Source organism: Triticum urartu, chromosome 3A, assembly GCF_056163025.1.
Source record: "Triticum urartu cultivar PI428250 chromosome 3A, HENAU_Tu73, whole genome shotgun sequence".
Taxonomy (NCBI): domain Eukaryota; kingdom Viridiplantae; phylum Streptophyta; class Magnoliopsida; order Poales; family Poaceae; genus Triticum; species Triticum urartu.
This window is the reverse complement of record NC_141875.1, coordinates 72,371,690-72,515,868: the sequence shown is the minus strand read 5'-3', so window position 1 is coordinate 72,515,868 and position 144,179 is coordinate 72,371,690. Positions and strand designations below refer to the sequence as shown.

Genomic DNA, 144,179 nt, shown 5'->3' with positions numbered 1-144,179 from the left:
TGCGACCTCTCCTTCTCAAGCTCTATTGATCCAAAAGTTCAGGTCTTCTCGAGCTTCCACTTGGCACACTCTTTTTTCTTCTCCAACTCTATCTTTTCCCTCTCAATTTGCAACTTCGTGTTCAATCTCTTCTGGTCTCAATCCATTCTCTTTTTGTGCATCCAACACGAGCTTGTATATCTTCTCTTTCTTGTCCTACCTTGTGAAAAAATTGCCCGTGATCGTCGTGGCGTGACGGGCGGCCCTCCCGTTCGCCCATTTGTTCCCATCACTTGCCAGATATTAATTGGCATGATGGCTCGTCCATTCTCCCTGACAACTTCTTCTTTCTCATTCAATCCAATGGATTGTTGAGGGCTTGAGACATCATTGTTCTTCAAGAAAGCTCTTCTGCCGGTCTTGAGGTCTTACACAAGTTGTATCAACTCCAGTTTACCATTCAATTTCATCCAACAATGGCTAAAACTAGTGGCTTCTTCTCATTTTGTTGGTACAAAATGGTCACCAACACCATCTATCAAACAATAAGTAATTATGAGAATACAACAAAAAGAACTAGCAATACAAATGATGACAAACGAAGCAATCCAACTTACATGACTTGCGACTCCAATCTTACTTTGCTTCCGGCCAAACATGAAAGCATAATGGCCGACAAAGTTGTTCACGTTGTCTTAAATGATGGACCATCTATGTTAGAGATGCCACATTGCAGGTCACCCTCGGCCATGTATTATTCACTATTGAGAAATCATCATTTCATCATTTTTGCATGACTCACATGTTTACTTTCATCACCAAACTTTACACATGTGTAATATCCATCCATATGATCATGAAGAATTCTTTTCAGGATTTTTAAAAATTTTAAATGTTATTCTTAAACTATTTAAAATAAAGTGCTCCAATACACCCATGTTCCCAAAATCCAACCCCCCCCCCCCTATGTCTCTGTTTACATGGCACACATATTTTAAGGTTTTATGTTTGACCATCAATTTAATAAAAAGTGCATGCGTCACAAAAATTACAGTGATAAACTGTTTTTGGTGCAAAATCGAATGACAGCCTTTCCTTTTGACCCTGTCTATAGTGTAAATCTTTTTTCCATTTGACTAAAACTTTTGGCACTACCCATTAGATAACTCCTTCACTGGTGCATGCTAATTTGCATTGATTTTCATACATGGTAAAAGGTCCCAGTTTCTTGTGATAAAAGGCACTAGCCATATTACCTTGAGAACTAGAGCTCTGTCTGCTTATTACACTCGTTACACTCAACCTACACGAATAACAAACGTTGGTACACAAGACAGTTTGTTTAACTTCTTCCACAGCGTTACAACACACACGGCATATATGTATAGACAGATACGACTTGCAGCAGCGGCAAGAACAGCGACAGACAACAACAGCGCCGCAGCGTCCTGCGACCTTGCGTTTTATTACTGCAAAATTGATCTCCACTGCATTAACGATAGCTGCGGTAGACAGGGGTGTACATGCAGCTCTCCGCATATTTCTCCAGATCTCTCGGCCGCGGCAGGCGAGTCGCCAAGCCTGCAGAAAAAAGTTTGAGCAATGTCAAGCACAGGTATTCCACGAGGCCTGAAGGGTATTCCACGAGGCCTGACGGGTATTCCATGAGGCCTGAAGGGGGCAAGGGTGTCGGAAAATGTACCGAGTTCGTAGGCTTTTGCAGCCACGCTAGCAGCAATGAGGGCAGATATCTTTCTGATGTTGGTGAAGGGTGGAAAGATGGATCCCTTGTCAAAGTTCTCCTGAGTGGCCTGTGCAGCTAGTGTTTCCGCTGTTTTGAACACATGAAACATTGATAAGCATTCCATAATATGGTTAATATTTTTTAGGAAATGCTTGGCATACTGGCAGGCAATCATGGATAACATGTTCGTGAGAGGCACTTACAGGCAGCAAGAAGCATGTCCTCATGCACGCGGATTGCTCCAGAAATCACAACGCCAAGGCCAAATCCAGGGAAAATGTAAGCATTGTTTGCCTGTTGTGCATAGTCCAGACAATCAGGTATGAAGAACTTTATGTTGACTAAGCAGGACTTCATATCAGCAAGATTGCCCCCCATTGGAAAAGATTAAAAGAAAAATACCTGGCCAGGCACACGAATCTTTCCATCATACTCCACAGGGTCAAACGGACTTCCGCTGGCAAACACTGCACGACCCTGCAAATATGCAGATGCATTTGCATGTTTTAGTGAACCCTTTTTGTGCCAATTATGATGCACTAGCTATGAAGATATACAAGCGTAAGAAAGCAAACACGGAATGTCTTTCATTAAGCTTTGTTGCATTTCATGGATAGCACAATAATTAAATGAGTAACATCAAATGTTTTGACTTCAACAAATTTGCAGCCAGCTCTGTGTGTATGTTGGCAAACTAACCTGGGTCCATTTGTATGCTTCTTCAGCAGTACATTCAGAGTGCGACGTTGGATTTGACAATGAGAAGATGACAGGTCTCTGCATTTACAATTTTAGATATCAGAAGTTATTCAACTGTCTCACTGATCCCAGAAAGTTACAACTTGAACAACAACAATGTTAAAATTTCAAATTACCTCGTTGAAAGAAGCCATAGCTTCAATAACTTCTTTAGTGAAAGCCCTGCCTACTCCAGATGTTCCGATCAGCACCGTAGGTCTGATGGACTACAGAGATAATAAAAGAACTTTAAGAGATACAATAAAATATAACCTTAACAGAACAATTTCCAGTGAAAGCATCAGTACTAATTGAATTGAATTCTTAAATGCACATAAAGAATGACTACCTTGATGGCATCTAACAAGGTTGTCACAGGTTCGCGCTCATGTGCCCAAGATGTCTTGAATGGTTGAAGGGAGTTTTTTCTGGAACTAACGATCAAACCCTACATATATAATAGAATAAAATTGTGTCAGTCTGTCAGCTGCAGTGTTCAAAATCAATATCGTACATTCTTTGCCTCCATACCTTCGAATCCACCAGAAAAACCTTCTTGCGGCACTCTTCAATTGGAGCATTTGTCTATAAATTAATCAAAACCAGCAGGACTTAGCTGTAGCATTGATATTAAAACTATATACGCCACATTGACATTTTGAAAGCCTGAGCCAGTTACCTGTTTTGAAATCTCAAGAGCAATGAGTTCTGCAATACCAGTTCCAGCCTGCAGTAAAATGCACCGTCAGATGTGTTCCAGATAATGCATTATAATTTAACAGTTCAGCAAAAATTACACCGTGAGGAGTTTTGACTAACCTCGCCAGCACCAAGGAACAAATAGGTGTGCTCTGCTAGGGTTCCACCCACAACCTTCAGTGAAGATAACAGACCTGCAAGGACCACAGATGCTGTTCCCTGCAATCAACACATTTTATATCAGCACGGAAGGCAACAAACTGAAATATATAGCGAATTAGAGATACTGAAGAACAGGACAAGGGTAGCACGTGATAAAACTGAAACAAGTAGTTCACCAACCTGGATATCATCATTGAAAACAAGATGACTCTTGCTATATTTCGCAAGCAAATCAAACGCATTGTGATTGGCAAAGTCTTCAAACTGGCACAAAGGAAATCCAGTATTATTGTGATAATAAGTCAAAATGATCACCATATAAACATGCAATTTACTAGGTGTCTGAACTGACCTGGATGAGAACTTTTTCACCATATATTTGTTTAACAGCATCCATGAACTCTTCCATGAGCTCATGATACTCCTGCCATCAAGGACAATGCACATATCAGATTTTAAATGCTTGCTATATTGATAACGTCTTAGTTCCTCCAAGCAAAGTTTGTACATATGCATACCTCTCCAGTAGCACGTCTTTGCCGAAGCCCGATGTAGAACTCGTCGTTAAGCAATTGCTCATTGTTAGTACCAACATCAATTGTAATAGGCAAGCACTGCAAAGTAAACATTAAAAAGATTGACATTATTTGGTTGTTTTTGCAGCTTGTTGATAACAAATATACTGGGATCATTAAAGAAGACTACAACAAATGCAAATGCTTACAGCTGACGGGCGAACTCCTCCAAGGGCAGTGTACAGAGAAAGTTTGCCAACAGGAATTCCCATTCCCTGTAGGACATCATTTCAACAATATATAAGCACAGTTCCTGAAGTAAGAAGCTAATTAGACAAGCATACCTGACAACCCAAATCTCCAAGCCCCAAAATGCGCTCACCATCAGTGACTACAATCACTTGAATGTTCCTCTCAGGCCAGTTCCTTAGCACATCAATGACCTTCCCCCTACAATACACCTCCAATCAGTCCCAATGATAAACACAATACATAATTCTTGCAAGTTTGATAAAAAAAAAAAGCTGGGCAAACATACTTGTCTCTCAAGCTGACATACAGACCCTGTGGGCGCCTAAATATGCTCCCATACTTCTGGCAGGCCTCACCTACAGTTGGTGTATAAACCACAGGGAGCAGCTCCTCCACGTTATCAATTAGAAGCTTGTAGAAAAGCCTCTCATTTCTCTCCTGAAATCACACAACATCGTGCAAATTTTTTCAATCAATAAATCATTTTAACTGCAACAAATTGACTACATAGGTGCAGTGTGGGTTTTATCAGATCTTCAACAAGGAAATCGCTGCATTACATAGCTAATCTTCTTACAAGAACGAATCTATAGTTCATAGAATCAACATGACTAATTGTGCTACCTGAAGGTCCATCATGGCCACATAGCGCTGCAACGGGACCTTGTACTGGCGAAGGTTATGCATGATCTTCTTCACCTGCATACACATTAAGAAAACCTTAGGAAAAAGAAGACCAGAATGATTTACAGCTTATTTTGGCTAGTGATGGTTCCACATACTTGGAGATCCTGGGAGACAACTCCTGGAGGAAGAAGGCCACGCAAGTAGTGCGCGTCCCGCTCCCTCTCGGTAAAGGCCAGTCCCTTGTTGTGATGCGGATCTCTCAGAAGTGTGTAACCACTGGAACAAAAAAGTTTATTAGCATTCGATTTAACATAGTGACCAAAATATATTCAGTTCACTGCACCGAATCATGGCCGTTCATTGACATTAAGCAATCTTAGAAGTTACAACTTACAACCAAGTAACATTTTACGGCAGTAAAGTTTTATCAAATTCTCGGTCAATTGGGTACTTGACTTTCCTTGCTGAAGTTACCGTTCTCTGATTGCTTTTAGCTAACTATAACAAAATTACATGCTATCGTTTACCATACAGTAGTCAGTTTAGTATCAATTTGCAGTCAAATTTCGCTGTCGGGGGCAGTGGAGAAAACAAGACACACAAATATTGTTGTAGGCCAGATTATCTTATTTGGTCCACTGCATGGTCGTTCATTGACATGAAACAATCTTCCAAACCAAATCAAAAAATTACGGCAGTAAAGTTTTTCTAAAATCACCATGGCCAATTGGGTACTTGACTTTCCTTGCTCAAGGTACCGTTCACTGATTGCTTTTAGTTGACTATAACAAAATTATATGCTACGGAGTAAAGTTTACCATACGGCTGTCGATTCAGTATCAATTTGCAGTCAAATTTCGCTGTCAGGGGCAGTGGAGAAAACAAGACACACAAATATTGTTGTGGGCCAGATTATCTTTTTTGCCAGATTAGAATATATTCCACCCACAAGAAAGCAAAAAATAGAAGAAACCAAACCAAAACAAAACAGCCAATTCGTTGTTTTGCTCAACTACTAACAACCTACCCAAAATCCGCCCAGCGGTAACCCAGATCCGCTTTAAACTATAACAAATTTCTCCCACTAGAGTGAAACTGGAATTGTAAAAGTAATATTACTTGAAATTTTAACGCGACCAGCTGGGCGACTCCAACAATACCGGGTGACCCATACTGGGTGCGAGGAAACAACAAAAGTCAGCTCAACTGGGCTGCACCAGCAGGAGAAAGGGACAGTTACTTTTCCGCTGCCGAGCGCCCCACACACGGAAATCTACTGCCCGTTTCAGATTTGTTTCGGGTGATGCAAGCAAACGAGACACGCATACTGACTTCTAGGCACGTCAAAGTTCTGAAATGGACTAAAATATTGGTAGTATAAGCTTAGGCAAGGCAACACGCGGAGGAAACCGTGAACTAGCGAACCCAAATGGATCGATCCCCCGCCCGGATCGACCCATCGAAACGTCCGCCTCACCCAGATCCAGCAATCCGATCCGATCCGCGCCGCTCACCTCGCGACGGAGAAGGCCCATGGCGTGACGGGCAGCTCCTCCGTGGCCCTGTCCTCGCCGTACTTGTCCTCCACGCCGCCTCCCGCCGCCGCCACCTCCTTCTCGGCGGCCACCTCCTTCTCGGCCTCCGCGGTCTCGGCGGCCGACTCCATCGCCACCGCCTCGACCCTCTTGGGCTGCGCCGCGCGGACCGTCACCGCCGCGGCCCTCCTCCGCACCTCCAAGCAGCTCGTGCATCCGTCGCCGCGGCCCCCCGCGCCACCTCCGCGCTTCCACTGCAGCGTCAGGCAAAACACAAACAAACGAAGCTTACTTCCTCGTACAAACGTCAGGAGCACCGTAAACACAGCGCAATCACGCGACTCGAAGCGGAAGCGAGCGGCGAGGCGGGAGGCGCCGGAGCGGGAGCGGGACGGGCGAGCGAGAGCGCGGGGACGGCCGTACCAGGGAGGCGGCGGGGGACGCGGCGGCGGCGGTGCGCGCGGACAGCATGGCTGCGAGTTCCGCGGGGAGCTCCAACGCGCGGTCGGGGTGGGTGGGTGAGTCGAGTCGGTTGCGCGCTTGCGTCCTCGGCCCGGAGCCCCTGCGCGCGAGGGAGCGTGGAGGAGGCTGGGGGGAGGTGGGAATGGGACGGGGACGAGAGGGAGGTGGAGGAGGCGGGGGGGCTATAAAAGGGGGCGACGGGCCGAGGGCGCTTTGTATTTGGGGCCGGTGGGCGGGCGGCACGCACCTGCGACGGCGGCGGAAAATACTTTAATTCGCCGCGGTGATTTTCGCACGCCGCTTCGATCTGCCTCCCGTCTTACAGAGGTCGATGGATGGTGACCAGCCGGCGACGTACGGGGGTACCTTTTCCAGCCAGAAATGTAACGAGAAATTTCATTAAAATGACGTATAATTGGTTGGCTTTCCGGAAATGATGTGCTACGTTCCAGTGGCGGAAACTGTCACATTCATGTTAAACTAGAGCTAACACAGATGTGTCATTTTGTCCAATTTTTCACATGAGTACACTCTAATGCCTCTGTCCTGATTTTTTATGACGGAGTATAATTGTTTATGACCTGCATAAACAGTTTGTTAGGCAGATGTATGATTAATCTTTGACCTCAAATATGATGGGGGCTAGTACATGTAAAAGTATACAAACTGAGCATGCAACAAATGTATTATTTTATTTGTTTACAAAAAATATTTAAATTGACTATAATAAAAAAAGTTCTAGCAAAAATGTGATGAGAAATTTGATAAAATTGACACATACTCCGTATTTGTTTGGCTTCATGAAAACGATACACCATTTGTGTCACTTACATATATGGACATGGTCCTTGTGCCAATGACATAAAGTGTGAGCGAAGTGTGTCGTTTTGTCCAATATTTTACTTGATTATACCTCACTAGTACACGTAAAAGTATCTAAATTGAGCATATGCAACAATACTATTATTTTTATTTATTTACAAAAAATGTGTTATGTTTATTTTACTACTATTAGCTAGCATAAAGTGATAAATTGTATATTCGAAATACATTTTTTTGTTAACAAGCATGATCAACTATATATACTTATAAAAGCACGAGTTTGATGAATTCAAATGATCTCACTCATTCGACCACCTATATCCAACGATCCATGTTGCTCCAATGATGTATCGAGTTCGTCACCCCCAATGTGGGTATGTTAATTGCAATTGTATGGAAACAAAATTAATTGCATTGATGGTAGTTAATATTGAAATCACATTATTTTCAATTATTTAGAAAAAATAGTAATTGTATTAATGGTAATCAATATTGGAAATAGCACTAGTTGTTGCATTGAGGCCTCAATGCACAGGTGTTTACTCCCTCCGTCCGCGAATAAGTGTACATTTAGCTTTTGTTTTAAGTCAAAGATTTAAAACTTTGACCACTTTCTAGGAAAAAGTAAAAGCATTGATGACACCAAATTAGTATCACTAGATTCATCTTGAAATGTACTCTGATAATATATCAATTTGATGTCATATATGTTACTACTATTTTCTAGAAAATTGGTCAAAATTTTAAAACTTTAACTTAAAACAAAAGCTAGATGTACATTCGCGTACGAAGGAAGTAGACAGGAGTTCAAGTGCATTAAAGAGTTTAGCAACTAAAGTCTCCAATACATATGTGCTTAGCTTGTTGTTGCTAACTTCATATTTAATTATTTAGCAACTAATGTACTATTTGACTATAGTCATAAACGTATGAGTTTGATGAATCCAAAAAACTCACTCGTTCAACCACCTATGTCCTCTTGGGCTACACGGCGTGCAAGTATTGCCAATGAAAATTTAATCCTGTCGCGCATACAACCGAGGAGCATGCTTAGGAGATAGATTACGATATTACCACTAGACTCGTAGTCCCTTGCAGCGGAAAGAAGAGTCGCAACAGCGCATGACCAAGGTCATCTCCTCCTCATCGATCTCCCTCGAGCAGCCGGATGTCAGATCCCTCGAAGAGGCTCGTCCGAGCATCACTAGCACACTACCTCTATTGGTATCCACGGGTGCAAGAGGAACACCGTGTGGCAGACTGCTATGTTTGATCGCTTAGCTGGGGTTCCGAGTAGAGGTGACTAGTTGCAACACATGCAAATCCCTAATGACGGCACTGAAGCGATCAATCGAAAAGGTTTGCCGCACCTCTACTATATATAGGCATCCACCGCAGGCTCATCACATGGGCCCCGCATGGATCCAAAAGCCCAAAGTCTGCTCGGCTCGTATCCAAGTCCTGGTTGGATCTCATCCGGCAAGCGAAGTCGGATCCGGCCTCACAGGTATCTTTCCCTTAAGCGTGTGTCCCCTTAGTTTCCCGTCCACACGCGAGTCGAATCGCATCTGGCTCGGCCAGTCAGTGATGGCTTCTAGCAAAGTGTGCCGATTCCAAGTGTGTGATGAAGCCGGCTGGACAAACTTGTACAACACATATTGCTTTCGTTCTTTTTGCCTCACGGTATATGTTGCTAGGCTCAAGGTGAGTAGGTCATTCTTATATCAGCCCGACCTCTTTCTCGTTCCAGTGATGCCGACCATAAAACTGGATTATCCCAGAATCCTCATCACAAGGTTATACTTATCCAAATCAAAACACACGAGGGGATCAGCGTATATATCTCTAGTCAGAGGGGCAAATCCCATCTTGCTCGACCATGTCTGACGACATGTATGTAGGCAAGCCTGAAATCAACCTTTATAACTACTTGCTCACAGACTAGCCTTTGGTCAGCCCAAAGTAGGTCGGTCACCATCTTCAATCCATGTGTCGACCTTAGGTCTATGACTCAGAACACATGTCGTACTAGAGACTAACACATGACCACATCTCGTTGCATCTCTAATTGGGTTTGTACGACTCAGACCTTATCTGGACCCGGATCCAACTCTTGAATCCAATGCTACATGGCTAGTAAGACCAAGCCATCCATCAAGTCATGTGTTAGTCTAGTTGGCGGCGAGTTCTCACAGTCCTTTTGACTAGGGACCATTTAGGACAATCATCATACGATGTATGGTCTCACAAATAAGTCACGTACTTGTTGATATACATCATTGATAATGTACAAGGACTATCCTTAATCCATAAACACATTGAGAAATATCATCATGCAAGATTGCATCTAAGGCATATCTCCAACATATCCAACGACACATATTGCTCCAACGATTTATCTAGTTCATCGTTTTCAATCTAGAAACGTTAATTGCAATTGTCTCGAAACAACATTAATTGCATTAATGGTAGTTAATCTTGAAATTACATTAACTGCATTGTTTATAATTATGTAGGAATAACATAAATTGTATTGATGTTAATCAATATTGGAAATAACACTAGTTGTCACACTAAGGCCTCAATGCTCAGGTGCTTAGATTGGGTGTTAAGTGCATTATAGAGTTGAACAACCAAAGTCCTCAATAGATATTGATATATCTCTGACGTATCTATAATTTATGAAGTATTCATACTATATTTATATCAACCATATCCCCTCCCCCACCCCACCCCACCCCCCGGCAAAAAAATCTTATATGGTTTTGGTGCACTTTTATATTATTTTTACGGACTAACCTATTAATCTAGTGTCCAGTGCCAGTTTCTGTTTTTTTGCATGTCTTTGGTTTTGTAGAAGATCAATATCTAGGAAGGTCCAATTGCGCTAAAAATTTACGGCATTTTTATAGAAAAGAAGAGACCCAAGAAGCTTTTGAAGGCAGCCGGAAGGTGCCCGAGGGGCCCACAAGCCCAGGGGCCGCCCCCTAGGGGCGCGAAAATCAGGCTTGTGGGACCCTCGAGACTTCGTTTGACGGGAATCCAATGCTGAAAAATCCTATATATTGATAAACTCTCAAAAAGTAACATAGAACTTCTCTTCTGCCGCTGCAAGTCTCAGTTCCGAAAGCGGTCTCATCTGGAGCCCTTTTCCAGCACCCTACCGGAGGGGGAGGCCTCTTCATCGTCCTTGTTGCCTCCATGGTGATGTGTGAGTAGTTCATCATCGGGACTGAAGATTTGTACTAGTAGCTATGTGTTTGATCTCTTCCTCTTATGTTCTTGATCTGACACGATCTTGATGTATCATGAGCTTTGTTAATAAAGTTGTATCACATGATGTTCACCTCCCTCTCTTATTTTCGTGGTCAATTGAGTCTTGCTCTTGGAGGTTTATTTATGTTGGATTGAATATTTTGGATTTGAGATCACTTGATGCATGTCTAATTCGTGGATACACGTGGTGACATGAGGTAATCTAGGTGACAAAAGAGTTGAACGATACATATTATATGGTATTGTCGTAGTACGATCTCTAGAACTATTCATGACACTTCGAGGGTTATTCAATAGATTGGTTGGAAAACACAACTTTGAGGTGGTTTACTACCTACGAGATTTCATCCTACTATGTCCAATAGGGATAGAGACTTTGGAGTAATCCTTTGTTGCATTTTGAGAGATCATCGTGTGATTCAATTATGTTAATGATGTTAAGAGATTGCACTAGTGAAAGTATGAACCATGAGCCTTGTTTCTAAGCATTGAGACACCGTTTTCACACACCTTTGTTACTTGCTACCAACGTGCGTGCTAGGTCCTGCAGTAGGTCGTGGTTCGAGAAGCCCCGCTTCAACATGTCATACGTGAACACCAATGTCCTTTTCGCCTACCCCTCTGAAGGTGACTCCACCGTCGGTTGATGTTGAGGATGCTGCCCCGCTACGCCCATGGGGATGGATGTGTGGACAAACGGACGGGTGAAACTATTTTTGATTCGGTTTTCTGTAGTAACAAAACCCAGACAATAACCCAAAGAAAAAAACTTGCGCAGGCTGATTTGGTTCGCTTTATGCAGTAAAGAAAAATCAGATGAAAAAACAAAAAGAACGTCTACGTGGCATGCCTAAATATGGCACAAAATCAATCAATGGGGATATAAATTGATGATTTTCTTAAATTCGGTAAAATTTGTCAAAAGGGTAAATCATTTTTTGGGCAAATCATGGGGGTAAAAAATATAATTAACTCATTTTATAAAGAATCTTGTGTGGCTAATTTAGTATCTACTCCCTCCATCCGCGAATAAGTGAACTTCTAGGTTTTGTCCTAAGTCAACGCTTTAAAATTTTGACCAACTTTATAGGAAAAAATAGCAGCATTTATGAAACTAAATTAGTATCACTAGATCCGTTTTGAAATGTACTTTCATAATATACTAATTTTATGCCATGTATATTACTACTCTTTTCTATAAAGTTGGTCAAATTTTTAAAAGCTTAACTTATGACAAACGGTAGAAGTACACTTATTCTCAGACGGGGGGGAGTAGATGCTAATATTTTTTTCTCTAGGGTTAGTTAAAATTGAACAAGTTTGACGGAGGAAGCACAAAACTACCCATACTCGATGAGAAACAAGGCCACACGTCTTGACATACGATCTAGTCATCTTGCTCAAGTCTATGCTAATCCTTATGCGAGGTACATTTCAGAGGAAAATGTCTATGCTAATCCCTTTGCAGATCCACTTGAAACTTTCTCGACGAATAAAGGAATGGACAACATAATTTTCGAATGTATTCTGAGTCTCTGACGATTCAGATCTTGAAGAAAACAACCCGTAGGTTGACAAGTGGATAGCACTATTTCGAGGTGAAACGCAAGAAATTAAGATCACAATTTTAGAGGATCAAAGGATAAACTTGAAAGCTATTGCCAATGCAGACTGCATTGAACTGATATGTCTCCATCCTATGGTTGGCCATCTTTATAGGTGTGCCTCTCCAGCCACAACCCATCGACATTTATGACCTGGATCAAGGTTTGTGGTTGCCATGATGCCATTGCTCACGTCCACGATGAGCTTGGCTGGACTTGAGCCGCGGGTTAATTCACAACGGTGCATCATCATCTATCTAATCATAATCGCTTGTGGCCTAGCTTAAAATGGAAATGCACATCAAGGAATCATAGTTGTGGCCCGCTTATGAAATGGATTTTGTGGTCCTGGCCACTGATGGTAAAAAGCTTCAAGCCAGAAATTGAATTATTTGCTCCTTTCTTTTTTCTTGTCTCTTTCTCGTCTTTTCTGGATGCTGATCTTTTCCCCCCGTTTTGCTGCTGGCCGAAAGAGGCATGTTGTCTTCAAGCCTTGTATGCAGAAAACATATACTCCTTTTTTGGGTTGAACTAGTATATTCATGAACCCTCGATGCGCGTGCGGTGATGTTAAAGAAAAAAAACACATGTACAGATTTTTGTACCGTCGTATCATATCGGTGAATTGAACAAGGTCATCTCCAATGGGCGACCTCAAACAGACATCTGTTTTGTTCGGATTCTGTCCATTTGGGTCGGGCAGGGGCATCGGCTAGCCATTTCTACATTTGCGCAGGGTGTGCGTCCTGCCGACAGGCGCATTTCGTTCGGCCGCCCAAATTTTTTGCAAAGAAATGAAAACCGAAATTTAGGCACCACGATCATAGTTCATGCATCGGCCATAGTTTATGCTGGCCAGAGCGCCAGCGGCCGGCATATATGCCTGCCGACAAAATGATCAACCCCGATAATTTCACGCCATCAACAAAGCCAGCGGCCATCGCACAAAAAATAGCCATAGTTCATGTCTTGCGGCCCCATCGTTCATGCCAGCACACAAGCCAGCATACAAAATGACACCGTTGTTGGCCATAGATCAATCATCTTGCTCGGGCATCTCCTTTTGCTTCTTCTCGAACCAACCTTTTCTTTTCGGGAACATCTTGCTCAAGTCCATGGTCATGAAAACTAGCGCCACCTCTTTTGCTTTGGTGGCCTCGATCTTGAGCTTCTTCATTTGGATGGCCTTCTCAATCTCGAGCTTCCTTCTTTTGACACCCTCGTCCATCTCCAGCTTCTTCGTTTGTAGCTCTATGTAGACCTTCATTTGCTCTTCTTTTTTTGCCGCTTCCTCTCGTTCCTTGTTTTCTTTTGTGTCATCATGCCTTGCAAAGTTTGTTGCAAGGCGAAAGATGCCACATCATGCTTCTCGTCCACCTTTGAGTCGGTCTTGCTCGAGGGCCTCTTCAATCCATCTTCTTGCTCAACGACGTCCGACGGCCCTCCATGCTTCTTTAGAGCGGCATATTGATCTTTAAACTTGGGGCAATTTTTGATGAGCACCCAACAATGGGAGAGGGTGAATGGCTTGTTCGTATGTTGGGCCTTGAAGGCTTCCAAAGCTTGGAATGCCTACACAATCAAAGTGAAGGCCACAATGTAACATCGAAGGACACAAAATGCAACAACATTAACATGGCATAGGAACAAAGATAAGAAGTTCATACCAAGTCGCCCACGCCTAGGCCACTCACGGGACAGGCTTCAACGCTCTCAAGCGCGGCACAGAACTTGTCGCATTCTTGTTGGATAACCCCCCCCCCCCCCCCCCACCTCTTTTGGATTGAGTTGATGTCACGGCTGCTTGCAAACTTGTAGGCCGGAAACTTCCTATGTTCATGAAAGGGCGCATGAACTCTGCCACAAAAAACGACACCTTTTTGCTCGGCGTCGGTCTTGGGTTCTTTCCCTATTTCCTTCTGACTCTCACAAGTCAAATTTGTCCTCATCTTTGGTGTATGATCCCCTGCGAATGCTTTGCATCCTCTTTTGTGCATTGGCTTCTTTGGGTGAGCTCATTAATAAACCATGGCTCCTCCTCAATGTCCTTCTTCGTCTTTGCAATAGATGTCTTCATGCCATGAGTTGCCATGGTCGCCGGCCTCTTCTTCTTTGTGGCCACCAAAGCGTTCGGCACCATGTTGGCTGGCCGCGACCGTCTTGGCTTTGCGTCTCGTCAGGATCAAAGCCTTGGCCATGGCCCTCGGGGTGGAAGGCTTCGCCACGACCCTCGTAGATGACGGCCATGGGGGCAGGCGTGGCCGACGCGACGACAATACCGCCCGATGACGTGAAGAAGCGGGTCGCAACATGCTCGTGCGCCGGATGAAGGTCGCCTATTTGCGGTGTTGTGGAGGAGCTCGACAACTGGTGCTTCGAGCGAACGACTGACGAGCATGTGCTCGCCACGGCCATGGCGGCGGCATAAAGAATGGCCGGCACGGGTCGGCTAAACCCTAGCATGAGGAGGGTGTGCTTCGTCGTACATGCGTGGCCTTGGCGACGAGGGCCTCATTGTCCTTAAGGGTGGCCTGGGCCGGAGCTTTCCTCTCCGCAGCAGCCACCCTCCGGCCTTTCCTCTTGGGCGACTCTCGGGTGAGCTGTTCGAGCTCCGCCGGCGAGAGCTCCTCCTTCGGTTTCTTTTTCTTTTTCGTCACGGGACATCTGGTGGTAGCGGCCTGGATGGAGGCGGCGGGCTGCTGCGGGGGCGGTGGCCATGGAGGGCGCGCGAGTGTTTTTAGGGAAATGGGAACGTTTGTGCCCCTGACAGGCGGGTCAGGAAAGGTCAAGGACACGCGTCCCGCCCATCCATGTTCTGTCTATTTCAATGCAAACACGGACCAAATTTGAGCCGAAAATGGATCACGGATGGACAGAAAATGGACGCCTGTCCATTTACGCCGACACGTTGGACCCCATTTTTTGTCCGTTTCAAGCCAAACGAACGCCGCCGGACGAAATAGGGTTGTTCGTTGGAGTTGGCCTAAAGTATGGCCAGCCCCAGATGGAACGTGCGGCGGGCCACCTACGGCAAGTGGTAGTGTGGCGTGGGAGTGTTCCAGTTCCCCTGCAGCTGGCCGTGCAATACGCACTGAAGTTCCCAGCTGGAGCGTGCATGCGCTCCCCTTGATCGAAGCCAGATGCATGAGCCGCTGGGCTATGATCTGGCCAGGAAAACAAACCGGCCACTGCAAGTGAGCGCTACTAGCTTGTACGTCTGTACTAGCACTAGTTTAAAGCCGTCGAGTTTGGTCCGGTAAATGGGAGCCACCGTGAACGTCCACCGGCTCAGAGGCCGCTCTATACTTAAGTAAGAAACCGTGAACGTCCATGGGTTCGCTTAAGTAAGAAACAACCAGAATTTTTCTTTAGAATTTATTAGAAAAAGGACGCCCGGTGACAGTTCCTGACAAGCAGTAAAAACAACTCCGCACCTCGACGTCAGCGGCACGAGCGTGTTGTTGCGCCGCGGCGAGCAGTAGCCACCTGCTCGCACTGTCCGAGCAGGCTCGCTTTCCGGGCATTGACGCCGACCCCTCCTCCACGTGCGCACCGCGCGCTCGCCGACGAGCGAACTTCGCCTCACACACACGGAATTCGGGGCCCACGGCCTCCGCCCCCCCCCCCCCCCCCACATGTCAGCGGCGAGGGTGCGCTTTATACGAGAGGGCCTAGGAAGCTGGGACCTCCGCGGCCGGGTGTGGAGGTGAGGCCTTCCCCGAGTGCGCCTCGCCCTTCACGTCCGGTCATGCGAGCCGCAACCGGGGCCCAGGCGTCAGCTGCTCTTGTACCGTACGTGCGCAGTAGAGTAATGGCGAAGTTTGCGCTGCGCTGCGCTGCTTCGCGGTTGCAGCCTCCACTGGACAGCACAGTCCAGTGCTACTACTAGATCGGGGCAGTTCGACGCCGGTACACTGTGTACGTTTGCTGCGTAGCGCCGGTCCGCGCACAACCGTATGGTAGGCATCGAGTCGATCCGATCTGACGCGGCCGGCCCCATGGTCTCGTGGGTCGATCATCACCTGCATGGCTAGTTCGCTCCCGGTTGTGCTGAGGACAATGGCCCTGTTTGGATCATGGGGTTAGAGTTAGTTTGGGTTAGTTGAAGACTCAAATAACCTAAAAATATCTAAACAGGAACGGTTAGAGTGGGTTAGTTTCATCTAACCCAACTATCCCGATAGAGAGGTGCTTATTTGGGTTAGAATGGGTTAAAAAATAACTCTAACTCTAACTCTAACTGTGTTAGAGTATCAGTTAGAGTATCCAAACAGGGCCAATGAGCGCGCCTGTCAGTAAACGATGCATCTAGCCGCACTGAAACCAGCACAATACACGGACAGTGCCCGGACAACACAACAGAAATCGTTTTAGCAATCGGACACACCATTTGCAAAATCCTCAATCCTTGTTATTACATGCACGTGAAACCGGGCAACGCTAGGCGCCGGCGCACCGGTCGAAAGTTTCGGCCGGTTCCGCCCCAGCCGTTTGATGAGAGTCGCTTGGCCAATGGATCTGGGCAAAAAAGAAAAATGATTCGCTCACGTCTTCTTCTTCCTCGGGCTGGATCTGCAACTCCCGCTCAGGATCCTCGTCGCCGCGCCTGCAGTCCCCTCCGGTGGCCGTCCTCGTCGCCGGCCGTCCTTGTGGTCGGTCCCCACCCTCGCCGGCCGTCCTCGTGGTCAGTCCCCACCCTCGTCGTCCGCTCTCGCCATTGAATATGGATGTAGTCAAAAACTACCCCAATCCATGCAACAGCTGCGCCTGCGGTTGCAGCTCCACCGGCGACGGTTATAGCTCTCCTCCGGTTGTAGCTCCATCGCCGCCCCTCGCCGCTCGCTGCACGGAATTGCGTCGGTGACGACCACCAGTCAGTCAACGCCATTGAATGGATGTAGCAAAAAACTTCACCGGTAGTAGCAAAAATAAACTACGGATGCAGCAGAAATCAAACACCGTCACCGTCTTCGCGAAGTCGCAACTCTTCCTTACATGGATGTAGCAAAAACCTTCAGCGGTAGTATCAAAAATCTACCACGGTTGTAGCAAAAATTAGGGTTGTAGCAAAACTTCACCAGTCAGTCAACGCCATTGAATGGTTGAAGCTTTTCAAAATTAGGGTTGAAGCTTTTCATGTCAACGGTTGTAGCTTTTTGTTTGTGTACTCGCGGGTTGAAACTTTCTATGAAGCAGGTTGAAGCTTTTCATAATGCGGGATGAAGCTTTTCAATTCAGCAGTTGAAATTTCCCAATTCAGTGGATGCAACTTTTTTGTGCTTCGGGTGCCCCGACGACCATCTTCTCCGTATTTTCAGTTGAAACTTTCCTGATGCCAGTTGTAGCTTTCCATGCCACCGGTTGCAGCTTATGTTGTGGTAGTGCGCCGGCAACCAACATCGCCATCTGTCTTTCGAAACTTTTGATGTTGCCGGTTGAAGCTATCTTGGCCACCGGTTGTAGCATTATGCGCTGCTGGATGCAACTTCTCTTGTGCGCAGTCATGGGACGACGGCGCGGCCATGGCGAAGAGCTCAGCCATGGCAACGAGCACGGCCATGGAATGGCAGCGTCACCCCTCGGGGCGCACGAACAGCACCGGAGGCAGGAGCTGCAGGCCCGCCTGGATCCATGGAGTTCGCTGCCTGGACAGTCGCGGAGAAGAAGGAGTAGATGCAGCGTTGGGAAGAGGATAAGAATACACGTGTTGGCTTCCTGATGGCTAGCGCCAGCGTGGCGAAGGGACCGGCCCGAGCGTTCCGCCGGCGCACCGCGCGCAAACGTTTCCCTAATCTAAAGCGGAGTCAGTCCACCTCCGTCATGCCCATATCCGACGGTTGGCTGCATTCGCCCAAATGTTTGTCTAGTCGCCGGCGAGGTAGAGTAGGACATGTGACACGCACCTGCTCATGGTACTTGAGGCGCTGCCATCTCTCATGCCTCACTCTTGCTTGTCAGAGGCCATGCCCTGCACGTGGTCGGTGGATGTAAGATTGATGATGGATCCGTCGTGGTCGGAGCCCCAACACGGTTGCGGTGGCAAGGGTTTGTCAGGCACCATACGCGACACCAGAGAGTGTGACTCTTCCTCGCCGGCATCCGTCGTGGCCTTCCACGCACGCTGCCTTACACGGCGGGCACGTCGCATAATGTTTGCGTACGAAGTGTAGTGGCCCGAATCCGCACTTCAACGGAGGGTGCTGCGCATTTGCCACGATGTTCGGACACCAGACGGACCACACCGCCATCAGCGAGGTAACCAAACCTACCCTGGGGTCGGATCCATGCGCCATTTGGCGGATGCAATGGATTCCCGCCGGATGGAGTCTGAGCGCTGCCGTCGGGTGGACTCCTCCCGAGAGCAGCGGAGCGCAAGGCGGACGACCATCTCCTCCTCGGGGCCACATGGGACGAGCTTCGAGTCAACGGATCGGGAGGCGTAGGACTTGAATCCGCTGCCCGCCATATTAAAGAAGGTAGGAAATGGACATAGTTTGTGGGCGGAGGAGAGTGGACTGAAGGGGAGTGAACTGGAGTGAATGCAGCTAGGGTTTTCTCCGGAGTGCCGATAGTGGTCAATTTATGTGGAGTCGGGTAGGCCACAGTGGGCCGGATCCGATATGTTGGACGGGTCTGGGCATTTCTATATTCATCCTAGATATGGATCGAGTATAGAGAGTGCCGGTCAGTCCGACCGTTTGGATTATATATGAAAAGTCCGATTGGATGGCAGAACACTAACTGAACAACCCGACTGAACATTTGAGTTGGATATGGGTCCGGTTGTAGATGCTTAAAAAGTAGATGCGACGTTGTTTAGTATTCACGGTCGATATGAAAAAACCATTTTTTTCTCATGGGATGGAGATCGTGCACCGTGCGGGTTTTCCTGTTGCTGGTGCGGGACTAGGACCTTCATTTTCTGTTCCAGTTTCGATCATCCTACTTGTTGTTTTATGTCTGTTAAGGGCAACTCCGACGCCGACCCTTAAACAGTCTGCATATGTTCGCCGGATCACGCGGTCGTCATTCAATGCGGATCTGTATCAGCCCATCGAGCAGTTCGGCCGCACTTTTCTCCGCAAAGTGGAAGCAAAGTTAAGGGGGTTTTACGGGAGTTCGAACAGCAGCCACATAGGACTTCGACACCACTAGCGCACTAAATCCTCCCTTCCGGTCCCATTTTCTTTCAATCCATCATTTCTCCTCCTTGCTTTGCATCCTCACCCTTCTCCTTCGTCGTCGCCCTTGTACCTCTCCGGCCGGCACACACGCATTGCCAGACCTCCGCCCCTCGACATCATACATGACGGACACCACACCCGGTAGGTGTTCGGTCCACTGAGCTTACTCGAATGCTATGTAATTTTTTTAGACTATGAAGGATGGTGGGGTACTCGGCCATGAAGTATGAGATGTTGTGCGATGCATGGTTGGTCCTATCTGCGGATTTCGTAGGCAGGAGCAGAGGGGGGCTCTTCTGGCAGCGTGTGCATGATTAGTTTCACGCGCGAAAGCACATTTCTCCCTACGACATGCACATCATCCATGGTCGCAATGTGAGGTCATTATCATATCGATGATATGCCATCCAGACCACCGTCACCAAGTTTAGTGACACGTTTGATATGCTGGAGGTAAGGTGGCTATTGTGTGCGGCGGTCGAGGAGACTGTAAGTTTTGCTTCTTCTTGCTCAATTTGTTGATTGATTCACTCATTCATTCAATGTTGCTCTACACATTGTGTAACCCATAACCGCTGTTGTGATGTACCATAGGATAGAGGGATGGACATCTACGCGCATACATTGTTTGATGAAGCTGAAGGGGCAGAATGTGTGGGACGACATGATCCGTTCAAGAAAAACTCGTTGAACATCCGGTTAATCTCGTTAAATTTGAACTATTGTTGTACTAGACTTATTTGCATGCTATGTATAGATGATTTGTGCTATTTCCTATCGGAACTTTGATGAAATCCGCCGTGTTTTCATGAATTTCGTCTGGATAGTTGAAGCCCGGCTTGAAATGTATGCGGGGTCCTGTAGGGTCCGCACGCTTAACGTTCGATGACGATTTGTATTATGAGTTATGTGATTTGATGACTGAAGTTTGTTCGGAGTCCCGTATGAGATCGCGGACATGACGAGGAGTCTCCAAATGGTCGAGAGGTAAAGATTCATATATTGGAAGGTTGCATTCGGACACCGGAATGGTTTCGGGAAGTTTCGGAGTACCGGGGGTTACCGGACCCCCCCGGGAAGTTAATGGGCCATCATGGGCCTTAGTGGAGGAGAGAGGGCCGGCCAAAGGAGGTGGCGCGAGCCCCCCTTGCCAATCTGTAAGTGCATCTAGTGCCACCCCTAGTTGGTTTTGGAGTATTGACGACAAACCTAGTTGAGGGACTAATGTGTTTGTGAGAATTGCAGGATAACACAGGTAGAAGTCCCTCATTGACTCGGTTTTCCTACCAGAGATGACCCCTAAAAATGTATGAAGACATTGATGTCAAAGGTGGTATATGAAGATATTCACATTGAAGACTATGACAAGAGAAGTCATCGCATGAAGCCTATGGAGCTCGAAGACTTAGATCTTTCGTAGTTCTTTTTCTTCTTCTTTGTTGAGTCATAGGAACCACCGTACTGTTAAGTGGGGTCCAAGAGAACCAGTCAGAATGACTGAAGTGATTCTTAACCAAAACCTATGTCTTCGAGTGAAGACTATGAGAGCGAATCTTGTCCAGAGTCGGACAAGTCAGCTTTGCTTGTAGCCCAAGTAAAGTTGCCGTGTGAGTTTGAAATCTGACTGTTGGAACACGTGTCAGTTCCTTAGTGACCCAGGGTCATTTCGGACAAATCAGGTCGGGTTGCCTAGTGGCTATAAATAGCCCACCCCCTACAACAAAAAACGGTTGGCTGCTCAGAGTTAGTATACGGCTTTTGTCGTTTGAGAGCAACCCACCTCGAAGCCTTTGAGAGAGAATTCCTTGCGAGGATAAAGCCCTAACCACCCAGAGCCAAAGAGAATTAGGCATCACTTAAGTCTTCTTGTCTGTGTGGTCTGAAGACTTATTACACTTGAGGACTGTGAATCCTCCAGCCGGTTAGGCGTCGCGTTCTGAGCATCCAAGAGACATTGTGGATTGCCGGTGAACGATGTCTGTGAAGGTTTGGGAGTCTACCTTGAAGACTTACCAGAGTGATTGGGCAAGGTCTGTGTGACCTTAGCTCAAGGGGAATACGGTGAGGACTGGGTGTCCTGAGCTGCGTGTTCAGGACTGGGTGTCCGGGACTGTGTGTCCTCAGGTTTAAATACCTAGCCGCCCTAACCAGACGTACAGTTGTCACATCAACTGGAACTGGTCCAACACATCATTGTCTTCAACGAGTCACTGGTTTCATCCTTCCCTTCTCTTTACGTACTGTTACTCCTTGTGAAGTCATTGTATGATTGCACTATCTTTTATCTTCACTGAGTGACTGCGTGTTCGGTTTGGCTTAATAATATCTTCCTACCTGATCCTTACTACATTGCTGCTATTAGTCATTGTGCTTTCACTCTATTGAATACTTGACTATGGCTTGCCTAGTGTAGTCTACCTTCCGCTGCAGGGTAATAGGTTTATTTCTATCGTTTGTCTTCATAACTTCCACGTTATGAAGACTTTCATAAAAATGGCTTATTCACCCCCCTCTAGTCGATATAACGCACTTTCACAATCCGAATTGGACAAGGGGTGGGGGCGCGCCCCCCCTTTCCCTCTCCTACTCTTCTCTCTTTCCCCCTTTGTTACTCCGGAAAAGGGAAAAGGAGAGGGGAATCCTACTAGGACTAGGGAGTCCTAGTAGGACTCCCCACACTTGGCGCGCCCCTAGGGGCCGGCCTCCTCTCCTCCCCCTTTATATACGGAGGCGGGAGGGCACCCCAAAGGCACAATAGACATCTCTTAGCCGTGTGCGGTGCCCCCTCCACAGTTTACCACCTCGGTCATATCGTCGTAGTGCTTAGGTGAATCCCTGCGCTGGTAACTTCACCATCACCATCGCCACACCGTCGTGCTGATGGAACTCTCCATCGTCCTCAACTGGATCAAGAGCTCGAGGGACGTCATCATGCTGAATGTGTGCTGAACATGGAGGTGCCGTACGTTCGGTGCTATGATCGGTTGGATCATGAAGACATTCGACTACATCAACTGCGTTACTTAATGCTTCCGCTTTTGGTCTATGAGGGTACGTATACACACTCTCCCCTCTCGTTGTTGTGCATGTCCTAGATAGATCTTGCGTGATCGTAGGAAATTTTTTGAAGTACGGCATTCCCCAACAGTGGTATCCGAGCCAGGTCTATGCATAGATGTTATATGCATGAGTAGAACACAAAGAGTTGTGGGCGATAATAGTCATACTGCTTACCACCAACGTCTTACTTTGATTCGGCGGTATTGTTGGATGAAGTGGCCCGGACCGACATTACATGACCGCGTTCATGAGACTGGTTCTTCCGACGTGCTTCGCACACATGTGGCTGGTGGGTGTCTGTTTCTCCAACTTTAGTTGAATCGAGTTTGACTAGGGCCGGTCCTAGTTGAAGGTTAGAACAACACACTTGACAAAAAATCATTGTGGTTTTGATGCGTAGGTAAGAACGGTTCTTGCTAGAAGCCCGTAGCAGCCACGTAAAACTTGCAACAACAAAGTAGAGGATGTCTAACTTGTTTTTGCAGGGTATGTTGTGATGTGATATGGTCAAGACGTGATGAAATATAAATTGTTGTATGAGATGATCATGTTTTGTAAAAGTTACCGGCAACTGGCAGGAGCCTTATGGTTGTCACTTTATTGTATGAAATGCAATCGCCATGTAATTGCTTTACTTTATCACTAAGCGGTAGCGATAGTCGTGGAAGCAATAGTTGGCGAGATGACAACGATGCTACGGTGGAGATCTAGGTGTCAAGCCGGTGACGATGGAGATCATGACGGTGCTTTAGAGATGGAGATCAAAGGCACAAGATGATGACGACCATATCATGTCACATATTTTGATTGCATGTGATGTTTATCCTTTATGCATCTTATTTTGCTTAGTACGATGGTAGCATTATAAGATGACCCTTCACTAAATTTCAAGGTACAAGTGTTCTCCCTGAGTATGCACCGTTGCTACAGTTCGTCGTGCCGAGACACCACGTGATGATCGGGTGTGATAAGCTCTACGTTCACGTACAACGGGTGCAAGCCAGTTTTGCACGTGCAGAATACTCGGGTTAAACTTGACGAGACTAGCATATGCAGATATGGCCTCGGAACACTGAGACTGAAAGGTCAAACGTGAATCATATAGTAGATATGATCAACATAGTGATGTGCGCCATTGAAAACTACTCCATCTCACGTGATGATCAGACATGGTTTAGTTGATATGGATCACGTGATCATTTAGATGACTAGAGGGATGTCTATCTAAGTGGGAGTTCTTAAGTAATATGATTAATTGAACTTTATTTTATCATGAACTTAGTACCTGATAGTATTTGCATGTCTATGTTGTTGTAGATCAATGGCCCGTTCTACCGGTCCCTTGAATTTTAATGCGTTCCTAGAGAAAGCTAAGTTGAAAGATGATGGTAGCAACTACACGGACTGGGTCCGTAACTTGAGGATTATCCTCATTGCTGCACAAAAGAATTACATCCTGGAAGCACCGCTAGGTGCAAGACCCGCTACAGGAGCAACTCCAGATGTTATGAACGTCTGGCAGAGCAAAGCTGATGACTACTCGATAGTTCAGTGTGCCATGCTTTACGGCTTAGATTTGGGACTTCAAAAACGTTTTGAACGTCATGGGGCATATGAGATGTTCCAGGAGTTGAAGTTAATATTTCAAGCAAATGCCTGAATTGAGAGATATGAAGTCTCCAATAAGTTCTATAGCTGCAAATGGAGGAGAATAGTTCTGTCAGTGAACACATACACAGAATATCTGGGTACCACAACCACTTGACTCAGCTGGGAGTTAATCTTCCTGATGATAGTGTCATTGACAGAGTTCTTCAATCACTGCCACCAAGCTACAAAAGCTTCATGATGAACTATAATATGCAAGGGATGGATAAGACAATTCCTGAGCTCTTCGCGATGATAAAGGCTGCAGAGGTAGAAATCAAGAAGGATCATCAAGTGTTGATGGTTTACAAAACCACTAGTTTTAATAAAAAGGGCAAAGGGAAGAAGGGGAACTTCAAGAAGAATGGCAAGCAAGTTGCTGCTCAAGTGAAGAAGCCCAAGTCTAGACCTAAGCCTGAGACTGAGTGCTTCTACTGCAAAGGGACTGGTCACTGGAAGCGGAACTACCCCAAGTATTTGGCGGATAAGAAGGATGGCAAAGTGAAAGGTATATTTGATATACATGTTATTGATGTGTACCTTAATAATGCTCGTAGTAGCGCCTGGGTATTTGATACTGGTTCTGTTGCTCATATTTGCAGCTAAAACATGGGCTATGGATTAAATGAAGATTGGCTAAGGACGAGGTGACGATGCGCGTGGGAAATGGTTCCAAAGTCAATGTGATCGATGTCGGCACACTACCTCTACATCTACCATCGGGATTAGTTTTAGACCTAAATAATTGTTATTTGGTGCCAGCATTGAGCATGAACATTATATCTGGATCTTGTTTGACGCGAGACGGTTATTCATTTAAATCAGAGAATAATGGTTGTTCTATTTATATGAGTAATATATTTTATGGTCATGCACCCTTGATGAGTGGTCTATTTTTGTTGAATCTCGATTGTAGTGATACACATATTCATAATATTGAAGCCAAAAGATGCAAGGTTAATAATGATAGTGCAACTTATTTGTGGCACTGCCATTTAGGTCATATTGGTGTAAAGCGCATGAAGAAACTCCATGCTGATGGGCTTTTGGAATCACTTGATGCTTGCGAACCATGCCTCATGGGAAAGATGACTAAGACTCCGTTCTTCGGAACAATGGAGCGAGCAACTGACTTATTGGAAATCATACATACTAATGTATGTGGTCTGATGAGTGTTGAGGCTCATGGCGGGTATCGTTATTTTTTGACCTTCATAGATAATTTGAGCAGATATGGGTATATCTACTTAATGAAACATAAGTCTGAAATATTTGAAAAGTTCAAAGAATTTCAGAGTGAAGTGGCAAATCATCGTAACAAGAAAATAAAGTTTCTACGATCTGATCGTGAAGGTGAATATTTGAGTTATGAGTTTGGTCTGTATTTGAAACAATGTGGAATAGTTTCGCAACTCATGCCACCTAGAACACCACAGCGTAATGGTGTGTCCGAACGTCGTAATCATACTTCATTAGATATGGTGCGATCTATGATGTCTCTTACTGATTTACCGCTATCTTTTTGGGGTTATGCATTAGAGACGGCTGCATTCACGTTAAATAGGGCACCATCTAAATCCATTGAGAGAACACCATATGAACCGTGGTTTGGCAAGAAACCTAAGCTGTCGTTTCTTAAGTTTGGGGCTGGGATGCTTATGTGAAAAAGCTTCAACCTGATAAGCTCAAACCCAAATCGGAGAAATGTGTCTTCATAGGATACACAAAGGAGACTGTTGGGTACACCTTCTATCACATATCCGAAGGTAAGATATTCGTTGCTAAGAATGGATCCTTTCTAGAGAAGGAGTTTCTCTTGAAAGAAGTGAGTGGGAGGAAAGTAGAACTTGATGAGGTAATTGTACCTTCTCCCGAATTGGAAAGTAGTACATCACAGAAATTAGTTCCAGTGATTCCTACATCAATTAGTGAGGAAGCTAATGATGATGATCATGAAACTTCTGATCAAGTTACTACCGAACCTCGTAGGTCAACCAGAGTACGATCCGCACTAGAGTGGTACGATAATCCTGTTCTGGAGGTCATGTTACTTGACCATGACGAATCTACGAACTATGAGGAAGAGATGATGAGCCCAGATTCCGTGAAATGGCTTGAGGCCATGAAATCTAAGACGGGATCCATGTATGAGAACAAAGTATGGACTTTGGTTGACTTGCCCGATGATCGGCAAGCAATAGAGAATAAATGGATCTTCAAGAAGAAGACTGATGCTGACGGTAATATTACTGTCTACAAAGCTCGACTTGTTGTGAATGGTTTTCGACAAGTTCAAGGAGTTGATGACGATGAGACCTTCTCACCCGTAGCGATGCTTAAGTCTGTCTGAATCATGTTAGCAATTGCTGCATTTTATGATTATCAAATTTGGCAAATGGATGTCAAAACTGCATTCCTTAATGGATATCTTAAAGAAGAGTTGTATATGGTGCAACCAGAAGGTTTTGTCGATCCTAAAGGTGCTAACAAAGTGTGCAAGCTCCAGCGATCCATTTATGGACTGGTGCAAGCCTCTCGGAGTTGGAATATATGCTTTGATAGTGTGATCAAAGCATATGGTTTTATACAGACTTTTGGAAAAGCCTGTATTTACAAGAAAGTGAGTGGGAGCTCTATAGCATTTCTAATATTATATGTGGATGACATATTGTTAATTGGAAATAATACAGAATTTCTGGATAGCTTAAAAGGATACTTGAATAAGAATTTTTCAATGAAAGACCTCGGTGAAGCTGCTTATATATTGGGCATCAAGATCTATAGAGATAGATCAATACGCTTAATTGGACTTTCACAAAGCACATACCTTGATAAAGTTTCGAAGAAGTACAAAATGGATCAGTCAAAGAAAGGGTTCTTGCCTGTGTTACAAGGTGTGAAGTTGAGTCAGACTCAATGCCCGACCACTGCAGAAGATAGAGAGAAAATGAAAGTCATTCCCTATGCCTCAGCCATATGTTCTATCATGTATGCAATGCTGTGTACCAGACCTGATGTGTGCCTTTCTATAAGCGTAGAAGGGAGGTACCAAAGTAATCCAGGAGTGGATCACTGGACAGCAGTCAAGAACATCCTGAAATACCTGAAAAGGACAAAGGATATGTTTCTCGTTTATCAAGGTGACAAAGAGCTCGTCATAAATGGTTACGTCGATGCATGCTTTGACACCGATCCGGATGACTCTAAGTCACAAACCAGATATGTATTTACATTGAATGGTCGAGCTGTCAGTTGGTGCAGTTCCAAGCAGAGCGTCATCGCGGGATCTACGTGTGAAGCGGAGTACATAGCTGCTTCAGAAGCAGAAAATGTAGGAGTCTGGATGAAGGAGTTCATATGCGATCTAGGTGTAATACCTAGTGCACCGGGTCCAATGAAAATCTTTTGTGACAATACTAGAGCAATTGCCTTGGCAAAGGAATCCAGATTTCACAGGCGAACCAAACACATGAAGAGACGCTTAAATTCCATCTACGATCAAGTCAAGGAGGGAGACATAGAAATTTGCAAGATACATATGGATCTGAATGTTGCAGACCCATTAACTAACCCTCTCTCACGAGCAAAACATGATCAGCACCAAGACTCCATGGGTGTTAGAATCATTACTATGTAATCTAGATTATTAACTCTAGTGCAAGTGGGAGACTGAAGGAAATATGCCCTAGAGGCAATAATAAAGTTGTTATTTATATTTCCTTATATCATGATAAATGTTTATTATTCAAGCTTGGATTGTATTAACCGGAAACTTAGTACATGTGTGAATACATAGACAAACAGAGTGTCCCTAGTATGCCTCTACTTGACTAGCTCATTAATCAAAGATGGTTAAGTTTCCTGACCATAGACATGTGTTGTCATTTGATGAACAGGATCACATCATTAGAGAATGATGTGATGGACAAGACCCACCCGTTAGCTTAGCATAATGATCGTTTAGTTTTATTGCTATTGCTTTCTTCATGACTTATACATGTTCCTCTGACTATGAGATTATGTAACTCCCAAATACCGGAAGAACACCTTGTGTGCTATCAAACGTCACAACGTAACTGGGTGATTATAAAGATCCTCTACAGGTGTCTCTGATGGTGTTTCTTGAGTTGTCATAGATCGAGATTAGGATTTCTCACTCCGTGTATTGGAGAGGTATCTCTGGGCCCTCTCGGTAATGCACATCACTATAAGCCTTGCAAGCAATGTGATTAATGAGTTAGTTACGGGATGATGCATTACGGAACGAGTAAAGAGACTTGGCGGTAACGAGATTGAACTAGGTATGATGATACCAGCGATCGAATCTTGGGCAAGTAACATACCGATGACAAAGGGAACAACGTATGTTGTTATGCGGTTTGACTGATAAAGATCTTCGTAGAATATGTAGGAGCCAATATGAGCATCCAGGTTCGGCTATTGGTTATTGACCGGAGATGTGTCTCAGTCATGTCTACATAGTTCTCGAACCTATAGGGTCCGCACGCTTAACGTTCGATGACGATTTGTATTATGAGTTATGTGATTTGATGACCGAAGTTTGTTCAGAGTCCGGGATGAGATCACGGACATGACGAGGAGTCTCGAAATGGTCGAGAGGTAAATATTCATATATTGGAAGGTTGCATTCAGACACCGGAATGGTTTGGGGATGTTTCGGAGTACCGGGGGTTACTGGAACCCCCCGGGAAGTTAATGGGCCATCATGTGCCTTAGTGGAGGAGAGAGGGCCGGCCAAAGGAGGTGGCGCCCCCCCTTGCCAATCTGAATTGGACAAGGGGTGGGGGCGGCGCCCCCCCTTTCCCTCTCCTACTCCTTCTCTCTTCCCCCCTTTGCTACTCCGGAAAAGGAAAAAAAGGAGAGGGGAATCCTACTAGGACTAGGGAGTCCTAGTAGGACTCCCCACACTTGACGCGCCCCTAGGGGACCGGACTCCTCTCCTCCCCCTTTATATACGGAGGCGGGAGGGCACCCCAAAGGCACAACAAACATCTTTAGCCGTGTGCGGTGCCCCCCTCCACAGTTTACCACCTCGATCATATCGTCATAGTGCGTAGGCGAAGCCCTGCGCCGGTAACTTCATCATCACCGTCGCCACGCTGTCGTGCTGACAGAACTGTCCCTCGTCCTCAACTGGATCAAGAGCTCGAGGGACGTCATCGTGCTGAACATGCGCTGAACATGGAGATGCCATACGTTCGGTGCTAGGATCGGTTGGATCGTAAAGACGTTCAACTACATCAACCGCGTTACTTAACACTTCCGCTTTCGGTCTACGAGGGTACGTAGACACACTCTCCCCTCTTGTTGCTATGCATCTCCTAGATAGATCTTGCGTGATCGTAGGAATTTTTTTGAAATACTGCGTTCCCCAACATAAATTGCATGTCATGAAATTGAAATCATATCATGTCTAGTGGTAGCTTCACATTGGGTTTAGAAACCGAATCTTTTGAGGCTTGACAATCACAATATTGGTCATACAAGAAATTCACGAATACTTAGTATAAGGAAGAGAACTTTCACATGCAAATACACTATCTTGGAAATCTTTTGTGATTGTGAGCCCCCATCAAAATATTATATGCCAAAATTGTTGACGTTAGACAAGGAAGACAACGTAATGGTTTATGTTTGTTCATATTCACATAGAAGTTATATTGTCATTGATTCTTCAACATGTGGTGCTTGCCCCCCATCTTTGCTAGCCAAATATTCCGCACCAAGTAGAGATACTACTTGTGCATCCAAAAACCCTTAAACCCAAATCTTATTTTCAAGAGTCCACCATACCTACCTAAGGATTGAATAAGATCCTTCAAGTAAGTTGTCATCGGTTCAATAAGGCAATAAAAATTGCTTCTAAAAGTGTTAGATCATTTAGTGTAAGAGAAAATTGAGCGTTGTACGAACTTGTGATGGCAAAGAATAAAAGCGACAGACTGCATAATAAAGGTTGCTATCATAAGGGGCAATATAACGTGATGTTCTTTTGCACTAAGGGGTTGAGCATACAAACAAATAAGCGCATGGCAACCTCTGCTTCCCTCTGCGAAGGGCCTATCTTTTACTTTTATGTATTTGCTTTTATGCGAGAGTCAAAGTTTTTCTCTCTATTCCTTTTTATTTTTCTCTTCTGGCAAGCACCATGTGGTGAGGAAAGATCTAGGCACATATATCCAGTTGGATATGGGTAGCATGAGTTATTATTGTTGACATCACCCTTGAGGTGAATACATTGGGAGGCAAAATTATAAGCCCCTGTCTTTCTATGTGTCCGGTTGAAACGTTTTGCTCATGTGTATGCGGTGAGTGTTAGCAATCATAGAAGACTATATGATGGTTGAGTATGAGGAGCTCTTACTTATACTCTGTTGAATAAGTTTAATTACAATTGCTTGGTGACTAAGAACATATGTTGTTGAGTTTCTAGAAAATTCATTGTTTGAACCTTAACATGTGAATTTGTTGCTACTATAACAGGAGAAGTTTTATAAGAAAAAGTTGTTGTCATGATGCTAGGAAAAGTTATTGAAATTATCATTGATCAAACTCGTGCACTTTGCTAGCATTCACACTTCATAAATTATTTATTTTATCATTTACCTACTCGAGGACGAGTAGGAATTAAGCATGGGGATGCTGATACGTCTCCAACGTATCTATAATTTATGAAGTATTCATGCTGTTTTATTATCATTCTTGGATGTTTTACAATCATTTTATAGCAACTTTATATCATTTTTTGGACTAACCTATTGACCCAGTGCCCAGTGCTAGTTGCTGTTTTTTGCTTGTTTTTACATCACAGGAAATCAATATCAAACGGAGTCCAAACACCTCAAAACTTTTTTTTGGATCTTTTATGGACCAGAAGACACCCATTGGGCCAGAGCAGCACCTGGGGGGGGGGGGTGCCCCGAGGGGGGCACCACCCACCAGGGCGTGCCTGGGGGCCCAGGCGCGCCCAGGTGGGTTGTGCCCACCTCGGTGGCCTCCCGCATCCCCTCTTCACCCTATAAATTCCCACATATTCCAAAAACCCTCGGGGGTAACCCTAGATCAGAAGTTCCGGCGCCGCACGCCTCTGTAGCCACCGAAAATCAATCTAGACCCTGTTCTGGCACTCCGCCGGAGGGGGAAATCATCACCGGTGGCCATCTTCATCATCCCGGCGGCGACCATGATGAGGAAGGAGTAGTCCTCCCTCGGGGCTGAGGGTTTGTACTAGTAGCTATGTGTCTAATCTCTCTCTCTCTCGTGTTCTTGAGATGTCACGATCTTGTTGTATCGCGGGCTTTGTTAATATAGTCGGATCATACAGTGTTTTCCCCTCTCTATCTTGTTGTGATGAATTGAGTTTTTCCCTTTGAGATTTTGTTGTTATCATATTGAATACTTTTATGGATTTGAGAGCACTTGATATATGTCTTGCATATGAATACTCGTGGTGACAATGGGGTATCATATTGATTCACTTGATATGTGTTTTGGCACTCAACTCGCAGATTCCCGAGGTGACATTGGGGTAATCTACACATAGGGGTTGATGCACGTTCTTGTCTTTGCTTCTCCGGTAGAAACCTTGGGGCACTCTTTGAAGTTCTTTGTGTTGGGTTGAGTATTATGAATATGAAATTATTTGGTGTTATTTTAGTACGAACTCTTGGATAGATCGATCGGAAAGAATAACTTCGAGGTGGTTTTGTACCCTACAAACGATTTCTTCGTATGTTATCTGCTAAAAAGGAACTTTGGAGTGATTCTTTGTTGCACTTTGAGGGGTGGTTATATGATCCAATTTTATTAGCATTGTTGAGGGATTGCACTAGCAAAAGTACGGACCCTAGGCCTCATTTTTAAGCATTGCAATACCGTTTTTGTGCTCGTATACTATAGGCTACCTTGCTGTTTTTTATTTATTCAGATTATAAAAATATATTTCTACAATCAATATTACACTTTTATCACCATCTCTTCGCCGAACTAGTACACCTATACAATTTGCCATTGTATTGGGTGTGTTGGGGACACAAGAGATTTCTTGTATTTGATTGCAGGGTTGTTAGACAGAGACCATCTTCATCCTATGCCTCCCACGGATTGATAAACCTTAGGTCATGCACTTGAGGGAACATTGCTACTGTCCTACAAAACTCTGCGCTTGGAGGCCCGACACGTTGAAGGAAATATGCCCTAGAGGCAATAATAAAGTTATTATTTATTTCCTTATTTCATAATGAATGTTTATTATTCATGCTAGAATTGTATTAACCAGAAACTTAATACATGTGTGAATACATAGACAACCAGAGTGTCACTAGTATGCCTCTACTTGACTAGCTCGTTAATCTAAGATGGTTATGTTTCCTAACCATGAACAAAGTGTTGTTAGTTGATTAACGAGGTCACATCATTAGTTGAATGATCTGATTGACATGACCCATTCCATTAGCTTAGCACCCGATCGTTTAGTATGTTGCTATTGCTTTCTTCATGACTTATACATGTTCCTATGACTATGAGATTATGCAACTCCCGTTTGCCGGAGGAACACTTTGGGTGCTACCAAACGTCACAATGTAACTGGGTGATTATAAAGGAGCATTACAGGTGTCTCCAAAGGGAGATGTTGGGTTGGCGTATTTCGAGATTAGGATTTGTCACTCCGATTGTCGGAGAGGTATCTCTGGGCCCTCTCGGTAATGCACATCACATAAAGCCTTGCAAGCATTACAACTAATATGTTAGTTGTGAGATGATGTATTATGGAACGAGTAAAGAGACTTGCCGATAACGAGATTGAACTAGGTATTGGAATACCGACGATCGAATCTCGGGTAAGTAACATACCGATGACAAAGGGAACAACGTATGTTGTTATGCGGTCTGACCGATAAAGATCTTCGTAGAATATGTAGGAGCCAATATGGGCATCCAGGTCCCGCTATTGGTTATTGACCGGAGACGTGTCTCGGTCATGTCTACATTGTTCTCGAACCCGTAGGGTCCGCACGCTTAAGGTTACGATGACAGTTATATTATGAGTTTATGCATTTTGATGTACCGAAGGTTGTTCGGAGTCCCGGATGTGATCACGGACATGACGAGGAGTCTCGAAATGGTCGAGACATAAAGATTGATATATTGGAAGCCTATGTTTGGATATCGGAAGTGTTCCGGGTGAAATCGGGATTTTACCGGAGTACCGGGAGGTTACCGGAACCCCCTGGGAACCATATGGGCCTTGATGGGCCTTAGTGGAAAGGAGAAAGGGGCAGCCCAAGGTGGCCGCGTGCCTCCCCCTTCCCCTAGTCCTATTAGGACTAGGAGAGGTGGCCGGCCCCCCCCTCTCTCTTTCCCCCCCTCAAGGAGTCCTATTCCAACTAGGATTGGGGGGGGGGGAATCCTACTCCCAGAGGGAGTAGGACTCTCCTGGCGCGCCTCCTATGGCCGGCCAGCCTCCCCCCCTCTAGTCCTTTATATACTGAGGCAGAGGCACCCCAGAAACACACAAGTTGATCCGTGTGATCTATTCCTTAGCCGTGTGCGGTGCCCCCAGCCACCATAGTCCTTGATAATACTGTAGCGGAGTTTAGACGAAGCCCTGCTGCTGTGGTACATCAAGATCGTCACCACGCCGTCGTGCTGACGGAACTCTTCCCCGACACTTTGCTGGATCGGAGTCCGGGGATCGTCATCGAGCTGAACGTGTGCTCGAACTCGGAGGTGCCGTAGTTTCGGTGCTTGATCGGCTGGATCGTGAAGACGTACTACTACTTCCTCTACGTTGTGTCAACGCTTCCGCAGTCGGTCTGCGTGGGTACGTAGACAACACTCTCCCCTCTCGTTGCTATGCATCACATGATCTTGCGTGTGCGTAGGAATTTTTTTGAAATTACTACGTTCCCAACAGTGGCATCCGAGCCTAGGTTTTATATGTTGATGTTATTTGCACGAGTAGAACACAAGTGAGTTGTGGGTGATATAAGTCATACTGCTTACCAGCATGTCATACTTTGGTTCGGCGGTATTGTTGGATGAAGCGGCCCGGACCGACATTACGCGTACGCTTACGCGAGACCGGTTCTCCCGACGTGCTTTGCACAAAGGTGGCTAGCGGGTGACAGTTTCTCCAACTTCAGTTGAACTGAGTGTGGCTACGCCCGGTCCTTGCGAAGGTTAAAACAACACCAACTTGACAAACTATCGTTGTGGTTTTGATGCGTAGGTAAGATTGGTTCTTGCTTAAGCCCGTAGCAGCCACGTAAAACTTGCAACAACAAAGTAGAGGACGTCTAACTTGTTTTTGCAGGGCATGTTGTGATGTGATATGGTCAAAACGTGATGAGATATAAGTTGTTGTATGAGATGATCATGTTTTGTTAAAGTTATCGGCAACTGGCAAAAGCCTTATGGTTTTCTCTTTATTGCATAAGATGCAAGCGCCAAATAATTGCTTTACTTTATCGCTATGCGATAGCAATAGTTGGCGAGACGACCGTGTGACGACACATTGATATAGATCAAGATGATGGAGATCATGGTGTCATGCCGGTGACGATAGAGATCATGACAGTACTTTGGAGATGGAGATCAAAGGCGCAAGATGATGATGGCCATACCATGTCACATATTTTGATTGCATATGATGTTTATCTTTTATACATCTTATTTTGCTTATTTTGACGGTAGCATTTTAAGATGATCTCTCACTAATTATCAAGAAGTGTTCTCCCTGAGTATGCACCATTGCGAAAGTTCTTCGTGCTGAGACACCACGTGATGATCGGGTGTGATAGGCTCTACGTTCAAATACAACGGGTGCAAAACAGTTGCACACGCGGAATACTCAGGTTATACTTGACGAGCCAAGCATATACAGATATGGCCTCGGAACACGGAGACCGAAAGGTCGAGCGTGAATCATATAGTAGATATGATCAACATAGTGATGTTCACCAATGAAACTACTCCATCTCACGTGATGATCGGACATGGTTTAGTTGATTTGGATCACGTGATCACTTAGAGGATTAGAGGGATGTCTATCTAAGTGGGAGTTCTTAAGTAATATGATTAATTGAACTTTAATTTATCATGAATTTAGTCCTGGTAGTATTAGCATATCTATGTTGTAGATCAATAGCTCGCGTTGTTGCTTTCATATGTTTATTTTGATATGTTCCTAGAGAAAAATTGTGTTGAAAGACGTTAGTAGCAATGATGCATATTGGATCCGTGATCTGAGGTTTATCCTCATTGCTGCATAGAAGAATTATGTCCTTGATGCACCGCTAGGTGATAGACCTATTGCAGGAGCAGATGCTGACGTTATGAACGTTTGGCTAGCTAAATATGATGACTACTTGATAGTTTAGTGCACCATGCTTAACGGCTTAGAATCGGGACTTCAAAGACGTTTTGAACGTCATGGACCATATGAGATGTTCCAGGAGTTGAAGTTAATGTTTCAAGCAAATACCCGAGTTGAGAGATATGAAGTCTCCAACAAGTTCTATAGCTAAAAGATGGAGGAGAATCGCTCAACTAGTGAGCATGTGCTCAGATTGTCTGGGTACTACAATCGCTTGAATCAAGTGGGAGTTAATCTTCCAGATAAGATAGTGATTGACAGAATTCTCTAGTCACCATCACCAAGTTAGTAGAACTTCGTGATGAACTATAGTATGCAAGGGATGACGAAAACGAATCCCGAGCTTTTCATGATGATGAAATCGATGAAGGTAGAAATCAAGAAAGAGCATCAAGTGTTGATGGTAGACAAGACCACTAGTTTCAAGAGAAGGGCAGAGGGAAGAAGGGGAACTTCAAGAAGAACAGCAAGCAAGTTGCTGCTCAAGTGAAGAAGCCCAAGTCTGGTCCTAAGCCTGAGACTAAGTGTTTCTACTGCAAAGGGACTGGTCACTGGAAGCGGAATTACCCCAAGTGATTGGCATATAAGAAGGATGGCAAAGTGAACATAAGTATATTTGATATACATGTTATTGATAGCAACCCCTCAGTATTTGATACTAGTTCAGTTGCTAAGATTAGTAACTCGAAACAGGAGTTGCAGAATAAACATAGACTTGTTAAGGGTGAAGTGACGATGTGTGTTGGAAGTGGTTCCAAGATTGATATGATCATCATCGCACACTCCCTATACTTTCGGGATTAGTGTTGAACCTGAATAAGTGTTATTTGGTGTTTGCGTTAAGCATGAATATGATTTGATCATGTTTATTGTAATACGGTTATTCATTTAAGTAAGAGAATAAATTGTTGTTCTATTTACATGAATAAAACCTTATATGGTTACACACCCAATGAAAATAGTTCATTGGATCTCGATCATAGTGATACACATAATCATAATATTGGAACCAAAAGATGCAAAGTTAATAATGATAGTGCAACTTGTTTGTAGCACTGCCGTTAAGGTCATATTGGTGTAAAGCGCATGAAGAAACTCCATGCTGATGGGATTTTGGAATCACTTGATTATGAATCACTTGATGCTTGCGAACCATGCCTCATGGGCAAGATGACTAAGACTCCGTTCTCCGGAGCAAGCAACTGACTTATTGGAAGTAATACATATTGATGTATGCGGTCCGATGAGTGTTAAGGCTCACGGCAAGTATCATTATTTTCTGAACTTCACAGATGATTTGAGCAGATATGGGTATATCTACTTGATGAAACATAAGTCTGAAACATTTGAAAAGTTCAAAGAATTTCAGAGTGAAGTGGAAAATCATCGTGACAAGAAAATAAAAGTTTCTACGATATGATCGCAGAGGTATAATATTTGAGTTACGAGTTTAGTCTTCAATTAAAACAATGTGAAATAGTTTCACTACTCACGCCACCTGGAACACCATAGTGTAATGGTGTGTCCGAACGTCATAACCGTACTTTATTAGATATAGTGCGATCTATGATGTCTCTTACCGATCTACCACTATCATTTTGGGGTTATGCATTAGAGACAGCTGCATTCACGTTAAATAGGGCACCATCTAAGTCCGTTGAGACGACACAATCTGAACTGTGGTTTGGCAAGAAACCAAAGTTGTCGTTTCCTAAAGTTTGGGGTTGTGATGCTTATATGAAAAAGTTTCATCCTAATAAGCTCAAACCCAAATCGGAGAAATATGTCTTCATAAGATACCCAAAGGAGACTATTGGGTACACCTTCTATCACAAATCCGAAGGCAAGACTTTTGTTGCTAAATTCAGAGTTTTTCTAGAGAAGGAGTTTCTCTCGAAAGAAGTGAGTGGGAGGAAAGTAGAACTTGATGAGGTAACTGTACCTGATCCCTTATTGGAAAGTAGTTCATCACAGAAATCTGTTCCTATGACTACTACACCAATTAGTGAGGAAGCTAATGATGATGATCATGTAACTTCAGATTAAGTTACTACCAAATCTCGTAGGTAAACGAGAGTGAGATCCGCACCAGAGTGGTACGGTAATCCTGTTCTGGAAGTCATGTTACTAGACCATGACGAACTTGCGAACTATGAGGAAGCAATGATGAGCCCAGATTCCGCAAAATGGCTTGAGGCCATGAAATCTGAGATGGGATCCATGTATGAGAACAAAGTATGGACTTTGGTTGACTTGCCCGATGATCGGCAAGCAATTGAGAATAAATGGATCTTCAAGAGGAAGACGGACGTTGATAGTAGTGTTACTATCTACAAAGCTAGAATTGTCGCAAAAGGTTTTCGACAAGTTCAAGGTGTTGACTACGATGAGAATTTCTCACTCGTATCTATGCTTAAGTCTGTCCGAATCATGTTAGCAATTGCCGCATTTTATGAAATCTGGCAAAGGGATAAACAAAACTGCATTCCTTAATAGATTTATTAAAGAAGAGTTGTATATGATACAACCAGAAGGTTTTGTCAATCCTAAAGGTGCTAACAAAATATGCAAGCTCCAGCGATCCATCTATGGACTGGTGCAAGCATCTCGGAGTTGGAATATACGCTTTGATAAGTTGATCAAAGCATATAGTTTTATACAGACTTGCAATGAAGACTGTATTTACAAGAAAGTGAGTGGGAGCACTATGACATTTCTGATAAGTATATGTGAATGACATATTGTTGATCGGAAATAATGTAGAATTATTCTGCAAAGCATAAAGGAGTGTTTTCCAGAAAAGGACCTCGGTGAAGCTGCTTACATATTAAGCATCAAAATCTATAGAGATAGATCAAGACGCTTGATAAGTTTTTTCAATGAGTACATACCTTGACAATATTTTGAAGTAGTTCAAAAATGGAACAGTCAAAGAAAGAGTTCTTGGCTGTGTTACAAGGTATGAAATTGAGTAAGACTCAAAGCCCGACCACGGCAGAAGATAGAAAGAGAATGAAAGTCATTCCCTATGCCTCAGCCATAGGTTCTATAAAGTATGCCATGATGTGTACCAGATCTATTGTATACCCTACACTGTGTTAAGTAAGGGAGTACAATAGTGATCTAAGAGTAGATCACTGGACATTGGTCAAAATTATCCTTAGTGGAATAAGGAAATATTTCTCGATTATGGAGGTGACAAAAGGTTCATCGTAAAAAGTTACGTCAATGCAAGTTTTGACACAGATCTGGATGACTCTAAGTCTCGATCTAGATACATATTGAAAGTGGGAGCAATTAGCTAGTGTAGCTCCGTGCAGAGCATTGTAGACATAGAATTCGCAAAATACTTACGGATCTGAATATAACAGACCCGGTGACTAAAATTATCTCACAAAGCAAAACATGATCACACCTTAGTACTCTTTGGGTGTTAATCACACAGTGATGTGAACTAGATTACTGACTCTAGTAAACCCTTTGGGTGTTGGTCACATGACGATGTGAACAATGGGTGTTAATCACATGATGATGTGAACTATCGATGTTAATCACATGGTGATGTGATCTAGATTATTGACTCTAGTGCAAGTGGGAGACTGAAGGAAATATGCCCTAGAGGCAATAATAAAGTTATTATTTATTTCCTTATTTCATAATGAATGTTTATTATTCATGCTAGAATTGTATTAACCGGAAACATAATACATGTGTGAATACATAGACAACCAGAGTGTCACTAGTATGCCTCTACTTGACTAGCTCGTTAATCTAAGATGGTTATGTTTCCTAACCATGAACAAAGTGTTGTTAGTTGATTAATGAGGTCACATCATTAGTTGAATGATCTGATTGACATGACCCATTCCATTAGCTTAGCACCCGATCGTTTACTATGTTGCTATTGCTTTCTTCATGACTTATACATGTTCCTATGACTATGAGATTATGCAACTCCCATTTGCCGGAGGAACACTTTGGGTGCTACCAAACGTCACAACGTAACTGGGTGATTATAAAGGAGCATTACAGGTGTCTCCAAAGGGAGATGTTGGGTTGGCGTATTTCGAGATTAGGATTTGTCACTCCGATTATCGGAGAGGTATCTCTGGGCCCTCTCGGTAATGCACATCACATAAAGCCTTGCAAGCATTACAACTAATATGTTAGTTGTGAGATGATGTATTACGGAACGAGTAAAGAGACTTGCCGGTAACGAGATTGAACAAGGTATTGGAATACCAACGATCGAATCTCGGGTAAGTAACATACCGATGACAAAGGGAACAACGTATGTTGTTATGCTGTCTGACCGATAATGATCTTCGTAGAATATGTAGGAGCCAATATGGGCATCCAGGTCCCGCTATTGGTTATTGACCGGAGACGTGTCTCGGTCATGTCTACATTATTCTCGAACCTGTAGGGTCCGCACGCTTAAGGTTACGATGACAGTTATATTATGAGTTTATGCATTTTGATGTACCGAAGGTTGTTCGGAGTCCCGGATGTGATCACGGACATGACGAGGAGTCTCAAAATGGTCGAGACATAAAGATTGATATATTGGAAGCCTATGTTTGGATATCGGAAGTGTTCCGGGTGAAATCGGGATTTTACCGGAGTACCGGGAGGTTACCGGAACCCCCCGGGAACCATATGGGCCTTGATGGGCCTTAGTGGAAAGGAGAAAGGGGCAGCCCAAGGTGGCCGCGCGCCTCCCCCCTTCCCCTAGTCCTATTAGGACTAGGAGAGGTGGCCGGCCCCCCTCTCTCTCTTTCCCCCCCTCAAGGAGTCCTATTCCAACTAGGATTGGGGGGGGGATCCTACTCCCAGAGGGAGTAGGACTCTCCTGGCGCGCCTCCTATGGCCGGCCAGCCTCCCCCCTCTAGTCCTTTATATACTGAGGCAGAGGCACCCCAGAAACACACAAGTTGATCCACGTGATCTATTCCTTAGCCATGTGCGGTGCCCCCAGCCACCATAGTCCTCGATAATACTGTAGCGGAGTTTAGACGAAGCCCTGCTGCTGTGGTACATCAAGATCGTCACCACGCCGTCGTGCTGACGGAACTCTTCCCTGACACTTTGTTGGATCGGAGTCCGGGGATCGTCATCGAGCTGAACGTGTGCTCAAACTCGGAGGTGCCGTAGTTTCGGTGCTTGATCGGTTGGATCGTGAAGACGTACGACTACTTCCTCTATGTTGTGTCAACGCTTCCACAGTCGGTCTGCGTGGGTACGTAGACAACACTCTCCCCTCTCGTTGCTATGCATCACATGATCTTGCGTGTGCGTAGGAATTTTTTTGAAATTACTACGTTCCCAACACACGTGTCTACAAGAATAAAGTTGCGTAGTAGACATCAGGGTGCCAGTGCAAACATGCACTGTCTCTGCTTGGTCCGGGTGCTTGGGGTCCTGGACCCTCAAAAGACCGGGTTTGTCTGCTCCTTAGTGCGTGTTGTGTTCGGGTGCCCGAGGGATTTGGTCCCCTTGGTGCCTGCGCATACCTACGCCATCTCTAGTTGGCCCGAGTGCCCGGAGGTCTTCGCTGGGCAGAAGTCACTTGCCTCTTGGTGGGTATAAAGACACACCCTTCTCCTACCTTGAACTCTGATATTCTTCAAGCTCTCTTTCATCATTGTCAAACCCTAAAGCTTGAGATCTCCGTACCCATCCACCCAAAATTCTAATTATTTGGGGATTGGAGGAGATTCACCCGATTCACATTCCTTCCAAACCAATTTGTGTTCCCCTGATGTCTACTATGCAACCTTTCTTCTTGTAGACTCGTGTTGGGCCTCCAAGCACAGAGTTTTGTAGGACAGTAGCAATTTTCCCTCAAGTGTATGACCTAAGGTTTATCAATCCGTGGGAGGCGTAGGATGAAGATGGTCTCTCTCAAACAACCCTGCAACGAAATAACAGAGAGTTTCTTGTGTCCCCAACACACCCAATACAATGGTAAATTGTATAGGTGTACTAGTTTGGTGAAGATATGGTGATACAAGTGTAATATGGATAGTAGATATAGGTTTTTGTAATATGACAATATAAAAACAGCAAGGTAACTAGTAGCAAAAGTGAGCAAAAATGGTATTGCAATGCTTGAAAACAAGGCCTAGGGTTCATACTTTCGCTAGTGCAAATTCTCTCAACAATGATAACATAATTAAATCATATGGAAATTCCTCAATGTGCGACAAAGAGTCACTCCAAAGTTCCTATCGCGGAGAACATAAGATGAAATTTCTTGTAGGGTACGAAACCACATCAAAGTTATTCTTTCTGATCAATCTTTTGAGCTATTCCTATAAGTGTCACAGACAACCCTAGAGTTCGTACTAAAATAACACCATATGATACACATCAATCAACCCTAATGTCATCTAGATACTCCAATGCCACCACAAGTATCTGTGGGTCTATTATCCGATATGCATCAAACAACTTCAGATTCTTAATATTCAATCCAACACAAAGAACCTCAAAGAGTGCCCCAAGATTTCTATTGAAGAAACAGGGATGAAAATGTGCATCAACCCCTATGCATAGATTACCCCAATGTCACCTCGGGAATCCGCGAGTTGAGTGCCAAAACACACATCAAGCGAATCAATAGAACACCCCGTTTCACCGCAGGTATCCCATTGAAGACATACATCAAGTGTTCTCAAATCCATAAAAGTATTCAATCCGATAATAGTGAAACCTCAAGGGTAAAACTCAATTCATCACAAGAAGATAGAGAGGGAGAAACACCATATGACCCAACTATAGTAAGAAAGCTCGTGGTACATCAAGATCGTGCCAAATCAAGAACACGAGAGAGAGAGATCAAACACATAACTACTGGTACATATCCTCAGCCCCGAGGGTGAACTACTCCCTCCTCGTCATGGAGACCGCCGGTGTGATGAAGATGGCCTCCGATAATGATTTCCCCCTCAGGCAGGGTGCCGGAACGGGCTCCCGATTGTTTTTTCGTGGCTACAGAGGTTTGCGGAGGCGGAACTTCCCATCCAGGGTTCTTTTCGGGGGTTTCCATATTTATAAGAATTTTGGGGGTTGGAAACAAGTCAGGGGGTGCCCGAGGGGCCAACAAGCTCGGGAGGCGCGCCCTAGGGGGGTGGGTACGCCTCCCAGGCTTGTGGCCTCCTTGATCACTTCCTGGCCCAGCTCCGGTGATTTGGGGGTCTCTTTTGGTCCATAAAAAATCACCGTAAATTTTCAGCCCATTCCGAGAACTTTTATTTCTACACAAAAAACAACACCACGGTAGTTCTGTTGAAAACATCATCAATCTGGGTTAGTTCTAATAAAATCATACCAAAACCATATATAACTGTTGCAAACATGGCATGAATACTTCATAAATTGGAGATATGTTGGAGATGTATCATCCCCCAACTCATTCACCAACTTGTTACTCTTGGAGCTTGGGCTCCTAGAGGGTTAGAGGTTCCTTCAAAAGCTTCCTTGCTTGTGGTGTGCTTCGAAGATGTTTGTAAAAGTGTGGTGGTCGCCTTCAAGACCAACCCTGACTGATTCGAGGCTCATCCGTTGGGGTGATTCAAGGAGAATATGGTGATGCTTTAGTGGGAGGTGACTTGGATCCGGTACCGCTCCGATGGAGATTAGCACTTCCCCAAGGAAGTGCGAACTTGGGGATAAAATATGTGTCGTCGACTCACTTGTAGTTAGTCTGATCCCACACTTTTACTTTCTGTTGTATGTTTCTAGGTGAAAGGACGCGAATGTCGCCTAGAGGGGGGGGTGAATAAGCGCTTTAAAATAATTATGGTTTAGGCTTGGACAAATGTGGAATAAAACTATTGTTTAATTTCTCAAGTACAAAACCTAAATGAACTAGGCTGGCCTATCTGCAGCAACAACTTATGCTAAACAAGATAAACGACTAAGTGATAGCAATATATATATATATATATATATATATATAACATGAAACATTATGGCTATGACAAGGTAAAGTGCATAAGTAAAGGGGCTCCGGTAAGAGATAACCGAGGCACGCGGATACTATGATGTATCTCGAAGTTCACACCCTTGCAGAAGCTAATCTCCGTTTGGAGCGGTGTGGAGGCACAAGTCTCCCCAAAAATGCCACTAGGGACGCCGTAATCTCCTCACGCCCTCGCACAATGCAAGATAATGTGATTCCACTAAGGGACCCTTGAGGGCGGTCACCACACCTGTACAATTGGCAACCCTTGGGGGCGGTCACCGAACCCGTACAAGTTGCCCGAGGCAATCTCCACTACTTAATTGGAGACATGATGCTTTCTTGGAGCTTTACACCACAATGATTGAGCTCTACAACACCACAACCGTCTAGGGTGCCCAAACACCCAAGATTAATAAGCTTCTCAACTTTGACTCCCATGAATCTGGACTCAAACCGATGAAACTAATGCAATGGCAAGAACACACATGTGCTCAAGTCCCTCACTCTCAAATCCCACCAAAGCAAAAAATGCTATGGAGGAATATGAGAGGAAGAACAAGAAGAATAAAAAAGAACTCCAAGATCTAGATCCACTAGGTTCCCCTCACTCCAAGATCTCCACTCTCTTTTCTCTCAAAAATATGCAAGATTCATTAGAGGAATGGGGAGGAGTGAAAACTTTTGAAGGTCAACAACGGAGGAGAAAGCTTGACTAAAGTCATTGGGGGCAATGGGGAAGAAGACCCCCTTTTATGCCCCCCCATAAATCTGCCCCGTTATGCTGCAAGAAAACACTGGAACAGTACAACCGCTTGGATGAACGGTACAGCGATTCCAGGCACGAAAACTATAACTGCACTGACCAGAGCAGTACAACCGTGGTGGCGTCCGGTTGTACCGATTATTGAAATAATAAGAGGAACAACCGCACAACCACCTCTTAGTACTGCACCCCACAACCGAGAGGAATCACCCTCGAGTAGTAGTTGGGGTAGTACATGGCCGGTACAACTGCCCCTGTCAACAGGAATGGCCATGGCGAACAAAGCGGTAGTACTGCAAGGTTGCCCGATTGTACCGGTTACTAAGAGACAGTCGGGACCACCGCTAGGCCACCGACAATCACCGCTCGAGCGGTAGTTGGACAGGTACTTGGAGTGGTAGTACCGCTCAATGAGGGAGCGGTACAACCGCCAGAGTACATGGTACAACTGCCTCGCTAGGTAAACAGGTAAGACTAGACCAGTCATAACTTTTGCAAACAAACTCTGAATTTGACGAACTCAAGCTTGATGGAAAGCTAACGACAAGGGATAGTCAAAACTAGCAAGAGAAATATGCAAATGATATAGAGTTGTGAAACCTCCATGAGTGAAGAAATGGCAAAAACTCCAACATCGAAAGCACAATGGATGATGCATACGAAATCCGTTTTTGATGAACTTGAGCTTGTCATGAAGATGAACACAAGCTCAAAAACTCACATAGAGAAAAGCCAAACAAGAACCAAGAAAGATGATGCCAAGAATTCAAAGGTTTGAGCTCTCTACGAATGATACAATCAAGCTACTCACTCGAGAGTCCCCCTTGATAGTACGAGTATCGATCCTACAAATAGTTCTCCGAACTAGCACCACAAGACCAGTAAAATAGAAAACCTATCAAGGACAAACCTTTGCCTTGCACATAATCCACTCGAGCTAGATGATGACGACCTTGACCCCCTCAAGTTGGACCACCTTTTTTGATTGAGCTGGCTCAAAGAAGACTAGTAGATTGCTCCCCCATACTCCACTATTGTCACCACAATGGACGACAAGATTCAAGCATGTGATCTCTTTGTGATGCTCCACTTGAACTTGCACACAACAACCTCGATGACGATCACCACTTGATGTCATCCTCCATGGGTTATATGATATCTTCCTTTTGATGCATGCCCATGGAAACATACCTAACCCCGCAAAGGAACCTCACATAAACCATGGGTTAGTACACAAAGCGTAATGGAAAATTCTTACCATACCATGGGATATTTGATCCCACTCAGTATATCTTCTACGCTTTGTGTGTTGATCAACTTGAATCCACTCTTTGTACTTAGTCTTGATTAACCTTGTATCTTCTCTTCTCTCTTTATAACGGAAATGTCTTGAAGGTAAACATGAATGTTCACACACTCGTCTTCTTCAAGACATGCTTGCAATAGGCTCAACTCTCACATGATCAAACTTTGGATAACTCCTTGGATAACACCTTGGTCAACACATAATCGCCTTCTTATAACCTTGAAACCAACATATGGTATTCAAGCAAAGCCTATGGACAAACCCTTCAAATATAACTCAAGGCAACCATTAGTCCATAGGGATTGTCATCAATTACCAAAACCAAACATGGGGGCACTGATACGTCTCCAACGTATCTACTTTTCCTAACGCTTTTCCTCTTGTATTGGACTGTAATTTGCATGATTTGAATGAAACTAACCCCGGACTGACGCTGTTTTCAGCAGAACTACCATGGTGTTGTTTTTGTGTAGAAATAAAAGTTCTCGGAATGGAACGAAACTTTGCGAGGAGTTTTTATATAAATAAAGAGAATTTAGGGAGCCAAGATCCACCGGAGGGGGGCACCTGGGTGGGCACAACCCACCTGGGCGCGCCCAGGTGGGTTGTCCCCACCTCGTGGCCCCGCAGACCTCAACCCTGATACTATAAAATCACATATTTGGAGAGAAAAAATTAGGGAGAAAGAATTATCGCGATCCACGAGACGGAGCCACCGTCACCTCCTGTTCTTCATCGGGAGGCCAGATCTGGATTCCGTTTGGGGCTCCGGAGAGGGGGATCTTCGTTCTTCGTCATCACCAACCCTTCTCCACCGCAAATTCCATTATGCTCCCCATCGGGAGTGAATAATTCCTTCGTAGGCTCTCTGGTCGATGAGGAGTTGGATGAGATTCATCATGTAATCTAGTTAGTTTTGTTAGGGCTTGATCCCTAGTATCCACTATGCTCTGAGATTGATGTTGCTATGACTTTCCCATGCTTAATGCTTGTCACTTTGGGCCCGGGTGCCATGATTTCAGATTTGAAATGTTTGTGTTATCACCATTATATCCATGTTCTAGATCCGATCTTGCAAGTTATAATCACCTCCTACGTGTTATAATCCGGCAACCCCGGAGTGACATAGTCGGGACCACTCCCGGTGATGACCGTAGTTTGAGGAGTTCATGTATTCATCGTGTGTTAATGCTTTGTTCCGATTCTCTATTAAAAGGAGGCCTTAATATCCCTTAGCTTCCAATTGGACCCCGCTGCCACGAGAGGGTAGGACAAAAGATGGCATGCAAGTTCTTTCCATAAGCACGTATGACTATTTGCGGAATACATGCCTACATTATATTTATGAACTAGAGCTAGTGCCGTATCACCCTAGGTTATAACTATCTCATGATGAATATCATCCAACAAGTCACCAATCCAATGCCTACAAATTTATCTTATATTGTTCTTGCTAAGTTACTACTGCTATCGTTACTGTTGCACTTGCTACAAAATTATTGCTATCACTATTACCGTTACCATTGCTACTGTCACTACTATCAAAACTATCATATTACTTTGCTACTGATCACGTTGTTGCAGATATTTAATCTCCAGGTGTGGTTGAATTGACAACTCAGCTGCTAATACCTTCAAATATTCTTTGGCTCCCCTTGTGTCGAATCTATAAATTTGGGTTGAATACTCTACCCTCGAAAACTGTTGCGATCCCCTATACTTGTGGGTTATCAAGACATTTTTCTAGCGCCGTTACCGGGGAGCATAGCTATATTTTTTGAGTCACTTGGGATTATTATAAATTTATCACTATGAAGAATCTGAAGGATGCTAAGACTAAGATTTATCCCTCTAAGACGAGGGGAGGTAAGGAACTGCCATCCATTTCTGCTTTAGATTCACCTTCTGTTATAAGTAAACTTGCAACACCACCACATGCTATTATATTAATCTTGACATGTCGCAATTTATTGATGATGCTACTTCTTCTATGAATGCTACTTATGATGATGCTAGTACCTTGCTTGATGATAATGATGTGCCACTTGGTGATTTTCTTGATGAACAAGTTGCTAGAGTAAGACAACATGATGTTGTTGAATCTGATGATGAACTTGAAACTAAAACTCCTGAAAAACACCTGCTAGAACTAGCCCTCCCAGATATGATTTGCCTAAGGTACCGGAAGGTTATGTTATGAATGAGGAGACAACTAGAGATATTCTTGCTTGTAAGGATAGAGATGATCTAGAGAAATTACTATGCAAGTATAAGGAAAAATCTCTAAATGCTAGAATGAAATATGATCCTAAGTTTGCTCCTTCAGCTATCTTTATTGATGATAAGGATTATGAATTCTCTGTCGACCTAGAGTTAATTACTTTGGTTGAATCGGATCCTTTCCATGGTTATGAAACTGAAACTGTTGTGGAACATCTTACTAAGTTGAATGACATAGCCACCCTTTTTACACATGACGAGAAGACTCATTATTACTTTATTCTTAAATTATTTCTGTTCATATTAAAGGGTGTTGCTAAAGCTTGGTACAATACTCTTGCTCCTGGTTGCGTGCATAGTCCCCAGGATATGATTTATTACTTCTCTGAAAAATATTTCCCTACTCATAAGAAACAAGCTTCTTTACAGTTAATATTTAACTTTGTGCAAACTAAAGAAGAGAGTCTCCCACAAGCTTGGGGGAGGCTTTGCCAGTTACTTAATGCTTTGCCTGGTCACCCTCTTAAGAAAAATGAAATATTTGATATCTTCTATAATGGACTAACTGATGCTTCTAGGGTTTTCCTAGATAGTTGTGCTGGTTGTGTTTTCAGGGAACGGACTGTTGGGCAAGCTAAAGAATTATGGAATAACATATTGAAAAATTATGATGATTGGACTCTTCCCGAACCACTGCCTAAAACCACTTCGAAGAAGAGGGGTATATTATATCTCAATCCTGAAGATATGCAAGAGGCAAAGAAATCCATGAAGGAAAAAGGTATTAAAGCTGAGGATGTTAAAAATTTACCTCCTACCAAAGAAATACATGGGCTTAATACACCACCACCTCCTAAGGTGGCAGAGGTAAATTCTCTTACGAAATTCAATGATAATGACAATCCTGACAATATGCACCCTAGCCAATGCCTTTATGAGTTTGAAAACAATATTAGAAAGCAAGATCACTTCTATGCAAAATTTACGAAAAATTGAAATAAAATTCTGATATGATCGCTCGCTTGAGTAACTTGTTATTTAGAATCTCAAATTATGTTAGAGATGTTGGAAAGCATGCTTCTATGGTACAAACCCAGTTAGAACAAGTTGCTAAATCTCAAAGAGAGTTGCTAGATGAAATGAATAATAATATACATGACTTTGCTATTAGAGTTGTAACTAGAGGAGGTAAAATGACTCAGGAACCACTTTATCCCAAGGGACACCCAAAAAGAATTGAACAGGATTCACAAAGGAACAACACCACTTCACCTAGCTAGTCCTTCTAGAAAGAAAAGGAAAAAGAAAAATGATAGGACTTTGCATGCTTCTAGTGAACCTGAAGTAGAGAAACCCCCTGATAATGATAATGAAGTTTCTATCTCTGATGTTGAAACTCAACATGGTACTGAACACTCACCTTCTGATAATGAAAAAGTTAATGATGAGGTTCATGAAGATAGTCAACCGAATAGTAAAGAACCAGACAATGATGTTGAGATAGAACTGCCAGTTGATCTTGATAACCCACAACCTAAGAATACAAGATATGATAAAGGAGACTTCATTGCTACTAAACACGGTAAAGAAAGAGAACCGTGGGTTCAAAAACCTATGCCCTTTCCACCTAAGTCAACTAGAAAGAAAGATGACGAAGAATTTGAATGCTTTGCTGAAATCCCGAGGCCAGTCTTTGACTGATATCCTTAAAATGCCTCCTTATGCAAAGTATATGAAAGACATCATCACTAATAAGAGAAAAATACCAAAAGCTAAAATCTCCACCATGCTTGCTAATTATACTTTTAAAGATGGAGTACCTAAAAAACTTGGAGATCCGGGAATACCAACTATACTTTGCTCTATCAAAAAGAATTATGTGAAAACTTCTTTATGTGATTTAGGAGCTGGTGTTAGTGTTATGCCTTTCTCTTTATATAAAAGACTTGATTTGAATAAACTCACACCTACTGAAATATCTTTGCAAATGGCTGACAAATCAACTGCCATACCTATCGGTATTTATGAGGATGTTCCTGTTGTGGTTGCCAATGTTACTATTTTGACTGACTTTGTTATACTTGAGATGCCCGAGGATGACAACATGTCGATTATCCATGGTAGACCCTTCTTGAATACTGCAGGAGCTGTTATTGATTGCAATAAAAGCAAGGTCACATTTCATATTAATGGTAATGAGCATACGGTGCACTTTCCGAAGAAACAATTCCAAGTGACTGGTATTAATGTTATTGAAAAGTCTCCGACAATCACTACTGGAAGTTTTCAAATACCTCTACCTACTGCCAAAAAGAAATATGAAATGCTTATTGGTGGGGACATTCATATCCCTGTTGAGGTAACTTAGTGATTTATGAAAGTTCTTTGGTTTCATGCTAATCGAAAGTGGTTGTTGAAAGGATCGAGAAGAGGTGTCTAGAGGGGGTGAATAGACTCTTAGCAAAGAAAAGTAGCAGTTTTTAATTTCTTTAAGTTAAGGTGGAGTTTTAGCACAAGTTTAACCATTCACAATACATTCAAGCAAGCATAGCAAGAGTATATGATCAGCGGAAAGTAAAGCATGCAATTTTCAAGAAAGTAAAGGGATGAGATTGGAATGTGCAAACGCAAATGGATACTTGGAGATTTTTGGCGTGGTTCTGATAGGTGGTGCTATCGTACATCCACGTTGATGGAGACTTCAACCCATGAAGGGTAACGGTTGCGCGAGTCCACGGAGGGCTCCACCCACGAAGGGTCCACAAAGAAGCAACCTTGTCTATCCCACCATGGCCATCGCCCACGAAGGACTTGCCTCACTAGGGTAGATCTTCACGAAGTAGGCGATCTCCTTGCCCGTACAAACTCATTGGTGCAACTCCACAATCTTGATAGAGGCTCCCAAGTGACACCTAACCAATCTAGGAGACACCACTCTCCAAAAGGTAATAAACGGTGTGTTGATGATGAACTCCTTGTTCTTGTGCTTCAAATGATAATCTCCTAAACACTCAAATCTCTCTCTCTCAGATTTGGATTAGGTGGAAAGATGATTTGAGTGGAAAGAAACTTGGGAAGGCTACAGATCAAGATTCAAATGGTCGAAATGGAATATCTTGGTCTCAACACATGAGTTGGTGGTTCTCTCTCGGAAAATGAATGCTGAAATGTAGGCACATTTTGATGGCTCTCCTTTCTAATGAAGGAAGGGTGGAGGGGTATATATAGCCTCCACACAAAATCTAACCGTTACACACATTTCACCAAACTCGGTGGGACCGGTTCAGAAAACTCGGCCGGACCGATTTAGTTCAAAATGTGAACGTTAGGCTTTTCGGTGGGACCGATATGATCAACTAGATGGGACCGATGTGCTAGGGTTAGGGTAAAACCTCATCTCGGTTTGACCGATTACACAAAATCGGTGGGACCGATTTTGCTAATAAGCAAAACAGAGAGTTGGTCAAGCAAACTAGGTGGGACTGATTGCATATCTCGGTGAGACCGAAATAATTGCAACAGGCAACAGAGAGTTTGCAAGCCCATCTCGGTGAGACCGAGATCCCATCGGTGAGACCGAATTGATTAGGGTTTCTGGCAGTGGCTATGTTAAGTGAACTCTCTGGCGCCGGATAGAATATTTCGGTGGGGCCAACTTTGACTTTTGGTTAGGGACATATGTGGATATGAGAAAGTGGTTGAGGGTTTTTGGAGCATATCACTAAGCATTTTGAGCAAGCAAGACATTAAGCAACACCTCATCCCCTTTTAATAGTATTGGCTTTCCTATGGATTCAATGTGATCTTAGATCACTAAAATGAAAATGTAGAGTCTTGAGCTTTTGAGCTTGAGCTAATCCTTTGTTCTTAGCATCTTGTAGGGGTTCCATATCCTCTTGTCCACGCCACTCCATTTATTGAACTTATCTTGTAACACCCCCAGTGGTTAGCTAGAGTAACCTCACCCTAATGATGCCATGTCACCAGACTAGCTAAGCTAAATTCCCACTTCATAAAAATCAAGCCATTTTCAATTTAAATTAAAGTCAAATAAATTATTTCTTCGAACAGTAAAGCTAAAATGTTCACCTTATTCTAAAAATTCCCTTGATCATTGTTAAGTTGAAACCAACAATATTTGACTCACCTAGTAATACCTAGAGATTTATTAAGTGGTCCAGCAGCAAACTACTTGGCCTTTTCAAATTTTAAAATATTTTAACAAGTCCCATTTGGGTCCAAACTTTTTATGTGACCATAGGATAAAACCTGGTATTTATGTGCCAAGTTACAACTACAACTAAAATCTTTTGCCACTAAAAGAAAATACCAACCAGTAAAGAAAATAGAAAGAAAAATAAATAATAGAAATAAAAGGAAAAGAAACCCCCCGGCTCCCCATGGGCCTCCGGCCCCTCCCACAACAACCGGCCGGCCCACCCCCGTTCCCCCATTATCCCCACCCGACCGAACCCTAGCACCACTACTCGACCCACTCCCCACGTATCTCTCCTTCCCCTCCCGATTCTGAATCGGGGCACTCGGAGGCCCGACCCCGCCGTCGCCGCCGTGCTAGTCCCCGCGTCGCCGCCTGGATCTCCGTGCCCGGCCGGGGCCGGCGCTTGCTGGCACGCGTGTGTGCTCGCCTAAGCGGCTCGTCCACCGCCTCGTCGCCGGTGGCCCCCCACCTTGTTGGCCACCGGTGCATGCCAGCCGGCACCACCTGCTCCTTCGATGCGACGCCCGCGCCTTCCTTTGCCCGCCCCTGCCGTCGGCGCCGCCCTGCGGTCCGTGCCCCCCCTTGGCTGCGCCCGGACGTGGCCGACGCTCGCTCGCACCTCGCCACCGCCCTACACACCTTGACCTCCTCCTCGTCGCTCTACCATGTTGCCACCGGCCTCCTCGAACACCTCCCCGGGCCCACTGCCTCCCCCCTGCAGCACCCCTATGAGCCGCCGCCTCCCCTCCTCACTGCCTCTCTCTCTCCTGTCGTTGAGCCCCCGCTCACCTCACACCCCGCGCGCTACGCCCTCTCTGCCATCGCCGTCCGCACCCGCCGCTGCCCATCGCCGGCCGCATCCTCCGCTGCCCACCGCCGTGCTCCGCCCCTCCGCCGCGGTCAAGTGCCCGATCCGGCCATGGCCAGCGCGCCGCCCTGCTCCCTCGCCGCCCGCGACCGCGCAGGCCTTGCCATGCCACCGCTGCTCGCCGCCCCACCTTCTCTGGTGCCGCAGCGCGCCCGCCTTCGCCCGCCTGGCCCCGCTCGTCGCCGTCCTTGCCACGCCTGTGCCGCCTCAAGCTCGCGCGCCCGCGCGTGGCACATCCACTGCTCCCCGCGCCCCGACCACCTTCCCGTCTTCGCCCGCGCCCCTGATGCAGCCGCCGGCGCCGCGGCTCGCCTCTCTGCCCGCTCTCCTTCTTGTCGTGGCCACGCTCCGGGGAACCACCCTGCCGTGCCCGTTCGGGCGTTGCACATTCGCCCGTTCGCCCGTTAGCCTCCCCAAGCCAATGACAAGGGGGCCCCACCCCCTAGAACGTTAAAAAAATGAAATGAATTATTTAAAAAATATATAATAATTAATAATTAAAATATATAATAATTAATAATTAATAATTAAAATATTAATTAATTAAAGAATTAATTAACTAAATTAATTCTGATAACTAACTATTGAACCTAATTAAGCTGCTAATTAATCTAACTAAACCGTTAGTTAGTTAGTTAGACAATGACATGCGGGACCCACATGTTAGTTTGACCGGTCAACAGCCAAAGTTGACTGCTGACGTCATGCTGATGTCAGCATTCACTATTCAGGATAATGTTGAATTAAAAGAATTAAATAAATTTTGAAAATGATTAAATCTTTTAAAATTAATATAAAATAAACCGTAGCTCGGATGGAAAAACTTTGAACAAGAAAGTTGCTCAGAACGACGAGATGAATCCGAATATGCAGTGCATTCGTCCGCCACACATCCCTAGCATAGCGATCACGCAACTTCCCCCTCCGGTTCATCTGCCCGAAAACGCAATACACCGGGAATACTTTCTCGGATGTCCCCACCCCTTCGCCGGTATTGCCTATCCCTACGTTAGGTCACCCCTAGCACAACGTATTGCCGCGTCTTGCTTTGTGTTACATTTGATTGCTCTGTTATTTAATGTGTTCCCCCTCCGTTACTCTTTTCCGGTAGACTCCGAGACCGCTGCCGATGTCCGTGTGTTCGACTACATCAAAGATGACCCCTCCTTCTTGCCAGAGCAACCAGGCAAGCCCCCCTTGATGACCAGATATCTCCTATTCTTATCTCTACTACTTGAATTAGAGTAGTGTAGCATGTTACCGCTTTCCGTTAATCCTATCCTGATGTATAGCCTGTCATTGTTGCTACCGTTATTGTTACCTTTACCTGCAATCCTATATGCTTAGTATAGGATGCTAGTTTACCATCAGTGGCCTACATTATTGGCCGTCTGCCATGCTATATTATTGGGCCGTGATCAATCGGGAGGTGATCACGGGTGTATACTTATACATATTATGTGATACCTGTGATGACTAAAGACGGGTCGGCTCATAGAGTACCTGTGAGTGATTCACGGATTGGGGGTTGAAAGGACCTTTGTCCTGACGGCCCTCTGGGTGGATCTTTGTGGAGAAGCGACAGGGCAGGTTGAGACCACCCAGGGGAGAGATGGGCCTGGCCCTGGTCAGCGTTCACAGTTACTTCAAGATAACACGCTTAATGAGATCTTGGTATTTGATCTAAGTCTGGCCACTCGCCTATACGCACTGACCAACTACGCGGGAACAGTTATGGGCACTCGACGTCGTGGTATTAGCCAAAGCCTTCGTGACGTCAGCGACTGAGCGGTGCGCGCCGGGTTGTACTGGAAAGCCTACTCTTGTATAAGGGAGGCTAGGTCAGCTCGCCAGCCACGTACGCAACATGCGTGTGCAATGGGTGATGGGCCCAGACCCCTGAGCCATAGGATTTAGACCGGCGTGCTGACCTCTCTGTTGTGCCTAGGTAGGGCTGTGATGTGTTGATCTTCCGTGGCCGGGCATGACCCAGAAAAGTGTGTCCGGACAAAGGGGATCGAGCGTGTTGGGAAATGTGGTGCACCCCTGGAGGGAAATTTATCTATTTGAATAGCCGTGTCCCTCGGTAAAAGGACGACCTGGAGTTGTACCTTATGACAACTAGAATTGGATACTTAATAAACACACCCTTCCAAGTGCCAGATACTACCGGTGATCGCTCTCTCAAAGGGCGACAAGGGGAGGATCACCGGGTAGGATTACGCTATGCGATGATACTTGGTGAACTTACCATCTACTCTCTTCTACATGCTGCAAGATGGAGGCTGCCCGAAGCGTAGTCTTCGATAGGACTAGCTATCCCCCTCTTATTCTGGCATTCTGCAGTTCAGTCCACATATACTACCCCTTTTCCATTTGATACCAATGCATATGTAGTGTAGATCCTTGCTTGCGAGTACTTTGGATGAGTACTCACGGTTGCTTTGCTCCCCTTTTCCCCCCTTTCTATATCCGATTGTTGTGACCAGACGTTGGAGTCCAGGAGCCAGACGCCACTGTCGATGATGACTGCTACTACTCGGGAGGTGCCTACTACTACGTGCAGGCCACTGAAGACAACCAAGAGTAGTTTAGGAGGATCCCAGGCAGGATGCTCGCGCCTCGTTCGATCTGTATGCAAGTTTGTGCCAGCCTTCTTAAGGCAAACTTGTTTAACTTATGTCTGTACTTAGATATTGTTGCTTCCGCTGACTCGTCTATGATCGAGCTGTTGTATTCGAGCCCTCGAGGCCCCTGGCTTGTAATATGATGCTTGTATGACTTATTTAATTTGTAGAGTTGTGTTGTGATATCTTCCCGTGAGTCCCTGATCTTGATCATACACGTTTGCGTGTATGATTAGTGTATGATTGAATCGGGGGCGTCACAAGTTGGTATCAGAGCCGACTGCCTGTAGGAATCCCCCTTCCACACTCCTTGGCCGAAGTCGAGTCTAGTCAATGAAAAACTTTTACTAACATGGCCGTGTGGCTTACAGGCCCATGTTGCCATTGGGTGGTAGTAGGATCTTTTATTCCTCGACCTATACTCTGGGACTCTAATCTCTCTTCTATTCTGGTTAAATGATTTGCTAACTCTAACTCTAGGTTCTCGTAAATACTTTCTCCCGGAGAGCCCCTTGGTCCGAACGATCGCTTGCTTCACCAGAAGATTCCAAAGACACTCCACGATGTTCTCTCGAGACTATGTGCCATCGGTTTTACAATTCCCTATCACCGATGTATCCTTATGGATAACTTCCTACATTTGTCCTTCATACATTCATCCCCAGTTTATCTTGTTATTACAAGATACAACTAAATTCTCTCTACTGTTCCGAGAATACTTGTGCCTAATGCCTTGCAGTTCTTTGCCACCTTAATACCCCTACGGACAATTTCTCACACTTATCGAGTATCCGCTCATCCTCAGGTGATTCATGTATTTCGCAAGAGTCTTCGATATACCATTCGGTCTTCCGAAAATCCTGAGCAGCCTATTTCTTCTAGAATTCTTGCTTGCTCGCATTATGGTTAATGCCATAAATCTCGTGATCTTATTGGCATCTCTTGTCATTTTCATTTTGAGTTTGTTGATTCAACATGTTGCGAATGCTCGCAATCCTCAATCAGATCCTAGAATTCATCCTTCTGGCTCAGACGCTTTTTAAACATGAGTTGGATCTCGACCAATGAAATTGCCATCGATTGTACCCCCAAGGCTATTCAACTTATACATCTTTAATCAGAGCGTTTGCTTCTGATCTCGTGATTTGGAAATCATAATTCCTTTGCATTTGAGCTTTGAGTTAGTCAGTTGTTTCTATAATTCAATGCCTTTGCATTCTTTCTTCCACTTGTTGTGTGCCAATGCTCACATCAGCTCCGTTGTGGATCGCCATATCCATTGTTGGATTATTATCCGACAGTGTCCTTCATAATTAATCACCTTGTGAGTTCTTTCTCCGATACATAATGCCTTTGGTAAATTGTATCCTCTCCTTTTGTCAACCATGCTCTGCTTTCGAGCTTCTGTTTATTACTCCTGAAGGTTGTGTTATATATTCCTAAGATGCCCCTATGGGTTGAACCTATGCCTTCCCTAGTCTATGGAAACTCGAAGGTTATGCAGGTTATACTCTACTAGCATCTCGTCAGAAAAATTTCAACACTACAACCTCATCGATTACGAGAAGTGAATGAGAGTTTATGCATTGAAGAAGTGGGAGTCAACCTTGAACTTTGTGTTCATGCCCATGGATACGATCTATATCCTACCATAGAAGCTTCTTGTAATAATAACTATTTCGTTGATATAATAGCATCTGGTATCTGTGAATTGATCCTATGCAATAGTGGTTCCAACCATATTTTCTCTTTGATCCCATTTCTCAGACAAGTTAAAGCACTTGTCTTTTGCAAGTCAACACACCAGTCCAACCTCTACCTTGATCTACCGTCGAGTATTACCCTCTGGTATCTCGAGAATATCTAAGAACTGTGTTGCATCTTATGAGTCTTCATCAGCTATTACTTCTCACTGATTCCAATTTTTCTTGGGTTCTGAGTTGTTAGTCGCTCAAGAATACCGGTAAGTGAACCGATTCCGCACTCTGGTTCGATAACTCTAAGTAATCATCGTTGCTTATGAGTTTAATAATCCTTCAAGTCATTCCTAGCCTGATCGGCGATATCATTATCGTGCTAAAATTTAATTGTGCTACCTGGTCCTTCTTCTCGGAGCACAATTTTCGACGATGAGATAATCTTACGTCGAACTTCCTCCTCATATCATTTCTCCTTGAACATCAAACTTGATTTCGAGTTTATGTCGCACCCTTGGTTTCCATAACCTTTCGCTTCATCATCATTTGACTTGATGGCATCGCCGACTGATTACATCTTCATGAAATCTCTCGACAACTGTGTCGTGATCATCATCAACATCCTAAGCTCTTCCAAGATATATATATATATCGAATTCTTGATGGATAATACCATCCTTGCCCCTTGATGATTCATGTTATCATTGACCACCTTATTGCCTTCCGTTTGACACAAACTTGTTCGTGTTTTGTGTTATACCTTGGGATCCTTGCTACCCAGCAGTTGTTCTTCTTTACCTTGGAAGTATTACCATCTTTTATGTCAAGAAAGTCGTGATGATTTCACCACCTATTAAGAGATCTTGATACAGGTGATACTTCTTGCATTATCCGTTCATTCCTTGGTCCCCATGTTGTTTCTAACTGGAAAACCGACAATTGAACTATGATGTGCGACTACAAAACTTCTAGCAACCCTATGGCTTTGAAGTTAATGGTCGATATTTCATTCTTAGACCATTGGTTATCGAATCACCATTCTAACATTGATCGTGCTACCGAAGCCTATATTTCGGGTGCACCTTTCAATCAATGATTAACCGTGTATGTTTTCCTCGACCATACCTCATTATATCATTGATCTGACAAATGTTCTCTATCGGATTTCGGGTTCCGGCAGACCCTTGAGGTTCGAATACTGGGGTGCGCACGGAGACTTCGCCTCCTACCTACCTGTGCCACTCCGCCTTGCTAGGATCTGAACTATGGAAAGAACAACACAAGAGACGCTGGGTTTATACTGGTTCGGGCCACCGTTGTGGTGTAATTACCTACTCCAGTGTGTGGTGTGGTGGATTGCCTCTTGGGATGATGATGATGAACAATACAAGGAAGAACAGCCTCGCGAGGGTCTGTTCTTGGCTGGGGCGATGAACTACTGGGAGGAGCTCAGTCACCTTTCTCTCTCTCTCTCTCTTTCTGATCTTCTCTATCCTTCCCACCCTCCGGCTCCGCTCTCTTGGCTCTGTGGGTGGCTGGTCCTATTTATAGAGGCCCTGGTCCTCTTCCCAAATATCGAGCGGGAAGGGAGCCAACAATGGCGGGCTAATTTGAAGGGGGACAGCTAGTATCAGCTATCCTGACAAAAGTAGTCTTCGCCTGCGCAAAGCTCTGGTGATGACGCTGTCTTGGGCTCCACGGTGACCTCCGTCTCGTAGTCCTCCTGGTCTTGGTCTCGTTGCATCGAAATGGCAACCTTTGCCTGATGCCTCGGTACTCCACGGCTGCGCTTGCCCCCTTTGCACCAAAGAGGAAGGGAGGACACTGCGCGGGCTGGCACCCGCCTGGCACCCCCGGTCGTCATGGCTTGCGTCACGGGCACCTCGTGAGGTACCCCGCCTTGATCTCTCCGCCTCCTCGTGAGCCAGCCTGATGAGGCCGCGCCTGAGGAAGCTCCGCGTCGTCCGCCCCGCGAGGCTTGGCCCTTCGCGAGGGTCTTGGGTTTGTGTTGGTGAAGATGGGCCGCGCTGGGCCCCCCTTTGAGCCACGCCGCATGCCGCAGGCAGGCAAGTCTGGGGACCCCCGTTCCCAGAACGCCGACATTCTCTACTCGTTCGAATACTGGTGGGAATCCATCTTTTGGAAATCTCGATTCTTTGTCGCTGAGTTCATCAGCCACCTCCTCATCTTCTCCTTGGTTTAATGATGAACTCTTCTTCGAAACTTGCTTTCATATTTCATTTCCCGAGAATCTTACAATGTCATCTTGTCAATTTGTGTTGCACTTTTCCTTTTCAGGCATCCTGAGTCTGAGGTATCCTGACACCAATCAGATCTGAATCTCAGTCAGATATGATGGTTGGGACATATTCCCAAGAGTTACAACATTGGTCTTTTATATGACCCGGTAAGATGATGTCATGCCTAGCACACCTGGCCGGAGGACCTATTGTTATAGTTCCCTTCTTAGCAAGGTTAGCGATTCTTCCATGAGGAAATCATAAGACTTATCCTATAAGTTGTTCCTGATGGATCCTTTGTATCCAAAGTCCGAACTTTGCTTAAAGACCATGCCAATGCTATCTCGAAGCATGTCTGTGGTACTCCGATCTTCGAAATGCTATATTTTCTTTATCAATTATCCAGACATCGTTGTATGGGTAATGCCATGAAATTTCTCTCCCCTTTCCTAAAGGGTATTCTTCTTTATATCCCATCATGGATATTTCTTCTCCACTTGCCCTTGAGAAGGATATACCCCTGAATTATGTGTTTAAACACATTTTTTTGTTTCCATTGTTCTGTTTGATCTGATAATCACATTTTCCTTGCCATTGTTTGGTTTAACCTTTCTTGTGATCTATATGATCCAAGCAGAAATATTCTCCTGCTTATGTAAACACCTCGGTGTACAATTCTGTCAGCATGACCCTGTTACTATTGTTGATGACATTCCGGTAGCCACCGATGGACGAGAACTTTGCCTATCGGTCCGCCTCATTCAACGAGCAGGAAAATGGTTCTCTTCGTCCCTCGCCCTTGGTACCGATGTTTTTGCCGACATAACTGACAGGCCATCCTCCGACATGCCTTTCTTACATGATCGTGCAATACATTACCGCTCTTCCTACTTTAAACCCACATGGTGGGCCCATAACCCACAGGTCCCAGGATCGAAACCTGACTCTCCTGTACACCCCCCGATTTCTAAAAGTTATTCCTCGCACGTGGCCTCATATGAAATTCACGAGCCACCCTCCGAGAGATCATCAATTCTGGTATCAGACACAATACTTATTCCCGTTGCTTTGAACCCCTTTCACGCCCTGTTTTGGGCATCAAACGATTGCCTGCCCGCTTAAAACTTCTCATGGTACCTTCTTACTTTACTCTCGATATTTTCTTAACTATCTATTCGAGAATTACTTCTACCACATTCCCTGAGTTATCTTCGAGATGGTCAACCTTGTAAGGTTCGTTCTTCTGAAGTTACCCCTTGTCCTTTCGTAAGTACGATGAAATTTCTGAAGAAAGGATGATGACTTCATCATGATGACCTGAAGCAAAGGAATGAAGACATCAACGTAATGGATCGACCTCTTGGAGAAGACCAACCAAGCCCAAGAAGATTCATTACAATTTCGTAACCAGACGTCTCCCCCTTATTCCACCTCTTAAATCTCGGGACGAGATTTCTTGTAGTGGAGGAGATTTGTAACACCCCCAGTGGTTAGCTACAGTAACCTCACCCTAATGATGCCATGTCACCAGGCTAGCTAAGCTAAATTCCCACTTCATAAAAGTCAAGCCATTTTCAATTTAAATTAAAGTCAAATAAATTATTTCTTCGAACAGTAAAGCTAAAATGTTCACCTTATTCTAAAAATTCCCTTGATCATTGTTAAGTTGAAACCAACAATATTTGACTCACCTAGTAATACCTAGAGATTTATTAAGTGGTCTAGCAGCAAACTACTTGGCCTTTTCAAATTTTAAAATATTTGAACAAGTCCCATTTGGGTCCAAACTTTTTATGTGGCCATAGGATAAAACCTGGTATTTATGTGCCAAGTTACAACTACAACTAAAATCTTTTGCTACTAAAATAAAAAACCAACCAGTAAAGAAAATAGAAAGAAAAATAAATAATAAAAATAAAAGGAAAAGAACCCCCCGACTCCCCATGGGCCTCGGGCCCCTCCCACAACAACAGGCCGGCCCACCCCCGTTCCCCCATTATCCCCACCCAACCGAACCCTAGCACCACTACTCGACCTACTCCCCCACTCACTCCCCACGTATCTCTCCTTCCCCTCCCGATTCTGAATCGGGGCACTCGGGGGCCCGACCCCGCCATCGCCGCCATGCTAGTCCCCGCAACGCCGCCTAGATCTCCGCGCCCGGCCGTGGCCGGCACTTGCCGGCACGCGTGTGTGCTCACCTAAGCGGCTCGTCCACCGCCTTGTTGCCGGCGGCCCCCACCTTGTTGGCCACCGGTGCATGCCAGCCAACACCACCGGTTCCTTCCACGCGACGCCCGCGCCTTCCTCTGCCCGCCCCTGCCGTCGGCACTGCCCCGTGGTCCGTGCCCCCCTTGGCCGTGACCGGACGTGGCCGGCGCTCGCCCGCACCTCGCCACTGCCCTGCACGCCTCGACCTCCTCCTCATCGCTCTACCATGTTCCCGCCGGCCTCCTCGAACACCTCCCCGAGCTCACTGCCTCCCCCTGCAGCACCCCTGTGAGCTGCCGCCTCCCCTCCTCACTCGCTCTCTCCTGTCGTTGAGCCCCCGCTCACCTCACACCCCGCGCGCCACGCCCGCTCTGCCATCGCCATCCGCACCCACCGCTGCCCATCACCGCCCGCACCCTCCGCTGCCCATCGCCGTGCTCCGCCCCTCCGCCGCGGTCATGTGCCCGATCCGGCCATGGCTAGCGCGCCGCCCTGCTCCCTCGCCCCCCGCGACCGCGCAGGCCTCGCCGTGCCGCCGCTGCTCGCCGCTCCACCTTCTCTGGTGCCGCCGCGCACCCCGCCTTCAGCCGCTTGGCCCCGCTCCCCGCCGTCCTTGCCGCCCCCATGCGGCCTCAAGCTCGCGCGCCCGCACGTGGCCCAGCCGCTGCTCCCCCGTGCCCCGGCCACCTCCCCGTCTTCGCCCGCGCCCCTGATGCAGCCGCCGGCGCCGCGGCTCGCCTCTCCGCCCGCTCTCTTGCTTGCCGTGGACGCGCTCCGACGAACCACCCTGCCGCGCCCGTTTGGGCCTTGCCCGTTCGCCCGTTAGCCTCCCCAGGCCAATGACAAAGGGGCCCCGCCCCCCCCCCCCAGAACGTTAAAAAAATGAAATGAATGAATTAAAAATATAATAATTAATAATTAAAATTAATTAAAATATTAATTAATTAAAGAATTAATTAACTAAATTAATTCTGATAACTAACTATTAAACCTAATTAACCTGCTAATTAATCTAACTAAACAGTTAGTTAGTTAGACAATGACATGCGGGACCCACACGTCAGTTTGACCGATCAACGGTCAGAGTTGACTGCGGACGTCATGATGACGTCAGCAGGCACTATTCTAGATAATGTTGAGTTAGAATAATTAAATAAATTCTTAAAAATGATTAAATCTTTTAAAATTAATATAAAATAAACCGTAGCTTGGATGGAAAAACTATGAACATGAAAGTTTCTCAGAACGACGAGACGAATCCGAATACGCAGTCCGTTCGTCCGCCACACATCCCTAGCATAGCGAACACGCAACTTTCAACCTCTGGTTCATCTGCCCGAAAACGCGAAACACCGAGAATACTTTACCGGATGTTCCCCCCTTCGCCGGTATCGCCTATCCTTACGTTAGGTCACCCCTAGCACAACGTATTGCCGCGTCTTGCTTTGTGTTACATTTGATTGCTCTATTATTTAATGTGTCCCCCCCTCCGTTACTCCTTTCCGGTAGACTCCGAGACCGCTGCCGATGTCCGTGTGTTTAACTACATCGAAGATGACCCCTCCTTCTTGCCAGAGCAACTAGGCAAGACCCCCTTGATCACCACATATCGCCTATTCTTATCTCTGCTGCTTGCATTAGAGTAGTGTAGCATGTTACCGCTTTCCGTTAATCCTATCCTGATGCATAGCCTGTCATTGTTGCTACCCATATTGTTACCTTTAGCTGCAATCCTATATGCTTAGTATAGGATGCTAGTTTACCATCAGTGGCCCTACATTCTTGTATGTCTGCCATGCTATATTATCGGGACGTGATCACTCAGGAAGTGATCACGGGTGTATACTTATACATATTATATGATACCTGTGATGACTAAAGACGAGTGGGCTCGTAGAGTACCCGCGAGTGATTCACGAATTGGGGGCTGAAAGGACCTTTGTCCCGATGGCCCTCTGGGTGGATCTTTGTGGCGGAGCGACAGGGCAGGTTGAGACCACCCAGGGGAGAGGTGGGCCTGGCCCTGGTCGGTGTTCGCGGTTACTTCAAGATAACACGCTTAACGAGATTTTGGTATTTGATCCGAGTCTGGCCACTGGCCTATACGCACTAACCAACTACGCGGGAACCGTTATGGGCACTCGACGTCGTGGTATCAGCCAAAGCCTTCGTGACGTCAGCGGCTGAGCGGCACACGTCGAGTTGGACTGGAACGCCTGCTCTTGTGTAAGGGAGGCTAGGTCTGCTCGCCGGCCACGTACGCAACGTGCAGGTGTGCAATATGCGATGGGCCCAGACCCTTGCGCCATAGGATTTAGACCGGCATGCTGACCTCTCTGTTGTGCCTAGGTAGGGCTGTGATGTGTTGATCTTCCGTGGACGGGCATGACCCAGAAAAGTGTGTCCGGACAAAGGGGATCGAGCGTGTGGGGAAATGTGGTGCACCCCTGCAGGGAAGTTTATCTATTCTAATAGTCGTGTCCCTCGGTAAAAGGACGACCCGGAGTTGTACCTTGACCTTATGACAACTACAACCGGATACTTAATAAAACACACCCTTCTAAATGCCAGATACATCCGGTGATCGCTCTCTCATAGGGCGACGAGGGGAGGATCACCAATTAGGATTACGCTATGCGATGATACTTGGTGAACTTACCATCTACTCTCTTCTACATGCTGCAAGATGGAGGCTGCCAGAAGCGTAGTCTTTGATAGGACTAGCTATCCCCCTCTTATTCTGGCATTCTGCAGTTTAGTCCACATATACTACCCCTTTTCCATTTGATACCAATGCATATGTAGTGTAGATCCTTGCTTGCGAGTACTTTGGATGAGTACTCACGGTTGCTTTGCTCCCCTTTTCCCCCCTTTCTATATCCGGTTGTTGCGACCATACGTTGGAGTCCAGGAGCCATACGCCACTGTCGATGACAACTGCTACTACTCGGGAGGTGCCTACTACTACGTGCAGGCAGCTGACGGCGACCAGGAGTAGTTTAAGAGGATCCCAGGCAGGAGGCCTGCGCCTCTTTCGATCTGTATCCCAGTTTGTGCTAGCCTTCTTAAGGCAAACTTGTTTAACTTATGTCTGTACTCATATATTGTTGCTTCCGCTGACTCGTCTATGATCGAGCTCTTGTATTCGAGCCCTCGAGGCCCCTGGCTTGTAATATGATGCTTGTATGACTTATTTAATTTGTAGAGTTGTGTTGTGATATCTTCCCGTGAGTCCCTAATCTTGATCGTACACGTTTGCGTGTATGATTAGTGTACGATTGAATCAGGGGTGTCACATATCTGAAATATACTAGATAAAAATATTAGTCCAACGAGAGATATGTTGACATTAATTACCAAAACCACCCAGGGAGCACTTGTGCTTTCAATCTACCCCTTTTTGGTAATTGATGACAACATACATCAAAGCTCTAGGTTAAGATATAGAGAATAGCAAGTAAAGCTTTGGAAGAACATGTAACATGCATAGGCTCCCCCTACATGTATGCAATCATGTAACTATGGAATATGAGAGCACGTGAATGCATAGACATGACAGAGCAAGCAATGAGTTACATGTATCTTGGCTATATGCATCAGAGCAAATGATGTGGATATAAGAATTGTAGCTTCATGTTCATGATTTCTTCTTGCAAACAATATGTACATCAGCAAGAGATCATCATGCACATGAATGTGATGCATATACTTACCTTGTGGTCTTGAGCTGGCTTATGAAGAGATGAACCTGAGTAAACAAGGTTAGATAACACAGATTCTTCTACTAAACATAGCAAACAGCAGACCACAAGAGTACCAAGACTAGGATGGCATGTAGAGAATGAGTAGTAGGTACTCCCATTGGATATAGACATGACCCCAAGGAAAAGATATGCAATGAATTGAAGATTTCCTTCCCTTAGATGTCTTTTTCCCCATGAATCTTATATGTGATAATGGGAGAATATAGGGAATAAAAAATCAGCGCAAAACAGATCAGAGCACAGAAACATGAGAAAAAAGACAAACTAACATGTCTTTCCCCTCTTAAAGACATGTGAGTTCTCTCCTATTGAATACCAAGCATCTGGGGTCTCTCTCCGTTTGATATGATTAAGCATTCTCCCCCTTTGAAGTACTCTCCCCCTTTTGAGTGAGTAAGCTTTGATGTGATCTCTCTCTCCCCCTTTGACATCAATTTCTAAGAAGGGATCTTTTAGATTGTGAGTCAAAATAGGTTTGGTCCTTGAGCCACAGAGCAAACGGCATATAGAGTGTGATGCTGGTAGAGGACAAGAATCATTGAGTGGAGCTGGATCAATTATGCTGGATGAAAATGACAAAGTGTCTTCTCAGCATTGAAATCGGTAACACCAAGTTGTTTACTTCAGCAGCACCGAATTGGTTTGGTTAGACCGGAAGAGACAAATCGTTGTGTCCGAGTTCAACATAGATAAAACAGTTGTCATCTCAGCTCACTAGGCAAATAAGATCACACAAGGATTTGCAAGGAATTACCTGAAGGATTTGCAATGAATTGGATGCAGGGAAAATAAAATAAATCTAGATGAAGGGAAACAAATATGAAAGAGAAAAATGCAAGAATACAAAGAAACACTAGAGAACTTCATCTAGAATTGGTCGGCGACAAAGTCACCTATGTTAGAGTATATTGACTGAGGAGTCAAGTGAGAACACTTGATCATAGGTCATACTCATCGTTTAAGCTCAAAATGTGGTTACCATTTTTCGTTTAAGCATTTGATGTATTCGCATCTTGTTGAGTTGCTTTGACCCATGACTTGGGGTAAAGCTTCTCTAAGATGGAATAACATACCTTGGGTGGTGGTGTTGAACTGGATCATGTAGTTGAACTTGTGTGGGATGCTCAAGGTTGATGTAGCTCATCAAAGATTGGGAGCACCACTTGTAGTTTGAGTTCATCTACCTACATGGGTTAGTCTTGCAAGGAAGAGTGATAATCCCCAAGTGCAAGGAATCATCGTAGCAATTTCCAAAGGTGGAAGTGATAAGTATGGAGTGTCGAACCCACAAGGAGCTAAAGGTAAGATCAATATTCTCTCAAGCCCTATCTGCCACTGATACGACTCTACGTACACTGAACATTTGCTTCCAACTAGCAACGAGAAATAAAACTATGCTGTGGGTATGAAGAGGATAACGTTGTACGATATCGGAGAGCTAAAATATAAAAGTAGGTGTTGTTATCATGAAGTTAGAATATATTACTAAATATTATAAATAGCGAGTGTGGAATAATGGTGGATCGGTGTGCGGAATTGTCCTAGGCAATAGTTAACAAGACTGGTAATCACTATTGCAGTTTCATATGAGGGAGAGGCATAAGCTAACATACTTTCTCTACTTGGATCATATGCACTTATGATTGGAACTCTAGCAAGCATCCGCAACTACTAAAGATCATTAAGGTAAAACCCAACCATAGCATTAAAGCATCAAGTCTGCTTTATCCCATACGCAACAACCCCCTTACTCGGGTCTGTGTTTCAGTCGCTCACGCAACCCACTATAAGCGAATCATAAACGTATTGCAACACCCTACAGCGGGAACCCCTCACGCTTGCGCAACACGAAGGGCACCATAGGACAGCACCAAAGTAAAACATACAACTCATACCAATCTAGATCATAAATCAACCCAAAGATAAAGGATAACTACTCAAAACATCATAGGATGGCAACACATCATTGGATCATAATATGTGGCCTAAAGCACCATGTTCAAGTAGGGATTACAGCGGGGTGCGGTAGAGTGGACCGCGTAAAAGAGATGAGGGTGATGATGATGATGATGGTGATGTTGATGAAGACGATCACCGCATCGATGATTCCCCTCCCGATGGCACTCCGGTGCCACCGAGAGACCGGAGGAGAGGTTCTCCCCCTTGTGCTTCCTCCTCCATGGCCTCCCCGCTAGATGGGGAGAGGTTCTCCCTCTGGTCCTTGGCCTTCATGGTGATGATGGCCCCTCCCTCCTCCATGCCCTCAGGTGATGATGGCCCCCTCCGGCAGGGTGCCGGAGAGGGCCTAGATTGGTTTTCAGCGGCTACGGAGGCTTCTGGCAGCGGAACTCCCGATCTAGGGTAATTTTCCGAGGTTTCTGTATTTATAGGAATTTTTGGCATCGGTCTCACGTCAAGGAGGTGCCCGAGGCGTCCATGAGGCAGGGGCCCACGCCCAGGGGGGTGGGCGCGCCCCCACCCTCGTGGACAGCCTTGGACTCTTCTGTCCCAACTCTTTTACTCCGGGGTCTTCTTTTGGTCCATAAAAATCGTCAAAAAATGGCACGTCAATTGGACTCCGTTTGATATTCCTTTTCTGTAGAACTCAAAAACAAGGAAAAAAAAAACTGGCACTGGGCTCTAGGTTAATAGGTTAGTCCCAAAAACCATATAAAATAGCATATAAATGCATATAAAACATCCAAGGTTGATAATATAATAGCATGAATACTTCATAAATTATAGATACGTTGGAGACGTATCAACATCCCCAAGCTTAATTCCTGCTCGTCCTCGAGTAGGTAAATGATAAAAGAAATAATTTATGAAGCATGAATGCTAGCAAGTGCATAAGTTTTATCAATGATTGTTCGAACCACTTTTTCTAGCATCATTATATATCATAACAGTAGCTCATTTTCACAAAACTTTTCATGATCAAGTAACAAGCTATTCGTATGTTAAAGTATAGATCATAAACTCTCTTGAAACTAACAAACTATATTCTCAGTCATCAAACAATTGCAATTCATCTTACTTTCAGGAAGGGTCTATGTCAGAGCTTTGATTTAGCAAACTCCACATACTCAACTATCATTTAGTCTTTCACAATTGCTGACACTCACGTGATATTTATGGGTTCAAAGTTTTAATCGGACACATAGAAAGATAGGGGCTTATAGTTTTGCCTCCCAACATTTTACCTCAAGGGTAATGTCAACAACAATAGTTCATGAAAACTTACATCCAATTGGATATATATATCAGGATCTTTCCAACACAATGTGCTTGCCAAAGGATAAAATGTAAAAAGGAAAGGTGAACATCACCATGACTCTTATGTAAGGAAGGAGATAAAAGTAAAAGATAGGCCCTTCGCAGAGTGAAGCAGAGGTTGTCATGCGCTTTTATGGTTGGATGCACAAAATCTTAATGCAAACGAACGTCACTTTATATTGTCACTAGTGATATGGACCTTTATTATGCAGTCTGTCGCTTTTATTTCTTCCACATCACACGATCGTATAAAGCTTATTTTCTCCACATTAATAGATCATACATATTTAGAAGGCAATTTTTATTGCATGCACCAATGATAACTTACTTGAAGGATCTTACTCAATCCATAGGTAGGTATGGTGGACTCTCATGGCAAAACTAGTTTAAGGAATGTTTGGAAGCACAAGTGGTATCTCTACTTGGTGCAAAGAATTTGGCTAGCATGAGGGGGAAAAGCAAGCTCAACATGTTGGATGATTCAAGACAATATACTTTATTTCGGATATAAGAAAACATAACCCATTATGTTGTCTTCCTTGTCAGACATCAACCTTTTAGCATGTCATATTTTAATGAGTGATCACAATTACAAAGGATGTCCAAGATAGTATATTTATATGTGAAATCTCTCTTCCTTCAATATTCTTTCATTAATTGTTCAAGTGACCAATTCTACGTTTGCTAACTTTCAATAAGTTTACTGCCTATACTTATTCTATGTGAATTCATTACTCCCCATGGTATAAGCATATGAAACATATATAAATTCAGATTTATGATGTTCAATTATTCAACCATTTACTCATAGGATATACGTGAAGCACGTGAGTAAATGACAAACTACTCCAAAAGATAATGGTGAAGGACACTGAGTAGTCAAATAATTAACTAGCCATGGGAGGATTATTTTTCATTTAATATTTCATATCCAATGATTTTATTTAAAGGGTAAGTAAAATTGAAAATACGCTCCAAGCAAAACACATATCATGTGACGAATAAAAATATAGCTCTGAGTAAGCTATACCGATAGTTTTGAAGACGAAAGAGGGGATGTCTTGCGGGGAATCCCCAAGCTTAGGCGCTTGAGTCTTCCTTGAATATTACCTTGGGGTGCCTTGGGCATCCCCAAGCTTAGGTTCTTTCCACTCCTTATTCTCCTCATATCGATATCTCACCGAAAGCTTGAAAACTTCAATCACACAAAACTTAACGGAACTTCGTGAGATAGGTTAGTATGATAAAGAGTAAACCATTCACCTTGGTACTGTCAAAGCCAAAGATCATAATTTTTCTCACACAATGCCTACTGTACCATATCATTTATACAATTTATATTAAGAAATATAAGTCATAGAAACTAGAAAACAAGCAAACTATGCAATGAAAGCAGAATCTGTCAGAAACAGAACAGTCTGTAATGATCTGAACACTAACCATACCTCTGCTACTCAAAAAATTATGAAATAAATTGGTGGACGTGAGGAATTTGTCTATTAATCTTCTTCAAAAAGAATCAACCTAATCGCACTCTCCAATAAAAAATTTCAGCAAATCTCTTGAGTGCAAAGTTTCTGTTTTTTACAGCAAGATCACATTAACTTTCACCGAAGTCTACCCAAAGGTCTTACTTGGCACTTTATTGAAACAAAAGCTATAAAACATGATTACTACAGTAGCTTAATCATGATAACACACAAAAACATTAAGGGTAAATATTGGGTTGTCTCCCAACAAGCGCTTTTCTTTAATGCCTTTTAGCTAGGCATGATGATTTCAATGATGCTCACATAAAAGATAAGAATTGAAACATAAAGAGAGCATCATGAAGAATATGACTAGAAAATTTAAACCTAACCCACTTCCTATGCCTAGGTATTTTGTGAGCACACAATTTATGGGAACAAGAATCAACTAGCATAGGAAGGAAAAACAAGTATAACTTCAAAATTTTGATTTGGCATGAACTTGATGTGTCGCGAGCTTTGATAATATAGTTGGATCATATGGTATTTTCCCCTCTCTATCTTGTTGTGATGAATTGATTTTTTACCTTTGAGGTTTCACTATTATTGAATTGAATACTTTTATGGATTTTAGAACAGTTGATGTATGTCTTGCATATGAATACCCATGGTGACAATGGGGTATTATATTGATTCACTTGATGTATGTTTTGGCACTCAACTCACAAATTCCCAAGGTGACATTGGGGTAATCTATGCATAGGGGCTGATGCACGTTTTCGTCCTACTTTCTCCGGTAGAAATCTTGGGGCACTCTTTGAAGTTCTTTGTGTTGGATTGAATACTATGGATCTGAAGTTGTTTGATGCATATCAAATAATCAACTCACGGATACTTGTGGTGACATTGGAGTATCTATGTGACATTAGAGTTGGTTGATGTGTATCATATGGTGTTATTCTAGTACGAACTCTAGGGACGTTTGTGAAACTTATAGGAATAGCTCAATAGATTGATCGTAAAGGATAACTTTGAGGATGTTTTGTACCCTATAAACAATTTCATCTTATGTTCTCCGCTAGATAAGAACTTTGGAGTGACTCTTTGTCCCACGTTGAGGGATTGTTATATGATTCAATTATGTTAGAACTATTGAGAGATTGCACTAGTGAAAGTATGAACCCTAGGCCTTGTTTTCAAGCATTTCAATACCGTTTGTGCTCCATTTTATCACTTGCTACCTTGATGTTTTTTCTTTTCAGATTACAAAAACCTATATCTACTATCCATACTACACTCGTATCACCTACTCTTCGCCGAACTAGTGCACGTATACAATTTGCCATTGTATTGGGTGTGTTGGGGACACAAGAGATTTCATGTATTTGATTGCAGGGTTGTTTGAGAGAGACCACCTTCATCCTACACCTCCCATGGATTGATAAACCTTAGGGCATCCACTTGAGGGAAAATTGCTACTGTCCTACAAAACTCTGCGCTTGAAGGCCCAACACGAGTCTACAAGAATAATTTGTGTAGTGGACATCATTCTTTCAGTAGGCTTGCTATCTCGATCATTGTCTAGCATACTTTGCTTTAAGTTTGCTTGCCATTTAGGTTGTGTTCACCTAGTTGCATTTCTAGTGAAACTTAGTTATCTGCTTGGCAAATAATCTTAAAATTTGTAGTCTCCTATTCACCCTGCTCTGGTCGACTGTATCGATCCTTTCAATTGGTATCCATATAAAATAGGTTAGTCCCAAAAACAGAAACAAGGAAATCTTAAAACTCAATTGGTAATCTTAAAACTCAAAAACAAGGAAAAAACAGAAACTGGCACTGGGCTCTAGGTTAATAGGTTAGTCCCAAAAACCATATAAAATAACATATAAATGCATATAAAACATCCAAGGTTGATAATATAATAGCATGAATACTTCATAAATTATAGATACGTTGGAGACATATCAAAGAGCACTTGTGTATCCAAATTGACAATCATGAATTTGATACCAAATGAAATTTGATATATAGAATGGTCAAAGGATATGTTGAGAGGTTTCATGCTTCCTTGTCTTCAACCACCATATTGTAGAGATTTGGTGATGTAGAGATTGCTCAAGATGTGAGTGATTTGCAATCTCATAGATTTTGATTCATCCAAGTACCTACAAGGGTTAGATAGCATGCAAGGGTGCAAATATACCCAAGACATATGATCATCATCATAAGAGAAACATCAAGGATTAGTCAATGGCTCATGCCTTGCATGTATCCAAATGGAGTTTCTACTCCAAGTTTGAAGCATCAATGATGTTCAATTCACCTCTCAAATGGAAAAATACTTTCTCATCAAGCGGTTTGGTGAATATATCCGCCAATTGCTTATCGGTATGAACATGCTTTAGATCAATGTCCCCTTTGGCAACATGATCTCGAATGAAATGATGACGAACTTCAATATGCTTGGTTCAATAATGTTGCATGGGATTATGAGCAATCTTAATAGCGCTTTCATTGTCACAAAGCAATGGAACATGTTTCACATAGATCCCATAACCTTTAAGATTTTGGGTCATCCAAAGTAATTGAGCACAACATGAACCGGTGGCAATGTATTCTGCTTCGGTGGAGGATAAGGATACCGAGTTTTGTTTCATGGAGGACCAAGATACAATATATCTACCAAGAAATTGACAAGTACCCGGAGTGGACTTTCTATCAACCTTGTCACCGGCATAGTCCGAATCGGACTAGCCAACAAGATCAAAAGAAGACCTCTTAGGATACCAAATGCCAAATTTTGGTGTATGTATTAGGTATATCACTATCCTTTTCACAACCTTAAGATTACATTCTTTGGGGGCCGCTTGATATCGTGCACACATGCACACACTTAGCATAATATCGGGATGGGAGGCACATAGATATAACAATGAACCAATCATAGAGCGATAAACCTTTTGGTCAATCGGTTTGCCATCCTTCGTCAAGTCAAGATGTCCACTAGTAGGCATGGGGGTTTTCATACCTTTTCTTTCTTGCATGTTGAACTTCTTGAATAAATCCTTGGTGTAATTTGTTTGAGCGACAAAGGTGCCTTCCTTAGTTTGCTTGATTTCCAAACCAAGAAAGAACTTGAGTCCACTCATCATAGACATCTCAAACTTCTCCGACATTATCTTCCCAAACTTTTCACTAAAATGAGGGTTAGTCGAACCAAATATGATATCATCGACATAAATTTGGCACACAAATAATTCACCATTAACCCTTTTAGTAAAAATAGTAGAATCAATCTTTCCAATATCAAAGCCTTCTTCAATAAGGAACTTGGTCAAGCATTTATACCACGCTCTAGGAGCTTGTTTAAGACCATAAAGAGCTTTGTGAAGTTTGTAGACATGATCGGGTTTCTTAGGATTAACAAAGCCGGGAGGTTGTTTAACATAAACTTCCTCCTCAATTTCACCATTTAGGAAAGCACTTTTAATGTCCATTTGGTACAAGGTGATATCATTGTGATTAGCATAGGCAAGTAAGATGTGGATGGACTCAAGTCTAGCAATGGGGGCATAAGTCTCACCATAGTCCATACCTTCGACTTGAGTGTAGCCTTGGGCGACGAGACGTGCTTTGTAGCAAACTACTTGTCCATCTTCGTCTTGCTTGTTGCGAAACACCCATTTGGTACCGATGATGTTGTGGTTGTTGTCGGGCTTCTCGACCAATGTCCACACTTGGTTTCTCTCAAAATTGTGTAGCTCTTCGTGCATGGCATTTATCCAATCCGGATCTTCCAATGCTTCTTCAACCTTCATAGGTTCAATACTAGAGATGAATGAATAATGTTCACAAAAAATAGCCAAACGAGTTTTAGGGTGAGTGATTCTCCCGGTTTGGATATCATTGAAGATTTGTTCGATGGGATGGTCTCTTGAGACTCTTGCTCGAACTCATGAGAGCTTTTGTTTGGGTCGACGTGGGGCATCTTCTTCATCATCTTGCTCTTCTTCTTGGCCTTCTTCGTTGTTGACATTGTCGTTCTCTTGTCGAGGTGGGGAAGGAGGTTGATGAGGCTCATCTTGGTGTACTTCCTCGTTTTCTTCATCTTGGCGTGTCCCACTTGTGGATGCTTCCATGTCAACTCTTGGTTCACCTTGTCGAGAGGTAGAAGGTTCCACGTGGACGGACGAGGTACTCTCCTTCACCTCTGTTGGACGAATCTTGCCAACAGAAAAGTCTTGGATTGCTTCCGAAGGGTCTTTGTCTCCTACATCAATTGGCAATTGCTCTACTTGCGAGTCGTTAGATTCATCAAACTTCACATCTACCATCTCTTCAACCTTTCGGGTGAAATTGTTGTAGACACGGTAAGTGTGAGAGTTTGAGCCATAACCAAGTAGGAAACCCTCATGAGATTTAGGAGCAAATTTAGAACGACGATGCTTATCAAGAATGCAGCACTTTGAGCCGAATACTCGAAAGTATCCAACTTGGGGTTTGTTATCGGTGAGAAGCTCGTATGCCGTCTTGCCGAGTAGCTTGTGAAGAAACAAGCGATTTGTTGCATGACAAGCTGTCTCAACTGCTTCCACCCAAAAGTGTTTTGGCGTCTTGTACTCATCAAGCATTGTTCTCGCCATCTCGATAAGAGTTCAGTTCTTCCTCTCAACAACTCCATTTTGTTGAGGCGTATACGTAGCCGAGAACTCATGTGAAATCCCTTCTTCGTCATGAAAGGTATCCACATTTGCGTTCTTGAACTCCGTTCCATTGTCGCTTCAAACCTTCTTGATCTTCACTTCAAATTGATTTTGGGCCTTCCTAGCGAAGTTCTTGAAGATCTTTTGGACCTGTGATTTATCATCAAGAAAGAACACCCACGTAAATCTTGAAAAATCATCGACTATGACCAGACCAAATGAGTTACCACCGAGACTTTTGTAGGCATTGGGACCAAAGAGATCCATATGAAGTTGCTCGAGCGATCTTCTCATGGTCATGATGTTCTTCACGGGATGACTTCCTCCAACTTGTTTTCCTGCTTGACAAGCACTACAGAATCTATCCTTGTCAAATATAACATCTTTTACTCCAAGGATGTGATCACCTTTAATAAGCTTATCAAGATTTCGCATGTCCACATGACCTAATATTCTATGCCACAACCAACCTTTAGAAGATTTAGCAATTAAGCAAGTTCTAGGTTGAGCCTTTTTAGTGAAATCAACAATGTAAAGATCACCTCTATGTAAACTGGTAAAGACCATATTGTGGTTATCTCTACAAAACACTTGGTAATCTACTTCAGTAAATAGGACATTGAAACCAAAGTCAGCAAGTCTAGATACATAAAGTAGATTATATCCAAGAGATGTTGGGGAATGCAGTAATTTCAAAAAAATTCCTACGCACACGCAAGATCATGGTGATGCATAGCAACGAGAGGGAAGAGTGTTGTCCACATACCCTCGTAGACCATAAGCAGAAGCATTATGACAACGCGGTTGATGTAGTCGTACGTATTCACGATCGACCAATCCTAGCACCGAAGGTACGACACCTCCACGATCTGCACACGTTCGGCTCGATGATGTCCCACGAACTCACGATCCAGCAAAGTGTCGAGGGAGAGCTTCGTCAGCACGACGATGTGATGACGATGATGATGATGCTACCGGAATAGGGCTTCGCCTAAGCATCGCTACGATATGACCGAGGTTGATTATGGTGGAGACGGGCACCACACAGGGCTAAGAGATCAATGATCAACTTGTGTGTCTATGGGGTGCCCCCTCCCCCGTATATAAAGGAGTGGAGGAGGGGGAGGGCCGGCCCTCTACTATGGCGCGCCCTAGGGAATCCTACTCCACCCGGGAGTAGGATTCCCCCCTTTCCAAGTAGGAGTAGGAGAGAAGGAAGGGAAGGAGAGAAGAGAAGGAAGGAGGGGGCGCCGCCCCTCCCCCTCGTCCAATTCGGACTAGGCCTTGGGGGCGCACGCGGCCTGCCCTAGGCAGCCCCCCTCTCTTTCCCCTAAAGCCCAATAAGGCCCATATACTCTCCGGGGGGTGCCGGTAACCTCCCGGTACTCCGAAAAATGCCTGAACTCATCCGGAACCATTTCAATGTCCAAACATAAGCTTCCAATATATCAATCTTTACGTCTCGACCATTTTGGACTCCTCGTCATTTCCGTGATCAAATCCAGGACTCTGAACTACCTTCGGTTCATCAAAACACATAAACTCATAATACCGATCGTCACCGAAAGTTAAGCATGCGGACCCTACGGGTTCGAGAACTATGTAGACATAACCGAGACACGTCTTCGGTCAATAACCAATAGCAGAACCTAGATGTTCATATTGGCTCCCACATATTCTACGAAGATCTATATCTGTCAAACCGCATAACGATATACGTTGTTCCCTTTGTCATCGGTATGCTACTTGCCCGAGATTCAATCGTCGGTATCTCAATACCTAGTTCAATCTCGTTACCGGCAAGTCTATTTACTCATTCCGTAATGCTACATCCCGTAATTAACTCATTAGCTACATTGTTGCAAGGCTTATATTGATGTGCATTACCGAGAGGGCCCAAAGATACCTCTCTGACAATCGCAGTGACAAATCCTAATATCGATCTATGCCAATTCAGCAAACACCATCAGAGACACCTGTAGAGCACCTTTATAATCACCCAGTTACGTTGGTAGCACACAAAGTGTTCCTCTGGTATTCGGGAGTTGCATGATCTCATAGTCATAGGAACATGTATAAGTTATGGAGAAAGCAACAACAACAAACTAAATGATCATCATGCTAAGCTAACGGATGAGTCAAGTCAATCACATCATTCTCTAATGATGTGATCCCGTTAATGAAATGACAACTCATGTCTATGGTTAGGAAACATAACCATCATTGATTCAATGATCTAGGCAAGTAGAGGCAAACTAGTGACACTCTGTCTGTCTATGTATTCACACATGTACTAAGTTTCCGGTTAATACAATTCTAGGATGAATAATAAACATTTATCATGATATAAGGAAATATAAATAACAACTTTATTATTGCCTCTAGGGCATATTTCCTTCAAGAGATTCAACTTAAGGCAACTTGAAACATAGGTGGTGCTAGCTCATTGTCTCTTGCATATCCAAAGCATTAAGTAATTGGAGAAGCTTCCCTCTAGCTTGTGGGAGACTCTCTTCTTCAATTTGCACAAAATTATATATTTCCCTTAAGGCAGCTTGTTTCTTATGAACGGGGAAATATTTAGCAGAGAAGTAATAAATCATATCCTAGAGACTACGCACACAACCAGGATCAAGAGAATTAAACTATGTTTTAGCATCACCCTGTAATGAGAGCGAAAACAACTTAAGGATAAAGTAATAGCGAGTTTTCTCATCATTAGTGAACAGGGTGGCTATATCATTTAATTTAGTAAGATGTGCCACAATAGTTTCAGATTCATAGCCATAAAAAGGATCAGATTCAACCAAAGTAATTAGCTTAGGATCGACAGAGAAATCATAATCCTTATCAGAGATACAGATAGGTGAAGTAGCAAAAGCAGGGTCATATTTTATTCTAGCAACAAGGTCTCTCTTATCATAACGTTGATTCTTTGATTATGGGTTATCAAGATCAACAATAGGTTCAATCTCTACATCATTGTCATTGCTAGGTTGAGCATCAACATGAACATCATCATTAAGACTATCACTAGGTTCATGTTCATTGCCAGATTGTGTTTCAGCATCAGAAATAGAAATATCGTTGGGATTCTCAGGTATGTCAACAACAGGTTCACTAGAAGCATGCAAAGTCCTATCATTTTTCTTTTTCTTCTTCTTAGAAGAACTAGGTGCATCAACATTAATTATCTGAGAATCTTGCTCAATTCTCTTAGGGTGGCCCTCAGGATACAAAGTTTCCTGAGTCATTTTACCCCCTCTAGTCATAACTCTAACAACATTATCATTTTTCTTATTATTTAATTCATTGAGCAAATCATTCTAAGCTTTAAGTACTTGTTCTACTTGAGTGGTAACCATAGAAGCATGTTTACTACTAAGTTTAAGTTCACCTTTAACTCTAGACATATAATCACTCAAGTGTTCTATCATATAAGAATTTCGTTTCAATTGTCTACCAACACAAGCATTGAAGTTTTCTTGTTTAACAATAAAATTATCAAACTCATCTAAGCATTGGCTAGCAGACTTATAATGAGGAATATCACCTTCATCAAATCTATAGAGAGAATTTACCTTCACTACATATGTCGGGTTATCAAGACCATGTATTTCTTCAATAGGTGGTAAATTCTTAACATCTTCAGCTTTAATACCTTTTTCTTTCATAGATTTCTTTGCCTCTTGCATATCTTCAGGACTGAGAAATAGGATACCCCTTTTCTTTGGAGTTGGCTTAGGAGTTGGTTCAGGAAGTGTCCAATCATTTTCATTACTCAACATATTATTCAATAGCAATTCAGCTTGATCAATAGTTCTTTCCCTGAAAACACAACCAGCACAACTATCCAGGTGGTCTTTGGAAGCATCAGTTAGTCCATTATAAAAGATATCAAGCATTTCATTTTTCTTGAGAGGATGATCAGGCAAAGCATTAAGTAATTGGAGAAGCCTCCCCCAAGCTTGTGGGAGACTCTCTTCTTCAATTTGCACAAAATTATATATTTCCCTTAAGGAAGCTTGTTTCTTATGAGCGGGGAAATATTTAGCAGAGAAGTAATAAATCATATCCTGGAGACTACGCACACAACCAGGATCAAGATAATTAAACCATGTTTTAGCATCACCCTTTAATGAGAACGGAAACAACTTAAGGATAAAGTAATAGCGAGTTTTCTCATCATTAGTGAACAGGGTGGATATATCATTTAATTGAGTAAGATGTGCCACAACAGTTTCAGATTCATAGCCATAAAAAGGATCAGAGTCAACCAAAGTAATTAACTCAGGATCGACAGAGAAATCATAATCCTTATCAGAGATACAGATAGGTGAAGTAGCAAAATCTGGGTCATATTTCATTCTAGCATTCAAGGTTTTTTCTTTCAGCTTAACTAACAGTTTCTTAAGATCGTATCTATCATTGCAAGCTAAAAAGTCTCTAGCAGTTTCTTCATCCATAACATAACCCTCAGGCACAACAGGCAATTCATATCTAGCGGGAGAATCTTCATCATCACTTTCATCAATATTATCGGTTTCAATAATTTCATTCTCTCTATCCCTAGCAAGTTGTTCATCAAGAAATTCACGTAGAGGCACAGTAGTATCAAGCATAGAAGTAGTTTCATGATAGATATCATGCAAAGCAGAAGTGGCATCATCAATAACATGCGACCTATCAGAATCAATAGCATGTGTAGCTGTCGCAAGTTTACTCAAAACAGAAGGTGAATCAAGTGCAGAGCTAGATGGCAGTTCCTTACCTCCCCTCGTAGTTGAGGGAAAAATCTTGGTTCTTTCATCTTTTAAGTTCTTCATAGTGATCAACAGATATAAATCCCAAGTGACTCAAAGAATAGAGCTATGCTCCCTGGGAACGGTGCCAGAAAATAGTCTTGATAACCCACAAGTATAGGGGATCGCAACAGTTTTCGAGGGTAGAGTATTCAACCCAAATTTATTGATTCGAAACAAGGGAAGCCAAAGAATATTCTCAAGTATTAACTATTGAGTTGTCAATTCAACCGCACCTGAAAGACTTAATATCTGTAGCAAAGTATTTATTAGCAATGTAATATGATAGTAGTGGTAACGGTAGCAAAAGTAACAGTAGCAGTTTTGTAGTAATTGTAACAGTGGCAACGGTATAGTAACTAAGCAAAGATCAATATGTGAAAAGCTCATAGGCAATGGATCAGTGATGGATAATTATGTCAGATGTGATTCGTCATGCAACTGTGATAACATAGGGTGACACAAAACTAGCTCCAGGTCATCAATGTAATGTAGGCATGTATTCTGAATATAGTCATACGTGCTTATGGAAAAGAACTTGCATGACATCTTTTGTCCTACCCTCCCTTGGCAGCGGGGTCCTATTGGAAACTAAGGTATATTAGGGCCTCCTTTTAATAGAGTATCGAACCAAAGCATTAACACTTAGTGAATACATGAACTCCTCAAACTACGGTCATCGCCGGTAAGTATCCCGATTATTGTCACTTCGGGGTTAACGGATCATAACACATAATAGGTGACTATAGACTTGCAAGATAGGATCAAGAACTCACATATATTCATGAAAACATAATAGGTTCAGATCTGAAATCATGGCACTCGGGCCCTAGTGACAAGCATTAGGCATAGCAAAGTCATAGCAACATCAATCTCAGAACATAATGGATACTAGGGATCAAACCCTAACAAAACTAACTCGATTACATGGTAAATCTCATCCAACCCATCACCGTCTAGCAAGCCTACAATGGAATTACTCACGCACGGCGGTGAGCATCATGAAATTGGTGACGGAGGAAGGTTGATGATGATGATGGCGACGGATTCCCCTCTCTAGAGCCCCGAACAGACTCCAGACCAGCCCTCCCGAGAGAGATTAGGGCTTGGCGGTGGCTCCGTATCGTAAAACACGATGAATCCTTCTTTTTGATTTTTTTTTCTCCCCAAACGTGAATATATAGAGTTGGAGTTGAGGTCGGTGGAGCATCTGGGGGCCCACGAGTCAGGGGGGCGTGCCTTAAGGGGTGGGCACGCCCCCACCCTCATGGACAGGGTGTGGGCCCCCTTGCGTTGATTCTTTCGCCAGTATTTTTTATATATGCCAAAAATATTCTCCATGAAGTTTTAGGTCATTCCAAGAACTTTTCTTTCTGCACAAAAATAACACAATGGCAATTCTGCTGAAAACAGCGTCTGTCCGGGTTAGTTCCATTCAAACCATGCAAGTTAGAGTCCAAAACATGGTCAAAAGTGTTTGGAAAAGTAGATACGATGGAGAGGTATCAACTCCCCCAAGCTTAAACCTTTGCTTGTCCTCAAGCAATTCAGTTGACAAACTAAAAGTGATAAACAAAAAAGTTTTACAAACTCTGTTTGATCTTGTTGTTGTAAATATGTAAAGCCAGCATTCAAGTTTTCAGTGAAGATTATGAACTAACCATATTCGCAATAACATTTAGGTCTCATGTTTACTCATATCTATAGCATAATCAACTAGGGAGCAATAATCGTAAATCTCGGATGACAACACTTTCTCGAAACACACATTATAAGCGGTTCCCAAGCAGAATGGTAAAGTTTATACTCCCCCTACCGCCAATAAACATCAATCCATGGCTTGTCCAGAACAATAGATGCCTCCAACTAACAACAATCCCGGGGGAGTTTTGTTTGCGATTATTTTGATTTGGTTTGAGCATTGGACTAGGCATCCCTATTACCGACCATTTTCTCGTGAGTGTGGAGCGGAGTCCACTCCTCTTGAGAATAACCCGCCTAGCATGGAAGATATAGACAGCCCTAGTTGATACATGAGCTATTCGAGCATACAAAACAGAATTTCATTTGAAGGTTTAGAGTTTGGCACATACAAATTTACTTGGAACGACGGGTAGATACCGCATATAGGAAGGTATAGTGGACTCATATGGAATAACTTTTGGGGTTTATGGAAGTGGATGCTAAGCAGTATTCCCGCTTAGTACAAGTGAAGGCTAGAAAGAGACTGGGAAGCGGCCAGCTAGAGAGCGACAACAATCATGAACATGCATTAAAATTAATCAACACTGAATGCAAGCATGAGTAGGATATAATTCACCATGAACATAAATATCGTGGAGGCTATGTTGATTTTGTTTCAACTACATGCGTGAACATGTGCCAAGTCAAGCCACTCGAATCGTTCAAAGGAGGATACCACCCTATCATACCACATCACAACCATTTTAATAGAATGTTGGCACGCAAGGTAAACCACTATAAACTCCTAGCTAATTAAGCATGGCATGAGAAACTATAATCTATAATTGTCATTGCAAACATGTTTCATTCATAATAGGATGTAGTGACCAGACCTCAAACAGTCTGATCTCTGTGCTCCAGTGTCATCCCTGGATCAGTAATGCTGACACCACACAGTACTCGGAGGATTTATAACAGAGTAGCAATCACACAGTTATTACATCGAGTGTCTCATAAGAGAACTTAGTACAATAAATATGGCTTAAGGCCATCTAATAACGATAACAGCGGAAGGCTTGGAAGATAAGTGAGTCCATCAACTCCAACGGCATCAGTGAGTATAGAACCACGACCTAAAAACTCCTTAATCGTCGTCTGAAAAGTCTGCAACATTAACGTTGCAGCCCGAAAACGGGTCAGCACATGGAATATGGTGGCAATGTAACACATAGAGAGTAACGGAATGAAACAGCTATACTATATGCATATTTGGCTGGTGGAAAGCTCTATGGTTACAGTTTTGCGTAAAGCCAATTTTTCCCTACTTCAAAGGAATAGATTTATTTAACTATCATGGTAGTTGTTAAACATTGAGAATGGTTGACAACATTCTCAATCCCAATTAAGCTTCATCATTAAACATAACCCAACAAAATTAATTTAGAGTAACATGTTGAGATTCACATGATAATCCAGGTACTAGATACTCAAGATGTCCATAACCGGGGACACGGCTAACCATGATTAGTTTATTACACTCTGCAGAGGTTTGCGCACTTTTCCCCACAAGACTCGATCGCCTCCGTTTGGTTTCTCGCACTCCATGGTGTTTGAGAAGACGGATGACCAAGACATAGTCTTTCAGAAGTGCTAGCACCTTACGATCGGGTAGACCGTACCACCTACATCCCTTACATCTGCTAGTCTACCACTGTAAGAGTTCGCACAACTTACTCAACTATGCTAGAGCCCATAATAGCTTGTGGCTGCACACGGAAGTTTCTAGTATGAATAGTCTCATGATCCCTTTGAGCCTGGGTGGCGGTCCAAAAGAAAACAGGCAAGTCCTGGAATACCCAGGTGCCTCAATCCACCCAGATGTGTGTTTAAGTTTCCACCTTAGATAAACCGTTAATTAACAAAACTCACATCTGTCATGGATATCACTCACCCAATCCACGTCTACTAGCATAGCATGGCATAATAAGCAAACGTAGAAGTAACTCCCAAAGGTTTGATAATAAATAGGTAATAGGTTCTACCTCATCTACTTCCCATCCCACAATTTAATTAGATCCTAACCATGCAATGTGTGAGGATTGATCTAATGCAATAAAACTGGGTAGTAGGAAAGGTATGATCAAAGTGTTACTCGCCTTGCTGATGATCCGCGAAACCTAGAGATTCGAAGTAACAGGCGGCGCACTCCGGGTATTCTATCGCAGACAAACAAACAAGCATACAATAAGTACTCATCTAATGCATGGGTAAAACTCAAATAAGAGATCTAACCGGAAGGTTCAACTTAAGAACTCCGGTTGGCAAAAAGAATCAAATCGAACAAAGGAACGAAAGTCAAACGGTGAAAGAAAACAACTTCGTTCTACTAATCTGGATCTAGGGCAAATTTTACAGTAGCAAAATCTTGTTTAAGTTGGTTAAACGGATAGAGGGTTTCGAGACGAAACTCCAGGCGCTTGAATCGCCTGATTCCGATAAACGAGCGAGAAGTTATAATAAAACGAAAATCGGATCAGGAATCGCGATCAGAAAAATCGCGGATTTAATCCGAGAAAAAGAAAAAAAATGACGAACGCTCGCTAAATTAAATAAACCGGAAAACCGATCTATTTAAAAAAACTGAAAATAAAAAAACCGATGGAAAAACCGAACGGTTTTTCGAAAAAAAATATAAAAAGCGGCGCGGATTTCGAGGCGGCACGAACCTCGGCGAGCGGGCGGCGGCGGCGGCGAGGCGGTGTGGCGACGGCAGCGAGGCGGCGGCGGCGGGGCGCATCGGCAGCGGCGGCGGCGGCGGGGCGGGGCTGGGGCGGCGCTAGGGTTCGGCTGGGGCTGGGGCTGGGCCTTTTCCCGGCTTATAAAGGCTAGCCGGGCCGGAGTCCTAGTCGAACACGGCTCGTAGGTCAGTTCGTTTTTTTTAAATAATTACGCGTAGAAGAAAAATAAATACTAAATGGACTCCAAAAATTCCGAAATAAATTTTCACGGGCTTCTAAAATCAAGTCGCACAAGGTGAACATTTATTTGGGACCTAAATGCAATTTTGAAAAACGCACATTTTTCCTAAATTCAAATAAATCACCAAAAAACTCCGAAATAAAATCTTATTTGATTTTATTATTAAATCCTCAATATTTCTTTATTTTGGGAAAGTCATTTTATTCCCTCTCTCATATTTTTGTAATAGAAATAATTGATGATAAAATAAATAAAATCAAATGATCCTATTCTCAAAATTTGAGAAAACTCAAATATGAAAATAACGAAATCCCCAACTCTCTCCGTGGGTCATTGAGTTGCGTAGAATTTATAGGATCAACCAAAATGCAAAATAAAATATGATATGCAATGATGATCTAATGTATAATATTCCAAATTGAAAATTTGGGATGTTACAAACCTACCCCCCTTAAGATGAATCTCGCCCTCGAGATTCGGGTTGGCTAGAAAATAGGTGAGGGTGGTCTTTGAGCAAATGTTCCTCTCGTTCCCAGGTGGCTTCATCCTCTGTGTGGTGGCTCCACTGAACCTTGCAAAACTTGATAACCTTGCTGCGAGTGACTCGACTGGCAAACTCGAGAATCTTAACTGGTTTCTCCTCGTAGGTCAAATCGTTATCCAACTGAATAGTTTCCAATGGCACTGTGTCTCTCAATGGTATGTCAGCCATCTCCGCGTGACATTTCTTTAACTGAGAAACGTGGAACACATCATGAACTCCTGACAATTCTTCGGGCAATTCCAACTTGTAGGCCACTTCTCCCATACGCTCCAAAACTCGATATGTTCCTACAAATCGTGGCGCTAACTTCCCTTTAACTCCAAAATGCTTTGTTCCCCGAAGTGGAGATACTCGAAGATAAGCTCTATCTCCGACTTCGTAAACTGTCTCCTTGCGTTTAGAATCTGCATAAATTTTTGTCTGGACCGGGCTACCTTGAGCCTATCGCGAATCAATTTCACCTTCTGTTCAGACTCTTTAATCAAGTCAGGTCCAAACAACTGGCGGTCTCCAACTTCGTCCCACGATAACGGTGTCCTGCACCTCCTTCCGTACAATGCTTCGAAAGGGGCCATCTTTAAACTGGTTTGGTAACTGTTGTTGTAAGAGAACTCTGCATATGGAAAATTATCGTCCCAACTAGATCCATAATCTAGCGCACAATCTCTCATCATATCCTCCAAAATCTGATTAACTCTCTCGGTCTGTCCATCTGTCTATGGATGAAAAGTTGTACTGAATTCTAGCCTGGTACCCAAAGTTTCGTGCAACTGCTTCCAGAACTTTGAGGTAAACTGGGTTCCTCTATCTGATACGATACTCCTTGGAACTCCATGCAAACATACGATCCTGGTCATGTATATCTTTGCCAACTTAGCACTGGTGTAAGTGGTCTTTACTGGGATGAAATGAGCTACTTTCATCAATTGATCAACTACAACCCAAATCGAGTCATAGCCTGAACGAGTCCTGGGTAATCCCGTGATAAAATCCATGCCTAGCTTATCCCACTTCCATTCGAGTATCGGTAATGGTTATAACAATCCTGCTGGCTTCTGATGCTCTGCCTTTACTCTCTGACATAGATCACAAACTGCTACATACTCCGCAATATCCTTCTTCATTCCGGTCCACCAGAAAATATCCTTCAGATCCAAGTACATCTTGGTATTTCCTGGGTGAATTGAATACGGTGAGTCGTGTGCCTCTTGCAGTATCAACTTCCTGATCTCCGGGTCATTGGGCACGTAAACGCGGTCCTCATACCATAGGGTATCGTGCTCATCCTCACGAAATCCCTTAGCTTTTCCTTTGCTAAGTTTCTCCTTAATGGAGGCAATCTCTTTGTCATTCTTCTGAGCTTCTCTGATTCTATCCATCAAAGTTGACTGAATCTCCAATGCTGCTACATAGCCTCTCGGAACTATTTCCAAACATAGTTCACGAAGATTTTCTGCTAACTCCCTTGGTATTTCTCCTGTCATTAATGTATTGACGTGGCTCTTATGGCTTAATGCGTCAGCTACCACATTAGCTTTTTCGGGGTGATAATGCAATCTCATATCATAATCCTTGATGAGCTCCAACCATCTCCTTTGTCTGAGGTTTAACTCCTTCTATGTGAAGATGTATTTCAAACTCTTATGATCCGTATACACCTCACAATGATTTCCAATCAGAAAATGTCTCCATGTTTTCAATGCATGCACTACGGCTGCTAACTCCAAATCATGCGTGGCATAATTCAACTCATGAGGCTTCAGTTGTCTTGAGGCATATGAAACAACTCTCCCTTCCTGCATAAGCACTGCTCCAAGTCCTCGACGTGAAGCGTCGCAATACACCTCATAGTCCTTGGTCTGGTCTGGCAAAATCAACACTGGTGAGGTAACCAAACGTTTCTTCAACTCCTGGAAACTAGCCTCACATTCCTCCGTCCATATGAACTTGGTATCTTTCTTCAACAACTCAGTCATAGGCTTCACAATCTTTGAGAAATTCTCAATAAATCTCCGGTAGTATCCTACGAGTCCAAGAAAACTCCGGATCTCTCCAACTGTTGTTGGGGCTTCCCACTTGGTCACGGTATCAACTTTAGTGGGATCAACTGCTATACCTTCTCCAGATATAACGTGTCCGACGAATCCTACTTCCTTCAACCAAAACTCACATTTGCTGAACTTGGCATATAATTGATGTTCTCTGAGCTTTCCAAGTACCAAACGCAAATGCTCCTTATGCTCCTCTTCATTCTTCGAATAAACCAGGATATCATCAATGAACACCACGACGAACTTATCCAAAAACTCCATAAATACTTTGTTCATCATGTTCATAAAATAGACAGGTGCGTTAGTCAGACCAAATGACATAACGGTATACTCGTACAGCCCATACCTGGTGGTAAAAGCTGTCTTAGGTATATCCTGTTCTCGAATCTTCAACTGGTGGTATCCTGATCACAGATCGATCTTGGAAAATACCTTAGCTCCTTGCAATCGATCAAACAGACCATTGATCCTTGGTAGTGGGTACTTGTTCTTGATCGTTACTTCATTCAATCCTCGATAATCAACAACCATCCTTAATGATCCATCCTTCTTCTCCACTAGAAGTACTGGCGATCCCCAAGGTGAAGAACTTGGGCGGATATATCCCTTATCCAGTAATTCCTTAATCTGCTTCTTAATTTCCACCAAATCCTTTACTGGCATCCTATATGGTCTCTTTGATATTGGCCATGTGCCTGGCAATAGCTCAATCAAAAACTCAATATCTCTATCCGGTGGCATGGCTGGCAACTCCTCTGGAAATACTTCAGGGAAATCCCTTACCACTGGTACTTCCTCCTGCACAACTCCTGTTAGGCAATTTACTTGAGTCCTCTTTGGCACATGCCGGGATACATACTTGATCCTTCTCCCTTCTAGGGTGGTAAGAAAAATTGACTTACTAGCACATTCAATATTCCCTTCATACTTTGATAACCAATCCATGCCTAATATCACATCCAATCCTTGGGATTCCAAAACTATTAGGTCAGAGGGAAAAACATAGTTACCAATCCTTAATGGTAACCGATCACACCATAGACTAGCCACATACTCTGCTCCAGGCGAGGTTAATAACATGGGTGACCTAAGGGCTTGGGTTGATAGGTTATACTTATCCACAAATCCCTTTGAGATGTATGAATGTGATGCACCAGTATCAAAAAGAACGAGTGCAGTAAATGACTTAACCAAAAACTTACCTATTACTGCATCGGGCTGAGCTTCAATCTCCTCCACGCTAACGTGGTTCACCTGTCCCCTGTTGAAAGGGTTCGGCTTCTTCCCAGAACTTTCATTGCCATTTTGGCCTTCAGGACATTCATTGGCATAATGTCCGGTCTTCTGTCACTTAAAGCAAGTGACTTGGCTTAGGTCCTTCTTGGCTGGGGTTGAGGGGTTGGCGCGATTCTGGTCGTTGCTTCCTCCATTGCCATTACCATTCTTGGTGCCATTGTGATTGTGCGAGCTACCTCCTCCATGGGTATGCTGAAAATGTCCTCCCGGTCTAGGGGTAAAACGTGGCTTCTGCTGAGCTCCTGAAGTGTACTTCCCTTGTCCATACTTCCTTTTGCGATTCTCAATTTGCTGCTACTTCCCTTCAATCATAAGAGCATGATCTACCAACTCCTGGTAGTTGTTGAAGGTTGATACCATCAACTGCATGCTCAACTGATCATTCAGTCCTTCCAGAAACTTCTCCTGCTTAGCTGCATCCGTAGCGACGTCATCTGGGGCATAACGTGCTAACTTACTAAAGTCCTCCACATACTGGCCAACTGTCCGTCCTCCTTGGCGCAAGTTGCGAAACTCACGCTTCTTCATGGCCATAGCTCCTGCTGAAACATGTGCAGTACGAAAAGCCTGCTGAAACTGGTCCCATGTGATAGTGTCGACTGGGAAAGTGGCTGTGAAATTCTCCCACCATGATGCTGCGGGTCCTTCTAACTAATGTGCGGCAAACTTCACCTTCTCCGCATCTGTGCATCCTGCTGTGGTCAACTCCCTAGCTGTCTTGCGGAGCCAATCATCTGCTACTATCGGCTCGGTGCTACTGGAAAACACCGGCGGATTCAGCCTAAGAAAACGGGCTAAGTGATCAACAGGTGGTGGTGGTGGTGGGTTGTTGTTGTTGTTCCCCTGATTCTGATTCTGGACTAGCAACTGCATCAATGTGTTCTGCTGCTGGATCAACTGGGTGAGCTCCGGTGAAAGGCAAATCCGGGGTCATGTCTCGGAGGCATATGAGGGTTTAGAAAAGATGAGATGTAAGAGTAGAGGGGGTCTAAAGAGATAACACTACCCATATGCACATGAGGCAAAAGCAAACAATTCACTTCATTCAATCAAACAAGGGCATACAATCGATCTATCTATCACAGAAGTGCTCGGACTACTATATTTACATGGTGGACTACTAGTACTGATGAGGTGGTCTACTAGAAATATTCTTCGGTTGCAGACTCCATGATATCTGCTCCAGCTTCATCAACATAGTCATCATCGCTACTATCTGGATCCGAATCGGTGCCGTCGATGATGATGTAGTCTTCCGGGCTAATCTCCTTGGGTTCTCCGTCTTCCTCTACTGGCGTAGGGCCTCCCATAAATATTCCAATCTTCTTGATCAGGTCGTCATTCTTCTCCACCAATACTTCAATTTCCTCTTCATAATCTTCACGTGTAGCCTTGAGTTCTTCCTCCAGTTCCTTGATTCTAGTCTTAGCCTTATTCAGATCTATCATGTCGGCACACATCTGGTTCTCCTGTCGTCGAATGTGCTGGTTTAGCTCCTGGATAAAAGATGCGATTGATCTATCCTTCCTGGTGCTGATCATCTCCCAGTGTTCATCTCGGCGGCTGTCGGGGATATACCCCGCGGCGTAAACCGGCCGGAAGTTAACCCGGCCGGACTTGGCGGTTTATCTGAAGACCCCGCTGACACTCGGCGAGTTACTAGCGACCCGCCCTGACCTGGCGGTTTACAAGCAACCCACCTGGTCATTATGACTCACTGGTGATCCGGCGTGCGGGATCGACGGATGACAAGGCCCAAAGCCCAGAAGGCCGGTTCACGTTTAACGGTGGGCCGGTTTAAGAGGAAAGGCATGAGGAACATTTCTTACAAGGAGCTAAGACCTGGACTTGTATCCGGTTTGTATTAGAGATAGACTAGTCCTAATCCTAATAGGACTCCACATGTAAACCGCCCCTTCTACATATATAAGGAGGGGCAGGGCTCCCCAAAAGGGGACAAGATTCACAAGTTCCACAAGTTGGATATGTTAGGTTTAGACAATAGCTCTCGAGATAGAGCACTCTTGTAACCGTGATCATGATCATCAATATCAATGAAGCAGGATGTAGGCTTTTACCTCCACCGTGAGGGGCCGAACCTGGGTAAAACATCGCGTCTCTCGTCCCGCTCAACCCTTCTCAAGCTACCACATAGATGCGTTGGCCTCGCGACTAGGTCCTGACACTAAGGACATCTGCCGTGACAAATTCACGACAGTTGGCGCCCACCGTGGGGCTTGCGCACGGTGATGTTGAGTTCTTGGGGGGATTTTATCTAGGGTTTGAGAAGTTTGCATTCGGATGAGGAAAAGACCGGTTTCTTGTAAGGATCTGCATCAACGTTAAAGTTCACTAGAGATTTTTTAATTGATGGTGTTCGCCGGTTCGTTTGGCAAGATCATCAGAGAAGATCTCGAAAGATGAGAATTTTTCTTTGGTTCAACAAGTATTCGCCGGGTCGGATGGATGCAAGTCGCCAACAGGCGCAAGGACAAGTCTCCGTCGAGCGATCAAGTCAAAAAATATAAGCAAGAACACTGTTTCATCGCATCCAAGGGTTTCGAGTACTAGTGCATCGTCGGTAACACCATCTGAGACCAAATCGGTCTTTTTCTTTGTCAACTCCATTTGGATCCATCGGGGAAGATTACTACGGGAAGGACACGTCTCCGTCTCGATCGGCGCTTCCAAGTCGGCTGCAGGTCACCTAGTCTCCGAGCCGCGGCGCCGACTTGCCACCAGCTTCCACTGCCGTCGTCCCCGCAACTGCGCCCTTGAACCGCCGTTCGTGGAGGGCCGGTTCCTGTTCCGCGGTGCCGCACTCCCAAGCCCGCCACGGCCTCGCGCCGCTTCTGCCGCGGTTGCCGCAAGTCGCCGTCGCGGGCGAATCACCTCCGCCATGGCCAGGACCCAATCAGCCTCTGACCCGCCTGCCGCAGGCTACCTTGCTTCGATTCGATCTGCTGCTGTGGCCTCGACATGGCCAGGACCCAATCAGCCTCGGCGCCTCTGCTCGTCTCTAAGGCCGGGTACAATGGGAGGTGCTGGGAGAGATGCTTAGAAAAATAAACCGGGTTTTTTTGAAGCACCGGTGCCTATTTCTACAGAAGAGACATTTAGTTAAGCGTCTATCCTGTACAAATAAGCACCGGTGCTTAAGAAAAGTCTGGTTTATTTCTATAAGTACGTCCCTTAAGCATCTCCCATTGTATAAGGCCTAAGCCGCCGTCTTGCTTCGGACGCCTGTGTCTGCAATTCTTTTTGGACGATTAGAGCTGTCAATATTGGCTACACTGTTGCCAACACCATGATAACAGAGAAGGATGGATCAGTGGGGTTAACTTTCTTTACAATGAAAACACCGACCGATGCACAAAAGGATGATGTTCTCACTTACGGGAGGTAGCTCAAGTCATTTTGATGCCTGTCCAAACACGTTCAGTGGTCTTGCGCGATTCAGACTAGAAAATTTGGAGATAAAGTAAATCAGCCGGTTTACGAAAGTTTGCCAATGTGTCAAGTGGAGTGCTTATGGTGGCACGCATATGACCAAGTACTACTACTACTTGTGGCAAGGCTTCAATTTGGTATGACACGTATCCCAAGGCAATGATTACTCCAAGGGAAAGCAAAAAGACAACCATGCGGGTGTGGTATTCCATAAATTATCACACTGTGTTCAGCATTATTCATCAACATCCACGGTCATCCCATAAAAATACCAGGTGCTATCTTTTCTATATATGTTATCAGTGCATATTAAATTGTTTGAGAACAGTTACTCTGGTCTGTGCTATTTTTTCGCAGGACCATTATTCGTTAAAAAGGTCTTGCAAAAGGGGCGTGAGCAGATATTATTTTCTGCACTAGCGCTCATCCTGCGCAGGTTGCTACCCCCGCTACATCAGCACACGCAATTGACTTATTGTTCGCCCCTGCGGCCGATTCTCCCGCCCGCACCGGTTTATAACGCCGCAGTCGACTCGTTGTCCGCGCCGGCTTACAAACGCCACGGCCGACTCACCCGTCCGCACCGGTTCATCTGTGAGCGACTTCAATTTCACCAAGCGATCATCAATCTCATGGCGGATCATTTCCGGCCTGGCAGATTAGGTGATATCCATCTAAGATATATTTTATTGGCATATATTATTGTTGTCAAAGAGCAGTTTATCTTTGCCTTGGTCTGCACTATTGTTGATGCAGGACAATGTGGTTGACTTACCCGCGCCGGTTTACAGCACTGCGGCCGACTCATCTGTTTTGGGCCACCTCTGATGCGGCGGTCGTCTTCTACCGTCCGTCTCTCGCGGCCTGGTCTACATCAACGCACTGGGCCGCACTTGTCTGGAAGAGTTGTTTATTGAGTATGAGCAAGTCACTACTTGGGAAGCTCGGTTTTCTTTCAAATTGGAGACAAATTATCATCAACCGCCGTTTGCACTGGATGTTTCAATGGACAGGCGCACAAGTCGCCGCCACTACAGTTTTGATTAACTTCAAATCGCCAGTTGGAAGGAACCATTGGCCGAGTTGCTGACACGGCTCATATGGGATCATTTACAACCCGCCGCAGTCACCTCAACCTTCTATGGATTCACATCGTGCTATCAACGCCAATGATATACAAGTTATGCCGGTTTATATCACGGTCAAATATGGAGAGTCTCAAGCCAACTCCTCGAGTCACCTTTGAGACTCGGGGGCTACGATGACATGACTCAGCAAATCTTACCAGTTTCATCCGGTATAAGAAACCCAGGACGATGGAGGAAAAGATAACCCGGTCCCGGAGGCTACTGTTATATTGATGAAAATTTAAAGGCCGTCAGAAAATTTCCGGTTTAGAAAGTATATGACAGTTACAAAATCCCGGCTCAATGAAGAAGATCCGGGTCATCAGAAAGGATTCCGGTTTAAAATCTGGCTCAAGGGAAGTCAGTCTCACTGAAGCTCTCAAATATCCGGTTTACAATCCGGTTCAAGAGAAATTTATTCTTCCACAAAGCTCTGAAGCGCTCAAATCCGGTTTAACAATGTCCGGTTCAAAAAGGAATTAACTTCTCGCAAATTCGAGTTTAAAGGCCGTCAGAAAATTTCCGGCTAAAAATAAAGATTTCGGTTTAAAATCCGGTTCAAGGGAAAGATATCTCCCACAAAGCTTTGAAGCTCTCAATATCCGGTTCAAGATCCCGGTTTAAGAAGAATTTATCTCGTGCAAAAAGTTAAAAATTGCCAAAGAGGACCTGCTGCCATGGTGTGCGGTTCAAACATGGATATCCTGCCTTATTGGCTTATCATATTATTGATCACTTGGGGGCTTGGTCGTATCCGAACCATAGCAACACCTTTTGATAGGTGTAAAGCCACAGCATCACTTGGGGACTTGTGGTCACGTCTGAACCATAGTCACGCCTCTTGATGGGCGAGAGCCACCAGATCACTTGGGGACTTGGTCACGTCTGAACCAGTCATGCCTCTTGATCGGCCTAAGGCCACATAATCACTTGGGGGCTTGGTCGAACCCGAACCATTGCCATGCCACTTGATCGGCATAAATGCCACGGTTTCATTTGGGGACCTAGCTGACTTGAACCATAGCTACACCTATCGGGAGCTTGGTCGTGTCCAACCATGGTAACGCCATCTGATCAGCTCAAATAAGCCTCTTTTTGCAAACGGTTTTATCATTGCCTTTGCTTCACAATTTTCTTTGATAGATATTTATTTCTTTTTGTTGCGTTTTTGAACCGACATTTCTTAAACCGGTTCGACTATCAATTACAAATGGACGGGACACGGTCAAATCTTAATCCGGAGACTATCTGCCCGGTTTGATTTTCTGTTACCATCCTATTATGGAGTAAACCGGTGTTTATCAACCCGGCTCGGCTTTCAACTACAAGTTGTCAGTACACGATCAAGTTATAGTCCGGAGACTATCAGCCCGGTCTGGTTTGACTACGAGTCGCCAGTATTATATGTGGTTAAACCGGTGTTTATCACAACCCGGCACGGTTTTATCATAAACCGGCACAATATGGAAGGAGTTATCAGTACTCAAGATTGGGGTTATCACCTTTACTACAAAAAGTTGGTAAAACCAACAATGTGATTCAATGTCACAGGTATGATCTATTTCATATTTGATTATTCTTAAGGGTAGCCTTGGTTATAAACCCGGGTTATATGTTGGGCATTATGACCCGTCCGGCGGTAAACCGCCAGGACACTTTAAACTTGTTGTATGCAGAAACAGGTTTGTTAAACCGGCCTGGCTTTGGACTATAAGTCGCTAGTATATATATTTGGATTGCGCCATTGGAATCATGCGCTTATAAATCATTGGGTCATATTATTCAAATAGCCAAACTTGGCTGAATTTTCATTATGATATTGAATGAATAAGGTTTTCATACCGGATTATATTATCTTGAATAGCCAACATGGCTGGATTTTTATGGTTATTAATAACCAGTATTATTAAGTTTTCAAAGTCGCTTTAGCGCAATGGCTATTATTTTGTCAAAGGATATGATTTATTCTACAATGAAAGGAATAGTCCCGAGTCGTTGCAGGCTTAGAACCCGGCACTTGGGGGCTACATTATTCAAATCGAGATTACATGCAAGTCTCATGTCGCTGCAAGCATGCATCATGACACTTGGGGGCTAATGCCAAGTCATTTTTAGTCTTATTGAAGACCCGACTCATCATATTATAATGAGCCGGCCCTTGGGGGCTACCAATTGCTCCTGTCAACAATTCAAGGTACACAAGTTTTTATCCATTATATTGAAGGGTCCACTCCTCAGTTGGTAAAGCACAAAGCTCTTAACCTTGTGGACGTGGGTTCAAGCCCCATGATGGGAGTTACATCATATGATGTTATTTTCAATGAAGTATATATAAAGTCCCAGCTCAATATTATCTTACTGAACCAGCCCTTGGGGGCTACACTGGTTGAAATTTTTATAAGCAATTACAAGTCCCAGGTTGCTGCAAGCATGACAAGCCGGCACTTGGGGGCTACATATATGGAGTATTCAGTTTATATAATTGAGATGAACAAATCGGATTTCTTCAAGGTTGAAACACTTATTGGAGCAAGTCTTAAGTTATCACTATGTTCTCCTCTTAAGACTTGGGGGCTACAGGTATTATGCATATAAAGGAGGAACATCTTCATTTTATCAGTTTTGAGCAAATAAGGAAGATCAATTACATGACCCGGTGTCGACAACAATTATGACCCGGCGCCATCAATATTTATAAACCGGCTATTTTTGTAATATTAAACCGGCAAGTTTTAAGTCTTCAAACCGGTTGAATATCAGATAAGTATTTTCAGACCCATGTTTTTTAAACCGGCGCTTTGGGAGCTGAGTCAAAGGAGTTATTCTTCATGATATTTCTCGGTGACAAACCAAGGTCGGAAAATTGATTATCAAGCTGGTCTGTTGACCCGGATTTCTCAGAAGGAGGAAATAACAAGGACTTAAGGATGATCAGGTACCGGTTTACAAAAATTCTTAACCCGGAGCATAACCTGTCAAGTTTGTTATTGTGTTTATTTTGCAGCATAAGTTTACCATGAATAAATCCAAGCTAAACTTGGGGGCTAATGTCGGGGATATACCCCGCGGCGTAAACCGGCCGGAAGTTAACCCGGCCGGACTTGGCGGTTTATCTGAAGACCCCGCTGACACTCGGCGAGTTACTAGCGACCCGCCCTGACCTGGCGGTTTACAAGCAACCCACCTGGTCATTATGACTCACTAGTGATCCGGTGTGCGGGATCGACGGATGACAAGGCCCAAAGTCCAGAAGGCCGGTTCATGTTTAACGGTGGGCCAGTTTAAGAGGAAAGGCATGAGGAACATTATCTTATAAGGAGCTAAGACTTGGACTTGTATCCGGTTTGTATTAGAGATAGACTAGTCCTAATCCTAATAGGACTCCACATGTAAACCGCCCCTTCTACATATATAAGGAGGAGCAGGGCTCCCCAAAAGGGTACAAGATTCACAAGTTCCACAAGTTGGATAAGTTAGGTTTAGACAATAGCTCTCGAGATAGAGCACTCTTGTAACCGTGATCATGATCATCAATATCAATGAAGCAGGATGTAGGCTTTTACCTCCACCGTGAGGGGCCGAACCTAGGTAAAACATCGCGTCTCTCGTCCCGCTCAACCCCTCTCAAGCTACCACATAGATGCATTGGCCTCGCAACTAAGTCCTGACACTAAGGACATCTGCCATGACAAATCCACGACAGCGCCCACAAATCTGGTAGATAGTATCCTTGAGATCCTTGCGGTAGACTTCTCCAATGCGTCCCATGGCGATGTGAGCTGCCATGCTCTTTCCTAGACTCCAAGTTGGTGCATCAAAAGAAAACTCTATGGGCTCAGTGACTGGCATGAACGTCCTTCCTGGAACTTGAACTTGAATCATCCAGCGCTCTTCTTCAGGTAAAGTGGCGTTGTAGGTTCCGGTGAAGCTTGGTACTCCTATGTTCTAGTGACTTCCTTCAAGTGACGTCCAAAGGGTGTATCTTCATCCGGTTGCGTGAACTTGTTCCTTGCATCCGCCATCCTAAAAGAGTAGAAAAGATGAGAAGTCAGAAGAGAAGAGAGTGGATAGTGATCTAGGTCTTTTAGCTTAGTGGTCGTGTCCTACAGTCAGCGTGTGCTCTGATACCATCTCTGTAGCGACCATACCTCAAACAGCCTGATCTCTGTGCTCCGGTGTCATCCCTGGATCAGTAATGCTGACACCACATAGTACTCGGAGGATTTATAGCAGAGTAGCAATCACACACTTATTACATCGAGTGTCTCATAAGAGAACTTAGTACAATAAATATGGCTTAAGGCCATCTAATAACGATAACAGCGGAAGGCTTGGAAGATAAGTGAGTCCATCAACTCCAACGGCATCACTGAGTATAGAACCACGACCTAAAAACTCCTTAATCGTCGTCTGAAAAGTCTGCAACATTAACGTTGCAGCCCGAAAACGGGTCAGCACATGGAATATGGTGGCAATGTAACACATAGAGAGTAACGGAATGCTCTATGGTTACAGTTTTGCGTAAAGCCAATTTTTCCCTACTTTAAAGGAATAGATTTATTTAACTATCATGGTAGTTGTTAAACAATGAGAATGGTTGACAGTATTCTCAATCCCAATTAAGCATCATCATTAACATAACCCAACAAAATTAATTTAGAGTAACATGTTGAGATTCACATGATAATCCAGGTACTAGATACTCAAGATGTCCATAACCGGGGACACGGCTAACCATGATTAGTTTATTACACTCTGCAGAGGTTTGTGCACTTTTCCCCACAAGACTCGATCGCCTCCGTTTGGTTTCTCGCACTACATGGTGTTTGAGAAGACGGATGACCAAGACATAGTCTTTCAGAAGCGCTAGCACCTTACGATCGGGTAGACCGTACCATCTAGATCCCCTACATCTGCTAGTCTACCACTGTAAGAGTTCGCACAACTTACTCAACTATGCTAGAGCCCATAATAGCTTGTGGCTGCACATGGAAGTTTCTAGTATGAATAGTCTCATGATCCCTTTGAGCCTGGGTGGCGGTCCAAAAGAAAACAGGCAAGTCCTGGAATACCCAGGTGCCTCAATCCACCCAGATGTGTGTTTAAATTGCCACCTTAGATAAACCACTAATTAACAAAACTCACATCTGTCATGGATATCACTCACCCAATCCACGTCTACTAGCATAGCATGGCATAATAAGCAAACATAGAAGTAACTCCCAAAGGTTTGATAATAAACAGGTAATAGGTTCTACCTCATCTACTTCCCATCCCACAATTTAATTAGATCCTAACCATGCAATATGTGAGGGTTGATCTAATGCAATAAAACTGGGTAGTAGGAAAGGTATGATCAAAGTGTTACTTGCCTTGCCGATGATCCGCGAAACCTAGAGATTCGAAGTAACAGGCGGCGCACTCCGGGTATTCTATCACAGAAAAATAAACAAGCATACAATAAGTACTCATCTAATGCACGGGTAAAACTCAAATAAGAGATCGAACCAGAAGTTTCAACTTAAGAACTCCGGTTGGCAAAAAGAATCAAATCGAACGAAGAAACGAAAGTCAAACGGCGAAAGAAAACAACTTCATTCTACTAATCTGGATCTAGGGCAAATTTTACAGTAGCAAAATCTTGTTTAAGTTGGTTAAACGGATAGAGGGTTTCGAGACGAAACTCCAGGCGCTTGAATCGCCTGATTCCGATAAACGAGCGAGAAGTTATACTAAAACGAAAATCGGATCAGGAATCACGATCAGAAAAATCGCGGATTTAATCCGAGAAAAAGAAAAAAATGACGAACGCTCGCTAAATTAAATAAACCAGAAAACCGATCTATTTTAAAAAGCCGAAACTAAAAAAATCGATGGAAAAACCGAATGATTTTTCGAAAAAAATAAAAAAACCGGCGCGGATTTCGAGGCGGCGGCGAACCTCGGCGAGCGGGCGGCGGCGGCGTCCGGCGACGGCGGCGGCGGCGGGGCGGCGGGGCGCGGCGGCGGCGGTGGGGCGGGGCTGGGGCGGCGCTAGGGTTCGGCTAGGGCTGGGGCTGGGCCTCTCCCCGGCTTATAAAGGCTAGCCGGGCCGGAGTCCTAGTCGGACACGGCCCGTAGGTCGGTTCGTTTTTTTAAATAATTACACGCAGAAGAAAAATAAAAAGAAATACTAAACGGACTCCAAAAATTCCAAAATAAATTTTCACGGGCTTCTAAAATCAAGCCGCAGAAGGTGAACATTTATTTGGGACCTAAATGCAATTTTGAAAAACGCACATTTTTCCTAAATTCAAATAAATCACCGAAAAACTCTGAAATAAAATCATATTTGATTTTATTATTAAATCCTCAATATTTCTTCATTTTGGGAAATTCATTTTATTCCCTCTCTCATATTTTTGTAATAGAAATAATTGATGATAAAATAAATAAAATCAAATGATCCTATTCTCAAAATTTGAGAAAACTCAAATATGAAAATAACGAAATCCCCAACTCTCTCCGTGGGTCATTGAGTTGCGTAGAATTTGTAGGATCAACCAAAATGCAAAATAAAATATGATATGCAATGATGATCTAATGTATAACATTCCAAATTGAAAATTTGGGATGTTACATAGGCTGAATCACGAACGATGAACTAATCATATTTACAAAAACAAGATAGGTCGAGTTCATACCAGCTTCTCTCATCTCAATCAGTCCATCATATATTGTCATTATTGCCTGTCACTTGCACAGCCGAACGGTGCGGATTATAATAATAGTGCACGTGCATTGGACTAAGCTGGAATCTGCAAGCATTTAATACATACGAGAAGACAAGGTAATAATGGCTCTTTGTTAGATCAACAATAATGCATATGAGAGCCACTCAACATTTTCATCATGGTCTTCTCCTCTCGACCCCCAAAGAAAAGAAAGGAAATAAAACTATTTACACGGGAAAGCTCCCAACAAGCAAAAGAAGAATGAGAAATCTTTTTGGGTTTTCTTTTAATTACTACTACTACATGCATGGAAGGTAAACTAGCTAAAAGCTACAACTAATATTTTTTGTTTTTTCTTAAGGTTTTTCAAACACACAAGAAGAATGCTGGAAAAGAAAAATAAACTAGCATGGATAGTACAATGAAAAAGTATGAGCACCGACAACTGGCATGAGTGTGTGAACATGAATGTAATGTCGGTGAGAAATACATACTCCCCCAAGCTTAGGCTTTTGGCCTAAGTTGGTCTATGGCCATGGCTGGCCTGGTGAGTATCCAAAGTTGTAGCTGGGTTCGTACTGAGATGCAGCAGCTACTGGTTGACGAGCTGCAGCTTGGAGGTGAGCTGCCTCTGTCCTCCTCTTGTACTCGTTCGCCTCCTCCTTGGTTATAACATATCTCCTTTTTGCCTGAAAGTCAAAGAAAACAGGAGCAGGGAGAGAAACATGGATGGTGCGCCATCTATCAAAGATTAGTCGGTACTGGAGGAACTGATCGTTCCTCTCAACAAACTGATGGCGAACCATGGCATTATAATCTAGGTAAGCAGGAGGCAACTCAATATCATTTCCACGTATTGGTATATCAAGATAGTTAGCTACGCGAGTTGCATAAATTCCACCAAACAAATCTCCACTTATACTGTTGTGATACAACCTACGTGCAACAATAGCCCCCAAATTATATTGTTTATCACCTAATACTGCACTCTTGAGGACACTAAGATCTGGAACACACATGTGACAAGCCTCATCTTTACCGTTAATGAATCTACCAATGAAGAGAGCAAAATAATGTATGGAAGGGAAATGAATACTTCCTATGGTAGCTTGTGTGATTTCCCTAGATTCCCCCACAGTAACAATAGCAAGAAAGTGTTTATATTCAGATTTGCGAGGTTCACTAACATTGCCACAGGGCGGGAGTTTACAAGAAGTATTAAAATCTTCTAGGTCCATGGTATATGATTTATCATAAAGATCAAATAAAACAGTGTGAGAATTGCGCGAGGATGTACATTTAAACCTTCTCACAAATGAATCAGTTAGGTAGCGGTATTGCGGGCACTTATCTGACACGAAGCCCTCAAGATCAGCATTACACACATATGTGTCAAATTGTTCCTTGGTGCCTGCACGGATCATAAACTCCTTTGACGGCCATTCACAAGGCCGCACTTGAGCTTCCCCTGGTAGTTCGTTGTCCGGCTCATGTATCGCAGGACTTGGGCCTTGCTTCCTTGAGGAACCACCTTGGTACATTTTCCTAAACATATTTCTTCCTCTGAAAAATTTCTGAAATTTCGAGTGACTCAAAATAAAAGTGAACCAAACTCAACAAGATTGATAGCAACTACTCCCACAAGTGCCTAGAGGCCATATCATGCAGTAAAACTACTTTTGACCACATAAATTTGACATGCAAGCTCAAGAACAAGGTCACCTAAGCAGCAAAAAATTGCAATAAATAAAGCACTAGAACAAAAACTAATTGGATCATTGGAGGAGTCACATACCAAAGAACAATCCCCCTAAGCAGTTTTGTGAATGGAGCTTTGAGCAAGGAGATCGAAAATGGCAACTAGATGAGCTAGAACTCGGGTTTGAGCTGGTGGAGGATTTTTCCTGGAGGAAGACGAAGTGTGTGGGTGCAAGAATAAGTGAAGGGGGCCCATGTGGGGTTCACGAGGCAGGGGGCGCGCCCTGGACCCTGATAACCCACAAGTATAGGGGATCAATTGTAGCCTCTTTCAATAAGTAAGAGTGTCGAACCCAACGAGGAGCTAAAGGTAGAACAAATATTCCCTCAAGTTCTATCGACCACCGATACAACTCTACACATGGTTAACGTTCGCTTTACCTAGAACAAGTATGAATCTAGAAGTACTTTGTAGGTGTTGTAGGCTAGGTTTGCAAGATTATAAAGAGCATGTAAATAAAAGCTATGGTCTGTTTAGATAAAGACACAACTAAATTAGTTTCGGTAGAGAGATTTTTGTCACGAGAAAGTTATTTGTCCCTAGGCAATCGATAACTAGACCGGTAATCATTATTTTAATTTTATTTGAGGGAGAGGCATAAGCTAACATACTTTCTCTTCTTGGATCATATGCACTTATGATTGGAAATCTAGCAAGCATCCGCAACTACTAAAGATCATTAAGGTAAAACCCAACCATAGCATTATAAGGCATCAAGTCCTCTTTATTCCCATACACAAACAACCTACTTACTCAGGTCTGTGTTTCTATCACTCACGCCACCCACCATAAGCAAATCATGAACATATTGCAAACCCTACAACAGCGATCCCTCACGCTTGCGCGACATGGAGAGCACCATAGGACACCACCAATAATAAAACATGCAACTCAAACCAATCACGATCATCAATTAACCCATAGGAAAAAACAGGTCTACTCAACCATCATAGGATAGCCATACATCATTGGGAAATAATATATATAGCATTGAGCATCATGTTTAAGTAGAGATTACAGCGGGTAAAAGAGGGGTTACACCTCTGCATAGAGGGGGGAAGAGTTGGTGATGGCGGTGGTGAAGTTGTTGGTGTAGATTGCGGTGATGATGATGGCCCCGGCGGCGTTCCGGCGCCACCGGGAGAGAGGGGGGGACACCCCCCTCCTTCTTCTTCTTCTTCTTCTTCTTCCTTGACCTTCCCCCTAGATGGGAGAAGGGTTTCCCCTCTGGTCCATGGCCTCCATGGCATGGGAGGGGCGAGAGCCCCTCCGAGATTGGATGTGTCTCTCTGTCTCTCTCTAGTTCTGTGTTCCCTGATTCTTCCCTTTCACCGTTTCTTAAATTCCTGGAGATCCGTAACTCCGATTGGGCTGAATTTTGGACACGGTTTTTATCCGGATATTGGCTTTCTTGCGGCGAAAGAAGGGCACCAACCGCCTTACGGGGCGGACACGAGGCCCTAGGGCGCGCCCCCTGCCTCGTGGCCCCCTCAGGCATCGTCCCGCGTTGGTTCTTCTTCCCAAAAATCACATATATTCCAAACAAATCTTCGCCAGTTCTTATCCCGTTTGGACTCCGTTTGATATGGATTTACTACGAAAGAAAAAACATGCAACAAACAGGAACTAGCACTGGGCACTAGTTCAATATGTTAGTCCAAAAAATAGTATAAAAAGTTGCCAAAAGTATATGAAAGTTGTATAATATCGACATGGAACAATCAAAAATTATAGATATGATGGAGACGTATCAGCATCCCCAAGCTTAATTCCTGCTCGTCCCCGAGTAGGTAAATAATAAAAAAGATAATTTTTGATGTGGAATGCTACCTAGCATAATCTTGATCATGTAATCTAATCATGGCATGAATATTAAGACACGAGTGATTCAAAGCAATAGTTCATCATTTGATATTAAGACAATAATACTTCGAGCATACTAATAAAGCAATCATGTCTTTTCAAAATAACATGGCCAAAGAAAGTTATGCCTACAAAATCATATGGTCTGGCTATGCTCCATCTTCACCACACAAAATATTCAAATCATGCACAACTCCGATGACAAGCCAAGCAATTGTTTCATACTATTGACGTTCTCAAACCTTTTCAACTTTCACGCAATACATGAGCGTGAGCCATGGACATAGCACTATAGGTCGAATAAAATATGATGATGGAGGTTGTGTGGAGAAGACAAAAAAGGAGAAAGTCTCACATCGACGCGACTAATCGACGGGCTATGGAGATGCCCATCAATTGATGTCAATGTGAGGAGTAGGGATTGCCATGCAACGGATGCACTACGAGCTATAAGTGTATGAAAGCTCAAACTGGAAACTAACTGGGTGTGCATCCAACTTGCTTGCTCATGAAGACCTATGGCATTTGAGGAAGCCCATTGTTGGAATATACAAGCCAAGTTCTATATGAAAATTCCCACTAGTATAAGAAAGTGATAACTCAAGAGACTCTCTATATGAAGAATATGGTGCTACTCCAAATCACGAGTGTGGTAAAAGGATAGTAACATTGTCACTTCTCTCTTTTCTTTCATTTTTTAATTTTTTTTCTCTTTTTTCTTTTTTTGTAGGCTTCTTTGGCCTCTCTCTTTTTTTGGGGGGGGGGGGACTTCTTTGGCCACTTTTATTTTGATAACCTCACATGGGACAATGTTCTAATAATGATGATCATCACACTTTTATTTACTTACAACTCAATATTACAACTCGATGTCTAGAACAAAGTATGACTCTATATGAGTGCCTCCGGCGGTCTACCAGGATGTGCAATGACCTAGCGTAGCAATGACATCAAAAAACGGACAAGCCATGGAAACATCATGCTAGCTATCTTACGATCATGCAAAGCAATATGACAATGAATGCTCAAGTCATGTATATGATGATTATGGAAGTTGCATGGAAATATATCTCGGAATGGCTATGGAAATGCCATGATAGGTAGGTATGGTGGCTATTTTGAGGAAGATATAAGGAGGCTTATGTGTGACTGAGCGTATCATATCACTGGGTTTGGATGCACCGGCGAAGTTTGCACCAACTCTCGAGGTGAGAAAGGGCAATGCATGGTACCGAAGAGGCTAGCAATGATGGAAGGGTGAGAGTGCGTATAATCCATGGACTCAAACATTAGTCATAAAGAACTCACATACTTATTGCAAAAGTCTATTAGCTATCGAAACAAAGTACTACGCGCATGCTCCTAGGGGGATAGATTGGTAGGAAAAGACCACCGCTCGTCCCCGACCATCACTCATAAGGAAGACAATCAATAACTAAATCATGCTCCGACTTCATCACATAACGGTTCACCATACGTGCATGCTACAGGAATCACAAACTTCAACACAAGTATTTCTACAATCCACAACTACCCACTAGCATGACTCTAATATCACCATCTTTATATCACAAAACTATTGCAAGGAATCAAACATATCATATTCAGTGATCTACAAGTTTTATGTAGGATTTTATGACTAACCATGTGAATGACCAGTTCCTGTCATCTCTCTAAATAGATATAAGTGAATAAAGAGAGTTTAATTATTTCTACAAAAGTTATGCCCACGCTCTAACAAATATAAGTGAAGCAAAAGAGCATTCTACAAATGGTGGATTTCTATGTGAAGAGAAACAGGCAATCCAAACTTCAAAAGATATAAGTGATGCACATGAAGCATTCTATAAAGCCATACTCAAAAGATATAAGTGAAGTGCAATGAGCATTCCATAAATAAACCAAGGACTATCTCATATCAGCATGGTGCACAAAAGAAAAGTGAAAACTAAATGCAAAAGACGCTCCAAGATTTGCACATATCGCATGAACGGAACGAATCCGAAAATATACCGATATTTGTTGAAGAAAGATGGGATGCCTTCCGGGGCATCCCCAAGATTAGACGCTTGAGTATCCTTGAATATTTACTTGGGGTGCCTTGGGAATCCCCAAGCTTGAGCTCTTGCCTCTCCTCCTTCTCCTCACATTGAGACCTCCTCGATCTTCGAACACTTCATCCACACAAAACTCAACAGAAAACTCGGTAAGATCCGTTAGTATAATAAAGAAAATCACTACTCTAAGTACTGTTGCAAACCAATTCATATTTTGTTTTTGCATTGTAGCTACTGTAATATAACTTTTCCATGGCTTAATCCACTGATAGAAATCGATAGTTTCACTATGCATCAAAAACAGAATCTGTCTTAAACAGGACAGTTTGTAGTAATCTGAACATTCACCATACCTCTGGTACTCCAAAAATTCTGCCAAAATTAGAAAAAATAAACAATTTGTATATAAAGATAGTGCGAAAATTTTCAGAACCGTTTGACATTCCAGTAAAAAAATGTAAAATCGCACACTACAGCCAAAGTTTCTGTTCTGCACCGCACAAACCAACAAGCAATGTAAACATCCTAAAGGCAAATCTTGGCACATTATTTTTATAACACAATTGATTTGTACAAGGGGATAATTATTTTTTTGAAAAGTTGCTGTAATCAAGATTCACAAAGTTTCCGTGAGCATGAACAAAGTTCAAGGAGCTCCCCACTTCAACAATGCTTGTCTCTCTCACTTTCACTTTCCTTTTTGAAAAGTTTTGGGTTCCCCTCTTTATTTTTTTGTTTTTAAACTATATAAAAGCACTCAACATAAATAAATGACTCTCTAAAACTTCCGGGTTTTCTCCCTGGCAGCGCTTTCTTTTAATCCATTAAGCTAGGCATATAGTGCTCAAGTAATAAATCCACCCGGATCCCAAGGTATATCAAAGCCAATTTTAATTAACAATGATTTTTGATTTAGTAGTGAGCACAAAGTAACATATATCATGCAACAATGAAGTCTAACTCTCTTCCTATGCATCAGTATGTCATAAAAGAACAATTCATGCACACATAGTAAAGGCCAATGCATAGAATAAATAGTTTCTTGCAATTTTATCATATTTGAAACATGGAGAGGCGGAGATGTAGTTCCTCTCTCATAATAATTGCAAGTAGGAGCAGCAAGCACATGCATATTATATCTATCAAAACCATCATGTGCAGTAGTAAAAGGCAACCCATCAATATAATCCTTAATAAGGGAAAACTTCTCCGATATAGTGTAGTCGGGAGAATTCAAGAAGATAATAGGACTATAATGCGTGGGTGCAATAGTAACAATTGCATGTTTAACATAAGGAACCATAGCAAGTTCATCTCCATAAGCATAATTCATATTGGCATCTTGGCCACAAGCATAGCAAGCCTCATCAAAAATGGATATTTCAAAAGAATCAATGGGATCATAACAACCATCATAGCAATCATCCTTCGGTAAGCATGAAGGGAAATTAAACAATGTATGAGTTGAATAGTTACTCTCATTAGAAGGTGGGCACGGGTAGCTAATCCGCTCTTCCTCCTTTTGTTCTTCGCTCTCCTCATCATCTTTTTCATCCAATGAGCTTCACAGTTTCATCAATTTCTTCTTCCATAGACTTCTGTAAAATATTAGTCTCTTCTCGGACAGCGGAGACTTTCTCAATAAATTCATCAATATGATAATTGTATTTATATTCTCATAGCAATATTTAAGGATAGCTAAATTTTCAGGTCTATAAACTGAATCATCAAAATCTTCAAACTCTTTAAACAAAGATTCAATTTCATAAGCACCCATAAAAGAAACAAATTCTTCTATTTGTTCCAAATCATAATAATCTTATATACCATTAGCATAAGAAGCCAAGGTTTCATCATCATTAAATTCACATGAAAAGGGAAGGTGTGGAGCCTTCATCCTAGAGCAACAAGTATAATCATATCTGAAGCATAGTTGCCGAGCATACCAATGCAACATATAAATTTGATCCTATAATAGTTTCCCTTTTTGAGTCAAGCGATAATCCCTAAAGTATTCACGTTGATCCAACGTTACTCCCATTATAAAGTTGAATGGGGTTTTCTCAGGATTATCAAAGTAGTACATAATATCTTTCACATAATGAGCATCGAGGGATTTAGAAGGTTCCCCATCTCCATGAGTCGCAAGTAAACCTATTTTTTTGGGTATTTCGTGTTCCATATCCATAACTAAAGATAGAGAACAACTTATAACAGCAAATAAAAATTACTTAGTGATAAAGCAAACAAGCACACATGAGAATATTCACCCCATGCTATAACTCCCCGGCAACGGCGCCAGAAAAAGGTCTTGATAACCCACAAGTAAGAGTGTCAAACCCAACGAGGAGCTAAAGGTAGAACAAATATTCCCTCAAGTTCTATCGACCACCAATACAACTCTACGCACGCTTAACGTTCGCTTTACCTAGAACAAGTATGAATCTAGAAGTACTTTGTAGGTGTTGTAGGCTAGGTTTGCAACATAATAAAGAGCATGTAAATAAAATCTAGGGGCTGTTTATATAAAGACACAACTAAATTAGTTTCAGAGAGAGATTTTTGCCACTAGAAAGTTATTTGTCCCTAGGTAATCGATAACTAGACCGGTAATCATTATTGCAATTTTATTTGAGGGAGAGGCATAAGCTAACATACTTTCTCTTCTTGGATCATGTGCACTTATGATTGGAACTCTAGCAAGCATCCGCAACTACTAAAGATCATTAAGGTAAAACCCAACCATAGCATTATAAGGCTTGTGCGACATGGAGAGCACCATGGGATAGCACCAATAATAAAACATGCAACTCAAACCAATCACGATCATCAATTAACCCATAGGACAAAACGGATCTAGTCAAACATCATAGGATAGCCATACATCATTGGGAAATAATATATAGCGTTGAGCACCATGTTTAAGTAAATATTACAGCGGGTAAAAGAGGGGTACACCGCTGCATAGAGGGGGGAAGAATTGGTGATGGCGGTGGTGAAGTTGTTGGTGTAGATTGCGGTGATGATGATGGCCCCGGCGGCGTTCCGGCGCCACCGGGAGAGAGGGGGAGAGAGCCCCCTTCTTCTTATTCCTTGACCTCCCCCCTAGATGGGAGGAGGGTTTCCCCTCTGGTCCATGGCCTCCAGGGCATGGGAGGGGCGAGAGCTCCTCCGAGATTGGATCTGTCTCTCTGTCTCTCTCTGTTTCTGCGTTCCCTGATTCTGCCCTTTCACCGTTTCTTAAATTCCCGGGGGTCCGTAACTCCGATTGGGCTGAATTTTGGACACGATTTTTATCCGGATATTGGCTTTCTAGCGGCAAAAGAAGGGAACCAACTGCCTTACGGGGTGGCCACGAGGGCCCAGGGTGCGCCCCCCTGCCTCGTGGCCCCCTCGGGCATTGTCTCGCGTTGATTCTTCTTCCCAAAAATCACATATGTTCGAAAAAATCTCAGTCAGTTTTTATCCCATTTGGACTCCGTTTGATATGGATTTACTGCGAAACAAAAAACATGCAACAAACAGGAAGTGGCACTGGGCACTGGATTAATATGTTAGTCCCAAAAATAGTATAAAAAGTTGCCAAAAGTATATGAAAGTTGTAGAATATTGGCATGGAACAATAAAAAATTATAGATACGACGGAGACATATTAGACCCTCGTGGTCAGGTGGTGTGGCCCCCAGGTGTGTTCTCAGTGCCAATAATTCTTAAATATTCTAGAAAAATCATATTGAATTTTCAGGACATTTGGAGAACTTTTATTTTAGGGGTATTTTTTATTGCAAGGATAATTCAGAAAACAGACAGAAAATACTATTCTGCTTTATTTAATCTAAATAACAGAAAGTAAAAATGAGAGTACAGAGAGTTGTGCTTTCTAACTTCATCCATCTCATGCTCATCAATAGGAATCCACTAACAAGGTTGATCAAGTCTTGTTAACAAACTCTTTCCGAATAACATGAAACCGGAGAATTTTCGAATAACACTATGTTACCTCAACGGGGATATCCATGTCCCCAACAATAAGAATATCATATTTCTTCTTTACAGTAGGAAGAGGAAATTCAAAGCCTCCAATAATAATTGTTGAAGTTTTTCCAATAGAATTTATACTATGGACTTGAGGTTGTTTCCTCGGAAAGTGTACCGTATGCTCATTACCATTAACATGAAAAGTGACATTGCTTTTGTTGCAATCAATAACAGCCCCTGCAGTATTCAAAAAGGGTGTACCAACAACAATAGACATACTATCGTCCTCGGGAATATCAGGAATAACAAAGTCCGTTAAAACAGTAACGTTTGCAACCACAACAAGCACATCCTCACAAATACCGACATGTATAGAAGTTGATTTATCAGGCGTTTGCAAAGATATTTCAGTAGGTGTCAACTTATTCAAATCAAGTCTATGATATAAATAGAGAGGCATAACACTAACATCGGCTCCAAGATCACATAAAGCAGTTTTAACATAGTTTCTTTTAATGGAGCATGGTATAGTTGGTACTCCTGGATCTCCAAGTTTCTTTGGTATTCCACCTTTACAAGTATAATTAGCAAGCATGGTGGAAATTTCAGCTTCTGGTATCTTTCTTTTATTTGTAACAACGTATTTCATATACTTAGCATAAGGATTCATTTTAAGCATATCAGTCAAACACATACACAAAAATATAGGTCTAATCATTTCGGCAAAGCGCTCAAAATCCTCATCGTCCTTTTTCTTGGATGGTTTAGGAGGAAAAGGCATGGGTTTCCCAACCCATGGTTCTCTTTATTTCCCGTGCTTCCTGGCAACAAGGTCTCTCTTATCATAACGTTGATTGTTTGATTGTGGGTTATCAAGATCAACAACAGGTTCAATCTCTACATCATTGTCATTGCTAGGTTGAGCATCGACATGAACATCATCATTAACACTATCACTAGGTTCATGTTCATTACCAAATTGTGTTTCAGCATCAGAAATAGAAATATCATTGGGATTCTCAGGTATGTCAACAACAGGTTCACTATAAGCATGCAAAGTCCTATCATTTTTCATTAGTCAACACATTGTTTAATAGAATTTCAGCTTCATCCGGTGTTCTTTCCGTGAAAACACAACCAGCACAACTATCTAGGTGGTATGCGGAAGCATCAGTTAGTCCATTATAAAAGATATCAAGTATTTCATTTTTCTTGAGAGGACGATCAGGCAAAGCATTAAGTAATTGGAGAAGCCTCCCCCAAGCTTGTGGGAGACTCTCTTCTTCAATTTGCACAAAATTATATATTTCCCTTAAGGCAGCTTGTTTCTTATGAGCGGGGAAATATTTAGCAGAGAAGTAATAAATCATATACTGGAGACTACGCACACAACCAGGATCAAGATAATTAAACCATGTTTTAGCATCACCCTTTAATGAGAACGGAAACAACTTACGGATAAAGTAATAGCGAGTTTTCTCATCATTAGTGAACAAGGTGGATATATCATTTAGTTGAGTAAGATGTGCCACAACAGTTTCAGATTCATCACCATAAAAAGGATCAGAGTCAACAAAAGAAATTAACTCAGGATCGACAGAGAAATCATAATCCTTATCAGAGATACAGATAGGTGAAGTAGCAAAATCTGGGTCATATTTCATTCTAGCATTCAAGGTTTTTTCTTTCAGCTTAGCTAATAGTTTCTTAAGATCATATCTATCATTGCAAGCTAAAAAGTCTCTAGCAGTTTCTTCATCCATAACATAACCCTCAGGCACAACAGGTAATTCATATCTAGGGGGAGAATCTTCATCATCACTTTCAACAATATTATCGGTTTCAATAATTTCATTCTCTCTATCCCTAGCAAGTTGTTCATCAAGAAATTCACGTAGAGGCACAGTAGTATCAAGCATAGAAGTAGTTTCATCACAGATATCATGCAAAGCAGAAGTGGCATCATCTATAACATGCGACCTATCAGAATCAATAACATGTGTAGGTGTCGCAAGTTTACTCAAAACAGAAGGTGAATCAAGTGCAGAGCTAGATGGCAGTTCCTTACCTCCCCTCGTAGTTGAGGGAAAAATCTTTGTTCTTTCATCTTTCAAGTTCTTCATAGTGATCAACAGATATAAATCCCAAGTGACTCAAAGAATAGAGCTATCCTCCCCGGCAACGGCGCCAGAAAATAGTCTTGATAACCCACAAGTATAGGGGATAACAATAGTTTTCGAGGGTAGAGTATTCAACCGAAATTTATTGATTCGACACAAGGGAAGCGAAAGAATATTCTCAAGTATTAATAGTTGAGTTGTCAATTCAACCGCACCTGAAAGACTTAATATCTGTAGCAAAGTATTTAGTAGCAAAGTAATATGATAGTAGCGGTAACTGTAGCAAAAGTAACAGTAGCAGTTTTGTAGTAATTTTAACAGTGGAGACGGTGAAGTAACTAAGCAAAGATCAATATGTGAAAAGCTCGTAGGCAATGGATCAGTGATGGATAATTATGTCGGATGCGATTCCTCATAAAACAGTTATAACATAGGGTGACACAGAACTAGCTCCAGTTCATCAATGTAATGTAGGCATGTATTCCGAATATAGTCATACGTTGTTATGGAAAAGAACTTGCATGGCATCTTTTTTCCTACTCTCCCGTGGCAGCGGGGTCCTATTGCAAACTAAGGGATATTAAGGCCTCCTTTTAATAGAGTACCGGACCAAAGCATTAACACCTAATGAATACATGAACTCCTCAAACTACGGTCATCACCGGTAAGTATCCCGATTATTGTCACTTCAGGATTAACGGGTCATAACACATAATAGGTGACTATAGACTTGCAAGATAGGATCAGGAACTCACATATATTCACGAAAACATTATAGGTTCAGTTCTGAAATCATGGCACTCGGGCCCTAGTGACAAGCATTAGGCATAGCAAAGTCATAGCAACATCAATCTCAGAACATAATGGATACTAGGGATCAAACCCTAACAAAACTAACTCGATTACATGGTAAATCTCATCCAACCCATCACCGTCTAGAAAGCCTACAATGGAATTACTCACGCACGGTGGTGAGCATCATGAAACTAGTGATGGGGGAAGGTTGATGATGATGATGGCGATGGATTCCCCTCTCCGGAGCACCGAGCGGACTCCAGATCAGCCCTCCCGAGAGAGATTAGGGCTTGGCGACGGCTTCGTATCATAAAACGCGATGAATCCTTCTTTCTGATTTTTTTCTCCTCAAAAATGAATATATAGAGTTGGAGTTGAGGTCGGTGGAGCATCAGGGGGCCCACGAAGCAGGGGGCACGCCCCCACCCTTGTGGATAGGCTGTGGGCCCCTTGCATTGATTCTTTCGCCAGTATTTTCTATATATTCCAAAAATATTCTCCGTGAAGTTTCAGGTCATTCCGATAACTTTTATTTCTGCACAAAAATAACACCATGGCAATTCTGCTAAAAACAGCGCCAGTCCGGGTTAGTTCCATTCAAATCATGCAAGTTAGAGTCCAAAGCAAGGTCAAAAGTGTTTGGAAAAGTAGATACGATGGAGACGTATCATTGCACGAGTCCACGGAGGGCTCCACCCACGAAGGGGCCACGAAGAAGCAACCTTGTCTATCCCACCATGGCCATCGCCCACGAAGGACTTGCCTCACTAGGGTAGATCTTCACAGGCGATCTCCTTAGCCGTACAAACTCCTTGGTTCAACTCCACAATTTTGACAGAGGCTCCCAAGTGACACCTAACCAATCTAGGATACACCACTCTCCAAAAGCTAATAGACGGTGTGTTGATGATGAACTCCTTGCTCTTGTGCTTCAAATGATAGTCTCCCCAACACTCAACTCTTTCTCTCTCAGATTTGGATTAGGTGGAAAGGTGATTTGAGTGGGAAGCAACTTGGGAAGGCTAGAGATCAAGATTCAAATGGTTGGAATGGAATATCTTGGTCTCAACACATGAGTAGGTGGTTCTCTCTCAGAAAATGAATGCTGAAATGTAGGCACGTTCTAATGGCTCTCCTTTCTAATGAAGGAAGGGTGGAGGGGTATATATAGCCTCCACACAAAATCTAACAGTTACACACAATTCACCAAACTCAGTGTGACCAGTTCGGAAAACTCGGTCGGACCGATTCAGTTCAAAATGTGAACGTTAGGCTTTTTGGTGGGACCGATACGATCAACTCGGTGGGACCGATGTGCTAGCGTTAGGATGAAATCTCATCTCGGTTTGACCGATTACACAAAATCTGTGGGACCGATTTTGCTAATAAGCAAAACAAAGAGTTGGTCAAACAAACTTGGTGGGACCGATTGCATATCTTGGTGAGACTGAAATAATTGCAATAGGCAACAGAGAGTTTGCAAGCCCATCTCGGTGAGACCGAGATCCCATCGGTGACACCGAATTGATTAGGGTTTCTGGCAGTGGCTATGCCAAGTGAACTCGGTGGCGCCAGATAGAATATTTCGGTGGGGCCGAGTTTGACTTTTGGTTTGGGACATATGTGGATATGAGAAAGTGGTTGAGGGTTTTTGGAGCATATCACTAAGCATTTTGAGCAAGCAAGCCATTAAGCAACACATCATCCCCTTTTAATAGTATTGGCTTTCCTATGGACTCAATGTGATCTTAGATCACTAAAATGAAAATGTAGAGTCTTGAGCTTTTGAGCTTGAGCCAATCCTTTGTTCTTAGCATCTTGCAGGGGTTCCATATCCTCTTGTCCACGCCGCTCCATTTGTTGAACTTATCTGAAATATACTAGATAAAAATATTAGTCCAATGAGAGAAATGTTGACATTAATTACCAAAACCACCCATGGAGCACTTGTGCTTTCAGTTGTTAATAAGACCTGATCAACCTTATTAATGAATCATTTTTGAGAGGTATGAATACTACTGGAATCAGGATCTTTGCCGTCAGCCAGCTGATGGTAAAGAAGGTCTTTGCCATTAGCTTATAGAAAACTGACGGCAAAGAAAGAGCTGACAACAATGATCATGTTTGACGACAGCAAGCTCTTTGTCGTCCGCTAGCGGACAACATAGAAGCTTTGCCGTCTACTAGCAGACGACAAAGAGGGAGGGTGGCCCACTAATGAGTACCACCTAACGACCACTTTCTTTGCCATCTGCTAGCGGACGGCAAATATTCTTTGTTGTCTGCTAGCAGACGGCAAAGAGAACGACAGCTAACGGCTATGTTCGGCCCAGCCCACCTCCCACTCTCCATCTCTCTTTATCTCACTCCACCATGCCGACACCGACCCTAACCGCCGCCGCCGCTCCCGACCCCACTACCCTCGCCGCCCCTGAAGCCCTTGCCGCCCGCTGCGCCAGTCCACCAGCCGCCACCCCCCGGTCCGCTACGCACCCGCGGCCCTTGCAACCACCGCCCGCCGCCCTCGCCACCCCGCGGTCTCTCACTCCACCGCCCGATGCCGTCGCCGCCCTGCCGCCTCGACAACCAGGTGCCCCGACGCCCACGACGCCCCGACGCCCTCACCGCCCCACCACCCCCGCCGGCCCGGTGCAACGCCGCCTCGCCAACTAGGCGCCTTGCCGTGCCGACGCCCTAGCCTCCCCAATGATACGTCCATTTTGCATCACGCTTTTATATCGATCTTTATTGCATTATGGGCTGTTATCACACATTATGTCACAATACTTATGCCTTTTCTCTCTTATTTTACAAGGTTTACATGAAGAGGGAAAATGCCAGCAGCTCGAATCCTGGGCTGGAAAAGGAGCAAATATTAGAGACATATTCCGCACAACTCCAAAAGTCCTGAAACTCCACGAAAGTCAGTTTTGGATATATTAAAAATATTGGGCGAAGAAAGCACCAGAGGGGGACCACCCACTCTCCACGAGGGTGGAGGGCGCGCCCCCTGCCTTGTGGGCCACCTGGAAGCATATATTAAAATCGCGGGAGAAACGATTTCGCGGCGGCCTCTCCCATCAGCTATAGCGGCCTCCATAGCGGGCAATCACAGCAAATAGCAGAAAATTTTCTTGTGGGAGAGATGATTCTGGAGGGTTTTGCTGACTTTTGAGCCATTTAGAGGGATATGTGGAGGATTTCGCGGCAGTAGCCATAGCGTAGCGGCGAGACTCCTGGGCAGCTATAGCGCAGCTATCACGACTATTTCATGAGCTATTTTAATCTATGCCTAGAAGCCCCCCGATTCCCATCTTCTGGTATAAGGTGTCTCTTGCCCTAGAAAAATTTATAAGGAAGCTTTCGGGACGAAGCACCGCCGTCTCGAGGCGGAACCTTGGCGGAATGAATCCAGGGCTCCGGCGGAGCTGTTCTGCTAGGGAAACATCCCTCCGGGAGGGGGAAATCATCACCATCGTCATCACCATCGATCCTTTCATTGGGAGGCGGTCAATATCCATCAACATCTTCACCAACACCATCTCCTATCAAACCCTAGTTCATCTCTTGTATCCGATCTTTGTCTCAAAACCTCAGATTGGTACGTGTGGGTTGCTAGTAGTGTTGATTACTCCTTGTAGTTGATGCTAGTTGGTTTATTCGGTGGAAGATTATATGTTCAGATCCTTTATGCACATTAATGCCCCTCTGATTTTGAACATGAATATGATTTGTGAGTAGTTACGTTTGTTCCTGAGGACATGGGAGAAGTCTTGTTATAAGTAGTCATGTGAATTTGGTATTCGTTCGATATTTTGATGAGATGTATGTTTTCTTTCCTCTAGTGGTGTTATGTGAATGTCGACTACATGACACTTCACCATTGTTTGGGCCTAGGGGAAGGCATTGGGAAGTAATAAGTTGATGATGGGTTGCTAGAGTGAGAGAAGCTTAAACCCTAGTTTATGAGTTGCTTCGTAAGGGGTTGATTTGGATCCATATGTTTCACGCTATGGTTAGGTTTACCTTAATTCTTCTTTCGTAGTTGCGGATGCTTGTCCAAGGAAGGGAAGTATCCAAGCACCGGTCCACCCACATATCAAATTATCAAAGTGACGAATGTGAATCATATGAGCATGATGAAAACTAGCTTGACGATAATTCCCATGTGACCTCGGGAGCGCTTTCCTTTATATAAGACTTTGTCCAGGTTTGTCCTTTGCTATAAAAGGATTGGTCCACCTTGATGCACCTTGTTTAATTTTGTTACTTGTTACCCGTTACGAATTATCTTATCACAAAACTATCAGTTACCGATAATTTCAGTGCTTGCAGAGAATACCTTACTGAAAATTGCTTGTCATTTCCTTCTGCTCCTCGTTGGGTTCGACACTCTTACTTATCGAAAGGACTACGATAGATCCCCTATACTTGTGGGTCATCAAGACTCTTTTCTGGCACCGTTACCGCGGAGTGAAGTGCCTTTGGTAGGTGGAAATTGGTTAGGAAAAATTTATATAGTGTGCTGAAATTTACTGTCACTTGTTACTATGGAAAATAATCCTTTGAGGGCCTTGTTCGGGGTATCTTCACCCCGACCAGTAGAGCAAAGAGTTGCTCCTTAACCTACTGAACCTACTGAAAATGTTTACTTTGAAATTCCTTCGGGTATGATAGAGAAACTGCAAGCTAATCCTTTTACAGGAGATGGAACATTACATCCCGATATGCACCTATTCTATGTGGATGAAGTTTGTGGATTATTTAAGCTTGCAGGTATGCCCGAGGATGTTATCAAGAAGAAGGTATTCCCTTTATCTTTGAAGGGAAAGGCATTGACATGGTTCAGGCCATGTGATGATATTGGATCATGGAACTACAACCGATTGAAATTGGAATTTCATCAGAAGTTTTATCCTATGCATCTGGTTCATCGTGATCGTAATTATATATATAATTTTGGCCTCGAGAAGGAGAAAGTATCGCTCAAGCTTGGGGGAGGCTTAAGTCAATGTTATATTCATGCCCCAATCATGAGCTCTCAAGAGAAATTATTATTCAAAAAATTTATGCTCGGCTTTCTCTCAATAATCGCTCCATGCTCGATACTTCTCGTACTGGTTCTTTTATGATGAATACTATTGAATTTAGATGGGACTTATTGGAATGAATTAAATGCAACTCTGAAGATTGGGAACTCGAGGAAGGTAAGGAGTCAAGTATAACACCTTAGTTTGATTGTGTTAAATCTTGTATGGATACCGATGCTTTTTGTGAATTTAGCACTAAATATGGACTTTACTCTGAGATAGTAGCTTCTTTTTGTGAATCATTTGCTACTCATGTTGATCTCCCTAAGGAGAAGTGGTTTAAATATCATCCTCCCGTTGAAGTAAAAGTAGTTGAACCTATTAAAATTCAAGAAAAAACTATCACTTATAATGTTGATCCTATTGTTCCTACCGCTTATATTGAGAAACCACCTTTCCCTGTTAGAATAAAGAATCATGCTAAAGCTTCAACTATGGTTCGTAAGACTAAAGCTAGAACACCTACACCCTCTGAGCAAATTAAAGTTGAACCTAGTATTGCTATGGTTAAGGATCTCTTGGTCGATAATATTGATGGGCATGTTATTTACTTCTGTGATGAAGCTGCTAGAATTGCTAGACCCGATACTAAAAATAAACATAGACCTATTGTTGGCATGCCTGTTATTTTTGTTAAAATAGGAGATCACTGTTATCATGGCTTATGTGATATGGGTGCTAGTGTCAATGCAATACCTTATACTTTATATAAAGAAATTATGCATGATATTGCACTTGCTGAGATAGAAGATATTGATGTTATTATTAAGCTTCCCAATAGAGATACTATTTCACTAGTTGGGATTGTTAGAGATGTTGAAGTCTTGTGTGGGAAAATTAAATATCCTACTGATTTTCTTGTTCTTGCTTCCCCACAAGATGACTTTTGTCCCATTATATTTGGTAGACCCTTCTTGAATACTGTTAATGCTAAGATAGACAGCGAAAATGATATTGTTACTGTTGGTTTAGGGGATATCTCTCATGATTTTAATTTTGCTAAATTTTGTAGACAACCCCATGATAAAGAATTGCCTAGTAAAGATGAAATTATTGGTCTTGCTTCTATTGCTGTGTCTCCTAATGATCCTTTAGAACAATATTTGCTAGACCATGAAAATGATATGTTTATGAATGAAAGACGGGAAATAGATGAAGTATTCTTTAAACAGGGACATATTTTGAAACACAACTTGCCTGTTGAAATTCTAGGGGATCCTCTTCCACCCAAGGGTGATCTCGTGTTTGAGCTTAAACCATTACTTGATACTCTTAAATATGCTTATCTTGATGAAAATAAGATATATCCTGTTATTATTAGTGCTAAGCTTATAGAGAAAGAAGAAGAGAAATTATTGAAAACTCTGAAGAAGCACCATGCTGCTATTGGATATACTCTTGATGATCTTAAGGGCATTAGTCCCACTCTATGCCAGCACAAAATAAAATTGGAGAAAGACACTAAACCGGTTGTTGATCACCAACGACGGTTAAATCCTAAGATGAAATAAGTGGTAAGAAATGAAATACTAAAGCTTCTGGAGGTAGGTATAATTTATCCTGTCGCTGATAGTCAGTGGGTAAGTCTTGTCCATTGTGTCCCTAAGATGGCAGGTATTACTGTTGTTCCTAATGATAAAGATGAATTGATCCCACAAAGAATTGTTACAGGTTATAGAGTGGCAATTGATTTCCGCAAATTAAATAAAGCTACTATAAAGGATCATTACCCTTTACCTTTTATGGATCAAATGCTAGAAAGATTATCCAAACATACACATTTTTGCTTTCTAGACGGTTATTCTGGTTTCCCTCAAATACCTGTGTAGAAAGAGGGCCAGGAAAGGACCACTTTTACTTGCCCTTTCGGTAACTTTGCTTATAGACATATGCCTTTTGGTTTATGTAATGCAACTGCGACATTTCAAAGATGTATGACAGCTATATTCTCCGACTTTTGTGAAAAGATTGTTGAGGTTTTCACGGATGATTTCTTTGTGTATGGAACTTCTTTTGATGATTGCTTAAGCAACCTTGATCGAGTTTTGCAGAGATGTGAAGAAACTAATCTTGTCTTGAATTGGGAGAAGTGCCACTATATGGTCAATGAAGGTATTGTCTTGGGGCATAAAATTTTCGAAAGAGGTATTGAAGTTGATAAAGCTAAAGTTGATGTTATTGAAAAGATGTCGTGTCCTAAGGACATTAAAGGTATAAGAAGTTTCCTTGGTCATGCCGGTTTTTATAGGAGGTTCATTAAAGACTTCTCAACCATTTCTAGGCCTCTGACTAATCTCTTACAAAAAGATGTTCCTTTTGTCTTTGATGATGATTGTGTATAAGCATTTGAAATACTTAAGAAAGCCTTGATTTCTGCACCTATTGTTCACCCGCCTGATTGGAATTTACCCTTTGAAATTATGTGTGATGCTAGTGATTATGCTGTAGGTGTTGTTCTAGGACAAAGAGTTGAGACCTTATATTGTTGATTATAAAGTAACTATTCACACTGATCATGCTGCTATGGAAAAGGAAGATGCTAAACCTAGACTTGTTAGATGGGTTCTCTTGCTATAAGAATTTGATTTGCATATTATTGATAGGAAGGGAGTTGAAAACCCCGTTGAAGACAATCTGTCTAGGTTAGAAAATGTTCTTGATGACCCACTCCCTAATGATGATAGTTTTCTTGATGAACAATTAGTTGTCATAAATGCTTCTCGTACTGCTCCATGGTATGCTGATTATGCTAATTGCATTGTTGCTAAATTTATACCACCTAGTTTCACATACCAGCAAAAGAAAAAGTTTTTCTATGATTTAAGACTTTACTTATGGGATGACCCACACCTTTATAAAGGAGGAGTACATGGTGTTATTAGACGTTGTGTACCTGAGCATGAACAGTAACAGATCCTACGCAAGTGTCGCTCCCAGGCTTATGGAGGACACCATACTGGAGATAGAACTGCACATAAGGTATTACAATCCGGTTTTTATTGGCCTACTCTTTCCAAAGATGCCCATAAGTTTGTCTTGTCTTGTGATGAATGTCAAAGAATTGGTAATATTAGTAGACGTCAAGAAATGCCTATGAACCATTCACTTGTTATTGAACCATTTGATGTTTGGGGCTTTGATTATATGGGACCGTTTCCTACCTCTAATGGGTATACGCATATTTTAGTTGATGTTGATTATGTTACTAAGTGGTTAGAAGCTATTCCAAGTCGTAGTAATGATCATAACACCTCTATTAAGAAGCTTAAAGAAGTTATTTTTCTAAGGTTTGGAGTCCCTAGATACTTAATGACTGATGGTGGTTCACATTTTATTCATGGTGCTTTTCGTAAAATGCTTGCTAAGTATGATGTTAATCATAGAATTGCATCTCCATACCACCCACAGTCTAGTGATCAAGTAGAACTGAGTAATAGAGAGATTAAATTAATTTTGCAAAAGACTGTTAATAGATTTAGAAAGAATTGGTCCAGGAAACTTGATGATGCATTATGGGCCTATAGAACTGCATATCAAAATCCTATGGGTATGTCTCCGTATAAAATGGTTTATGGAAAAGCATGTCACTTACCTCTCGAACTAGAACATAAGGCATATTGGGACATTAAAGAGCTCAATTATGATTTCAAACTTGCTGGTGAGAAGAGACTATTTGACATTCGCTCACTTGATGAGTAGAGAACCCAGGCCTATGAGAATGCCAAACTGTTTAAAGAAAAAGTTAAAAGATGGCATGACAAAAGGATACAAAAGCATGAGTTTAATGTAGGTGATTATGTTCTGTTATACAACTCTCGTTTAAGATTTTTTGCAGGAAAACTCCTCTCTAAATGGGAAGGTCCTTACGTTATCGAGGAGGTCTATTGTTCCGATGCCATAAAAATCAACAACTTCTAAGGCACAAATCGGAACCTGGTGAACGGTCAAAGAATCAAACATTATATCTCAAGTAATCCCATAAATGTTGAAACCAATGTTATTGACACCGTAACCTCGGAGGAGTACATAAGGGACACTTTCCAAAATGTTTCAGACTCCGAAAAGGAATAGGTATGTGGTACGGTAAGTAAACCGACTCCAAAATAGTTCTAATAGCAATCTTTCTCCGTTTTGGAATATTTAAAAAATAGGAAAAATAAGAAGTAGCCCGAAAGGGACACGAGGCATCCCCGAGGGTGCAGGGCACGCCCTACCCCCTGGGCACGCCCCCTGCCTCGTGGGCACCTCGTGTGCCCTCTAGACTCAGTTTTCTTGCATGATACTTCTTTTGGTCGGCAAAAATTCATTATATAATCTCCCGAAGGTTTAGACCACGGTACCACGACAAAATCCTCTGCTTTTGTTTCAAGCTGTTTTTCTGACAGATCTAGATCACCATGACGTCTTCAAGCGCCCCCAAGGACAAATTTTTCGAGAAGGTCATCAACCCCTACCTCGCGGAGGTGCTGCAACACCCTCAAACTATTGAGATGCGTGAGGGGGTGCTGCACATCCGCGATGTTGAGGGACCAAGGAGGACCGGAAGCGTGGAGACAAGACTTGAAGCAATGGAGCAACAAGTTTTCAAGTGCCAGGGAATGGTGGAACGCGGACTCAACGCCAACCACATGATAATCGCAGAGTTCACCAACAACCACAAGCTGGATGCCAAGAACATTGGGGAGACCATCTTCAAGCTTCACGAGAAAATCGAGCACCTCCAAGCCCAGATCCATGACCTGCAAAACCAAAACTGTGAGTATGAATATAGATTCAAGAGGATGAGTTTGGATGCAGATTTTAGGATCCTGGAGACTCGATCATCCTTCTATGATGATGAGCCTATGCCTTGGAAGATGGACGACAAGCCTAAATCATCAAAAACTCCATCATCACCACCTTCGAAGAACGAGACATAAATACATGGGTATGGGCACTCCCCTTGGCAACTGCCAAGCTTGGGGGAGGTGCCCCAGTATCATATCACCATCACACTTCTATATTTATCGTTTTTCTTAGTTCGATCTGTAACGTCCCAAATTTTCAATTTGGAATGTTATACATAAGATCATCAATGCATATCATATATTATTTGCTTTTGGTTTTGATCCTAGAAATCCTAAGCAACTCAAGGACCCATGGAGAGAGTTGGGGATTTCGTTATTTTCATATTTGAGTTTTCTCAAAAATTGAGAATAGGATCATTTGATTTTTATTTATTTTATCATCAATTATTTCTATTACAAAATTATGAGAGAGGGAATAAAATGACTTTCCCAAAATAAAGAAATATTGAGAATTTAATAAAGAAATCAAATAAGATTTTATTTCAGAGTTTTTCGATATTTTATTTGAATTTAGGAAAAAAATATGCGTTTTTCAAAATTGCATTTAGGCCCCAAATAAATGTTCACTTTGTCCGGCTTGATTTTAGAAGTCGGGGAAAATTTATTTCAGAATTTTTGGAGTACGTTTAGTATTTCTTTTTTATTTTTCTTATGCGCGTAATTATTAAAAAAAAATAGCACCGACCTACGGGCCGTGTCCGACCGGGACTCCGGCCCGCGTAGGCTTCATAAGCCGGGGGGAGCCCAGTCGAAGCAGCCCAGCCGCCGCGCCCCCGAACCCTAGCGCCCGCGCCCGACCCTGCCGCCGCCGCCGCCGCGCCGCCGCCTGCCGTCGCCGGAGCCGCCGCGCCGCCGCCTCGCCGACCCGCCGCCCGAGGTTCCCCTCGTAACACGCGCCGCTGGTTTTTTTTAAAACCTGATCAGTTTTCCGTCGGTTTCGTCGGTTTTTTTTAGTTTCCATTTTTTAGATCGGTTTTTTCCAGTTTAGGTTAATTAGCGAGCGTTTGCTCGTTCGTTCGTTTTAACGAACGTTCTCATCGTTTAGATCCGGTTAACGAACGTTCGTTCGTTAATCCGTTCGTCGTTTTTCTTTTTCTCGGATTTTCCGCGATTATTTTCTGATCGCGATTTCTGATCCGATTTTCGTTTTAGTATAACTTTTCGCTCGTTTATCGGAATCAGGCGATTCAAGCGCCTGGAGTTTCGTCTCGAAACCCTCTATCCGTTTAACCAACTTAAACAAGTTTTTTATACTGTAAAATTTGACTTAGATCCAGATTAGTAGAACGAAGTTGTTTTCTTTCGCTGTTTGACTTTCGTTGCGTCGTTCGATTTGATTCTTTTTGCAAACCAGAGTTCTTAAGTTGAACTTTCTGGTTAGTTATCTTATTTGACTTTTACCTGTGCATTAGATGAGTGCTTATTGTATGCTTGTTTGTTTGTCTGCGATAGAATACCCGGAGTGCGCCGCGTGTTACTTCGAATCTCTAGGTTTCGTGGATCATCAGCAAGGCAAGTAACACTTTGATCATACCTTTTCTACTACCCAGTTTTATTGCATTAGATCAAATCCTCAAACATTGCATGATTAGGATGTAATTAAATTGTGGGATGGGAAGTAGTTGAGGTAGTACCTATTACCTGTTATATTATCAAACCTTTGGGAGTTACTTCTATGTTTGCCATTATGCCATGCTATGCCAGTAGACATGGATTGGGTTCGTGATATCCATGACAGATGTGAGTTTGTTAATTAATGGTTTATCTAAGGTGGCAACTTAAACACATATCTGGGTGGATTGAGGTACCTGGGTATTCCAGGATTGCCTTTTTTTATGGACCGCCACCCAGGCCTAAAGGGATCATGAGATTTTTCATACTAGAAACTTCCGTGTGCAGCCACAAGCTATTATGGGCTCTAGCATAGTTGATTAAGTCATGCGAACTCTTGCAGGGTAGACTAGCAGATGTAGGGGAAAGTAGGTGTAACAGTCTATCCATCGTAAGGTGCTAGCTCTTCTGAAAGACTATGTCTCGGTCATCCGTCTTCTCAAACACCATGTAGTGCGAGAAACCAAACGGAGGCGATCGAGTCTTGTGGGGAAAAGTGCACAAACCTCTGCAGAGTGTATAAACTAATCATGGTTAGCCATGTCCCCGGTTATGGACGTTTTGAGTATCTAGTACTTGGATTATCATGTGAATCTCAACATGTTACTCTAAATTAATTTTGTTGGGTTTTGTTAATGATGATGCTTAATTGGGATTGAGGATGCTGTCAACCATTCTCAATGTTTAACAACTACCATGATAGTTAAATAAAATTTATTCCTTTGCAGTAGGGAAAAATTGGCTTTACGCAAAATTATAACCATAGAGCTTTCCACCAGCCAAATATGCATATAGTATAGCTGTTTCATTCCATTACTCTCTATGTGTTACCTTGCCAGCATATTCCATGTGCTGACCCGTTTCGGGTTGCAACGTTAATGTTGCAGACTTTTCAGACAACGATTAAGGAGTTTTAGGTCGTGGTTCTATACTTAGTGATGCCGTTGGAGTTCATGGACTTGCTTAACTTCCAAGCCTTCCACTGTTATCGTTATTAGATGGCCTTAAGCCATATTTATTGTAATAAGTTCTCTATTGAGACACTCGATGTAATAAGTGTGTGATTGCTACTCTGTTATAAATCCTCCGAGTACTGTGTGGTGTCAGATTACTGATCTAGGGATGACACCGGAGCACAGAGATCAGACTGTTTGAGGTCTGGTCGCTACAGAGATGGTATCAGAGCACACGCTGACTGTAGGACACGACCACTAAGCTAAAGCCCTAGACCACTACTCTCTTCTCATTCCTGACTCCTCATCTTTTTCTACTCTTTTAGGATGACGGAAGCGAGGATCAAGTTCACTCAGCCGGATGAAGATACACCTTTTGGACGACACATGAAGGAAGTCACTAGATACCTGAACATAGGAGTACCAAGCTTCACCGGAACCTACAACGCCACTTTACCTGAAGAAGAGCGCTGGATGATTCAAGTTCAAGTTCCAGGAAGGACGTTCATGCCAGTCACTGAACCCATAGAGTTTTCTTTTGATGCACCAACTTGGAGTCTAGGAAAGAGCATGGAAGCTCACATCAACATGGGACACATTGGAGAAGTCTACCAGAATGATCTCAAGGTACTATCTACCAGATTTGTGGGCACCGAGATGAGAACTGGGAGATGATCAGCACCAGGAAGGATAGATCAGTTGCAGCTTTTATCCAGGAGTTAAACCAGCACATTCGACGACAGGAGAACCAGATGTGCGCCGACATGATAGACCTGAAGAAGGCAAGGACAAGAATCAAGGAACTGGAGGAAGAACTCAAGGCTACACGTGAAGATTATGAAGAGGAAATCGAAGTATTGGTGGAGAAGAATGACGACCTGATCAATAAGATCGGGATATTTATGGGAGGCCCTACACCAGTAGATGAAGACGAAGAACCCAAGGAGATTCGCCCGGAAGACTACATCATCATCGACGACACCGACTCAGACCCAGATGACAGCGATGATGATTATTTTGATGAAGCCGGAGCAGATATCATGGAGTCTGCAACCGAAGAATATTTGTAGTAGACCACCTCATAAGTAGTAGTAGTCCACCTTGTAAATATAGTAGTCCGAGCACTTTCGTGATAGTTAGATCGATTGTATGCCCTTGTTTGATTGAATGAAGTGAATTGTTTGCTTTTGCCTCATGTGCATATGGGTAGTGTTTTCTCTTTAGACCCCCTCTATTATTAAATCTCATCTTTTCTTAACCCTCAGATGCCTCCGAGACGTGACCCCAGATTTACCTTTCCACCGGAGCTCACCCAATTGATCCAGCAGCAGAACACATTGATGCAGTTGCTAGTCCAGAATCAGAATCAGGGGAACAATAACAACAACCCACCACCACCACCTGTGGATCACTTAGCCCGTTTTCTTAGGCTGAATCCGCCAGTGTTTTCCAGTAGCACCGAGCCGATAGTAGCAGATGATTGGCTCCGCAAGACAGCTAGAGAGTTGACTACAGCAGGATGCACAGATGCGGAGAAGGTGAAGTTTGCCGCACATCATCTTGAAGGACCGGTAGCATCATGGTGGGAGAATTTCACAGGCACTTTCCCTGTCGACACTGTCACATGGGACCAGTTTCAGCAGGCTTTTCGTACTGCCCATGTTTTAGCAGGAGCTATGGCCATGAAGAAGCGTGAGTTTCGCAACTTGCGCCAAGGAGGACGAACAGTTGGCCAGTATGTGGATGACTTTAGTAAGCTAGCACGTTATGCCCCAAATGACGTTGCTACGGATGCAGCCAAGCAGGAGAAGTTTCTGGAAGGACTGAATGATGAGTTGAGCATGCAGTTGATGATAGCAACCTTCAACAACTACCAGGAGTTGGTAGACCGTGCTCTTATGATTGAAGGCAAGAAGCAGCAAATTGAGAACCACAAGAGGAAGTATGGACAAGGGAAGTACAATTCTGGAGCTCAGCAGAAGCCACGTTTTACCCCTAGATCGGGAGGACATTTTCAGCATACCCATGGAGGAGGTAGCTCGCACAATCACAACGGCACCAAGAATGATAATGGTAATGGAGGAAGCAACGGCCAGAACCGTACCACCCCATCAACCCCAGCTAAGAGAGACCTGAGCCAAGTCACCTGTTTTAAGTGTTCAAAGACAGGACATTATGCCAATGAATGTCCTGAAGGCCAGAATGGCAATGGAAGCTCTGGGAAGAAGCCGAACCCTTTCAACAGGGGACAGGTGAACCACGTTAACGTGGAGGAGGTTGAAGAGCAGCCGGATGTTGTAATCGGTAAGTTTTTGGTTATGTCATTTACTGCACTCGTACTTTTTGATACTGGTGCATCGCATTCATACATATCAAGGGGATTTGTGGATAAGTATAACCTGCCCACTAAGGTTCTTAGAACACCTATGCTAGTAAGCTCACCAGGAGCAGAGTATATGGCCAGTCAAGGTTGTTTTCAAGTGCCATTGAGTATAGGTAGGCATGTGTTTCCCTCGGATTTAATCATTTTGGAATCACAAGGATTGGATGTAATTCTGGGTATGGATTGGCTGTCGATGTATGGAGGAAACATCGATTGCGCCAGTAAGTCGATCTTGCTTACCACCCTAGAAGGGAGAAGGATCAAGTATGTATCCCGACATGTGCCAAAAGGGACTCAAGTAAATTGTTTAACAGGAGTTGTGCAGGAGGAAGTACCAGTGGTAAAGGAATTCCCTGACGTATTTCCAGGGGAGTTGCCAGGCATGCCACCAGATAGAGATATTGAGTTTTTGATTGAGCTTTTGCCAGGCACAGGACCAATATCAAAGCGACCATACAGGATGCCCGCAAAGGATTTGGTGGAGATTAATAAGTAGATTAAGGAGTTACTGGATAAAGGTTATGTTCACCCAAGTTCATCGCCTTGGGGATCACCCGTACTTCTAGTGGAAAAGAAGGATGGATTGTTAAGAATGGTTGTTGATTACCGAGGTTTGAATGAAGTAACGATCAAGAACAAGTACCCACTACCGATGATCAATGATTTGTTTGATCGTTTGCAAGGAGCTAAAGTGTTTTCCAAGATCGATTTGCGATCAGGGTACCATCAGTTGAAGATTCGAGAGCAGGACATACCTAAGACAGCTTTCACCACAAGATATGGACTGTATGAGTACACCGTTATGTCATTTGGTCTGACCAACGCACCTTCCTATTTTATGAACATGATGAACATAGTGTTTATGGAGTTTTTGGATAAGTTCGTCGTGGTGTTCATTGATGATATTCTGGTTTATTCGAAGAATGAAGAAGAGCATAAGGAACATTTACGATTAGTACTTGAGAAGCTCAGAGAACATCAGTTATATGCCAAGTTCAGCAAATGTGAGTTTTGGTTGAATGAAGTAGGATTCCTCGGACACGTTTATCCGGAGAAGGAATAGCAGTTGACCCCATAAAGGTTATCACTGTGACCAATTGGGAAGCGCAAACAACAGTTGGAGAGATTCGGAGTTTTCTTGGACTCGTAGGATACTACCGGAGATTTATTGAGAACTTCTCAAAGATTGCAAAACCTATGACGGAGTTGATGAAGAAGGATACCAAGTTCATATGGATTGAGGAGTGTGAGGTTAGTTTCCAGGAGTTGAAGAAACGTTTGGTTACCTCACCAGTGTTGATTTTTCCAGACCAGACCAAGGATTATGAAGTGTATTGCGACGCGGAGGTGCCGTCCGTTCGGCACTAGGTCATCGGTAATTTGAATCACGTCGAGTACGACTCCATCAACCCCGTTCTCTTGAACGCTTCCGCTCGTGATCTACAAGTGTATGTAGATGCACTCCTCTCTCCCTCGTTGCTAGATGACTCCATAGATTGATCTTAGTGATGCATAGAAAATTTTAAAATTCTGCTACGTTCCCCAACAATCTCTCCCCTACCGATCTACGTCCAATCTCCTCGTGTGATCTAAGCTGGAAACAACGAACAACACAAGGGACACGAGGTTTATACTGGTTCGGGCCATCATTGTGGTGTAATACCCTACTCCAGTGTGTGGTGTGGTGGATTGCCTCGGGGGCTGATGATGAACAGTACAAGGGAAGAACAACCTTGCAAGAGGTGTTCTTGAGCTGGTGCGATGAACTACTGGGCGAGTTCAGTCACCTCTTTCTCTCTCTGCTAGGGTTCTACCAGATCTCTCGTTGTCCCCCTACTCTCTGGTGGCTAGATCTATTTATAGAACCCATGGGCCTCTCCCCAAATAATGAGCGGGAAGGGCGCCAACAATTGGCCATTTTGAAGGGGAACATATAGTACAAGTTATCCTGACCAAAGGCGGTCTTCGGTTGCCAAAAGCACTGGTGATGACGTCGTCTTGGGCTCCATGATGACCTCCATCCTGCTGCCCTGTTGGTCTTGGTCTCGTTGCACCGGAATGGTAACCTTTGCCCGGTGCCTTGGCCTGTGCTTGCCCCCTTTGCACCAAAGGGGGAAACAAGGACACTGCACAGGCCGGCGCCCGCCTGGTCTCGATCGTCATGGCTTGCGTCACGGGCTCCTCGTGAGGTACCCTAGCCTTGATCTCTCCGCCTCCTCGCGAGCCTGCCTGATGAGGCTGCCTCTGAGGAAGCTTCCTGTCGTCTGCCCCGCGAGGCTTGGCCCCTCGCGAGGGTCTTGAGCTTGTGCTGATGAAGGTGGGCCACGCTGGGCCCCCACTTGAGCCACGCCGCAGGCCGCAGGCAGGCAAGTCTGGGGACCCCCGTTCCCAGAACGCCGATAGTAGCCCCCGGGCCCAAGGCGCGCCCGGGCTTGGCCTAGCAGGGAAGCGAAGAGGCAAGCATGAAGCGCCGCGGGCCCAAAAAGCCTGCGGCCCCGGGCACCGCGTGGCGGTTGATTGGACGTTGGCGTCTGCGCTTCCCCACGACGCCTTGCTACGCGCCCGGCTAAGTGAACCCGTAGTTGCACACAGTTGTTCCTCCTTTCCGCTGCTCGCCCGCCTCCTACCTTTCCTTCTTCTTCGAGCTCCAGCCTCCGCCGTTAATACGGCTCGAGTTCTTCCACCTCTTCACCGCCATGGCACCGTCGAATAAAGGAAGGGGAAAGAAGCCCGCGCCTTTGCCCGGCACACCTCCAGCGGCGACCCCCGCCGTCGCCCGGTCGATCATAGTCAATCCAGAAGCTTTGGACAAGGTCCGCTCCGCCCTTGCAACTATCTTCAACGAGTGCGGCAGGACCATGGTCTGGCCTGCGTCCCATGCCTCACTTGATAGGATCATCATGGAGGTCCGATTCTTCGCCGATGCCCTATGGGCAGGTCTAGTTCCCCCCTTTTCCGCCTTCTTCAATGCGGTGCTCTCCCATTATCGAATCCGCATGATGCACCTCGGGCCGGAGTCCATTACTCTTATGGCTGTCTTTGCTTTTGTTTGCGAGGCGATGATAGGCATTCCCCCTTCCATGGCCCTGCTGCGCCACTTCTTTTCCTTGCGCCTGAGCGACCCCACTCAGTGCTCAAGGTGTGTGAGTTTCCTGGGTGTGCCAAAGACGGCCGCTTCAGGGATCGACTTCGGCCTTCCTCCTTCTAAGGCCAGGTTCAGAGAGCGGTGGCTGTACGTGGACGTTGGAGTGCCCAACCCTCTGCTCTCGCACCCGACATCGCCTGCTGTTCCTCACGTGGGTTGGGACCATGAGGTGCTCGCGAGCCCCCGGCTCGCCTTCGTCTAGCGCCGCTTCTAGAGTTTGAGGGCGCTCAATGTGACAGCGCCCAAGGTGGTGAAGGAGTTCCTCCAATGTCGCATTGCTCCTCTTCAGCGCCACTCTCGCCGGATGTGGGACTTTGCGGGGCATGGAGACCACACGCGTCTTCAGGATGAGGACTTGGCGCCAAAAGTGCTGCGGACGGTGCTTAGGCTCTTGACTGGCGATCCTTCCCCAGGAAGCCTTCGGAGAAATGGTATCCTGTTGTATCTTTGCTCCGGCAGGGTCGATTTTGTGAGGCAGATGCCCAGCTTCGACGAGTGGGGACTGCGCCCGGCTGGATTCATGGGGCCCCGCGAGAACCCAGCCACCGTGGTTGCTTCCCCTGCCGCCCACAGCGGTCCTTCCTCGGGCGACAGGGCGGGGAGACGAGAACCGGCGAGGGTTGAGGCGCCTGATGTCCAGGTGTCGATGCCACGAGAAGCCTCGAAGGCGGCATCTCCTGAGGCCCGCCCTAGAGCGGCGACAGGTGCGGAGTCACGGCCTATGGTTCAAGCCGGGGCTTCTGAGCCCCCAGTCGTTCCTCGCGAGGTGACACCTAACGACGCCCCCCAGGCTGACTCCTCCAGCGCTGATCATCTTGACGCTTCTTCCACACCAGGGGCCGACCCCTGCGTCAGGCGCTTAGGTCGGTTCTATGTAGACTTAGAGGCCCTCCGTAAGAGGAAGGAGGCCTTGGGTGGCAACGACCGCCCTTGCCACTTGTTGAAGCGCCGGAAGTACTTTGCCATGGACGAGTAAGTCTTCTTCTTTCCTTGCTTGTTTACTTTGCTATCCCTGCGACTGATTGTGGCCCTTTTCAGACCCTGTCCTGCGAAGCCCGCCGAGCCAGCCCGGGAGCCATCCCCCATAGCTTCGCCTTCTCCGCTGGCCCTGGGCTCGCCGAGCTTGAGCGGCACCCCTACTGCCAGACCAGTTGGTGGAGTGGTCCATTCCATAGGGCACCTCGAGCCTGCGCGCCCGGTGTCCTTTCTTCATGAGTCCTCCTGGGGCACATCCGGCTTGCCCCGCGTTCCTCCTCTGATCATAGATGGTGAATGGCTGAAGTCTATCTTCGGCTCCTCCTCCGTGGGTGGGCCGACGCCAGGCCGCATTCCCAGAGAGGTCTGTTCGGCGATGGCTAGGGTGCCAGCCCCCAGCCCCGCGCCGAGAGGGGGCCTGCCGCCTCGGGGCCCTCCGCATGCTCTGGTGGAAGAGGGTGATGCAGAAGATGTGCTCAGGCACGCTCGGGAGCGACGCGCCATTCGCGAAGAGTTCCTCCAGAGGGCGGCGGATGCGGTGAGCCGGATCGGGGCAGAGCTTGCTGACGAGGATGCGCGCCTTGAGGCGGAAGGTTTGCGCCTTGCTGAGGAGAGGCGCAAACTAAAGTTAGCCATCGCCCTCGCGCATCACCAACGTGATCTCGAAAACGCGAAGGCTGAAGCGTCGCTGGCAGCTTCGTGGGAGGCCTACTCCCTGGCCATCGAGGAGGCTCAGGAAGCAGACCGACGATGCAAGGATGCGAAGGAGCGCACATGGGAGCTCCTGGCCTGGGGCAACTCCCTGGAGCAGCAAGTGGAACTGTGCCAGGCGGCCTTTGAGTCGATGGCGGGGCCCCCCTATTGATCGGGCGGAGCTTCTGAAGTGCAAGGAGGCGCTGACGCTGGAGGCCGCTAAGCGCAACCTTGATCTTGAGCGGTTGGAGACGAGGGAGCGCCTGGTGGCTCGGGCGGAGGATGACGTTGCCGCGCGCGAAGCCCGGGCCCAGGAAGAAGTCGATCGCCGCGTGGCGGAAGCTCGCTCGGCCTTCGAGCGCAAATACGAGACGAGGTTGGGGCTGATCAAGGCCGAGGCTGAGGGCAGGACCGCAGCCCTCAGGGCCAAACTGGCCGAAGTGACGCAGCGTGCGGACTCCTCCGCAGCCGCCCTCAGCGCAGCATAGGCGGAGCTGTCCTCTTCCCGGGCCGAGCAGCTTCTTCTCCATCAGAGGGTTGAGGACGAGGTCCGTCGACGGCGGTTTCTGGAGCGTGAGCGTGCCCCTATGCTTCAAACACTCAGAGAAAGGGCCAACACAGCTTTGGGCAACATCTGCAAGGCTGCCGCTAAGGAGCCGCACGAGGTCAACTACGCCGGCAACCTCCAGTTTTCACCGATGTGGTGACGCTTCTGGAGAACCACTCTCAAAGGTCCCGTTGGCTTGTCAAAGAGAGGAGCCGAGCCTTGCTCGAGCGTGCATTCTCCCGCGTCTTCAGCTATCTGCTGGACAGGGACCCCCACTTTGACTTCGACGTTGCCATCGCACCCGTGCCCATAGCCGTCCGGGGTGTGCTGGCGTGATGGGTGGAGGATAATCTGGACGCCCTCGTCAGGGCCTTTTGCGTCTGATGATGATGGCTCGGTCATGGCCGCCAATGAAGGCGGTGTTGTGGACGATCCTAGCACTGGCGGAGATGCTGGCGGCGGCGGCAATGTCAACGACGCCAGCGATGCCTCCGAGGATGCCCAAGAAGACACGGTGAGTGATATGTCCGACTGGCCGCATGTCACTGCTGTTTATCCTGCACGAAGAAGGTTCGGGCTTGGCCCCGAAGAATGTAAGAGCATTTTGGGAGGGGAAGCCCTCATTTAAAGGTTTGCAATTAGTACCCTGGTAAGTATAACTTTGCGTGTGAAATTAGCTGCTAGCCCAGTGATGGGTCAGTTGACCTGTGTACCTTTCGACCCGGACGAGTCTCGAGTGGGCCTGCGAGGGCCGCCGCACCTCGGGTGTCTTCTGATTAACTTGTAGATTCCGCGATGAAAACCTCCGGAAAGGGTGCGGTACCAGTGGTCCTGGTTGTAAACGTGCATGTCCTGGCCCGGCTCGCGAGGGGCTCGCGAGGGGGGGCAGCCGCTGCTAACTTGGGACGCAAAGCCAAAACCAGAACGCATGAGATTGCTCGAACGAGACTAAACACCCCTTCCCCCAAACACACGCAAGCATCGAGCTCAAATCAAACTTAAATTCAAATCGAAGAACTTTGACAACAAGGCAAAAGCAAAAGGCCGCGTCCGGCACCTAGTCTAGTCTTCGACGTCTTCTCACCAGCGCGGAGCTAAGTGCTGCCACTGGGCGTGGGCGGGAGCCCCTGAGGCCCGAGGGCGGCTTTCCGGAGACTCAGGGGCGTGTACAACCCCACTCATTATTACGTGAGAGTGTCACAAGCGGTGAGCTTCACAGGCACTGGGCCTTCTCCATAGGTACCGGCCTTGCTTCATATCGCCAGACAAGGGCCTCGCCTTGCGCCTCACTCTGCCGCCATCGACGGCGACCGGAAACCAGGACGACGCCAATGAGGCAGAGTGGTCGCCAGCGGTTCCCCCAACGACAACGGGTCCCGTGCTGGGGGCAGGCCTTGGGGCACCTCCCCGGCAGGGGGCCTACCTCCTGAGAACGCCTTGCTTTGACCGCCGCGGGGACGAACCTGAATCTCGGCCCCTTTCCTGCAGCCCCCTGCGCCCTCCTCCCAAGGGGTATGAGGCTGCAGAATTGGGGCAGCCACCTGCTGCGGCGACCTGTATCTCCTGCGACCCATGCTTAGCATAAGCTTGCTCCTGAGGGATGAGTGGTACCCGATAGTTGCCACCGCTGGTGCGGTTGTCGAGGCTCTCCTGGGGTTCCTGAAAGAGCTCAACTTCACGCGTCTCCTCACCCCAGCCTGGCCCGAGGAATGAGCCATGATCTTCCTCCAGTGCGCACCCCTGATCCACCATGCGGGGCACATAAGCTTCCAGGGTCGCCGCCCCATGCGCCTCGCCGTAGCGCCCCGCATGCCACGCAGCCTGGCTTGGAGCGCCGTCTTGGGGGTGATGGCGCGGCGGTCCGCCGAGGCCGAAGGTCGTGGTGTGCACCCCTTCGCTAGCCTGAGAGGGGGCTGGCGTGACTTGTCGCCCGGTGCCGGCGGAGGTGTTGGTGCTGGACCAGCCCTGGAGTCCACTGGAAGTCGCGTGCGCACGCACGATGCCACCATGCGACCCGCCTTGGGTCTGGGGTGGCAGCTCGACGAAGAAAGGAGGTGTTCCTGAGGCGGCGGCGTCCAGGAGCTCAGCTACTCGCTCCAACAACACGTCGCCACCGCCCACCAGCAGTCGGCACCGTAGTAGCTCTCGGGCCACCGTGTGCGCAGCCCTGGAATTCGCTTGCTCCCGTCGGGTGTACGGCGCTGTGGCAGCGGCGTGGTCTGAGGCCCTTGCTGCAGCCCGCACCTACCGTGGTGTGAGGGCAGGCGGCGTCTGGTCGCGTCGCCCGCGCCCTGCAGCGCCCTGCGGAGCGCGGGCTGCCGGAGGTGCAAGGTTGAGGTCGCCCTGGGCAGGTGCCACGGCATGGCCGGGCCATGCTGCCCAGCGGTCGATGTTGGCTGCCGAGTCACTTGACATCTGAACGGCGAGGTGACGGAACATGATGCGGAGGAAGAAGGATTCTGGCGCCCCCCTACTTGGCGCGCCAAATATCAGATTTCGGGTTCCGGCAGACCCTTGAGGTTCGAACACTGGGGTGCGCGCGGAGATCTCTCCCCTACCGATCTACGTCCAATCTCCTCACGTGATCTAAGCTGGAAACAACGAACAACACAAGGGACACGAGGTTTATACTGGTTCGGGCCACCGTTGTGGTGTAATACCCTACTCCAGTGTGTGGTGTGGTGGATTGCCTCGGGGGTTGATGATGAACAGTACAAGGGAAGAACAGCCTCGCAAGAGGTGTTCTTGAGCTGGTGCGATGAACTGCTGGGGCGAGTTCAGTCGCCTCTTTCTCTCTTTGCTAGGGTTCTACCAGATCTCTCGCTGTCCCCCTACTCTGTGGTGGCTAGCTCTATTTATAGAGGCCCTGGGCCTCTCCCCAAATAATAAGCGGGAAGGGCGCCAACAATTGGCCATTTTGAAGGGGAACATATAGTACAAGTTATCCAGACCAAAGGCGGTCTTCGGCTACCAAAAGCACTTTGGTGACGCCGTCTTGGGCTCCACGGTGACCTCCATCCTGCCGCCCTGTTGGTCTTGGTCTCGTTGCACCAGAATGGTAACCTTTGCCCGGTGCCTTGGCCTGTGCTTGCCCCCTTTGCACCAAAGGGGGAAACAAGGACACTGCGCAGGTCGGCGCCCGCCTGGTCTCGATCGTCATGGCTTGTGTCACAGGCTCCTCGCGAGGTACCCCTGCCTTGATCTCTCCGCCTCCTCGCGAGCCTGGCTGATGAGGCTGCCTCTGAGGAAGCTTCCTGTCGTCCGCCCTGCGAGGCTTGGCCCCTCGCGAGGGTCCTGAGCTTGAGCTGATGAAGGTCGGCCGCGCTCGGCCCCCACTTGAGCCACGCCGCAGGCCACACGCAGGCAAGTCTGGGGACCCCCTTTCCCAGAACGCTGACAGATAGAGTGTACTCTTCTCCTTGTGCTTCCTTTTGGATATGTTGATATGTTGGATATGTTGTTGGAAACTTGTTTTGGATATGTATGTATGGATATGTTGTTGGAAACCATTGTATATGTTGTTGCAAACTTGTATGTTGGATATGTTCAGTGGAAACTTATTGTTGGTGTGCTTGTTGAAATTTTGTCAAATTGAATGAATTTAAGTAAACATAGAAAAAACAGGGGCTATACGGATACTTTGACGTCTGTTGGCAGACGACAAATAGCTTTGCCATCAGGCAGCAGACAACAAAGCTGACATGTGGCAGCTACCTATGCAACCTGGGGGCACTGGGATGGCCTACCTGTGCATCTTTGTCATCTGCCAGCACACGGCAAAGCACGCCGTTAACCCCCTAACGAACCTAACCTGCCACGTGTGCCGTTCGCTGGCTGATGGCAAAGACCATTTTATCTTTGCCGTCCACCAGGAGACGACAAAGAACCCTTTGTCGTAGCTTATTTAGTCGGACCATGGCTGACGACAAAGTGCCTGATTCCTGTAGTGGATGTTGATGAATTTAGTAAGCACTACCTTCTGTCCCTACCTTTTGTTTTATGTTTTTGTTAGTTAAATAATATAAAATGCCATGTTTTGCCTATTTTCTGAATTTTTCGTGGAATAAAAAATGACCCGAAAATAAAAGTTTTCAGAATGCCCTGAAAATTTAATACGATTTTTTCTGAATATTTAAGAATTTTTGGTGCAAATAACATCAGAGGGAGGTGCACCAGGTGGGCACAACCCACCTGGGCGCGCCAGGACCCCTAGGCGTGCCCTAGTGGGTTGTGGTCCCCATGTGGGCCCCCTCACTTATCTCTTCACACCACATCATCACTTACCTCCAGAAAAAATTCTCCATTGCTCTCTCTCTCCCGTGTTCTTACTCTCAAACCCGCGGAATTCGATCTCTTTGCTCGAAGCTCCGTTTCCGAAACTGTTTCAGGGGATAGTTGCTTGGTATGTGACTCCATTGTTTGTCCAATTATTTTTTGTTTGTGTTGTTTATATTTTGAATAATTAGCTACTCTTGGTGCTGCTGTAGATGAGCTTGTATGTTGAATTCTTAGATTTCTAAGTAGTTTGAATGCTTGCTATGGCCTCTATGTATCCCTATGAGTAGTTGGTATCATTTTTGTGAAGTTTCGTTGAGAAAATTTTGTGGACTAAAATAATTCAAAATTTTTGTTCATAGGAAAAACATGAATATCTTTAGGAAGTTTGGTTCCAAGAAGAACTCCAAGGGAGTTATTGGGGAGTCGTCTGACAGTGATCTCCATCCCCGGAGGTTGGCAGAAGTATGGCCATGCGAATGGTCGCATACCCCGTTTGTGGAAGAGGCTGGAATCATGAAAGAGTTTACACAATATGCTGCTAATGCCGGCCTCACCAACTTCATCGTAGCTGAATGTGAACAATATCATCTCCTCACAAACACCTCTTTCAAAGTTTTAATTTCTTTCCTAGGAATAATCCTCCCGAGGTGCAGTTTAATTTATATGCTGAAATTGTCAGATACCACTTAATGAATTCTGTAACATATGCGTGACCCCTTCTGACGGGAGCTTAGTTGAGCCTAGGCCGGCAGAGTTTGAGGCCTTTTATCGTAACTTGACAGTGGGAGATGAGAGAGGAGTGTCGGCCGTCACTGCCACTAGCATACATTTTCCTGCCTTGCATTATTTTTCTTTATTTGTCGCTAAGTGTTTGCTTGCTAGAGAAAAGGTAGGTGCGCTCAGCACACTAGACTTTGCTGTTTTACGTCATGCACTAGAGGGCGACAACACTTATAGCATGGGAGTTGTTTTGGCACGCCGCCTCCACGTTAATAAATCCAAGGGTAAGATACATGATGGGATTTTTCCTACTCATTTGGTGGCTCACTTTAATGTTGAGATACGCCTTCATGATTACCCTCTGACCAAGGTTTATCTAGATCGCGCAACCATGGATCACCACCAAGGTTTACCCTCTGACCAAGGCTACCATGTCAACTCTTGGTTCACCTTGTCGAGAGGTAGAAGCTTCCACGTGGACGGACGAGGTACTCTCCTTCACCTCAGTTGGACGAATCTTGCCAATAGAAAAGTCATGGATTGCTTCCGAAGGGTCTTTGTCTCCTACATCAATTGGCAATTGCTCTACTTGCGAGCCGTTAGATCCATCAAACTTCACATTTACCATCTCTTCAACCTTTCGGGTGAAATTGTTGTATACACGGTAAGTGTGAGAGTTTGAGCCATAACCAAGTAGGAAACCCTCATGAGATTTAGGAGCAAATTTAGAACGACGATGCTTATCAAGAATGCAGCACTTTGAGCCGAACACTGGAAAGTATCGAACTTGGGGTTTGTTACCGGTGAGAAGCTCGTATGCCGTCTTGCCGAGTAGCTTGTGAAGAAACAAGCGATTTGTTGCATGACAAGCTGTCTCAACCGCTTCCGCCCATAAGTGTTTTGGCGTCTTGTACTCATCAAGCATTGTTCTCGCCATCTCGATAAGAGTTCGGTTCTTCCTCTCAACAACTCCATTTTGTTGAGGCGTATACGTAGCCGAGAACTCATGTGAAATCCCTTCTTCGTCAAGAAATTTATCCACATTTGCGTTCTTGAACTCCATTCCATTGTCGCTTTGAACCTTCTTGATTTTCTCTTCAAATTGATTTTGGGCCTTCCTAGCGAAGTTCTTGAAGATCTTTTGGACCTGCGATTTATCATCAAGAAAGAACACCCACGTAAATCTTGAAAAATCAACGACTATGACTAGACCAAATGAGTTACCACCGAGACTTTTGTAGGCATTGGGACCAAAGAGATCCATATGAAGTTGCTCGAGCGATCTTCTCGTGGTCATGATGTTCTTCACGGGATTTCTTCCTCCAACTTGTTTTCCTGCTTGACAAGCACTGTACAATCTATCCTTGTCAAATATAACATCTTTTACTCCATGGATGTGATCACCTTTAATAAGCTTATCAAGATTCTGCATGCCCACATGATCTAATCTTCTATGCCACAACCAACCTTTAGAAGATTTAGCAATTAAGCAAGTTCTAGGTTGAGCCTTTTTAGCGAAATCAACAATGTAAAGATCACCTCTACGTAAACCAGTAAAGACCATATTGTGGTTATCTCTACAAAACACTTGGTAATCTACTTCAGTAAATAGGACATTGAAATCAAAGTCAGCAAGTCTAGATACATAAAGTAGATTATATCCAAGAGATGTTGGGGAACGCAGTAATTTCAAAAAAAATGCCTACGCGCACGCAAGATCATGGTGATGCATAGCAATGAGAGGGAAGAGTGGTGTCCACATACCCTCGTAGACCATAAGCAGAAGCATTATGACAACGCGGTTGATGTAGTCGTACGTCTTCACGATCGACCAATCCTAGCACCGAAGGTACGACACCTCCGCGATCTGCACATGTTCGGCTCGATGACATCCCACGTGTTGGAAATATGCCCTAGAGGCAATAATAAATTAGTTATTATTATATTTCCTTGTTCATGATAATCGTTTATTATCCATGCTATAATTGTATTGATAGGAAACTCAGATACATGTGTGGATACATAGACAACACCATGTCCCTAGTAAGCCTCTAGTTGACTAGCTCGTTGATCAATAGATGGTTACGGTTTCCTGACCATGGACATTGGATGTCATTGATAACGGGATCACATCATTAGGAGAATGATGTGATGGACAAGACCCAATCCTAAGCTTAGCTCAAAGATCGAGTAGTTCGTATGCTAAAGCTTTTCTAATGTCAAGTATCATTTCCTTAGACCATGAGATTGTGCAACTCCCGGATACCGTAGGAGTGCTTTGGGTGTGCCAAACGTCACAACATAACTGGGTGGCTATAAAGGTACATTACAGGTATCTCCGAAAGTGTCTGTTGGGTTGGCACGAATCAAGACTGGGATTTGTCACTCCGTGTAAACGGAGAGGTATCTCTGGGGCCACTCGGTAGGACATCATCATAATGTGCACAATGTGATCAAGGAGTTGATCACGGGATGATGTGTTATGGAACGAGTAAAGAGACTTGCCGGTAACGAGATTGAACAAGGTATAGGGATACCGACGATCGAATCTCGGGCAAGTACAATACCGCTAGACAAAGGGAATTGTATACGGGATTGATTAAGTCCTTGACATCGTGGTTCATCCGATGAGATCATCGTGGAACATGTGGGAGCCAACATGGGTATCCAGATCCAGCTGTTGGTTATTGACCGGAGAACGTCTCGGTCATGTCTGCATGCTTCCCGAACCCGTAGGGTCTACACACTTAAGGTTCGGTGACGCTAGGGTTATAGATATATTAGTATGCGGTAACCCGAAAGTTGTTCGGAGTCCCGGATGAGATCCCGGACATCACAAGGAGTTCCGGAATGGTCCGGAGGTAAAGAATTATATATAGGAAGTGCTATTTCGGCCATCGGGACAAGTTTTGGGGTCACCGGTATTGTACCGGGACCACCGGAAGGGTCCCGGGGGTCCACCGGGTGGGGCCACCTGCCCCTGGGGGCCACATGGGCTGTAGGGGGTGTGCCTTGGCCTATATGGGCCAAGGGCACCAGCCCCAAGAGGCCCATGCGCCAAGAGAGAGAAAAAAGGGGAGAGTCCTAAAGGGGGAAGGCACCTACGAGGTGCCTTGGGGAGGATGGACTCCTCCCCCCCTTGGCCGCACCCTTCCTTGGAGGAAGGGGCAAGGGCTGCGCCTCCCCCCTCTCCCTTGGCCCTATATATAGTGGGGAAAAGGAGGAGCAAAATATACCTAAGGCCTGGCGCCTCCCTCTCCCTCCCGTGACACATCTCCCTCCTCCCGCAGCGCTTAGCGAAGCCCTGTTGGAATCCCGCTACTTCCACCACGCCGTCGTGCTGCTGGATCTCCATCAACCTCTCCCTCCTCCTTGCTGGATCAAGGCATGGGAGACGTCTCCGTTCCATACGTGTGTTGAACGCGGAGGTGCCGTCCGTTCGGCGCTAGGATCATCGGTGATTTGGATCACGACGAGTAGGACTCCATCAACCCCGTTCTCTTGAACGCTTCCGCGCGCGATCTACAAGGGTATGTAGATCCACTCCTCCCTCGTTGCTAGATGACACCATAGATTGATCTTGGTGACACGTAGGAAAATTTTGAATTTATGCTACGTTCCCCGACACCACGAACTCACGATCCAGCAGACTGTCGAGGGAGAGCTTCGTCAGCACGATGACGTGATGACGATGATGATGATGCTACCGAAACAGGGCTTCGCCTAAGCATCGCTACGATATGACCGAGGTGGATTATGGTGGAGAGGGGCACCGCATAGGGCTAAGAGATCAATGATCAACTTGTGTGTCTATGGGGTGCCCCTATCCCCCGTATATAAAGGAGTGGAGGAGGGGGAGGGCCGGCCCTCTACTATGGCACGCCCTAGGGAATCCTACTCCACCCGAGAGTAGGATTCCCCCCTTTCCAAGTAGGAGTAGGAGAGAAGGAAGGGAAGGAGAGAAGAGAAGGAAGCAGGGGGCGCCGCCCCTCCCCCTAGTCCAATTCGTACTAGGCATTGGGGGCGCGCTCGGCCTGCCCTAGGCAGCCCCTCTCTCTTTCCCCTAAAGCCCAATAAGGCCCATATACTTTCCGGGGGGTTCCGGTAACCTCCCGGTACTCCGAAAAATGCCTGAACTCATCCGGAACTATTTCGATGTCCAAACATAGGCTTCCAATATATCGATCTTTACGTCTCGACCATTTTGGACTCCTCGTCATGTTCGTGATCAAATCCAAGACTCTGAACTACCTTCGGTTCATCAAAACACATAAACTCATAATACCGAACGTTACCGAACGTTAAGCGTGCGGACCCTACGGGTTTGAGAACTATGTAGACATAACCGAGACACGTCTCCGGTCAATAACCAATAGAGGAACCTAGATGTTCATATTGGCTCCCACATATTCTACGAAGATCTTTATCTGTCAAACCGCATAACGATATACGTTGTTCCCTTTGTCATCGGTATGCTACTTTCCCGAGATTCGATCGTAGGTATCTCAATACCTAGTTCAATCTCGTTACCAGCAAGTCTCTTTACTCATTCCGTAATGCTACATCCCGTAACTAACTCATTAGCTACATTGCTTGCAAGGCTTATATTGATGTGAATTACGGAGAGGGCCCAAAGATACCTTTCCGACAATCGGAGTGACAAATCCTAATATCGATCTATGCCAACTCAACAAACACCATTGGAGACACCTGTAGAGCACCTTTATAATCACCCAGTTACGTTGTGACGTTTGGTAGCACACAAAGTGTTCCTCCGGTATTCGGGAGTTGCATGATCTCATAGTCATAGGAACATGTATACGTTATGGAGAAAGCAACAACAACAAACTAAATGATCATCATGCTAAGCTAACGGATGATTCAAGTCAATCACATCATTCTCTAATGATGTGATCCCGTTAATCAAATGAAAACTCATGTCTATGGTTAGGAAACATAACCATCGTTGATTCAACGATCTAGGCAAGTAGAGGCAAACTAGTGACACTCTGTTTGTCTAGGTATTCACACATGTACTAAGTTTCCGGTTAATACAATTCTAGGATGAATAATAAACATTTATCATGATATAAGGAAATATAAATAACAACTTTATTATTGCCTCTAGGGCATATTTCCTTCAAGAGATTCAACTTAAGGCAACTTGAAAGATAGGTGGTGCTAGCTCATTATCTCTTGCATATCCAAAGCATTAAGTAATTGGAGAAGCTTCCCTCAAGCTTGTGGGAGACTCTCTTCTTCAATTTGCACAAAATTATATATTTCCCTTAAGGCAGCTTGTTTCTTATGAACGGGGAAATATTTAGTAGAGAAGTAATAAATCATATCCTAGAGACTACGCACACAACCAGGATCAACAGAATTAAACCATGTTTTAGCATCACCGTTTAATGAGAACGGAAACAACTTAATGATAAAGTCATAGCGAGTTTTCTCATCATTAGTGAACAGGGTGGATATATCATTTAATTTAGTAAGATGTGCCACAATAGTTTCAGATTCATAGCCATAAAAAGGATCAGATTCAACCAAAGTAATTATCTCAGGATCGATCGAGAAATCATAATCCTTATCAGAGATACAGATAGGTGAAGTAGCAAAAGCAGGGTCATATTTTATTCTAGCAACAAGGTCTCTCCTATCACAATGTTGATTCTTTGATTATGGGTTATCAAGATCAACAATAGGTTCAATCTCTACATCATTGTCATTGCTAGGTTCAGCATCAACATGAACATCATGATTAACACTATCACTAGGTTCATGTTCATTGCCAGATTGTGTTTCAGCATCAGAAATAGAAATATCATTCAGATTCTGAGGTATGTCAACAACAGGTTCACTAGAAGCATGCAAAGTCCTATCATTTTTCCTTTTCTTCTTCTTAGAAGAACTAGGTGCATCAACATTAATTATCTGAGAATCTTGCTCAATTCTCTTAGGGTGGCCCTCAGGATACAAAGTTTCCTGAGTCATTTTACCCCCTCTAGTCATAACTCTAACAATATTATCATTTTTCTTATTATTTAATTCATTGAGCAAATCATTCTGAGCTTTAAGTACTTGTTCTACTTGAGTAGTAACCATAGAAGCATGTTTACTACTAAGTTTAAGTTCACCTCTAACTCTAGACATATAATCACTCAAGTGTTCCATCATATAAGCATTTCGTTTCAATTTTCTACCAACATAAGCATTGAAGTTTTCTTGTTTAACAATAAAATTATCAAACTCATCTAAGCATTGGCTAGCAGACTTATAATGAGGAATATCACCTTCATCAAATCTATAGAGAGAATTTACCTTTACTACATGTGTCGGGTTATCAAGACCCTGTATTTCTTCAATAGGTGGTAAATTCTTAACATCTTCAGCTTTAATACCTTTTTCTTTCATAGATTTCTTTGCCTCTTGCATATCTTCAGGACTGAGAAATAGGATACCCCTTTTCTTTGGAGTTGGCTTAGGAGTTGGTTCAGGAAGTGTCCAATCATTTTCATTACTCAACATATTATTTAATAGCAATTCAGCTTGATCAATAGTTCTTTCCCTGAAAACACAACCAGCACAACTATCCATGTGGTCTTTGGAAGCATGTGTTAGTCCATTATAAAAGATATTAAGTATTTCATTTTTCTTGAGAGGATGATCAGGCAAAGC

The 144,179-nt window shown here is 44.2% G+C and overlaps 1 protein-coding gene across 1 annotated transcript; it reads right to left on the bottom strand.

Annotated features, from left to right (window-relative positions):
* Nucleotides 1-1,154: 1,154 nt before the first annotated feature.
* On the bottom strand, nucleotides 1,155-6,885 carry LOC125542920 (NADP-dependent malic enzyme, chloroplastic). Its single transcript, XM_048706143.2, has 20 exons — nucleotides 6,675-6,885; nucleotides 6,231-6,505; nucleotides 4,872-4,992; nucleotides 4,714-4,788; nucleotides 4,376-4,527; nucleotides 4,182-4,287; nucleotides 4,047-4,112; nucleotides 3,841-3,936; nucleotides 3,675-3,746; nucleotides 3,503-3,586; nucleotides 3,281-3,379; nucleotides 3,141-3,188; nucleotides 2,993-3,046; nucleotides 2,811-2,909; nucleotides 2,599-2,688; nucleotides 2,423-2,500; nucleotides 2,126-2,200; nucleotides 1,927-2,017; nucleotides 1,682-1,810; nucleotides 1,155-1,560 (listed from the first exon to the last, which is right to left on the bottom strand). Exons 1-20 carry the CDS (start codon nucleotides 6,720-6,722, stop codon nucleotides 1,472-1,474), a joined length of 1,947 nt encoding a protein of 648 aa, XP_048562100.1. The 5' UTR covers nucleotides 6,723-6,885; the 3' UTR covers nucleotides 1,155-1,471.
* Between the last annotated feature and the right edge of the window lie 137,294 nt (nucleotides 6,886-144,179).

What these genes read in the sequence shown, in the direction of transcription:
- LOC125542920 (XM_048706143.2), bottom strand. Translation starts at nt 6,722, where the DNA reads ATGCTGTCCGCGCGCACCGCCGCCGCCGCGTCCCCCGCCGCCTCCCTG. An exon ending in CCTTGTTAGATGCCATCAAG is followed by an intron (nt 2,689 to 2,810) that starts GTAGTCATTCTT and finishes TTATCTCTGTAG; the next exon opens with TCCATCAGACCTACGGTGCT. An exon ending in GGACATGCTTCTTGCTGCCT is followed by an intron (nt 1,811 to 1,926) that starts GTAAGTGCCTCT and finishes TGTTCAAAACAG; the next exon opens with CGGAAACACTAGCTGCACAG.